This window comes from Ochotona curzoniae, unplaced genomic scaffold (genome assembly GCF_017591425.1).
Source record: "Ochotona curzoniae isolate NIBS_2020 unplaced genomic scaffold, NIBS_Ocur_1.0 scaffold_4937, whole genome shotgun sequence".
Lineage (NCBI taxonomy): Eukaryota > Metazoa > Chordata > Mammalia > Lagomorpha > Ochotonidae > Ochotona > Ochotona curzoniae.
The window spans coordinates 2,832,036-2,948,806 of NW_024467126.1; the positions used below are offsets into that span (position 1 = coordinate 2,832,036).

Consider the following 116,771-nt stretch of genomic DNA (forward strand, 5'->3'; position numbering starts at 1 on the left):
GCATTCAAGGTGAGGACTTTAGCCGCTAGGCTACCGCGCTGGACCCATAGCATATCTATCTTAATGCTATCAGAGGAGATGTTGTCCAATCAAGCAAACAGGTCCTTATAGACAACAAGACTTAGTGACAAACATGGCTGGAGTCCAAGTGGACACCCTGGAGGAGGTGCTGCAACAAGCTGAGTGAGAGTTGGTGGGAGATAAGGCACCCACAAGGGCAGGGGTGCAGAGGTGAGAACTGATGGTTGGATTTTGTGGGGCAACCTGGGACAGAGTGGCGGGGGCGGAGTGCAGGCAGCGACACCCACCTTGCAGGTTTAGGAGTCTGTCCACCTACAAGTCTGAGGCAGGAATGGGTGGGGCAGCGGCCTGCAGTGACCCCTATCAGAGCTGGCACCCCAAAAGGCACCCCAGGGCAACAGCCCAGGGAAGTGGGCAGGTTCCAGAAAATTCTCAGGAGGCCTGACAGGGGGGTGTAGTGAGGGAGGAATCCAGGAAAAGAAGGCTGGAGGTCCACTGTGGGGACCTGGGGGGCCACTTTGAATGGATGTGCTCTGGCTGCCGGCTGTCCCGAGGCTTCGCCAAGCCCAGAACTGGCCCCTGCCTTGCCACACAGGCCCTGGTCCTGCTGGGGACGGGGTGGCAGTCCCCCAGGCAGGGGCTCTAGAGAAGGGGCTTGTTCGAGCTGGAAGAGTGCCCTGACACCCCCCGTCAAGCCTTGAGGTTGAGACCCCTGTGTCCCCCGAGGAAGCCAAACTGAGCGGGCCAGCCAGCGCCTGATGCCCAGCAGGAATGGGGTCTGACTGTGGCAGGAGGGGCCCAGCACCTGAAGGAGCCCCCCAGGATGATGTCCGACTCACAAGCCCAAACTCCCAGGGAGAGGTGGGAGGCCGGCTGGAGACCCGGGGTCATGGCTGCCTGAACCCAAGGGTGTGGTTCCCCGGGGCCCAGTCTGGGGTCAGGATTGTCCTTGTCCCCCAGCCCGGGTCACGGCCAGGGTCTTAGATCCAGGCCCCAGAATCACTTAAGTCCACTTCCGGGGTCTTTGGCCAGCGACGACGGAGGGTGGGTCCGACTGTCAAGTGTGGGACCCGGAGAGGTGGGGACTCGGGCTGCGTTCCAGGGGCCGGGGTCCGCTCTGGCCCCTCGGTGTCGCGTCCAGGCCCGGAAGCGGCGTCCGGGATGGCCAGGAGTGCGGATCCGCGCGGGTCCGGGGCTGGGGCGGGCGCGGGGGGCGCGGGGGGCGGCCCGGCTCGGGTCCGGCGCGCGCGGCCTCCAGGGGGCGCCGCCGCCCGCCCGGCTCGGCCCCTCGCGGGCTCGCTGGCGCTTGTGCGCGGCAGGCGGGGCCGGAGGCGGCGGCGGCTCCGGGGCGCGGGCGGCGGCGGCGGCGCCCCGACTGCAGTCCCGGCGGCGGGAGCGGAGCGCGAGCCGGGGCAGGGCCCGAGCCGGCGCCATGGGGCGGCGGCGCCTGTGAGCGCGGCGAGCCGAGGCCGGGCGGCCGGGCCGAGCGCGGGGCCGGGCCGGGCGCGCCGAGCCGAGCGAGCGGGGAGCGCCAGCAGCGGCCGCGGCGGGAGCAGGCAGCGCCGCCGCCGCCAAGATGGCGGACCTGGAGGCGGTGCTGGCCGACGTGAGCTACCTGATGGCCATGGAGAAGAGCAAGGCCACGCCGGCGGCGCGCGCCAGCAAGAAGATCCTGCTGCCCGAGCCCAGGTGAGGGGGGCCGCGCTCGCGCCCCGAGCCCGGCGGCGCGTCCTGACCCACCTCCCCCCGCCGCCACACACACCACACACACACACCACCCCGGGGGCGCCTCGCGCTCCCGCTGCCCGAGACCTTGGCGCCCCCCACGCCCGACCCCTCCGCCCGCCTCGCCCTCCTCGGCCCCAGCTGTCCTGACCGCCGCTCCAGCGCCGGGCGCCCCACTCCGGCAGCCCGGGACTCGCGCGTCCTCCCCCACCCGCGCGCCCTCCGCCCTCTCCCATGGCACACTCCGCGGGGCCCCTCGGTCGCTGTCAGCACCCCGTCCCTCCCGGCCCCGCGCACCCCGGCTCCTGCCTCCTCTCCCGGGCTCGGTGCTGCCGTCTGCGCGCAGCCCCGGATCCCCGTGGGGGTCCCTTGCGCTCCGCCTGCCCGGCCGGATCACCCATCCTGCTGCCGCCTCTGCTCCCAGCTCTCTCTTGGGGTTTGGGTCACACTTGGATGAGGTTTGGGGGGTGTTGTGGAGCCCTGGAACTGTCCCTCTCGCCGCCGGTGGGCTTCCTGTCTTGGGAGCCGGGTGTGGGAGTGCGTTTGGCTGGTGTGGCGATGGGGGCCCCCCCGTGTGGGGGTGCAGCGCCCCCCAAGGCTGAGCTCTGGTGGGGGGAAATGCTTGTGCCTGACCCCTCTCCCATCGGCCTTCCTCCTCTGGTGGGTCCTACCCGTGGGGCCTGCTTCTGGGGGGTACTGGTGACACGGGGACAGTCCAGTACACCTGAGGCAGCTGGGTCAGGACTGCCACGTCCCTTAGGCAGCTGGACACAGAGTTCAGGGGTCCAGGACGACTCGGGCTGTGGATGGTGGCCCTGGCTTATCTGCTCTTGAGTATTTTTTTCCCATCCTGTGAGCTTCCTGGGTCCCAGGGAACAGGTGAGGATAGCTGACACCCGAGCTCTCATCCAGGTAACCCACAGGACACCTGGCCACCCGCCCAGGGCTTCTAGCTCTTGGCTTCCCTTTGGGACCTGAGCCGGTGGGTGGGGGCCTCGGTGCCCTGCGTGGACCAGATGTGGCCGCCTACGGGGCTCCCGTTTGTGATACGTGGCCAGGCAACTCCTGTGTGCCCCAGCGCCTGGGGACAAGGCGGCCTTATCATGTGACGTTGGGCAAGTCCCTTCCCCAGCCCCAGCTTGCCAGTGTGTGTGAGAGAGAGCTGGGTGCCCTGCTGGCTCTCCCAGCCCCCCTCCTGCTCCTGGCCCTGCTCTCACACGGGGTGTCAGGTTAACTGAACAGCAGGTTCAGGAGTTCCGTGCGCGCAGGCAGCGTTAGGTGTTGAGTGGCCGTTAGGGTCCCCCACCCTACCCCCAAGACGTTTGCAATCGGATCTGTCAAAACAGGAACCAGAATGACTGTCAGCCAGGGCTGGCTGACCAGAGAGCAGCGACAGAGCACAAGTGAGTTCAGAAATGACAAACCGCGCAGGAGGAAATGGGGGTGCCGACCTCTAGGGCCCCGCTGAGCAAAGCGGTCCTTGGTGGCCACAGCTTCCAGAACCCTGGGCAGCGTGTGCCCCGGGCTGTTTCCGGAACTCTGTGTTGGGGTGCTCTCTCCCCCAGAGTGCACCTCGCTCCGCCTCAGGCTGGCTCTGCAGGTGTTGGAGCCCTCCCTCCCCCCAGGAGCCAGACGCGTTCCTCCTCCTTGTGGCCCGCCTGCCCGTGGTGGCAGTGACCTGTGTGGTGACAGGGTTGTGGCCCGTTCCTGTCGATCCTGCCGTTGTCATCTCTGTTGATCCCGGAGCCCCAGGCCTGCCTCCCGCTTAGTAGTTGCTCAGGAAATACAAGGCCTGTGACGTGCATCGCCTCCGGTTGGTCTTCAGTGGACACGAGGCGGCCGAGAGCCCGAGGGACACAGTCTGACAGGGAGCCGGGCTGCACGGCTCCGGGTCAGGTGGCGCTGGGCGCTCGGCCCACCCCAACCCCATACCCCTAGGCTAGGATGTGCTGAGCACCCACTGTGGGCACAGCTGGTCTGGGGTCCAGGCTGCTGCCCTGGGTGGTAAGACGGCGTGCCATGTGTGTCCAATGCCTCTCCGCCTGGGCCGCTGGTCCCACTGGACATGTTACTCCACTGTGGCCAGCAGGCCTGGCAGGTGGTGGTCACCCTCATTTAACAGCTGAGGCCCAGAGAGCAGAGGAGACCTGCTTGGGTCACAGAGGGGACAGCTGGAACCAGACCTGGGTCTCTGCCACCCATCCGGTGCACCTGCACTGTCCATGGCACAGCTATTAGTTGCACGAGGCCCAGGCCTCTGCCTGGCTGGGCTGGCTGGGGCAGGGACTGCATGGGGACCAGCAGCTTCCCACCAGGGGCTCCGTCATGCCCACAAGCCTGGGCTGTGGCTTGGGACCACCCTGGGGTGGTCCATCTTGGCTGACACCCCAAGGCGGGTGTCAGGGGTTATAGCTTGGCCAGGAACTGATGCTGGCATCACAGGCTTGGCAGGGGGAGCACCTGGGCACTGTACCACTTGGATTTGGCATGGGGTCTCCCATTCTGTCCCCTTCTAGCAGGAGGCAGGAGAGCTGGCATCCCACCAGTGCACCCGGAACCCAGCCCGCTCACCACAGCTGTCTCAGTTTCCACCTCAGTCAGTGCTGGGGGTGGGGGATGGTCCTGACTGGGGACTGCTGTGGACAGGGGCACGGGGTCCTGGCCTCGCCCCTCAGAGGCACTTGCTTCCGCAGCATCAGGCAGCAGCCTCTAATTACTGTAGTCTTTGGCATAATGTGACCGCGGAGGCCCCTGGGCAATTACCCTGGGTGCTCTGGGTCCATCGTGCTGCCTGGGCGATCCCAGGAGGCACTCGCAGCCCTCCCCTGCGACACTGGGTCCCAGCTGCGGAGTCTGGGGGGCCTCTTGCAGCCTCCCATTTTCTCCTGCTGTTTCCTGGTCCCTCCCCCCACCGCAAGTTGCCTCCTTCCTGCCCCTTGCCCGGCTCCCTTCCTCTGCTGGGCCTGGGTTCCTGTTAACCCTTCCTAGCCAGGACTTCCTGGCTCTGTTTCCCTCCCCCCACCCCCACTCCACTTTTGCCATGCCTGTGGGATCCCTGCCGTCTGCAGCCTCTGTCCGCCAGCCAGAGCTTGCCTCCTGCCCCTGAGCTGCCTTCCCTCTGCTAGGCCTCCATTCGGCTTTCCTGTCTGGTCTCTGGCCACCAAGTTGCACAGCTCAGCCCACCCCACTGACTTGCCACCTGCAGGCAGGCGCCAAGAGCCAGTGTTGCTTTTTGGAATCCAAGCAGGGGAATGTGGGCCCTGTCATTGGCAATGATGCGTCCTATGACTGCACATTGGATTCCTGGTAGTAAACCAGTGACCTCAGGTGCAGGCACGCGCCCCAGCGTGCGTCTCCTGCACCCGCCGGGTCTGCTGTGTGCAAGGGCTGAGCCACGCTCCCTGGAGTAACAGCAAGAGCCCGGAGCACGTGCCACCTGCCCTTCCTCGCCAGGCCCCTTCTCTCCAGCTCCTCCTCCCCTCCGTTCTTTCCAGTCCTGTTTGAACACCAAGATGTTCGCCTCCAGCTTGCCTACAGGAGGGGCCATTGCATGTCAGCAAGCCCCTTGGACCGCTGACTGGAGTAGGGGAGGGGAGATGGAGGGGCAGGTCAGGGAGGGAGTGATGACCACGTGGAGCTGTCAGCTGCAGGGGCTGGGTGCTTGCAGCACCTCTGTGAAAAACCTGTGACAGTCAACAAAGCCACACTGTGCCCATGGCCGCCATGCCTGGCTCAGCACACACAGGGGAGCTGTGCTGCTCTTACCCTGGCCACAGCCATTGGGGTGGTCTTCCTCCCTAACTGCTCCACAGGCCCCTCCGGCTCCGCGGACACGGGTGGCCCTAGGGAAGGTCGTTGATAAAAATTAATCAGAAGCCCCAGGGGACTTCCTCCTCTGGCTGCCACCTCGGTGCCAGGTTTCCTGGAAATGACCCAGGGGAGCTTGGTCACGACCAGGGCCCGGAGCCTGCCTCAGCTTTCACACCTGCGTGAGCAGGGCCACCCGTGAGATCCGGGCTCAGACCATTGAGCCTCAGGGACTGAGCCCAGGGCACGTCTTCCCCCATCACCTCACACCTTGCCCCTGTGTGTGGGGGGGGAGGCACAGCTGGGCACAGAGTGTACCTGTGCCAAGGCACCCACCGGGCCCTGGGGAGGGGTGACACCAACACATTAGCTCTTGCCCCTGGCTGCAGGCCCCGTGCCCCAAGGACATGGTGTCAGCACATAATCAGGCTCCATGAGAGGCTGTGGGGTGCCGGGGAGCAGGGCGCCTGGCCAGGCGTGTCCCGTCCGTCATCACGGAAGTGGGCGACCAGCCGATGGCTGTGCTGTTCCCAGGGCTCCTGCGGCCGGCGGCACGGTGGCAGCCGCTCAGCACCGTGCGGGCGTCCTCACTTACGAGTGGGGAAACCGGATATTTAAAGTCTGAGACTTGGCCTCCCAGGAGGGCACCGGGGACTCAGGCCTGGGCACCCATCCAACCGCCAGAAGGCGGGGCCTCCTGGGACCCACCCCTGGGCGTGGGGACCTCAGGGCTTTGTCGTCACCTGAGGACACCCACCTCCTCCCGCCCCCTTCTGGGGCTGAATGACCTGTGTGGGGCAGGGCGTGATCTGGGCACTTTGCCATCCCGGACTCTGGCAGTATCGGGGAGTGGGTGCAGCAGAGGGAGGTGGCCCTGCCCAGGAGGTGACTCGGCGGGAACAGTCCCAGCTCCCCTCGCTCACTGGGCCCTTCCATTCAGGCCCTGTCTCATGCTTGGTGTGGGTATTTGCGGGGGTAGCAGTTCTTTTTGCTGTGGCCTGGGGGGCCTGGGTCACTGCGGAGCCCTGGCAGGTGTCCCTGTGGCTGCAGGCACACTGCCCTGCGGCGGGTCGGGGACACACCTGTGCGTGTCTGGCTTCCGGCTCGCCCGGATCACGTGGTAGGAAGTGATCCCTGGCTCCCACCTGGGCAGTTTCTGCCGAGCTACCCCAGCTTTACCTCAGGAGGGCTTCCCTGTGAAGCCGGGGGACTGTGCCCCCCTCATTCCCCGCGGGGTTCCCCAAGAGCCAACATGGCTTTGCCCCTACCTGCCACACCTTCCACCTCACGTACCCGCGTGGGAGTGGATACTTGGTGATAGATCGCACGTCAGTCCTGCGTCCCCAGATGTCACGGCCCAAGGATCAGCAGCAAGAGCGGAGCCCAGGGCTGGTGAGGGTGCTGGTTCCCTGCAGGTGCCTGAGTTCCCCCCAAACCCGGCTCTGTCGTGGACATGAGCCAGTGTGGCCCCCCAGTCTAACCCTCTCGGGAGCGCCCTCCCCCGCCCCACACCCTACCGTCTCAGTACTGCTGCTGTTCTTGCAGACCCAGTGGCATTGCCAGCCTGGGCTTCCTCCCGTGGTGCCCTGGACCAAGCGTTCGAGCCCCTCTGAACACTGACTGGGGACCCCCAGACTCAGAACATTCTATGTGCTGTCAGACCTGCGTGTGGGCTGGGTGGACTGTGGGAGCCGTACCCCAGCAACTGTAGCTGGGCTGACCCGGCCAGCTGGTCAGCCTATGTGGGGCTGCCAGACACAGTCTCCATGTGGGTGCCTGCTGAAGGGGTGATGTGGCAGCCGCCGCAAGCCCCAGGGCTGCGTGAGCGGAGCGGTGCTCGGCGTGGTGGCCCAGCAGCTCCCCAACCACGCACATGCCCTGGGCACGGCCTGCATGGAGTGACCCCAGAAGCCACAGCTGGCCAGTGCAGACACAGTGGGCGGCATCTGTCTGAGGTGTGGACAGGAGCCCCGTGCAGCTCCGCCAAGGCGCCTGCTCAGGGCTGAGGGGAGATGGACTGGGCAGTGAGTCTTGGCTGGTTCACCACAGCCAGCCCCTCTCTTCTGGGGCTGTGGTAACTTGTTTTGTTACTATTATTATTTTATTTGAAACTCAGAGTTACCAGGGAAAGTTTTCCATCCACCTATTCACTTCCCAAAAAGCCTAGGCCAGAGCCAGGAGCCAGGAGCTTCTTCCAGGACCCTGGCATGGGTGGCAGGAGTTCAGGCGTCTAGGCCAGCTTCTGCTGCTTTCCCAGGCGCATGAGCGGGGAGCTGGATCAGAAGGAGAGTAGCCGAGACATGAACTGGTGCCCAGATAGGACGTCGACGTTGCCACAGGTGGTGGCTCAACCTGTTATGCCACAGCGCCAGCCCTGGGGTAACATTCTTTTTTGAAAAGTCTCAAACAGACTTGGCCTCACCTTGCATGTACCAGGATCCCATATTGGCGCTGGTTCATGTCCTGGCTGCTCCTCTTCCCATCCAGCTCCCTGCTTGTGGCCTGGGAAAGCAGTCCAGGGCAGCCCAAAGCCTTGCGACCCTGCACCTGCACAGGAGACCCACAAGAAGCTCCTGGCTCCTGGCTTCAGATTAGCTCAGCTCTGGCCATTGTGGCCATTTGGGGAGTGAACCAGAAGATAGATGTTTATATCTCTTTCTCTCTGGAACTCTGCCTTTCCAATAAAAATAAACAAAATCTAAAAGAAAATAAAAGATCTATTTACTTTTTTTGGGTAAAGATTTATTTATTTTTATTGCAAAGGCAGATACACAGAGATGAGGAGAGACAGAGAAGATCTTCCGTCCAATGATTCACTCCCCAAGTGACCCCAATGGGCGGTGCTGTGCTGGTCCAAAGCCAGGAGCCTAGAACTTCTTCCAGATCTCCCAGGCAGGTGCAGGGTCCCAAGGCTTTGGGCCGTCCTCAACTGCTTTCCCAGGCCACAAGCAGGGAGCTGGATGGGAAGTGGAGCTGCTGGGATTAGAACTAACACCCATATGTGATCCCGGTGCATTCAAGGCAAGGACTTTAGCCACTAAGCCACCACGCTTGGGCCCGAGACTTTTTAAAATTTTGATTTTGCTTAAGTTGAAAGATAATTCAGAAAACAGGAGACTCCTAACCATGTACAGTTGGGCACAGTCCTGATCCCTGTCTGGCCACAGCCCAGATAGGACTCCATCTCCGGGGCAGCCACTCCTCTCTCCGTCACAGCCCCAGCCTTGGCTAAGCTGCTTCCTGTGGTTCCCCCCCGGGGTGGCCGGTTCCGGCTGGCACACAGATGTCCCCAGGGTGGCCAGCTCCAGCTGTGCCAGGAACCAAGGATTCCATCCGAGGCCTTCTGTGCCAGGCACCCTGGCTCAGCGTCATGCCTCCGTACCGTGCTTCCATGTCGCGGCGTGTGCCACTGGAGGGGCAGCCAGGGAGTGTGTCCGTTCCTCCACTGGTGCGGGAGGCCTGGCTTTTGCAACTTGGCCAGTTTCCCGAAGCCAGCACTTGGCAGCACTGGGAAACCAAACTTCAGGGAGCGGAGCTTCTAAACAGGAGGCCACTTGCTGGCCACCTTGCCTTGGGGGTGTGTGGGTGCGTGGAGCCCTGGTGGGTGGGCCTGGGCTTCCTGCCAACCACTGCCCCCAGTGTGACGTGCATACCCCTTGTCCCCAGCATCCGGAGTGTCATGCAGAAGTACCTGGAGGATCGGGGAGAAGTGACGTTTGAGAAGATCTTCTCCCAGAAGCTGGGTGAGTACCACAGCCCTTGCCCAAGGACCACCCACCCCCAGCTGGGTTGCGCTTTCCCAGGAAGGTTTGGCCCCAGCAGCCTGGAGCTGCTCTGGGTCCGGCCCGCCCCTTAGTGCCTCCCAGCCCCTGGCCATCAGCCCAGGGAGCCCTGGTCCTCCGGGGTCGCCAGGGAAGTTCCTCCTTGGGGTTTTTGTTTTTGAGAGCTGCAGCTTCCCCCTGACACAGCCACAGCTGCTTCAGGACCGTTGGCAGAGCAGGCAGGAAGAGGCGGGGCCCTTCCTGTGGCTAGCCTGCCCCGCCCCCAGGGCCTCTTGCAACCTGCCTTTACTGCTGCCCAGCAGGCCTGGCCCAGCTGTCCCGTGAGGCCTACCTCCCCAGGCCTGGCCCTGGGGGCAGACACGTGTCTGTGCTGGAGCACCGTGAGGCATACCTCCCCAGTTCTGGCCCTGGGGGCAGACACGTCTAAGGGCAGCAGGCTCCTTCTGGTACAGCTCCATCCTGGCCCTAAGCAGAATAAGACTCCCAGTTCTGAAATGGGGTTGGAGGGTGGGGGTCTGCAGGCCAGCCCTCTAGAGACAGGTGGAGTATCAGGGGACACGTCCTAGGGCTCCCCATCGCTTGCTGTGTGGCCTGGGCATGGTGCCTCACCTCTCTGAGCCTGGTGATGACCCCACCCCCTTCCAGGAACGGGGACTCTGGAAGCCCCAGAGTTGGGTCAGGTAGTGTCAATGAGAACATTGGGGAGCTACCCACGACTTCCCCCCCCAAAACTACTAGGGCTTGATTGCAAGGCTAGAGAGAGTGGCCAGACTGTCGGTAGGGGTGCCAGGCAGGGGACGACTTGGGTGCTTTGGGGACGAGTCGGCTCTGTCCTGCTACAGGTGCTTGGGGGTCAGCCTCAGCCCCGCTGCCTCGGGGTGGGATGCCCTGCCCTCTGGCCTGGACTTCCCAGGGACCTGCCACCTGGACCTCTAGCTCACACCCACTTGTGAAGAGCAGGTCTCCCTGAGCCTCAGTTTACCTGACTGCTTCCCCTACCCATGTTCTGGGACTACCCTGCAGGATGGAGTAGGGTTGGAGAGAAGGGGGTGTGGGCCCCGTTCAGAGCCTGCCCGCCTGGCACAGGCGCTCAGAGCATCACAAGGCCCCAGGGGGTGCCAGCCTCTCCCGCCGCCCTCTGTTGCCACTCTGGTCAGCTGTGCTCTGGGTGGCCCAGACCCACTCTGTGCCCTGTGGCAGGGGGCAGTGTGGCTCACTAGCACCTGTCCCGGCTGGCCTGCAGGATACCTGCTCTTCCGAGACTTCTGCCTAAACCACCTGGAGGAAGCGAGGCCCTTGGTGGAGTTCTATGAGGAGGTGAGGAGGGGGCAGTTGGGCGGAGCTGGCACAGGTGCCCGCAGGGCCTGCTGGGGGCCTGAGGTCACCTGGGAACACTGCCCCCAGATCAGGAAGTATGAGAAGCTGGAGACGGAGGAGGAGCGCGTGGCCCGCAGCCGGGAAATCTTCGACTCGTACATCATGAAGGAGCTGCTGGCCTGTTCACACGTGAGTGCCCCCACTGACAGGGCCGGGCAGGGGCGACAGCTCACCCCACTGAGAGTTCACCTGCCCCTCCCCTCCGCCAGCCCTTCTCGAAGAGTGCCACTGAGCATGTGCAGGGCCACCTGGTGAAGAAGCTGGTGCCCCCGGATCTCTTCCAGGTGTGTGCCAGGCAGCCGGGGCGGGGCCTGGGCATCCCTCACCCCGGGGGTCTCGGTCATTCACCTCGCCTCCCTCCTGTAGCCCTACACCGAGGAGATCTGTCAGAACCTCCGAGGGGATGTGTTCCAGAAGTTTATCGAGAGGTGAGGAAGGGAGGGGCCGGAGGTGGCCTGCTTGGGCCTGCCCAGTGGTTGACCCTCCTGAGAGACCTGGCAGCTGCTGGCTCGCCTGTGCCAGGCAGCTTGGTGGGGAGGGGGCAGGGGCAGATCTCAGTGGACACGAGGTGCGGTGTTTCTGGGGTCGCGTGTGAAGTCTGCAGGCAGGACGCGTGCACCCCACCCCCAAGCCATGATGGCAGGAAGTCTGGGTTAGGACGGGAGGTGTCCTCCCCCAAGCTTATCTGCTCCCAGCAGGAACCCACAGCTCAGCTGCCTCCCTTGGAGGGCAGAGAGGGGGCAGGTGAAGCTGGCAGTCCATTTCTCTGGGTAGTCCCAGAAGAGGATGACAGGCTTGGGGCCATTGTCACAACCACCCTCTGATGGGACCCGCAGGCCGGCGCAGTGGCTGGGGGTGGGGGGCAGGCCTGTGCCAGCCCTGCCGTGCCCTGCCCAAGCCTGCCTGAGCCCGGTTCTCATCTCCCAGTGAGAAGTTCACCCGGTTCTGCCAGTGGAAGAACGTGGAACTCAATATCCATGTGAGTGGGCAAGGCGGGTCTGGCCAGGGAGTGGGGGTCAGGCCCCAGGTGTGGCCCTGAGGGTCAGGCGCCCGTGGGCACCGAGGACAGCCTGCAGTGACGCGGCTGTCGCTGCTCTGCCCCGCAGCTGACCATGAACGACTTCAGCGTGCATCGCATCATTGGGCGCGGCGGCTTCGGCGAGGTCTACGGCTGCCGGAAGGCTGACACGGGCAAGATGTGAGCGCGCCCGCCGCTGCTGCTGGCGGCCAGGCACCTGCGGTGGGGGGCCTCGGCATCCCGGGGAAGTGGGGGACTGTATGCTGGCCGTCTCCACAAGCTTTCTCCCACCCTCTGTGAGGCCCCACTTGGTGTCTAGTCTTACCCGCAGGACCCCCACCACGCCGAGGCAGCCCTAAGGCTCTGCCCCGGCAGTCAGCACTGACCCCGCACCCTGTCTCCCACCTAGGTACGCCATGAAGTGTCTGGACAAGAAACGCATCAAGATGAAGCAGGGCGAGACCCTGGCCCTGAATGAGCGCATTATGCTGTCCCTTGTCAGCACCGGGGTGAGCTGGGGCCGGGCAGGGGGAGCCCCCAGAGCCGCTGTGGGCGCCAAAGCCCCGGCACCCGCTGCTGACCGACCCCCGACCCCCGCTGCAGGACTGCCCGTTCATCGTGTGCATGTCCTATGCCTTCCACACGCCCGACAAGCTGAGCTTCATCCTGGACCTCATGAACGGTGAGAGCCGGTCCCACCCCTGGGTACCTGCAGACCGGGGGCCAGGGAGGGCACGGGAAGCTGAGTGCCCCACGGGGCTGCCTCCTTCAGGCGGGGACCTGCACTACCACCTGTCCCAGCACGGGGTCTTCTCCGAAGCTGACATGCGCTTCTACGCGGCCGAGATCATCCTGGGCTTGGAGCACATGCACAGCCGCTTCGTTGTCTACCGGGACCTGAAGGTGCCACGCCTCCCTGCCCCCTGCCGCTGCCACGCCTCCCTGCCCTCTGCCCCCTGCCGCTGCCATGCTCCCCCTGCCCTCTGCCCCCTGCCGCTGCCATGCTCCCCCTGCCCTCTGCCCCCTGCCGCTGCCACGCCTCTCCCCACCACCTGCCGGTGCCAGCCGTGTCCTGGCTTCAGCTTAGGCTTGGGGCGCCCTGCTCCCTAGGTGCCTGTGGTGGGCCTGCAATGCTCTGGGTGGAGGGGGTGGGGGCAGACAGGTCCCCAGCCAGCCCCGGCTGGTCCTGGGCTGGCAGCAGCTCACTGGGCCTCCCGCACAGCCCGCCAACATCCTGCTGGACGAGCACGGCCACGTGCGGATCTCAGACCTAGGCCTGGCCTGCGACTTCTCCAAGAAGAAGCCCCACGCCAGCGTGTGAGTGACCGCTCCCCTCACTGTCGCCCCACCCCATCCCACCTCACCCCTCAACAGGCCCATCTCGCACCTGCAGGGGAACCCATGGCTACATGGCCCCCGAGGTCCTGCAGAAGGGTGTGGCCTACGACAGCAGTGCCGACTGGTTCTCCCTGGGCTGCATGCTTTTCAAGTTGCTGCGGGGGTGAGTGGGGTCCTGGGTGAGCACGGGGGGGGGGGGGGGGGGGGGGGGAGGCGCGTGCATGCTGCCTGCCTCGGTTTCCTCACCACCACGTACCTGCGCCATCGGCCTCAGTTCCCCACCTCTCTCATGTTCAGGCACAGCCCCTTCCGGCAGCACAAGACCAAAGACAAGCACGAGATTGACCGCATGACCTTGACCATGGTGAGTGCCGGGCCACAGTGGAGACGGGGGAGGTGGGGGTCTCCCATGGAAGGCGCCAGGCACATGGCCTCTCCCCTACCCCAGCCCTGCCGGAACCCCAGCTTCACCCCTGTGGGGTCCCCGAAACCCACACCCAGGCCAGGGGAGCCAGGGTCCCACTCCTCCTCGGCTTTCCTGCAGGCCGTGGAACTGCCTGACTCGTTCTCGCCGGAGCTGCGCTCCTTGCTAGAGGGCCTGCTGCAGCGGGATGTCAACCGGAGGCTGGGCTGCCTGGGCCGCGGGTGAGTGTCCCCACTCCTGGGTGCGACGCACTAGCCTGGCAGAGCACGGGGGCAGGCATCCCGGGGACCGGCAGGAAGGGTCTGGGCTGGCGGGGGGAGCTTGTCAGAGCCGGGGAGTGACAGGTGTTTCCCCACAGTGCTCAGGAGGTGAAGGAGAGTGCCTTCTTCCGCTCCCTGGACTGGCAGATGGTCTTCCTGCAGAAGGTGCTGGAGAGCCGGGGGTGGGGCAGGGCCCCGGCGCCCCCAGCTCACATCCCATGCTGACATGCCATGCCCCCCCCCCGTTCTGCTGCAGTACCCTCCCCCACTGATCCCCCCACGAGGGGAGGTGAATGCAGCTGATGCCTTCGACATCGGCTCCTTTGATGAGGAAGACACCAAAGGAATCAAGGTACTGCCCTTCCCCCACGGCCTCTGGCTCTCAGCCCCTCCCCCTAGACTTCCCAGGGGTCACAGGTGTGTCAGAGCTGGGCCTAGGCAAGCCTGTGGCTGATGGCTGGCCTGTCCCCACCCTTGTCCACCCTGGTGAAGTTACTGGACAGCGACCAGGAGCTCTACCGGAACTTCCCGCTCACCATCTCGGAGAGGTGGCAGCAGGAGGTGGCCGAGACGGTGTTCGACACCATCAACGCCGAGACGGACCGGCTGGAGGCTCGGAAGAAAGCCAAGAACAAGCAGCTGGGCCACGAGGAAGGTGTGAGGGCTGGCGTCTGCCGGAGGGGCAGGGGACGTGGTCTGGGGGCGAGGCCCAGCCGGGTCCCAGCCCTCTGTCTCTCTGTCCGCTCAGACTACGCCCTGGGCAAGGACTGCATCATGCACGGGTACATGTCCAAGATGGGCAATCCCTTCCTGACCCAGTGGCAGCGGCGGTATTTCTACCTGTTCCCCAACCGGCTCGAGTGGCGGGGCGAGGGCGAGGCCCCGGTAAGCAGCAGGTGCCGCTGGGGGCGGCCAGGGGCGGGAGCTGGGCCTGGGGGCGTGGCCGGCTCACCCGGCCGGCCTCACCTGCCGTGCCGCCCCCGCAGCAGAGCCTGCTGACCATGGAGGAGATCCAGTCGGTGGAGGAGACGCAGATCAAGGAGCGCAAATGCCTGTTGCTCAAGATCCGCGGCGGGAAGCAGTTCATCCTACAGTGCGACGTGAGTGGGGCTCGCGGGGCGACTGGGGGTGCAGGGCGGGTGTGGGTGGCCCGGGTTGACTGGCACACGTCCCGCCCGGCACAGAGCGACCCCGAGCTGGTGCAGTGGAAGAAGGAGCTGCGGGACGCCTACCGGGAGGCGCAGCAGCTGGTACAGCGGGTGCCCAAGATGAAGAACAAGCCACGCTCGCCGGTGGTGGAGCTGAGCAAGGTGCCGCTGGTGCAGCGTGGCAGTGCCAACGGGCTCTGAGCCGCCGCCGCCCGCCCGCCCGCCTTTTATAAACCTCTAATTTATTTTGTCGAATTTTTATTATTTGTTTTCCCGCAAAGCGGAAAAGGTTTTATTTTGTAATTATTGTGGTCTCCTGTGGCCCCAGCCTGGCCCAGCCCCTCCCCCAACCCCACCAGCACCACCTCTGCCCTTCCCTGCCAACCCCTGCCTCCTGGCAGCTTTGCCTTGGCTCCCACTGCCACTGGCCCAGCCACTGTCCATGTGCCACCCTTCCCCTCCTCCCAACCTCCAGGGATCCCCTCTGCTCCTGGGGGACGGACAGTGGGCCTCTGGCTCGCCGCCTGGCTGTGCCCACGGGCATGGCTGGGGGGCTGGCCCAGTGGAGGCCCAGTGCAGGGATTTTACTTGAATTTGCCCACGGCAACCCTTCCTGTGACAGGGACAGGCCCCTTTGCTGTCCTGCTCACTGGCCACGGGAGAGGACCCGCCAGTGCTGGTGGTGACTTGGGCACTGGCGCCCTATTCAGGAGAAGCCCCATGTCCCTGGCTCCCTCCAGTTGCCACCTTGCCCTGGACATCGTGTGGCTCGGGCCAGGAGGAAGGTGTGGACAGCAGGTGCTGCTGCCCCCTCCCCCAACACATATTCGGTCCCTCCCCCACTCCCACTTGAGCACTTGGGCTCAGGGACCACAGCAAGGTGACCGCAGATTGGGCCACACTGGCCCAGCTTGGCCTCACGGTCTCTCCTTACCCCCCGCCGCCTGGCTGGGCAGGCAGCGGGGGGAGGGGACAGCCAGTACCCCTCTGCTCCTGCTGCCCAGCGCTGCAGCCCGTGTCCTGTCAGTGCCACCGCCCGAGGGCACCGCCTCGCCCGCCGCATGCCCCCTTGTGCCAGTCGCGCAGCTGTGTGTGGTGTCGCGCCCCTCTCCCCGGGCTGGAGCTGGGCCGGCGTGCCCCCCACCCCATCTGCTCACTCCCTGGGGTGTCTCTGCCGATTTTTGAATGTGATTTTAAAGAGTGGAAAATGAGACTATGCGTTTTTATAAAAAATGGTGCCTGACTGCTTGCCTTGGACTCTTCTTGCGCCTGGGGACTGACGCCGGGCTGGGGCCGAGGCAGAGGGCTCTGGCCTCGGCTGTGGCCTTGCTGTACGGCTTCCACAGTCTCGGAGGGGCCGGTCCCCCTGTACCAGGCACCTCACCTTCACACTGAGTTGCCTCTTGCCCACCCCCCTCCCTGTCCTGCAGGCCCTGGGCAGGTACCTGCCAGCTCTGATGGGCTGATGTGCCAGGCACATGAGAGTGGGGACATTTCAGGTTGCAGGGGGACCACAGTGGGGGCCCTGAACACCACCAGTCTCGGCTGAGCACAGAACTGGGATTCAGGGGCTGGGGCAGTGTCCTGGGGACGGGCCTCCTGCACCTCACTGGGCTGTGGTGGAGTCGCGCAAGCCCAGTGTGCCAGAGGTCCACAATAGGGCACCAGGGATGGCACAGGTGTCCAGGAAGAGAGGTTAAGAGTCCACACAGGCCAGGGTGAAGCAGAGGGTATGGAACAGGGGAAGGCCAGTGGGCCTGAGGGAACCGGTGCTCAGCCAGGCAGAACCCCAGCAGGGACAGGGGCCCGTGGGAAAGGACTGAGAAGATGCCATGGGGTCATGGTCTGTGGGTTTGGGAGTGGCTGGGCGTGGGTCCCGTCCTGAGGGTGGGGGCAGGGAGCCTGGCTGAGGCAGGCGGAGGCCAGCTGAGCCTGTTGGATGCTCGGTCCCCAGGGTGGGAGTGCAAAGGGGTCCCACCAGGCAGAGGAGCCACCTGGCCCAAGGACTCCGATCCAAAGCCCCCTTCAAAGCTGCAACCAAGGGGTCGAGGGTCCAATGGTCAGCCCGCGCAGGGCCGCGGCAGCCACACACGCAGACTGGGGCCCCTGGGGATCGGAGCTAGCCTGCCTGCACCCTAGTTCCGGCGGCGTGGGCGGGGGCGGAGGTCCGATTTCGAAACTCTCCTTCCCCCTCCAGCGCTGGCCGCAAAGTGCAGCCTCTACAAGCAGCACAGCGGGCTCCAAGCCCCTGACCCAACGCCCCCATCACGGAACCCCGGGGAACTCTCCCCTCACTGCCAGCCCCTGCTCGCACGGGGGTCCTGGGAGCAGGTGCCGCACGCACCACCAGCCCGGAGGCCTCTGCGCCGGTTCATCGCAGCCCTCGGGCGGGGATGATGAGGCTGTCGGGGTACCAGCCGCCCCCAGACCCTCACAGGAAGGCACGGTCGGTGTTTGCGTAGGTCCAACTCAACCGCGGCAGCACCACCACCACAGTGCGCGCACGCGCACTCGTGCGCCCCGCCCCGTCCCCGAGCCCCCTCCTTCCCCTTCCGGACCCACAGGGAAAGCGGGGTGTCGGAGCCGGCCTGGGGCGCCCCCTGCAGGCCGCCCCCCGTGCAGACTCCGCTCGCCCGTGGCCCCCGGGCCCAGCATGGCCCAGCAGCGCCGCCTGGCCACGCCGGGCGCTCGCAGACCTGGGGACCGTTGCCAGGGCTGCAGGAGGCGAGGGGGCGCATGGCCCGGGCCCGGCGCAGCCGCTGCTGCTGCAGCCACCTCGGGAGGCACCGTGGCAGCCACCTCGGGGGGCACCGTGGGCATTGTTGGGGCACCGCCGCCAGGGGAGCTCCAGCATGGCCGGCCCGGGCAGCACCTTCCCACTGCACCGGCTCATCTGGGCGAATCGGCACCACGAACTGGAGGTGGCGCTGCACAGCTGCCAGGTGAGGTCCGCTGAGCACTGGGTCCCCACCCCCAAGGCTGTGGTCCTCCGTGCCCTCCCCTGCTCAGTTTGGGCACGTGCTTCTGGCACTCCAGCGCCGTCCCTGTCCCAACACAGTGCATTAAGTCCCCCACCGCGTGTCCGCCGCCAGCTGACAGCAAGTGCGCGAGTCCAAACCCTGTATATCCAGCACTCCTGTGCCCCCTACGCCCGTGCCACCTGTCTGGCCTGTCTGCCCTCCTCTTCCTCCTCGCCCACAGTGAGCTGTGGCCCGCCAGCCCTTGCTCTGACGTGCTTGCTGTCTGCCCCCAGCACAAGGCTGAGCAGAAAGACCCCCTGGGGTGCACACGCCTGGAGCTGGCCGTGTCCCTGGGGAACCTGGAACCCATCAGGATCCTGCTTTGGCACAATGCCAACATGGGCAAGGAGAGCTGGCAGGGCTGGGCAGGTGTGCCGGTGACATGTTTCCCCTTGGGGCTGGCTGGCTGGCAAGGTCCCCTTGGGCTAGCCTGGTGCCCCCCAGTCCTGCAGGAGGCCTTCAGCACAGGGGACCCAGAGATGGTGCAGCTGGAGCGGGACTTTCAGAGAGCCACGCGGAGGTTTGGGAGGTTAGCTGGCATTCTTGAATGCCTCAATAAACTCCACCAGGTATGGGGGAGGTGCAGGGGGGACCTGGTTCCCTCCCCCCAACACAGGTGCACCCTGTAGCACCTGCTCACCTGGCTTCCTTGCCTCTGCCAGCCTGCAGTGGGGCACACACACACACACGCAGCCGGGCTTGTGCGCTCACGTTTCCCTCGCACCGGCAGGTCTGCAGGGGGTCCTTGTGTGTCCCTCCCATACCAGGTTATAGCCAGGTCATGCCATACACCAGCCGTTTTAGGGTTCCGCCCAGCCCCACCCTCCTGGACTGGGTCTGGCTGGGGTGAGGACACAGCTGGGCAGACAACCACATTCCCTCTCTCCCTCTCAGGATCCTGATTTCTGTGTGGAGATGAAGTGGGAATTCACCAGCTGGGGTGAGACCAGTGTGCTCCCAGGGCCACAGGGGGTGGGGGCACTTGGAGGAGGACACCCTGATGACCCCCAGCACACACGCCCCCCACGCAGTGCTTCCGGTGCCCAGGATTTGCCCGAGTGCCGTGTGCCGTGTGTGGAAGCAGGGCAGGGCCTGTGAGTGGACACCGCTCTGCATCTCATGGCTGAGGTTTACCCGACTATTTATCTGTTGGAAAGGCAGATTTACAGAGAGGAGAGACAGAGAAGAAGATCTTCCGTCTGTTGTTTCACTCCCCAAGTGGCCGCAGCTGAGCTGATCAGGAGCTAGGCGCTCCATCCGGGTCTGCCATGTGGGTGCAGGGGCCCAGGGACTTGTACATCTGCTGCTTTCCCAGGCCCATTAGCAGGGAGCTGCACTGGAACAGCTGGGACAGGAATCAGCCCCGCAGGTGGAGGCTTAGCCCACAGCACCATGGTGCTGCCCCCCCCCAATCCATTTAAGTGAGTTTCAGTAGTTTTGATCTTGGTAGGAATTGATCCAGGTCATGTCAATGACCAGGTTTATGTGAAGTTCCTGGATCCTGGCTTCGGATCGGCATAGCATCGGCCGTTGCGGACACTTGGGGAGTGAATCATCGGACGGAAGGTCTTCCTCTCTGTCTCTCTTCCTCTCTGTGTATCTTGACTTTCCAATAAATAAATAAATCCTTAAAAAAAAAAAAAGCTTTCTTTGTTGGAAGAGCAGAATTCTATATATATTATGGAGAGATGATCTGCTTGTTAGCTAACTCCCCCAACAGCCAGCGCAGAGCCGATCCAAAGCCAGGAGCTTCTTTCGAGGCTCCGTGTGGGCGCCAGGGATCTAGGCCCTGGGGCCGACCTCTACTGCTTTCTCAGGCCGTAGGCAGGGAGCTGGATCAGAAGTGGAGCTGGCTGGAATTGAGCCATGCCCATATGGGAGACCGGCACTGCAGGTGGCAGTTGAAGTGGCCACACCGCAGCACCAGCCCTGAGATCTTCCTTCTCAGTATAAATGTCCCCTGGAACTCAGCCTTCGCCGTGTCCTGTAAATCCCGGCGTGCTGTGTCTTCAGGTGCAGGCTCCTGCTGGCTTCTGCTCTGATGGGCTTTCTAGAGTCTCTGGCTAGTATCTGGGTGTCCATGGATCCCTTTCACAGAGTTGTGAATTTTCATTTTGTTTCTCTTGCTCCTCGTGGTTGGAGAGCACTGCATGCCAGGCACCTGTGCCTTTCTCATGGAGGAGGTTCCTTTGGCGTCCCGCACAGGCAGTGGAGGGGAGTGTGTCCCCTTGTTGGGTGGAGTGTTCGAGGCCTGGGTGTGGACTGCAGTCAGCTGCTGGCCATGCTGGTGGCCCACCTCTCTGTCGGGCCACTGTCACCTCTTGCTCTGTGTGTGGTCCTGCAGCTGTTTAGGAAGCCAGCAGATTTGCATACCTGCATTCATGATTTTTTACTGTGGGAAATTTCAAGTATTTATGAAAGAACACATACTGACATATCATCAACGTCAACATTTATGGATGTCTCAGCTGGGACCCCAGGGACCGCTGTCCTTCCCTTCCCCCACCCCCTGATGTTGCATCTCCACGGGGAAGCCTTCTACAGGTGCCTCCGGCAGAGACACGCTTCCTTTTCTTAATTTGGAAACTTTTTTCCAAGCCAGATTTGTAAGAGAGAAAGGAGGACATGCTGTTTGCTGGTCACCCTCCAAGGGCTGCAACGCCCAGAGCTGGGCTAGGTGTGACTCCCCTGGGGTCATTTCATTGATTTTCATGTGGGCAGGGACCCAGGGACTTGAGCCACTGTCTGTGGCCTTCCCCAGTGCATTAGCGGGGAGCTGCACCCTAGCAACGGCTCCCAGATAGACCCTGCCTTTGAATTTTTTTTTTTTTTTTGAGTGGCCCCAATAGCTGGAGCTGAGCCAATCTGAAGCCAGGAGTCAGGAGCTGCTTCCAGCTTGTCCAGGTGTCCAGGTACCATTTTAGCCCAGAGAGTCCTGGAGTTGGGCAGCAAGGACAGGCGGGAGGGACGGGGTGGGGCCGGGCTATGGAAAACAGGTGTTCACGCCATGCCCCCCACCTTGTCCTGGTCTGTTTCAAAAACAAGTGCTGTATCTGGGGGTGACGGTCAAAGATGGAGAGTGTCAGCGGCTATGAGACTAAGACAGGCAGGAGAGGGGGCGGGGAGAGGGTGGAGGTACATGAGGGTTGGCAAGGTGCAGGTGCTTGGCTCCGTCCCTCCGCATCATGCCGGAATGGAGAGGGGGAGCCGGGGCAGCCCTTGGCCTCTGTCACCCTGGGAAGGCCTAGGACTCAACTTTTGGCCCCACCCTGAGCTGCTGCTTGCCCAGGGTCAGCCCTTCATGACCCCCTTCCCTGGGGGGCAAATCTTGTCTGTCCCTGGGGATGAGAAGGTCCTGCTGCAGAGCTCATGTGTGGGGAGCACGCTGTGGCTGCCAGCTCCCCGTGTTGCCCCCGCTCCCAGGTCTACAGTGCTACCAACGTGAAGCTGGTGACACGCACGTGCACAGAGCACCTGTCGGATCAGGACAAGTTGAGAAGCAAAGGTAAGCGCAAGTACACTGCCTGCCGCCTGGTCGGCCCCTGCCCCGGCTGGGGTGTTGGATTCCGCTGTTCTCATCTGCCCCCCAGGGCCAGGGCTGCCTGGGGACAGCGACCTCTGTCATGGGCTCCACTTCAGCCCTTCCTGCAGATGGCTCAGCAACACTCCTCACGCCCTGGGGTGAGCCAGGCGGCGCCAGGGCTGGCAGGGTGCCGGATGTACGTCGTGGGTGCTGCGTGCCACCCTGGGACCCCCCAGGTGTCCCTCCAGTAGGGCCGCCAGCCCAACCAAGCCCACAGGCATTTCCCCCAAGGACTACTTGGACCCCAGCTTCAGCCCGCAGTCCCAGAACATTGGCTACCCCACTGAGATGTCCAGCAGAGGGCAGAGGTGAGGCCTGACAACTGCCTCCACTACTACCAGTCCAGTTGGGCCTGCACCCAGGTAGCAAGGGCCCTTTTCATGCACCCCACTTCTCCCTGGACTGGTTGGTCCACAGCCTAGCCTGGCCGGTAAACCAGTGTCACTTTGATGAGCGGGTGTCTGGCTGGCTGCAGGGCGGCACTGCCCATGTGGGGTTGTAATTCTGACTGCTGAGCACCTGGGGTGGGGGCATGCAACGCCCTCCCCACCACAAGGCAAAGCTCATTTCCCTCTCTGTGGAACAAGAAGTCACACACTTGCCCGCCACCCCCACAAGTTCCTAGTGCGTGGGTGTCAGCGTCTACAGTGGACAGGCGCTCTCCTGGCCAGCTCACGTGGCTACCCCGTGCTGCGGCCAGGATTCTGGCCCCGGCAGTGCCCGTGACAGTGAACATGGGGCAGAGCATGAGGCGCCAGGCCAAGGAGGGAGCTGGAGAGGGGGTCTGGGAAGGGGCCCAGTGAGAAACCTCAGCTTGGGTCCCGACTTCCTCTTCCAGACCAAATGAACGCCCCAGACCCCCCCCCAAGCAGTCAGGGCCGGGGGTGTGGGGCAAGTGAGTGGAGAACGGGGAGGAAGGTACAAATGTGGGCAGGTGAGCCTAGGTGGCTACAGCGACCCCTCATGGAGGCGGGCAGCCAGCAGCCCCTGACCCCGTGCTGTGGTTGCGGGGCAGGTTCTGGGCGATGCTATGGCTGAGCGAGGAGCACTCACTATCCCTGGGTGGCCAGGTCACACCCCTCGTTGACCTCATGCCGGGCTTTCACGTCAAGATTGGTGAGTAGGCAGGGCAGGGTGGGGGCCCCTGAGGTCCACCCGGCTGCAAGCGGTCAGCCCTGGCCATTTTCTGTTGCATGTGCTCAATGCCCACGTCACCTTCTGTAACTCCATGTGGACGCCGGCCTCCAGCCCACCCACAGCAGGTGCAGGTACTGCAGGGAGGCCAAGCGGGGCCGTGCAGCTGTGGCCCCCTCCTGTGCGCCCTGAAGCGGAGTGGGAGTGTCCCCACTTCCCATGCTGTCCACGCAGGGAGTCCTTTCCCGTGTGAGGTGGACCCCGCCGTGCCTGAGGTACCTGTGGGGTACAGCGTGCTGGGCACGGATCGGAGTGAGCCCCTGTGTGACGAGGACAGCGAGCTGCTGCACAGAGGCCGAGCAGCTGGGCTGTGGCAGGGGCAGGGGAGGGCAGGTGGCAGGGTGACGGGTGACTGCTGCAGCCGTGCCTGCCTGGCAGGACCCAGGGGACCATCTGGGCTCTGCTGCCACTCCAGGTGACTGTCTGGGAAGCGCTGAGCAACACAGGGCAGGACGCCCAGCCCCTGCTCCAGGCTGAGGCTACGAGGAACAGCTGGAGCAGTGAGGCCTTCTCAGGACCCACGGGACCTCTGCAGTCACCTACTGTTCCATGACCCATGGGGACCCTGCCTTAAGCCAACACATGGCCCTGTGTGACACAGTAGGTCGCTGGGAGGTGCCAGCTCCAGGAGCAGGTCAACTCTCTCCCAAGGCCACTACCAAGGCTGGCCTGAGGGCCAGACCCTCCTGTCTCTTCTGGCCCTCCATCCTCCACCAACACGTGCCCATCACCCCTCGGCTTCCTTTGCCCACCCACCCAGCCACCACCTTATCCTTGTGCCCTACCTGTCACCTCGGCTTGATAGGACACTCCAGGAAAGCCTGCAGCTGTCCACCGGGCCCAGGGAACCTGCATTCCCCCCAGAAGACACCCCGACCCTGGCCCTGGCCCCTCCGACCTTTGAGGAGCAGCTTTGCCTGGCCCTGGAGCTGTCCGTTCAGGAGCAGGAGGACCTGCCCGTTCAGGAGCAGGAGGACCTGCTGGGGGGCAGCAGCTGTGGCTCACCAAGCACTGAGCTCAGGCCCGGATCCCTAGAGATGCGTTGGGGCGCCTGTTCCTGCCTGATATTTCAGACTGTTTATTTGTAAACTGCTGTTGCAATGGCAGCAGCGTTGGGAGACTGGAGCCCTGTGGGCGGGCAGCGAGCAGAGACAGAAAGACTGCTGGCGGTGGGCTGCAGCAGGGGCGGGAATGGGCAGACCTGCCGGGCCTTGAGCTCCCACACACCCGCTTCCGAGAGCTGACCTAGGGAGCCGCTGTTCCCCCGACCGCGTCGCACCCCGCTGCAGACACAGCTTTTCTCCCCAGGCACCCAGCAAGGGGAGAGGCTGGGCCTCGGGACTCAACTCCATCCAGCAGCCCTCCCTCCCCTGTCTCCCACTGTGTAGGGCGGAGCGGGCGGGGGAGGAGGCGGTCAGCCGTGCCCCGCTCACCTCCAAGGTGGGCCTGAGATTCCCTTGGGAATTTTGGGAATTTCAAGGGTCGTTTCCGCGTCTTGGGAGATTTCCTCTAAAGCTTCCTGATTGATCGGTGCAGGCTGGAAAATCCACAGCCCGCAGCAAGGAGGCGTCGGTTTGGGGACCCCCTACCGATTGCGGGGCGCACCTCTGCCGAGTGTTAGCTGGGCAGGGGCTAGGAACAGCTCGGCGATCCGGGCGGCGCGGGGAGGCGAGGACACCTCCTGGCTCCTGGGTGCGAGGTCCGGCTCCACACCTGCGCCCCGCCTCCGTGACGCCCCGCCCCCCGGCGGGGAGGGGCCGCGGCCCAACTGGCCGCTCGGCAGGCCGGGCTGGGCGCGAGTCTGGCCCTTTAAGGGCCGCCCTCGAGGAGGTGCCAGGTCCTGTGGCTCCGGTCTGGGCTTCCTGGTCCTGCGGGCTAGGAACTGTGCGTGGGACCGTGGGGAGAGGCCGTGTCCGGTGGCCGCCCCGGGCTGGCCCCATGGCCCTGGTCACTGTGAGCCGCTCGCCTCCGGCCAGCGGCCACTCCACACCCGTAGGGCCCACGGTGAGTCTGCTCCGCTGTGAACCTGCCCACGCAGTTGGCTGCCAGCTGGGCCTGGGCGTGGGGAAACTCATGCTGCCCACGGACGGCCTCCCCAGGAGCCTGGGGTGTGCAGAGTCGGGGGGCTTCAAAGCTCAAGCCGGAGGGGAGTGGGGGGATTGTAGAGGCAGAAGGAGCTCCACCCCGTGGCGGGCAGCCAGCCTGGGCAGGGAGGCCCGGAGCTGGGCTCACCCGACCCGCACTGGCCAGGCGCTGGCGCTCACAGGGCCTGGAGGGGAGAGAGCAGGGGTGGCAGGGAGGGAGCTGGGGTCTGACGCCCTGCTTGGAAGAGCAGGACCATCCCACCCAGCAGTCCTGGCAGGAGAGAGGAGGGCCCCTGCCCACTCCTTGCCCCCATGGGGTTACTTTCTTCACAGGACCAGCCCATCAAGCAGAGGAGCCGGCTCCAGCGCAGGTGAGCCAGCACCTTGTGCCCACACAGAAACCTCCACTCGCGTCCAGCCCTGGGCCTGGCACTGCCCTCCTGGACTCCCAGGGCCCCGGACGGAAGCCTCTGCCGGAGGAGTGTCAGCTGGGCTGGTGGGCCTGGCGGGCTTGCGGTGGAACCGGCCCGGCCACCTCCCTGAGCTCACACCTGTCTCCTTCCTTACGTGTGCTCTTTGACCCACTGGGCCTGGACCAGGAAGGCAGGCAGGGCAGGCAGGGCCAGTGGACTCCTGCCCCCAGCCCAATGTGTGGCTCGTCCCAAGGGGGCAAGTGTTGGGGGGGGGTGTGGCCGCCCCTCCTCCCTCCCTCAGCTTGAGCTTGAGCCCAGGTGTTCCTACCCACCCCCTTTCTAACGACCCCTCCCCCACCATGGACCACCCCCTCTGCCAGGCAGAGCTTCGCTGTACTGCGTGGGGCCGTCCTGGGACTGCAAGACGACGATGACGGAGACCATGACAAGGATGCCACCGAGGAGGCCAGCATGGAGCTGGAGCCGGGCGAGGAGCAGCCCGTTGCAGACCAGACGGACGGGCAGGGGTCCCAGAAGCAGGGGCCGAGCCAGCACCTGCACCACATGGTGGAGCTGCTGAGGCCTCAGGATGACATCCGCCTGGTGAGGGGCCCCTTCCCACCGCGCAGCCTGTTCTCTGCCCACCGGGACTCTGGAGGCCCCAGTGATGCTGTATGCTGGGGCCAGTGGGGCCAGGCTAGGGCCAGGAGCTGGGCACGGCAGCTGGGGGCAGGGGCTCAGAGTTGACTCTGTACCCCTGTGGACAGGAACAGGGACTCGCATTCCCAGAGGGGTGGGTTCTGAGTGGGGAGCTGCTGCCCTGTGGCAACGTGTGCATGGGGGGACTACCCAGCAAGTGTACCTGGGATACATGCCCCCACCTCTGGGCCCTCCACCTCCCCACCCCTGCTTCTCACAGGCTCTCCTCAGGGCCTCAGAAGCATTTTTGCAGGACCATTCAGTCCTAGAGTTGAGAACCACTGGATTGTTGTCGCTGATCTGGGAGGTGGGAGACTGGGGAGAAACAGGGAGCAGGGATGCCCACCAGCCATGCCCGGTCTTTCCCAGGCGGCACAGCTGGAGGCAGCCCGGCCCCCGCGGCTGCGCTACCTGCTGGTGGTTTCCACGCGGGAACCTTCGAGCCAGGATGAGACGGTCCTCCTGGGGGTGGATTTCCCAGACAACAGGTGGGAGCAGAGGAGGAGGGGGGCGGGGGGCAGGCACGTGAGGGGCCTAGGGGCCACAGCTCTCCCTCTGTCCCCGCCAGCTCCTCCAGCTGTACCCTCGGCCTGGTCTTGCCCCTCTGGAGTGACACCCAGGTGTACCTAGATGGAGATGGGTAAGATGTGGCACCTGGAGAGAGGGCACCTGGGAAGAGGCCAGGTGCCTGGGGCCTCCTCTTGCTTCTCCCTGCCTCCGTCTGCTGGCCCAGCCACCTGGTCTGGCCCTGGGTAGACTCTGGGTGACGCATGTAGAGCTTGTCCCACCCCCCACCTGGTCTCCTGCAGGGGCTTCAGCGTGACGTCCAGGGGGAAGAGCCACATCTTCAAGCCCATTTCCGTCCAGACCATGTGGTGAGGGCTGGGTGTCGCCTTGGGAGAAGCCTGCAGGCTTCCCAGTGAGGACAGCAATGACCATGCTGTCCCTCTCCTGCCAGGGCCACATTGCAGGTGTTGCACCAAGCCTGTGAGGCAGCACTGGGTGGCGGCCTGGTACCTGGGGGCAGCGCCCTTGCCTGGGCCACTCACTATCAAGAGAGACTCAACTCTGACCAGAACAGCATCAATGAGTGGATGACCATGGCCGACCTGGAGTCTCTACGGCCTGCCAGCGCCGAGCCCGGCCGGTCAGTGGGCAAGGCCTTGGCGGGGGGTGCAGTGAGGAGGGGGAGGGCAGTCCTTGACTGGGGGCTGTGCTCCCAGACCCTCTGAACAGGAGCAGATGGAGCAGGCCATCCGGGCAGAGCTGCGGGAGGTGCTAGCCACCTGTGACCTGGAGAGCATCACTTCCAAGGAGGTGAGCAGGAGGCCAGGGTATACGGACTTGGCGCTGGGAGCTGAGCGCTGGCCTCTCCTGGGAAACCCTGCCACCTTGCTTTCCCATTCCCAGATGCCCTGGTGGGGACTGTGCTCCTTGGGAGGCCCCAGAGGGACAGGGCGGGGCAGAAGCGGGGGAGTGTCAGGAGACCCACCAAGCCTGCGCTCCCCGCTGGCTCCCCACTGCAGATCCGCCAGGCCCTGGAGCTACGCCTGGGCCGGCCTCTGGAGCAGTACCGAGACTTCATCGACAACCAGACGCTGCTGCTCATGGCCCAGCAGGACAAGGCCTCTCGCATCTTCCCCCACCTCTACCTGGTGAGCTGCCCACTGCGGGCCGGGGCAGGGTGGGGAAGCAGGCAGCTGGCCCTGGGCTGCAGGGCGTGGACACGCATCCCTGGCTCCCACAGGGCTCCGAGTGGAATGCCGCGAACCTGGAGGAGCTGCAGAGGAACAGGTAGCACTACTGTGGTGAGCCCTCTCACACGCGCCCACCCCCACCCCACCTGCCCCATCACAGGCAGCCCGGGGAGCACCAGAAGCCTCCAGATCTTCCCTCAGTAGCTGCTGGCCCCTGTGCAAGCTGTCCTGCCAGGTCACGCTGGCAACCTGCTGCCTGGCAGGCCAGCCCTGGCCCGGCCTCTGCGCCCATAATGGACAGCAGGTGCAGAAATGAGGGTTGGTGAGGGGAGCAGCGTCTGTCACTGGGGCGGCCTTTGCCTCCATGGCTGACCCTGTCCCCATAGGGAGAGTTAGTTACGCTTCTCCTAGTGGGTGCCCGGCCCCGTAACCCCACCGTAACCCCACTGCGGAGCTGCCATTCTCAGCTGAGCCAGAGTGCAGCTCTCTCGCTCACTTCCGGGAAAACGGAAGGGGACCTTTGCTGTCCATACGAGGTTGGCGTCAAGCCCAGCAAATCATGGTCCCCTCCCCCCGGCCCATCCCACCTCTCCCCCTGGCTGGCTCAGCTATCCCATCTGACTCTCACGGAACCCGGGCCATGCCCGCTGCCATGGCCTCGGGCCCTCTGGTTTAGGGTCAGCCACATCTTGAACATGGCCCGGGAGATTGACAACTTCTACCCCGATCGCTTCACCTACCACAACGTGCGCCTGTGGGACGAGGAGACGGCCGAGCTGCTCCCGCACTGGAAGGAGACACACCGCTTCATCGAAGCGGCGAGGTCAGGCCCCTGCTGGCCCCCGGCTGCCCCTCAGCCCACCTGCGTGGCACCCGGCTGTCCGTCCTCCCTTTCTTCCACTCCATCTGGCCCTGCCAGTTCGGGACGAGGGGGGACGCTGCTGCTATTTCCTGCTCCCATAGGGCCCAAGGCACATGTGTCCTTGTCCACTGTAAGATGGGTGTCAGCCGCTCGGGTGCCACTGTGGTGGCCTACGCCATGAAGCAGTATGGCTGGAGTTTGGAGCAGGCCCTGCGACACGTGCAGGAGCTGCGTCCCGTCGTGCGCCCCAACCCCGGCTTCCTGCGCCAGCTGCATACCTACCAGGGCATCCTGACAGCCAGGTGGGAGAGGAGGCCGTGGGGTGTGGGGACGCATGGGCGGGGTACGGACCTTAGTGGTGGCTACTAGGTCACACAGGCCTGACTCAGCTGTTGCCTCGCAGCCGGCAGAGCCACCTCTGGGAGCAGAAGGCGGGGGGCACCTCCCCAGAGGAGCCCCTGGCCCCTGAAGTGTCCACGCCATCACCACCTCTCCCGCCAGAGCCAGGAGGTGGTGGGGAGGTGCCAGATTCGGAATCGGATGAGAAGCAGACAGCACCCAAGTGCGAGCCTGGACCACGGCCCCGGATCAACCTCCGCGGGGTCATGCGCTCCATCAGCCTGCTGGAGCCAGAGGGCGTGTCCGGGAATAGCGACCTGCCGGAGGTGAGTCCGCGGCTGTGTGGTCATGGGCACCAGGAAGAGGGGAGATGAGGAAAGACAACCTGGAGCAGCAAGCAGCCCCCCAGATGCGTCCTGTGCCCGTTTCACTGTCCCCCTTTTTGAGCCTCCCTGGAGACAGGGACCTCATCGTGGGCATCGCCCCATTACCCTGCAGAGCAGCAAGGGCAGGTGAGGGCACTGGAGCATGGGGCAAGCAGCAGCCACACCCCTCCACTCCGGCCAATAACCTGCTCTCCTAGGAGTGGGGCGGCCACCTCTGCAGGGACCCTGCCAAGCCAGCGAGGGTATGTGGTAGCCATGGGCGCACACAGACAGCCAAGCCCCCATGTGCCACCCAGCACCGCACTGTACTGGCTGGCACCTGTGGCTCGCTGAGCTGACCAGGCAGAGCAGGGGACAGGGAGGAGCAGAGGCTGGGAACGGCAGGTGAGGGGCGTTCGGAGCACCCCAGGCTGGGGGTTGTCCTCCCTTTGCGTATTCACTCTGCAAACACTCCTCTCTCCTTCCCTTGTCCTGGCCGCATGCCGACCGCCCCTGCCTGGAGAACTCTTCTCCCTCACCTTTTCATGTGCCTAGGTTTTTTCCACCCACGAGTCTTCAGACGAAGAGCCCCCGCAGCCCTCGAGGGCCAAAGGAGTCAGACGGACCCCCCAGAGGCCGTGGCCTGCCCTCAAGTCCCGCCAGTCAGTGGTCGCCCTGCAGAGTGCTGCCCTGGTGGCTGCCCGGACCCAGGCCTTCAAGGAGCAGGGCCAGGGCGAGGCCAGCCCATCTCTTGCACCCAGACCGCGGAAGGTGGTAAGGCAGGCCAGCGTGGATGACAGCAGAGGGGAGAGCGAGAGCTAAGCCACGGCTCGGGCGCCCTTGGCCCTGGCAGCCACTTCCTCCAGCGGGTCCTCGACCTGGCACTGTAGCCTCGCCTCCTGCAGCCATAAGGGACTACGTGGTCATGCCCTCAGCCCCAGCCCTCACTCACCAACAGCCGCCAATCAAAGGGCTCGCAGGTGCTCAGCTTGCCGCGTTCACCAGCCGCAGAACCGGCCCCCTCACGCCCCGGCCCCAGGTGGCTCCGCAGGGACTGGCCAGCGCCCACCTCTCCTAGCAGCAGCCAAGCTCTGGGTCACAGGGCACCCGCAAAGGGTCTGCTTGGCCTCCTTGGTCACTGGACAGTCTTTTTGTCTTCATGGCTTTGTACTGGGAAATACACATTTTTACACTAAGCGACTCCCAGTCTGACTCCCTGGATGGAGACCCTCCCATACCTGTGTCAGGCGTCTCTGATGGAACCTTTTGCGGAGCGCCATGGGCGGGAGAAGCGGGAAGGGCAGAGGGCCAGCCCGGTGCTATCCTCGTGGCCAGGCCCCCTGCCTGCTGGCCCCCACCTCTCCCAGGCTGGCAGGGAGCCAGCATGCCGGGCAGCAGGCCCTGGCAGGGCTGCGGTGGCCGAAGGGAATGGAAGCCGCTGCCGCCTATCTGGGCAAGACCGAACCTGCCCCCACGTTGGGAGTGTGTGGTGGCTGGTGGCACTGGTGCCCCTGCCAGTTTAGGGGCCTTGGAAGCACCTCCTCTGGGCTCAATGCAGAGAGCCTGGCTTTGTGAGGTGCCCATCTGCCCAACACAGCATCCATCAACTCGAGTCAGTGGTCCCAACATAGACATGTATATAAAACTGCCTCTGGAAGGAAAAAAAAATCATATATATATTTTTTATTTGAAAGGCAGATGTATAGAGAGGAGAGACAACAATCTTTCTTCTGCTGGTTCACTCCCCAGACAGCCACGACAGCTGGAGCTGAGCCAGTCCGAAGCCAGGAGCTTCTGGGTCTCCCACAGGGGTGCAGGTCCCAAGGCTCTGGGCGTCCTCGACTGCTTTCCCAGGCCACAGGCAGGGAGCTGGATGGGAAGTGGAGCAGCTGGGACACGAACCAGCACCTATATGGGATGCTGACTCAAGGAGGTGGGGGATTAGTCACTTAAGCTATCATGTCGGCTCTTGTGTGCATTTTAAATTCTGTTTAATTCCCTTCCGATACTTTGCACGGTTTTTATAACTTGAAGCAGGGCAGCTCCGGGAAGTCACGGTTGAACCACACCCACCCCAGGCTTCCCGGTGCAGAGTCCTGGAGTGGGGACGGACTGGTTCCCGGTCAGTTAGCTCCTGAGCTGAGCCCCCGGAGAGGGTCGGAAGCCCCCCAAGCTTCCCGGGTCCCTCTTGGCAGAGGAGCCGGTAGCCGAACCTGACACCTGCGGCAGCTGCTCCACCCTCCGCCTCATGCCATCTCCGGACCGTCCTCCGTCCTCCTTCAGGGCAGCCTCGCTGAGTTCGCGCTGGGCCGCCACCTCCTACCTGGCCGCCCCAGCTACCTTGAGCCAGGACAACCCCTACTTAGGCCCAACAGGGCCCGGGTGGTGGCAGCGGCGCCAACGGCGAGGCTCGGGCGCCATCTTGCGTCCGTCCGCTCCTTCGGAATGCGGGCGACGACGCGGAAACTACACTTCCCAGGGTGCCTCGCGCTTCCGAGCCTGCGCAGCAGCCTTGCCTGGTTTCCATGGGACCCTGGTTCTGAGAGGCTGCTGAGGTGCGCGCAGTGGGACTGGGGTCGCAGGCGGCTGAGGGGGACAGGGCGGCCGGAGGGCTTGCTGCGGCGACGGGGAGGCCGGCAGGAGCTCCGGGAGCGAGTGGACGCGGGTGAGGGGGCGTCGCAGGGGATGGATTCGGGGCTCCCGCGGCAGGACACCCCCAGCCCCTGGCCGCAGGGACCCCTGACCATTGAGTCGCTTCAGGCCGAGGTCAGTGTCCCTCGCTGCAGCCGCGGGCAAAGGGGAGAGGGTGAATTGGGTGGCTGGGATCCAGGGCGGAGAAACTTGGATTTGTGACTTTCAAAAGCAATTGTTTCTGTGTGTGTGTGTGTGTATCTCTGTGTGTATGTTTGTATATATATGTAAGATTCATTTGTTTTTATTGTAACGTCAAATATACAGATATATACCTGAAGCCAGGAGCTCTTCCGGGTCTCCCACGCAGGTGCAGGGTCCCAAGGCTTTGGGCCGTCCTCGACTGCTTTCCCTGGCCACAGGCAGGGAGCTGCCGGGGCTGCCAGGATTAGAACCGGTGCCCTTTAGCCTCTCTGGGATCTTTCTCTATATTTTTAATATGAAAGGAAATTTACAGAAAAAAGTTTCTTTCTTCTTTTCTTTCTCCTTCTTTCTTTTCCTTCCTTTTTCCCTCCCTCCCTCCCTCCCTCCCTCGTTCCTTATTTGAAGGGCAGACTTACAGAGAGACAAGGAGAGATGCATGTGTCCACTGGTTCGCTCTCTAAATGGTCACCGTGGACTGGACCAGGCTGCAAGCAGGCGCCCGGAGCTCCGTGTGGGTCCCCCAGGTGGTGCAGGGGCCCAGCACTGGGGCTGTCTGCTGCTTTCCCCGGCTGCACACGCGGGGAGCCAGATGGGAGGCAGGATGGCTGGGACTGGACCTGCCGCTGTTACACTGGAAGCTGTTATCCCAACAGCCCACCACAAGACCCACCCTAATGTAAATTTTTAGTCCAGCGTGTGCTTGTTATATTGTACATGTTTCCTAATCCCAGCTATCGTTTCTGATCATTTAAAAAAATTCCTTAGCCCTGTTCCTAATTTTTAGATCACTTCCTTTATTTTTGGTCAAATGCGGCTTCTTAGGCAGCCTTGTGTTACACGCCCAATCTGACGAGGAAACCTGTGGCTTCTCTGCAAGGGTGGGTCGTCGGGGGAGGACCACCCTCCCCAGGAACAGGATACCCTGGACTGGGGCTTCTCCCCTAGGGTGGGCCGTCTGGGACCTTCCAGGGGAGTGTTGGGGACCCTCTCCAAGGTAGGGCTGTCTGGGGGTGGGTGGAGGACCCTCCCTTAGGGCAGTAAACCCTGAACTGGGAGTGGCACATTGTGTCCTCCATGCTGGCCACCTTCTTGAAGGCCACCTTCCGGCCGACCCCTGGAGCCCTGCCCCGCTCGGGTCCTGCTTCGAGAGGCCCATCGGCACCTGGGCCGCAGCTGTCTGATAGAGGCAGGGGCTGGGGACGGGACGGCTCCTGGTCAGTCAGTCCCATGGAGCTTGTCAGAGGCCTGGCCACCTGCCAGAGCGTCCTGCACCTGCCTGCTGGCTGGGGAGGGGAGCCGGGGCAACTGACCGCCTGCCTTCTCTGCCCCTGGGTTTCTCCTGAGGGCCGTGAGTGCTCCGCTGCCCAGAGAGGGCTGGGAGCTTGAGCTGCTCTGTCCTCGCCCTCACCATCGGTCCCACGCAGAGCCCTGTAAGTCTCCAGTCTGTGTCCGCAGCCGCCTTCTGCGTCTGTGCCTTTGCCTCCTCAGGTGCCTCACAGAAGTGGGGGCGTCACTGTCCTGTGCGTGTCTTAGCTCACTCAGCGCAGGTGGCATTTTCATCCATGTTTCGTCATTTCACTCCTTGTCCGGGCTGAGTAGTACCCCCTCAGGTGCCATCCATGTGGGCGTGCGTCTGGCGTCTCCCACTGCTGGGAACATTGGTGGACAGCTTTGAGTCCCTGCTTTCCGTCTTTTCTTTTTTTAAAAAATATACCTTTTAAAATTTTAACTTTTTTTTTTAACATATTCAATATAGTTTGTAAGTACTTTTTAAAATTTTTTTTTTCAGATTTATTTATTTTCATTGCAAAGTCAGATATACAGAGAGGAGGAGAGACAGAGAGGAAAATCCGTCTGATGATTCACTCCCCAAGTGACCACAACGGCTGGTGCTGCGTCAGTCCGAAGCCAGGAGCCAGGAATTTCTTCCAGGTCTCCCACGCAGGTGCAGGGTCCCAAGGCTTTGAGCCATCCTTGACTGCTTTCCCAGGCCACAAGCAGGGAGCTGGATTGGAAGTGGGGCTGCTGGGATTAGAACCGGCGCGCATATGGGATCCCGGCACATTTAAAGATGAGGACCTCAGCGGCTAGGCCACCACACCGGGCACTTAATTTTATTTTTGATGGTGTTTACATTGTTGGTTAGGGTGGGAAGGGTCAAGGATTAGGGAAAGTGGATGAGACCATTGTTTCCACACCTTCTTTTTCCTTTTCTTTTGTCTGGGAGAAGAGGGGAGGTGAGGGGAGAAGCCACACCCAGCCTCTCAGGCGCCCCAGTACCCAGGGATGGGAACGGCCACCCAGTGTCATCCCAGGTCCCCGATGCTGAGCACGCTCTGAGGATTCTGCTCAGGTGGATTTGATAGTTCTGACATGCTGTCAGTCTTGCAGATCTGAGGTCCGTTGACTGGCATAGTCCACCCTCGAGGCTCCATTCATCCAGAAATCCCTGTCAGACCTCGCGGGGGTAGTTGACCAGCTCGTTCTGCCCTCCTTTGTCTGCTGTGGTACCAGCTGTCCTCCTCCAGTGGACTGCCGACTCCTCCATGTGCACCTGGCCATGCCGTCCACTGCTCCGTCTAAGCCACTGAGGAGGCCCGGTCCTGACACGTGCTCTCCGCTGTCGGGACTTAGTCCTGCCGCTCTCCCCATGGTTGGAGTTCTGAGTCCAGTGGTTTAGTTGGGGGGACCCTCAAGGATCCCAGACCTGATTATTGTGTGTGCCTTCCACCACGGGGTCCGGCTCGTTCTGTCACCCACATCAGCCCACCCACTCACTGACAATAGCAGTTGCTAGGTTGAATCTCTCCAGCCCCGTCTCCTGCGGAGCCCAGTGGGTGCCTCGGCCCAGCGCAGCCCAGTCCACCACACACTCGGCTCTCATGTGTACCGGCAGGAGCTGCAGCTCAGAGTGAACCCCAACAGCCTCCACTGGGCCGGTCAGGGAACCCCAGCAACCTCCAGCGCCGCCCCACAGCCCTGCTCCCCGTGCCTGCCAGCACTGCGGTGCTGCGGCTACGGTTCCAGACAATTCTCTCCCTCCCTCCCCTCCTTCCTTTTTGTTTTAGTTTTTAGATAACACCTTTTACATTAACAATACAGTAAAAAGGCTTAGTGCTTTACCAAAAAAGAAGTTTAAGGAGTAAAAAAGCAAGACAAAAAAAGATACTAGTTTAGTGGGAGTATAGCTAATGGCTACAAACTATAATTGAATGAAAAAATGACCACCTCACCCATATAGCAGGTACATTGGTATCTACCTTCTGTACCTAGAGTGGAATTGCTATATCATATAATATTGTTAAATTATGATTTTAAGGATTTGTTTGAACGGCAGAGTGACAGAGATCATGCCTGTTCAGTCTGCTGATGCTGCGACAGCCAGGGCAGGGCCAAGCCGGGAGCTGGGAGCGCCAGCCGGGTCGCGCCTGTGCCGTGAGGATCCGCGGCCTTGGACGTCAGCCGCTGCCTGCCAGGTACGTTAGCAGGGAGCAGCTGAGGCTCGAGCCCGCAGTCTCCTGCGAGATGGGGGTCTCTGTGCCGCAGAGCCTGTCCCAATATGGCAATTGTGTGTTTGATGTTCCAGGGAACTGCTAAACTGTTCTCCATGGTGACCAGGAAATAATGATGCAACATTGCTATCTAGACGACAGACCATAATTGCAATTCTCTAAATATCCCTACATTTTCCATTACAGCTTTTCAAAAAAATGTGGTGCGGGGTCCAATCAGGGATAACAGATTGCACTTGGTTGTCACGTCTCTTGATTCTTCCTTATCCTCGAGTTGTCTTGCTGCCTCTCTGCGTGACGCCGACCTTTCTGCAGAGTCTGAATTCGCTGTCGTGCAGAACGGCCCTCACTTGGGGTTTGTTGGCATGTTTCCTTGTAATTAGAGTCGGGTTAGGCCTTCCTGCAGGGATACTAGCTGACACCAGAGTCACCGGACCGTGTCTTCCTGGGTGGCATCTGTAGCGTGTGCTGGTACTTCTCTCTACTGCTACTGTATTAGTTACAGCTGGCTCACGTGCCAGCTGTCCCTTGTCCCTTGGGAGTCTCAGGACGTCAGGGCTGACGCGGACTCCTCACGCTCTCTCCCCAGGCCTGCGAGCCCCTGGCATCATAGAAGGCATCCCCCAGATGAGTGTGTGACCCTCCTCCTGTGTCATTCATTGAATCCTTCCCTCAAGTTCCTCTTCACTGAAGAGAAAGTTTTCTGGTCTTCTTTTGTGAGTCACACTTTGTGTTTCATCTATTTTTTATTCAGCGTGTTATAAATCATTGAAATGATGATTCTCTGCTGTGAAGTTGATTCATTTTTACTTGAACTTGCAATGGAGGATGGGGAGTGGGGAAGACAGATGGAGGGAAGGAGCGAGCCAGATCTCCCCTCTGCTGGTTCCCTGCCGAGTACCCACCGGGTGCCCACCGCAGCCAGGGCGGGTTCAAGCTGAAGCCAGGGCCGGGAGCTCCACCCGCATCTCACAGGTGGACGGTGGGGCCCATGCCCTGACAGCGCTCCTGTGATGGGGCACAGCCGTGGATGTTCACCTGCTTTGTGGGCTAAGTGACAGCGGACAGCACGGAGCCCTGCACACTGCCCTTGCTGGCTCCTCCGGCAGGTGCGGCTGCAAACGCCCCTCCTGCCTTCTGCGCCAGTCGGGTCAGCTGACAGCACAGACGCCCCGGGCCCTCCTGCCTCCTGTTGTACTGGGTCAGGTTAGCAACTACAGGAAGGCTCTGGGCTCTGGTAGCTCCCTTCCTGCACGTGCTGACTGCGTGGCGAGAGCGTGATTGAGAATGTGGTCGGAGACGTCCCGCTGTGTGACGCAGGGGCTCCTGGGACGCAGCGGGAGCTGCTGTCAGCAAGCCTGGGCAATAGACACCTAACATGCTACACGTGGGTCCAGTGTGGTCTCTCTCACACCCCGGGACACCCCGGCACTGACCGAGGCTAGGGCAGCAGAGGCACTCGCACGTCGGCTGCCCCAGGCGCAGCTCGCCGCTGCACCGCGTCACGGCCCCGCCGCTTCCACTGGCGCTCCTGCAAGGGCTCCCGCATGCGGGCCCAGCTGCTTTGCTCCGCCTGCCGAGAATCTGCCACTTTCCATCGCCGCATGTTTCCTATATTTCTTTCTTTTCTTTCAAGATTTATTTGTTTTTATTGGAAAGGCAGATTTACAGAGAAAAGGAAATATAGAAGGTCTTCCATCCACTGGTTCAGTCCCGAAGTGACCGCTGATGTTGAGCCAATCCAGAGCGAGGAACTAGGAGCTTCTTCCGGGTCTCCCACATGTGTGCAGGCACCAAAGCTTTGGGCCATCCTCAACTGCTTTCCCAGGCCACAGCAGGGAGCTGGATGGGAAGCAGGGCAGCGGACACCCATGTGGGATCCTGGCAGGTGTAAGGCAAGGACTTTAGCTGCTAGGCTACTGTGCTGGGCCCCATATTGCTGATTTTTTGAAATTCATTTTTAATATTGTTTACGTACGTATTTGAGAGGGCTGCATGTCTCTGTAGGCCTCTGAGGAGGGTGGAGTGGGTCAGGAATGGAGCAAGATGAGTAGGGGACATGTTTAACAGCAAAATGGGGCCTGGTGCAATAGCCTAGCAGCTAAAGTCCTCACCTTGTATGCATCAGGATCCCATATGGGTGCCGGTTCTTGTCCTGGCTGTTCTACTTCTCTCCCAGCTCCCTGCCTGTGGCCTGGGAAAGCAGTCGAGGACGGCCCAAAGCCTTGGGACCCTGCACCCACATGGGAGGCATGGAAGAAGCTCCTGGCTTTGGATGGACTCAGCTCAGCTCGGGCCATTGAGATTGCTTGGGGAGTGAATTGTCAGATGGAAGATGTTCCTCTCTGTTTCGCCTCCTCTCTGTATATCCGACTTTGTAATAAAAAAAAGTAAATAAATCTTAAAAAAATTCTCCTATTAATTCTTTTATTTGTAGGTAATCCATGGACTGTGTTCAAAATTTACTTGAATTCTTCTATGCTTTTTCCCCTGTGGTTATATTATCAACCTTTCTGAAAAGACTTATTTATTTGTTTGAAAGTCAGCATGATAGGGCATCGGTCTTCTGCTCACTGGCTCACGCCTCACCTGGCTGTGACGGCTGGGGCTGGTGCAGGCCAAAGCCGGGGCCTGGCACTCCATCGCGGTCTGCCCCATGGGACCCGAGCACTTGGGCCAACGCCCGCCCCTCCCAGGGTGCACATCTAGCAGCCAGACAGCTGGGGGAGGGGCTGGGCCTCAAAAACACAAGAGGCGCCTTGACGCGCTGTGCCCAGCATGCTGGATGATGCTTTATGTTTGCCCAAGTACATCTTCAGGCAGATTACTGGAAGGGAGCCTGTGGGTCAGAGTCAGTGCTGTGTCTTGGTGAGGACCAGGCCAGGCTCTCTGCAGAGGCCGTGCTGTGCCGCGCCTCGCCTGTTCGCCCCAAGCCCTGGCAGCGCCGTCTCAGTCTCCTGGCTTTTACCAGTTTTGATTAGAGTGAAGTGGAGCGTCTTTTCCTGTGTGGAGGTGTAGGCTGAAGCTGCTTAAGATTGAAACGCAAGCCAAACATTGCCACACACTCCTTCCATTAGCAGGTCCCGGTGGCATGACGCGGGCTCGCACTCCTGCGAAGCTTTTTGTTACCCGGCAGGTGCCTGACAGCCTGTGCCAGGAGAGGCGGCTTCCAGGGGACTGGAGCCTGGATGGCGGAGCACAGCCTGCAAGGACCAAGTGTCCCTCACTAGCTGGCATAGTGGCCCTCGCCCGAGTAGAACTGTCTCCATTTAAAAAAAAAAGGTTTCTCAATTTATTTATTTATCTGAAAGGCAGAATACAGAGGGAGCCAGACGCGGCCCATCTGCTGGCTCACTCCCCAGATGCCGGCAGCAGCTGCAGCTGGGCCAGTGTGAGTCCGCGAGCCCAGCACTCCATCCAGCTCCCTCCTGTGGGTGGCAGGGCCCAAGTGCTTGGGTCATCGTGCCATACCTGCTTGTCTCTCTGCTGCCACAGGAAGCTCTGCTGGCCATTGTGTTGACCATGGCTGGCACACAGCAGCTGTGCCCTGTTCAGGGTCAACCCGCAGGGATGGCTTAGAATCCTTGTGATGCCCCCGCCCAGGGCATAATGCCAAGCACCTGTCCTGTGAGCTGGCTCTGTTGTACCTTTCCTTCGGAAGCACCCTCTTTCCCTTCGTGTCTTCCTGATCGGTTAGCACATGGAGCTTCAGGCCACTGGGGAGGGTGTCTAAGAGTGGGGATACAGCTATCAGGAACAGTGGGGCCAGCAGCGCCTGACAGCTGGAGTGCCCAGAGCAGCCGACGGGGCAGAGGGGACGGCAGGCCTGGCACTGGGGCAGAGGCTGAGACAGGCAGGACTGGGACAGAGGTGGGATGGGCAGGCCTGGCACCAGGACAGAAATGGGATGGACCGACCTGGGACGGGGCAGAGGTGAGACAGGCAGGCCTTTGACCGGGGCTAGCCCCCTCAACAGACCTTCTTTCTGGAGCACCTCCTACCCCTGTTTGCCCGGGTGCGAGGGCAGCTGTGTGAGGCACCCCCTCCGCTGACCCTCTGCTGGACTTGCACTATAAGCTAATCCTCTGTCTGAAAACTCCACCATCTCATATGGGCCCTGGTTCATGTCCTGGCAGTCCCACTTCCCACCCAGCTCCCTGCTTGCGGCCTGGGAAAGCAGTCGAGGATAGCCCAAGGCCTTGGGACCCTGCACCCGTGTGGGAGACCTGGAAGAAGCTCCTGGCTTCGGATTGGCTCAACTCCAGCCGTTGCGGCCACTTGGGGAGTGAGGCAGCTGACAGGGGTGACAGACATCTGCTTCTCAAATACCCCTGTCCCTGGCACATCCCCTCCCACACGCTCTGTCCCAAGGGAGGCTCCTGCCTCCGTTCACTTGCTCAGGACCCCCACCCATGACTCCCATGGCATCGCGGCCCCTCCGGAAGGCTGCATCTGCCCTAGGACCCCTCCTCTGCTGCCTTGGCACAAGCTCCCCACAACCCTGGGGCACCATGCATGCGGTTCTGTGGCCCGACCCCAGCTGCCCTGCCCGTGTCAAGGTGTAGCGGGAGCCCTGAGCATGGCCGACCCCACAGGCTGCCCTGCCCTTCCCTGTCCTCCTCCTGCCCACCTTCCCCTCTCCTGCTTTCCATGCATCCTTCCTGTCACTCCTTCGTCCCCTTTGCTCCAGGCCCCCCTCTCCTGACCCCCAAGTACGGAGGCCATGGGGCCGGCGTGTGCACTCGTGGCTTGCTGTGCCACTTCCTCTCAAATGTAGATCTTATAGTCTCCGAGATGTTCATACTCTCCACTGGTCAGACACCTCCAGCCCACCCTGCCCACAGCTGCCCCCTCCACTCCCGCCCCACGCCATGTGCCCACCATCCTGCGCTCTCTGCCAGGGCAGCTCTGCCCCATCACATTTGCTGGGACTCTGCGGCCCTCCATGCTCCCACAGCCAGCTGCTAAGACAGTCCCGTCAGCTGGCCACTTTGTACCAGCTGTGCCCCCTGCCTGGGTCCACGTCACCATTGGTGCTCATGAGGGAGACCCCGGCAGCCCCCATCACTCTGCCTGTGTTCTCCCAGCTCCGCACCTGCTCTCTGCCAGCAGCCGAAATTTCACATCACTTACTGGCTTGAAACCCTCCAGTTCCTTCTCCTCAGAATAAGATCCAAACTCTATCCTATTCCTTGGACCCCTGCATGGGGCTTTTTCTTTCCTAAGATGGATTTTATTGATTTGCAATATAGAGCTAGAGAGATAAAAGGCTCCTCCAATCGCTGATTCACTCCTCAAATGGGCACAACAGCTGGGGCTGACCCAGGCCAAAACCAGGGCCCAGCAGCTTCTTCTGGGTCTCTTACATGGGTGCAGGGGCCCAGGGACCTGTGCCATGTTCACTGCTTTCCCAGGTTAGCAGGACAGTGGGTGGGAACTGGTGCCCATAGGGGATCACCAGTGCTGAGAGGCAGCTTAGCATGCTCTGCCACGTGCTGGCTCATGGAGCTTTGGTGTGCCTTCCGTCTAGAACACTCCTGTATATGCCACCCTTGTGCCCTGACTGCCTTACGGTTCCTGTGTGGCACTGCCATGGGGCTCTCTAGGAAGGTACGCCTGGCATTCTCTGACCCCCGTGGGCCTCACTTAGTCTTCCTCTTGCTATCTGCTAACCAGCACCTGCAGTGACTGGTTCATAAACATCCAAGGGGACCTTGGGCGCCAGGCATAGGGCTGGCTTGGGGCCCGCTCAGCCGTGTTCCTGCTGGGAGCCTTCGGAGGCAGGGCCAGTGCTCAGGAAGACGGGAGCTACAGAGCCCGTCTAGGGACGGGGCACTGCAGCCCTGGGGTGGGGCTGTCAGAGGAGTGACTCCCTGCATTCTCCAAGTCCCACTGGGACCCAGCGTGGCATACACGGACCCAGTGTTTCACACCAGGCCCAGTGTGTCACTCCCGGAATCAGCATATCCACACAAACCCAGTGTGTCACCACACCCAGACCTAGGTCGCAGCCTGACTCAGTGTTGCACTCCCTGACCCCGTGTGTTGTATCCTGTCACAGTGTGCCACACACTGACCCAGGGTCTCCCGTGCCTTCTCCCTCATCCCCAGCCAGTTCCCCCTAACCCCTAACCTCCCTCATCCCGTGCCAGTTCCTCCTCATCCCCAGCCCCACGTGGCCATGTCCGAGCAGATCCTGCAGGTTGAGACCTTCCAGCCTTGCCCTGGCTCCGGGTCGCTGCCGGTGTGGGAAGTACAGGTGCTTGGTGGGAACATGTACGTCTGTCTGGACTGGATGGGCCTATGGCAACGTGGAGCCAGCCCACAGCAGATGAGCTGAGGCAAGCTTTGGGGGCTGGGCCCAGAGAACCACTAGAGTGGTTCTTGTGCGCCCCCAGCTCGGGGAGGACCCTCAGCCCCGGGAGGACCACAGCTTGGGCTCCAGGTTCCTTCCCAGTCTAAGGCCGAGGCCTCCTTGCAGGAAAGGCAGAGCCTGGTGCTGGTGGTTTCCTCACGCGCTGGGGCTGCCTGCCACAGCAGGGCCACGTTCAAGGAGTGCAGTTGTTTTTTTATTGGTCAGCAGGAGTGCAGCCCCTCGCCCCAAGACCTCAGCCAGTCCTGCCCCTGGGTCCCCTGCTCAGCCTCAGGCCATCTGCCTGTGTCTCACCCGGCCTGAATGACCACTGCACCAGTCAGGAAGGGACAGCCAGAGCCCTGGCCAGGTCCTTGGCCCCACAAATCACACTTTGTGCAGAAGGAGTTCAGCTTGCACTGTGCGGGCCTGAGGGGCCAGTCAGAGTGGGTGGAGGCTGAGGCACTGAGCCAGACAGCCCCGGGCCGGCTGCAGAGTCCCCCTCTGCAGTGGAGCTCAACAGGGGCCCTGGCTCCTGGTGCCAGGCTCTCAGCTGGCTGGCGGCAGGACTCGGTGATGCCTCAGAGCGGGTACAGATGCCAGAGGCTGTGGAAAATGGGGACACGCCAGAGTTGCCGAAGGCCCTCAATGGGCCCTTGCCAACCCTACTGCTGCCCACACCCTGCTCTGGGCCCTGGGTCCTCCTGCCCCCACCCCCATCTCGGTTAGCCCTCCCCGCTGGGCCCAGAACCCTGCGGTCCGTCTCTGACCTGTACTGGAAGCGGGGATCTCCGGGGTGAGCCTTCAGCAGCCGGCGCACCTCGGGCGGGGGCTGCAAGCCCATCTGCTCAGCTCGGTGCCAACGCTGCAGGCGGGTGATCCCTGCGGGGCAGGCGGAGGAGTCCCCCAACCCTGAGACTGTGCGTGGAGCCTCGCGGTCCTCCCGCCAGCGGGAGGTAGGGTGGCGCTCACCTGTGCAGGGCCCGTACTGCCAGGCCAGGTCAAACTGCCGCAGCAGCTCCAGCGCGGCGTCCTCCTCCCCGGCCGGCTGCGGCTCCTCCCCTGCAACGAGCGACACTGCTCCTCAGGCGGCAGCCAGCCTGCGGCGGCCGGAAGGACAGGGCCTGCCACCCTTCCCCTGCCATCTGCCCCCGCCCCACGTCCAGTCCTGCGAGTCCGTCCTCCGGCCTCCCCCGCGCCTCAGAGACCTAGCTCGTGTGCCAGCTCCCCCTTGCCATGCCCGGCAGGCCCCTCCCTCCGTTTCACAGCAGGGTAGGAGTCGGTGATGCGCCCCTTCCGGCTCATGGCGGCCACCCAGGCGGGTGGAGAAGGTGACAGCAGGGAAGGAGAGCCGGGCCAGCGGGCGCGCGGGACAGCTGCTAGGAGAGAGACGGGCCAGCGGCGGGCAGACGGGCGACCCAGACGAGCGGAGAGGAAGTCGCCCGGTTCCAGATGACGCCTGCCCCCTCCCCCACAAACACGACAGGGCCCGGACGGCGGCCAATGGCCGGCCACCGCGGCGGGGCGGGCCCGGGCCGGGCCAATGGGGGGCGGCTGGCGCAGCTGCGCCGGGAAGGGGGTGTCGGGGCGCCCCGGCTTCACCACCTCCCCCTGCCCCCCACCGGTCTGCCCGACTCCCCGGGGACCCGCCGAACGTTATCCTGGGCCTCTCACTTCCCGTTTTCCCTTCCTAGGCAAATGTTCTTTTCTGCCTCATTAATCCCCGTGTCGGGTTTGTAACTCCCCAGAGCCCAACTGGAACCGGCCTCTGTGGGCCCTGGGCCCCCCGGCGTCGAGGGGGCAGGTCTGGACAGGGCCGAGGGGAGCTGGGGCTAAGCCGGCCCCAGGAGACCCTGCGGGGGACTTGCGCTCCGCAGGTTCTTTTCTCACAGTCTGTGCCCAGCCGCTGCCCACACTGTCCACAGAGGCAGGCCTTGGCCTGTGCGCTCTCCAGGGCACCGGAAGCCTGGCCCTGCTCGCCCTGCCGATAGGGGCGCACACGGCCCGGGCACCCCATCTCTGTCCTCTGGCTTGCAGCAGCGTGCTGTAAACGGTGCACCCTCACACTGGGGCCGGTGCGGGGTGGGGCCAGTACTGCCCTAGGCCTTTTCCCACGTCCTAAAGCAATGAAAGCACATTTGGGGGCCTTCAAGCAGGACGTCTAGGAAATACCCACTGGCCGCCGATGGGGGCATGGAGGAGATGCCCTCGTGCGGTGGAGACTGACCCCTTGGCAGCAGCAGGCGGGTGGTGGGGGTGGTCAGACTGCACCCAGAGGCCTCCTGCGGGAGGTGTCTCCCCGTTCTCCACCCGTGTGTGACCTTTGTCCCCTGGGCTCCTGTCACGGCTGACTCACCCTAGCCTGCCTCCCCCTCACCAATTTCCTGGCAGCAGGCGCGAGTGCTGGCCAGTGGGAGGCTGGGAACCGGCACAGGCCCGGCCCGGCCCTAATCACCCTCAGAGCGCCCATCCGGTCCTCGCTTCCAGGCCCACAAGGGGGACGCTGCCAGCGGCCTCTGCAGGCCTCGCTGCCCTGGGCCCCGGGCCCCGGCTCTGCATGGGAACTCCAAAGGAGGCCGCATGGCAGGCTAGGGTGCACCTCGTGGGAGGAGGGGGAGCAGGCCACATCTCCTGGGGCCTCCTCCCTGCGTCCTCACCATCACCTCCCTTTGAGGCTGAGCAGGGAGGTGCTGGGGCAAGCCAGAGGGCTGGAGGGCCAGCCCTGCCTTTCTGCTGGCACTGGGCTTGGCTCAAGTGTCTCAGGCTGAGAGTAGGGCCCTGCTGAGCGGAGGAGCGGGTGGTGGAATCAGGGACCCTTCCGGTGCAGGGGAGGCCTCAGGTGTGGGACTGTGGGGCCTAGAGCACCCCTGTGGGGAAGTGGCGCCTGGGGCCCTGTGGAGGAACCTTAGCAAGGGGCTCTGGGCTGTTGTGAGAGGCTGGCATGTGTCATCCACCTCCACACGCCCTGAGGGATCGGGAAGTCCTGGGTGGGGCAGACCCCTCCTCATTCCTGGGCCCTCCCACCCCTGAAAGATGATAGCCGTGGGCTCGCCGCCGCCCAGGGAGCGTGAAATGGGGTGTGCCGCTGGGAGGCCACAGCAGCTTCTCCTGTGCCCAAGCCCTGTCCTTCCTTCCCTGCTCTGTGGACTCCGTGTGAGCGGCTCCTGCTGGCTGCCCCCAGCCCTGCCTGGCTCAGGCCCTGCCAGCCTCATCCACCTGGGCAAGAAGGGAAGGGGTCGCCCTTGGGCTCTGGCACCTCTCAGCTGCAGGAGCAAGATCAGAGCGGTCAAGCTAAGGTCAAGCACGGCCCAGGGCTGAACCACAAGGGAAGCAATGCCCTGGCATTTTGGACCAAACTTGTCCCACTGGCATCCTTCTCTCGTCCCACGTCTGACTCCTTAAAGGGCTCTGGCAGGTGGACTGGGCCTTGGCCTGCCCTCCTTAGCCCAGTCTGCCTCCTGTGACCGTCGGGCCTCAAACTCCTGGACTATGTAGATGGCCTCATGTCCTCTGCCCTCCACTGCTCTTACGGAGCCTTCTGAGCTCAGGTTCCAGGGCAGTCTAGAGGGCTGTAATGGGGGCTGAACTCTCTGAGGTTGCCCGAGACCCAGGCATGTTCCTTGCGCTGGCCCTGATGCCAAGGTGCTGAGTTTGTGTTTTGGGGGAGTGGACATGGGCGCTTGCAGGGTGGCCTGTAAACCTGGGAGCATTCAAGGCCCTTGCTTCCAGGCTGGGAGCTAAGTTCCTGAAGCCCCATAGGCAAATTGGACTGGGAAGCTAGCTCTTTGCTGAGAGCCGAGGCCCAAGGCTGCCTGTTGTAGGGTGGAAGGGGCTTAGGCCCATCCTCGCTCACATGGGGCTCAGCACTATGCTGGGGTCCCAAGAACCCCTCCCATTATCACCGCCCCCCCAGCTCACAGTGGGGCTTGGGGTCAGACAGTGGGAGGGCTGCTGCTGCCCCGGGCTTGCTTGTGGTTCATGTCCAGCCCGCCTCCCCGCTCCAGGCCCTGGGCCTGGCTACTCATTCTGAACCAGGATGGGGTCAGTTCAGGACCCCACTCCCAATCCTCTCCCTCCTCTTGGGCCAGGTTCTTGGCTTAACTGGCTAAGGCTTAACTGGGGGGAGGAAGAGGCTCCCCTAATCCTGTTTCTCTCCTGCCAGGCATCCCCCCCATCACCCCTCTTTCACCTTGGTCATTGGAGCCCTTGCAGAAGTTTCAGGGAGATTTGAAAGGGCACCCTATAGCCATTGCTCACCTTGGCCACCAGGTGTCAGACTTTGTCCAGCTGGGAAGAAGGCCCTGATTAACCCTCCCCCACCAACCTGGCCCAGGAGATGGGGCAAGTTGGCGAGTGCCCTAGAGGTGACCTTGGACCAAGAGCCTGGGGGACCCCAAAGGGTGACACTGGGGCAAGGACTATAAGTTGGGCTCAAAGCTTTCTCAGTTACTTCTTCAGACCCCCACTCCACCCTCCACCAAGAGCTTTGTCCCCTGCTGGGAAATGTGGGTACCCAGCTGAGTCAGGGGATTCAAGAATTGAAGGGACAAAGGCAGGGACAGTTGTGGCTCTGGAGGAGAAGGGGGATTCTCTTTTGGGAGCTGCCCTTCAGGGCCCCAGCCGGGCCTGAGTCACTAGCCCTTGCATGCTTGGCTGGGGAAGAGGCCCCCCAACCCGCCCACACTTACACATGAGGCGGCCAGGGGAGAGGGTGGGCACAGGGGCCATGGCCAAGGGCAGCCATGGGTGGGCGCAGGGCGGCTGGGATGAGTGCCCACCCCACCCCGGGGTGACTTGGCCAGTGTCAAGCTGACAAGGCCTCCTCAAGGCCGTCTCTGTGCCCACATGGGCCTTCTCGAAAGCGGCCCCTCCTCTCTGGCTGTTCTCCGTCTTGGGCCCCAAGGTAACAGGATCTGTGTCCTACACGTGCTGACCGGACGTGATGGGGAACAAGCCCTTCTCTCTGTCTCTATCCGTCCTGTACTCCTTGGTTCCCGGGGACACGAGAACTGGGAGACATGATGTCCCTCATGTCACGGTCTTCTGGCTGCCCGGGCCCTGGACTCCAAGGCCAGGCCACCCCGAAGTGGACTCACAGCAGCAACAAACACCCTACAGGCCGCCTGGAGGAGTTGCCCTTTAGGGTAAGGCCCCAACCACACCCTCTGCCTGTCCTCCCCTCCCGCCCCTGCTCCCCCACACTCCCCAGCAGTAGGGATTCTAGTACCCTAAAACCCCTAACCTCCTGTGATAGTCTGCGATCTCTGCCTGGCCAGCCCGCACCCTGGGAAATGCCCTCTCCTCACCCCATGCTGCCCCTGGCCCACGTGTGTCCGCTGACGTCATCTGCCTTCAGGGTCTGTGCTGGTCTCCCGTGGCCATGCGGCTGGTGGTGGCCACCTCTGGGCGGTAGCAGCCCCCACCCCACCTCTGCTCCGCCTCTGCCCCAGCAGACCCAGGAGAAGGAGCAATCGCCCCCTTTCTCCTCTTCTCTCCCCACTTGGCATCTGTCCCCGACTCTCGGGGTCCCCATGGCTCCCCAAGGGCTTCTTTCCCGCTGTCAGCTCCGCTTCTCCAGGCCGTCTGAACTAGCTGGTCAGATTCCTCTTCAAGCTCTGCTCTCTACTTCCAGAATAAAAAACATGGCCCTGAGAGTTTGAAATGCTTGTGGCAAGGCACCCGGTGCTTTGCTGTGTGGTCCTCCACCCTCTGTCCTTGACAATCTCTAGCACCGCACCCAACCGGCCACTACTCAGGCCTGGGGTGGCCCAGGTGCCCTCTGACGTGGCCTCTTGGAGGGGCTCATGTCCCCCAGTCGGGGCTGGTCACACCTGCACACTTCCTGCCTGTGTCCCCGCACTGGCTGCCCCTCCCGGTCGGCTCCTCCCTGGGGGTGCAGGAGAGAGGGCTGCCTCCTCCTCGGGAAGGTTGGACGCTGAGTTGGGTCTTAGACTTCTCCCCCCGAGCCCTGGGACGGGCCGCCGTCAGTCACTCTGTGCCACTGTTGTGTTACCTCCTGGATGAGGCACACCTCCGGGAGCGCTCAGAAACAGCCCTGGTGCAGCAATGCCACCGTCCCATATCAGAACACAGCTCTGCTCCTGATTCAGCTCCCTACTAGTACACCTGGCATGGCAGTGGAGGAGAGCCCAGGGATTCAGACTGTGCCAGCCTGTGAGAGACCAGGATGGAGCTCCCGGCCCAGAGGAGTGACCCAGTGGGTGGGAGATTTTGCTGTTTCTGTAACTCTTTTTCAAATAAATGTACAAGTTTTTAAAAATGCATGTTAGCTTAGAGCAGTTGCCCCATCTACTTCCCACGTGCCCCACATTTAAAAGGCCTCAACCTCCAATTTTCCAGCCAGAGTCAGCTGCACACCCTGCCACTGCGACCAGGTCCTGGACTTTTGCCACTTCCGTCTTTCTTTCCCAGAAGCTCCAAAGAGACACGCACCTGCACCGCTCAGGATGGGGGACGGAAGGCGACAAGGCACTTGGTCGCCCTGAATTATACCCAGTCTGTCCCCCAGCAGTCCAGCACGGTCCTCCCTGCCCGGTCTGCGTGTGTGTTGGTGGGGAAGGAACAGGAAGCAAAGAAGATTGAGATGAAGTGCAGGTTTTTAAGCCCCCCAGGAAGGAGAGGCCAGCTGGGGAGAGCCTCCCACCCCCATCCCGAGGGGGCTGATGGGCAGGCTACCGGGCAGACAGTCGAGGCAGGAGCCAGACCTGAGCTCAGCAGAGCAGTCCTGAGGTGCGGTGCCCTGAGCAGAGGCATGGGTGGGAGCGGGCCGACCTGCTGCAGGTGCATGTGGAGCGCACACCGTGCATACCCCACCCTGACCCAGGGCAGAGGAGGGCTGGGCCAACAAGGACCCTGGACATTGCTGGACACTGACTGGGTTGGGAGGGAGGGCTAAGGGGAAAGCCAGGCACGGACGCCACGTTCTGGGGCAAGCATTTTATTTGTTAATACAAGAATAGAAATTCTGCAATAAATATAATCTAATAAATAACATCTCCAAATAAATAAATATTAATACAACAAACTTAAAAGAGTCATGAGTGGGTGGGCTAGGGGGTAGGCCTCAGGGAGCCGCCACCCCAAGCCCCAAAATGCTACTGCAATGTAAACTTTCAGGAAATCGGTGGCCGTGGCCCTCGTTGCCCTCCCCAGCCTGGGCAGCCCACAGACACCCTGGACGAGGGTGGGGAAGGCACCATGAAACTGGCAAGAGAACCAGAGGCAGGGTCTGGGTATCCCCTTGTGCCCCCGACCCTCAGCCCACCTCCAGGGCGGCCTTTCCTCTCCCCCAGGAATCCCGTCTCTTGTTAGATGCACAGCCATGTATGTCTCCTAATGTGAAGTATCGCCATTGGGAGCAACCCAAGGAAGTGAGGCAGCCAAAGGGCTTCACCCCAAGAAGGCACATGCTAGGGTATCCCCCACCCTGCCGTCCATATGTGCTTCTGGAAGACCTGCGGGAGGAGCCAGGTTGGCATGGGCCAGTGGTAGGCTGGAGATAAGAGGCCATGAGAGCTGGGGCACCAACTTGAACCCCTCTGGAATCCCTTGAGCCTGACCTCCTGTGGGAACAGGCCTATTGCACCTCTTCCCCAGCCCCAAAGGACTCTGGGCAGTGGGGAGGGGATGGGGCCCAGGGCATCCCAGCTTCCCCCAGACCAGGGCAAGGCCAGAGGCTCGTGGGTCTGTCCACGGACTCAGGAGCATGGGCACACAGGGCTCCCCCTACTCTGGAGGGGATGGAGAGGAGGTGGTTAAAGTCAGGGGTCAGAAGCCACGGGCCTCCAGGTGCAGCGTGACTGCAGCCGCCACAGGCTGCACCTTCTTCTTGAGCCGGTTGAAGTCCTTGGCCGAGCGCCACAGCCAGGTCTGCAGCTCCTTCAGCAGCCAGAAGTCGTCCATCTTCTGGAGGAAGTCACTGTGGGCAGGGCCAGGGGCCCAGGTGGGCTCGGTCCCAGGCAGGGGCTGGGGCAGAGGGTAGCCCAAGGCTGCCATGACACCTGCAATGCTGCCCAGCAGGCCCTGGAGGCTGGTGCAGAAGTGGGCGAGGCTGCGCCGCAGCTCAGCCGTGGTGGCCTGGCGGTTGAGGCCCCGCAGGTAACACAGGAGGTGGCTGTAGGCCTCGTAGTTCTGGGTCAGCCGCAGTTTGTCATTGAGGCTTCGCCACACTTCCAGGTTGACGGTGGCCCTGGGCAGCGTCTCTGCCCCCAGCCGAGGGGGGTTGAAGTCAGGCTCGTTGAAAGGGGGCCCCAGGTAGTTCAGCTGTGAAAAGGAGAGGGCGATGGGGAAGGAGGGGGCAGGCCAGCCAGCCCCCAAGCAGTCCCAGTCTCCCCGAACCTGGGCTCCCCAGGCTTCTCCACCAGGGCTGCGGTTTGCACAGAGGTGACAGCTGAAGCAGTGGCAATGCTGAGCTCCCCTCCTGAGACACAGAGAAGTGTAGAGAGACCGCAGAGAGCACTGGCCTGCTCATGCATGCCCGTTGGCCAGTGGGCAGCAGGCAGAGCAGAGAGGAAGAGGAGCCCAAAGAGCCAGGAGGTGACCCAGGAGAGCGCAGCGGCCAGGGGGCAGATGCAGAAGCCTGGTCAGCAGCATGGCTGCAAAACAACATGGAGACCGAGCTTAGGAGTGCCATGGGCCTGGGCCTGCAGGACAGAGATGCCTGCCAGCCGACTAGCCAGCTGACCAGCTGGGGAGGGAACACAACAGGCCCGCCTAGGAGCCAGCTCGCAGGGGGTTAAGCAGTGAGTGGGTGGAGAGGAAGCAGAGGGTGTAGACCACTCCTTCAGGAAATTTGGCAGGGAAAGCCAGGCAAGAAGGGTCGGGAACTCCAGGAGGTAGCAAGTGAGTGAAGCAAAGGTTTTCTGCATAGAGGAGCTAGGGCAGAAAAGCAGGCAGAGTGGGCCACGGGTGGCAGAGTGGGGCACAACTGGCAGAGGGGGGCCACAAGTGGCTGAGTGGGCCATGGGTGGCAGAGGGGGAGGGGAGGAGGGTCCTGCTCACAGCCCTAGAGAAGGATCTGGCTATAGAGGGAAGAAACTGAGGCAGTCTTGGAAGGCCAGCAGCAAGGGGTCAAGGGCTGTGGGACAGGGAAGAAGTCCAGGCTCTTGGCAGCCCTCCGGGGAGCCCCGGGGCCCAGGGAGAGGGCTGGGAGCAATGCGATGGGAGAGCAAGTGGAGAGGCGAGGCCTGGGAGAGGCAAGGGCCCAGGGGGAGGTTCACACGCTGACAAGCACAGAGACAAACTAATTTCCTCGGTGTATCCCGGGGCTGGAGCCAGCTCCCCCGCCACCTCCTCCCTCTTCCTTCCCTGGCTCCAGAGTAGGGTCTGGGATGTGGGAGAGGAACACGGGAAGAAGGGCCTGTTCCCCATGGTCCTCAGCTCCTCCGACCCTCCCTCCTTCCCTCCTGGGCTCCCTGAACACCTCTGGACTGCCCCCAAATCCTTACGGCACAACCGCCCCGCACCCTGCAGCCCCTTCCCCCGACCCCTCTAGGAGGCCCAGTTAGGATGGGAGAGGCAGGGGGAGGCCCATGGGACCACGCAGCAGGGCCCCAGGTCTGGGGGCAGAGGCGAGCTGGAACACAGGCATGGGAGGTGGGGCCCCTCCATCCCCACCCAGCCCCACCCGGGCAAGAGACACCACAACACCATGTAAACAGAAGAGACTTCCCCAGCCCCCAGGGGGAGGCGGGTGCCCGGGCTGGCAGCCAGTGGGGCAGTGGGCCAAGGCGGGTGCAAGTCCTGCCCACATGCCTAGTCCTGAGGCCAGAGATGGGGAGGGGGCACCTCCTAGGGGAGGGCAGGAGACACGCCAGCAGGAAGGCTGCTTGGAGCTCAAGCACCAGCCCCCACCAAGCCCACTATACCCTCCACATCTCTGTCCTCCCCCCAACCCCTCTGCTCACTGCCCGGCACCCTGACTTCCAAGCAGGGTACTCACGTAGGTCCCAGCCAAGCTGCGGAGTTGGTGCTCCAGGTAGCGGGTGAGGTCGTAGGTCTTCTGGATGGAGGGCCCAGGCCCTGGGTCCCCTGTGCGATTGAGAGCTGGCACCGCAGGAAGGTGCCAGAGCACAGTACACAGGCAAGCCAGCATCCCCCACGAGTCCCCTGTGGACAGACAGGCAAAGCACATGAGGCGGGCTCAGGCCGGAGTGGGGAAGCAGCTGGCAGGCCCTCAGGTGTCTGTCCCCACCTTGGGCTGGGAAGGGGGGGGGTGAGGGTGGGACACCAGATGGGAGGAAGAGGGTGTGGAGGAGGGGAAACGCTCCTGGCCAGAGAGCGGGAGGACGTGAGCGTGTGTGTGTAGGCATGTCTGTCTGAGGACAGGATCTGGCACCGGTGCGTGTCTGTCAGTAGATAATGGCACGTGTATCGGTGTCCACTGAGCGTCTGGCACGTTTGTCACTCTATGTGTGCCAACATGAATGTGTGTGTACACAGAGCAGCGGGCCAGGCCCAGGGCCGTCAGTGAGCTGGGCTTCCAGCTGGACACCAGCCGTCCCTCGGCCCTCCCTCCGCCCCCATGGGTGAGAGTCAGCCTGCAGCGGAGCTGGCATGCTGCCAGTAGCAGCCCGGAGCTAGGGGTGCTAGGGAGAGGCTGCAGGGGGGTGACAAGGATGCAGGCTGGCGGCTGGAGCCAGCAGTGGGTTGTCCTGGTGGGCGTGGGCCCCGTGGGGTGTGTTGGATGAAGGCGGGTCGGCATTGGCTCTGTCTGGCTCGGTGGGCAGCGCCGGGGTCCTGGCCGAGTGTTAGCGGCTTCATCTCTGTGAGGCCTTCCGGTCAGTGTGCCACTGGGGGCGTGACGTGGACGCAGGAAGGAGAGAATGGCCCCACCCGCCCAGTCTGAGCAGGTGGCCGTTTCTGACACTGATGGTTGGGAAACACCGTCTTCCAGGTTTTCAGTGCAATTCCAAGTCAGGATTCCCTGCCTCACGGGTCAGGGTGGGGAAGGACATGATTGGCGTTTGGCTAAGCTGGGCTTAAGGACTGGGTTACTTTTAAAGTTTGGGATTAGTTTAGACTTGGGATCTGGTCGATTAAGTGTGGTTGAGGTTTGAGTCCAGCCGAGGGATGTGGTTAGGTGTGGGCTGGCAGGGGGTGTGCTGGGGCTACGGTCTGTGAGTTTGTGGGTGTCGCTGTGGGGGGGGGGGGCGCAGGGTTGGTTGGTTCGGGAGTTCAGCTTGGAGAGGTGTGGAGTCAGGAGTGGCCCTATTCCTCTGGGTTATCCTGTAGGTTTCGATGGAAAGAAACGGGTTATGGAGGGGCAGCCGGCTGATGTCAGAGCGAAGCACAAGCTAACAGTGAGGCAGGGCTGGGCACGGGCCTTGCTCTGCACCAGGGGCCCCGAGGGCTCAGTGGGCAGCAGACATCTCACGGCCAGTCTTAGCCCTCAAGTGCTGCTTGTTCAGCATGTACCCAGCGGTCACAGGTCTCCTGTTTATGGGAAGAAGGTATTGGCCTCGAGGCTGGGGGACAGGGCAGAGCAGGGACTCTGCTGTCCCAGCAATGGGCTGCGCTCAGTTCCCTGCTGCAGCTCCTTACCCCTGTCCCCCACCTCTCTCCCCTCCCCCCTGTCGCCAGCTCTTGAGGGGCTGTCCCAGGCCCTGCACCCCTCAGCTGGGGTTCTGACCCATCACCCCTAGGCTCCTCAAGCCCCTGGGACCCTGGGAGCTTTGAACACTGGCAATCGGTTTAGGAGGGGCAACAGCAGCCAGTGTGGCCCTGCTGGTTCAGGGGCCTGGTGGGGCATCCTAGCTAACACCGGAGCTGGTAAGTGGGGCCAGGACCCCAGCTTGGCCGAGCTGTGCTCCCCGCTGCCCCTCCTGGGCGCTGCAGGACACCCTTGGGGAGACCAGCTCCCCGCACCGGGACAGCAGAGGGAGAAGCCTTTGGATAAACACGAGCTAAGTCATCTGGGCAGAAAAAACGGCTCATGAAATTAACCAGACGAGAGAGAGGCCGGTGTTTCCAGGAATATTTCAGTTCTGAGGTAACTGTGTCACTGCAGGCCGCGTAGTGGGGTGGCGGGGGAGGGGGCAGGCCCTGGAGAACCCCAAAGGAGGAAGGAAGCTGTGGAATCCCCAGGGAGAGGAGAAAGTGACACCCCAGGATAGGGCTGTGGTAGCTGCCACTCTGGGCAAAGCATGCCCATGTCTTAGGGCACCACAGGCAAAGCTGCCCCCACAGGGAACACCTGTGATTGGGGGTGAGCGTCCAGGGAGTGCACTGTGGGCTCCGTGGGGCCTGGTCCAGCCTCCTGCCCAGGCTCGGGCGTGCAGGTGGACCCACGTGGGCCCCTCCCCCAGCCCTGGCCCAGGCCCAGCCCCCCGCCCGGCTCCATTGACTGTTTACATCCATGGTCTCCTTGTGTTTATAAATCCGGCAGAGCACGTGAGGAGCTAATGAGCGCAGCTCACGTTTCCTGCTGCAGCCCCCCACCCCCCATCCTGGCCCCCACCCGGGCCAGGCTCTAATTCCATCCAGATCCCTGGGCCCTGGGAACCGAGGCCCCCCTCGTGAACACACACACACACACACACAGTCTCGGCCTATGCGGGCGCAGGGCCACCCTGACACGGCTGCACGGGCAGGCACCCCCTTGACATGTCCTAAGTTAGCTGGCTGCCCTTTGTCCAGGCCTCTTTAACACCAAGCTGACCTCACGTGGGCACAGGGCAGGGGTGTCCAAGGTGCTGGGCTTGGGTGGAACAAGGTGGTCACTGACTACACTGGGCCTGGGGGCTCTGGAGGTGGGGCACAGGGACCGCGGGCTGGGCCCATATGGGAGCCTCAGCAAAGGCCGTGCGTCCTCAAGCTATACTGGCACCAGCATCTGAGGGTGGGGATCATGGGGGGTGGTCTCTGCTGTGGGAACTGGGAGGACTGGAGAGGCTTGGGGGAGGTGGGATCCCAGCCCTGGGTGTACAGGAAACGCCAGGGGTACCTCCTGCCCTGCCTCCTCAGCGCTCCCCCTGCCCTGCCTCGTGGTCAGCCCCCACCCCTCCCTCCTCTCCTTTCCCTAGGCCGCAGAGAAGTGAGGACACACGGTCTGGAAGGCAGCAGACCCAGCTTCCCTGTCAACCCATCTGGTGACAGGGCTTGCCTGAGGAGGCTGCAGGCTAAAGTCCCTCCCCAGCAGAGATGCCTAAGGCCCCGGCTCAGCTGGGCTGTCGGCTGCAGCATCTCCTCCGACAGCCAAGCCCAAGTGAGAGAACGAGGGCCAGGGCAGGTCGCGGAGGGCGGGCCAGCCCTACCCTGGGAAGCTGTGACCGGCTTTCCAACCGAGGGAGCAGAGTGGGTTCTCGATTGTGCCGCAAGAGGGCCCTGGGTGTGCTGTGGGGGGGCAGCCAGCTGAAAGCCGGAGGCAGGGGCAGAGGAGCGGGGAACTGCCCAGGCCAGTGTGTGGGTGAGTGCTGGTGTCTGAGTGTGTGACACAGGGCGGGAGGGGCGGAGCGGCCGGCAGGTGGGAGAGCCACCTGCGCCCAAGGAATGTGAAGTGGCTGCGCGCGGGGACCGAGTGTGGGGAGGGCAGGCTGACCAAGCTGCTGCCTCTTCTGCCTGCCTGTTCCCCAGCTGCAGCAGCGCGCGGCACGGGACGAGTTTATCGAGCCCGGAGGGGCGGGAGGTGGGGGCAGCCCCTCTGATCTCCGAGCGCAAGGCTTGTTTAAGTCCCTGTGTCCGGGGGGGCACCAGCGTGTGCTGGGGCCAGCGAACCCCGTGATGTCCCTGGGCTGTGTGCCCACCCCATCCGGAGAGGTGTGTCCCGCAACCCCCAGCCGCAGCCCAGACCGGAGCTCCGCCTGGGCCAGCACCGGCCAGGCTTCCCTCCTCCTCTGCTGGCAGCCCCTTCCCACCCGAAGGCCGAGGGCCAGGCCGGCCCGGGAGGAAGCAGGGGTCGCCCTCGGGGAAGGCTCCCGGGGCGGGTGGAGCAGCTAAGGAAAGTGGGGAGAGCAGAGGCGAGGCGACTCGGGCGCAGCCAGGGGGGACTCGGGTTTGTTTCGCCGGACTGGGCGGCGGCAGTGGCCGCCCGCCCGCCCTCCTCGCCGGTGACCTCCCGCCGCCGGCGCCTTCCCCCTGTGTGGCCCCGGCGCCCCCGGCCCCGCCCCCCGCCCGCTCCCTCCCGGTCGCTCCCTTCCCGGCGGCGGAGGCGGGGGCGGGTCCGGGGCGCGGGGCTCCGGGGCTCGGCCCGGCGCTGCCCTTTCCCGCGCAACGACTCCCTGCCCTGCCCGCCTCCCTGCCGCGGAGCGCGGGGCCGAGCGGCTCTCCTGCCGCCGCCGCCGCTCCGCCGGCCGGTGACGGACTTTTTTCCTGCCGGGTCCGGCCGGGCTGCGCCCGCCCCCACCCCACTCCCCGCGGTAATCACTCCCAGGCCCCCGCGGGCCGGGGGCTCACGGCCGCCGCCCGGCCCCTACCTGCCGCCGGCGCCCCGGCCCCGGACAGCACGCGGGGCTCCGGCCGCGCAACGTGCAGCCCAGTGTCCCGCGGCCCGGCCCGGCCCGGCGCGGCCAGGCTCGGCGCTGCCCTCCGCCCTCCTCGCGCCTCTCGCCCGCCCTCCTCCCCGCCCGCCCGCCCGCCTTCGCCTCTGCCTCTCGGCGGGCCGGGGAGGGAGCGCTGCGCGGCCCGAGGTGTCGGCCTCCCCTCGCCGCCCGCCGGCCCGGCCTCGGCCCCCTTCCCCGCCCAGCCCCCTCCTCGCCGCGCGCCGCGTCCCCGCGACCGGCGCGCCCCGCTCGCCCCGCTCGCCCCGCGGGGTCCCCTCCAGGTGGCCGCCTCCCCAGGTCTGCAGGCCGTCCGGGCTGCCCGCCGCACTCGCCGCCGCCTCCTGCGCTGCCGAGCGGAGCCCAGGAATGCCGCGTCCCCGCCCGGCCCCTCTCGAGGGCGCCCGGCAGTGCCTCCCCCGGCCCGAGCCCTGCTCCCCGGCCCGGCCCCGGCGCGGGGCTCCCCGGGGGCGGGCGGGAGGACGGGAACCGGATCTCGCGGCTGCTCGGCGGGGGCGGGGGCCGGGGCCTCGGACGCCTGGTTTCCTACCTGCTCGGAGGTCCATGGGGCTGGGGGCCGGGCCGGCGGGCGCGGCTGCTCTCCCGGAGGCTGGCGGAGCGGGAGGGCGAGCCGCGGCTCCGGCGAGGCTGGAATAATCCCATCCGCCAGGCCCACTCGCAGGTTTTTTTCACTCGGTTTCGGATTTTTTTTTTCGGTGTGGGACATTCTGCAAACTTTTTTTTTTTTTCTGACGTGTAAAGCTGTAACCACAAATTGTAGCGGCCCTCCCCGGGGTGGGGGAGGCGGGGGGGGAGGAGGGAAGGGAGGGCTTCTGGGGCTCGCCTCCCTCCCACAGCACCGAGGGGGGGGTGAGGTGATGCGAGGCTGCCGGGGTACCACCCGGGCCTCCCGGGGGCGGGGCGGGCGCCGGTCCCTGCACGGCCCCCCCTCCCCGCGGCCCGGGGCCGTGCGTGGCCTGGGGTGGGCTTCCTGCTGCCCCGGCCGGCTGCGGGGGTCCCTGCCGCCAGACTACCTCTGCTCCTCATCCCTGACCTTCCCCCTCCCCCTTGAGTAAATGCAGTGACACATTCTCCCAAATGCCAGCGAACTGGCCTCGGAGCAAGTGATGGCTTTTTTCCTGCTGCCCTTTGTCTGCGCTGACCGCCCCCTTTGCCTATTGTCCCGCCGCTGCCTGTCCCATTTCCAACGGGCTGCGAGCCCCAGGAGGCGCGGCGCCCCGACAGGTGACTGACCGGCAGACAGTGCCCCCCTCCCCCGGGTGGGGCAGGAGCCAAGGCAGGGCCCACTGCCCAGCGCCCCCTCAAGTTCACAAGGTCCTCCATTCCTCCCAGTGACCAGGCCGAGTGCGAGGGGTGGGGGACTTGTAATTCATTAATCAGCAGGCGGCACCGGACCAGTTTCAACACCAGAGGCTGTGGGTGACTCAGCCGGGGAACGCTCCGACTCCGGGCTCCGGACAGACCGAGGGCCCTACTTGGGCAGCGCGTGCTCGTCCCCCGAGGACATTTGGCACCCTCTGTCTTTTGGGGCTTGGGGCTGTTGGTATGGCCGTGGAGCACTCGCGCTCTGTCGTTCCTGCCCTTAGGCCTGGGCTGGGGCTGCTGGGATGGGCGGGTTGCCCAGGGGGACTAAACAGCTCTCCTCACCTTCTGCCAGGGAGATGCGCACGGAGGCAGCTGTCCTGTGGGGCTCCTGGGGGCGCAGCCCCTCGCTTCCCGAAGCGTGGGAGCTGGGCCGCCTGGGGGCTCCGTGGCAGTCAGCGGCTTTGTGTTGTGTGTGCAGCCCTCCAGAGCAGGAGGGGCGGGTGGTGGGCCCAACCTGGAAGGTGATGGCCTCCCTGCACCCCAGGACCAGGGCACCCTGCCAGCAGCGCCCCAGCTCCCGCCGCCCGAGGGTCGGTCAGTCATGGCCGGGGCTCGGCTCCCTGGGCAGCTTTTCCCTTTTCTGCACCGCGAGAGCTGAGGTGGGGGGGTGGGGGGGTGGGGAAGAAGTTTGTTTTCAATTACCTCACTGGAGTGGGACAGACTTTGTTGTTGGGTTGGGTTTTTTTTTTCTCTCTCTCTCCTTTCTTCCTTCCTTTCTCTTCCGCCCCCCCCCCCAAACTAGGAGGAAAAGAGCTGGGGGATGGAGAACCCGGCAGGAGTGGGGGTCGCGGGGCTTACTGAGGCATCGGTAGCAAGTTGGAGGGGCCTCCCAACCCCCACCTCCTCCCCACCCCCCACCAGCCAAGACTCTGGAGTTCCAATGACATTCTTGGCTGGGGAGCCCAACCGCCTTTTCTGCCCATGCCAGGGTCACGGCGGCAGATGCCCCTGGGTGCCTGGCACAGAGGCCGGAATGGAGCAAGGAGGCGCCCCGGCAGAGGGGAGCAGCCCCAGGTCGGCTCCTCGCCGAGAGCCCGTGCCTGCGCAGACAATGTGGTTTGGATTTGGCTGAGCCCCTCAGCACCTTATAAAGCACCTTGCTGAGTCAGGGAGAAAGCAGCCCCAAAGCTGAGCGGAGGAAGGGCCGCCGGGGAGGAGGGAGGGGGAGTCCGGGAAGGCTGGGGGTGGTGGGAAGAGGGACCAGAGGAAAGGAGACACAAAGAGTTAGGAGCCTGGGAGCGAGCAAGGGGGGGCGAGAGGCTGGGCAAGGGAGGAGGGGGCCTCAACACTGCCTCCCCAGGCCAGGAAGTGTGACTCTGGGGGAACCGAGGGCCCCGTGGATGCAGGGACACTTGTCTTGGACACAGCAGCTCTGGCCCCCCTGCTCTGCCTCGGATGCTGAGGGAGGGACCCCACCAGCCAGGGAGGGCTTGTTCACCCTGCGCTCTTGTCTGGACCTGTTTCCCTCACCCCCCCTCCCCAGGTAGGGGCCAGCTTTTCCCTTCCCCCTTTTCACACTGCCAAAGGGAGAGTCCACGCCTTCCCCAAGCCGCCCATGCCCTCTGCCATGTCTGGGCAAAGACGGCAGCAGGCCAGGAGCTGCCAGCTGGGGTGGGGTGGGGGCTGCAGTCCAGACTGCCAGGGCTCTGCCAAGGCTCCATGGGAGGGGGCTGCTGGAACTGTGGGAGAAGGGCGGGGCAGAGCAGGGGTGGCCAAATAGGGCTTCCGTGCCATGGGGTAGGACAGGTGCCGTCTTCCGATTCCCAGCTCAGGAACCCAGCACTCCGGGGGAAGGGCAGAGGCCAGGGGCTGTGTGGGTCCCAGGCCCAGGTGCATAGCCCGGGGAAGGGGAGAGAGTGCCCTGTTGGCACCTGTGCACTGTGCTGGTACGCTCAGCAGCCCACACTGCAGGGAACAGGAAGGACAAGAACACCCTGACTTCAAGAAGGCTTCCACAGTCTTGGGGTTCAGTCACCATCCATGACGCTAGCATCCGGTGTGGATGCCTGTGGGTGTCCCAGCAGCTCCACTTCCCATAGAGCTCCCTGCTAATGTGCCTGGGAAAAGCAGTGGAGGATGGCCCAAGTGGGAACCCCCGAGTCTCCTGGTTTCAGCCTGGCCCAGCCCTGGGCACTGTGGCCTTTGGGGAGTGAATCAGTGGATGGAAGACTGGAAGATTTCTCTTTCTCCTCTCTGCAAGTCTGGCTTTCAAGTAAACATATATTTTTTAAGTTAAAAAAAAAAAAAAAAACTTGGCAGTCTTGGCCACTCACTCTGACCAAGCCCAGCTGTAGGTGGTAGCAAGTGTGTCCAGAGTTAGGAATAGGACAACAGCCCTGAAGGGGTGCGCCGTTAGGGCAGACCACAAGAACAGCACCGGCTTGGCCCACAGGGCCGCCAGGAGCTGGCTGAGGCCACATAGGAGCCTGCTGCCCAGTTCCAGGTGACCAGCGTGGCCCGGGACCAGCCTGTCCCCTCTCTGCCTGCTTCCTCCTGCGCTGTGGGCACTGAGGGGAAGGCTGGTTTGCCAGCTGGCTGGCTCTCTGACCTTCCAGGCTCTCAAGGCCCCAAGAGCCATGGCTGGGGCAGACAGTGTTGGCTCCAGGGCTGGTAAATGCCCCACACTGTGCTTGCCACCTATCCACAGTTTGCTGCCTGACCCAGGAAAGACAGCCATGGGGTCCCAAGGATACCATGTCCCCATAACTGCAGGATAGTGGTCTCCTCCCGGCAGAGGGCTCAGAGAGGTGAACAGGGACCTTTCCCAGTCGGTCCCTCTGGCATGCCTGACGTCAGGGACAGGGACACTGCAGAGAGGAGCCATGAGGGGCCACGGCACCGGGCGTGGCCAGACCTAATGTGAGCTGTGAACACTGCTCCAGTGCATTGCAGGCTGACAACGGGCCTTCCTGTAACTTCCCGAGGCTCTGGGTGGCAGGAGCCAGCTCGGCCTTGTTTGTACAGGAGCACACCGAACCCCTTGAGACAGATTCCTGCGTCCTGGGAGTGGGAGAGCCAGGATGGGAAGCCAGTGGCCAGCTTCAGCCAGATTCCCTTGGAACCATCCAGGGGCACGGGCCCTGGAGGAGAGGGGCTGGGTGCCTTTCCCTTGCCTGGCACGGTTGGTCTCTTCAGGTCACCCAGGTAGATGTTCCCTGAGACTTACACAGTGTTCTTGTGTGCCTGCAAGATCCTGCCCAGTACCCACCATGGACACCAGCTGACAGGGCCAGGGTGCTGGTGCTGTAGGCTCAGGAGCCCCAGATCTCTAGGACCGTCCCCCCCCCATCCTGCCTGTGTGCACACGCTGGAGCCAGCAGGCAGGAGAGGTGGCAGCCGAGCACTTCCTCTGCTCCAGGGCCGGGCCTCACCCGGAGCTGGCCCTGATGCCAGCGGAAACCCCGGAGCACAGGCCTCTCTTACCTCTGCCCAGCCCATACCTGGCCTCGCTCTGGCCTCCCTGAGGACACCCCACCCCAGCCTACGAGCCAGAGCAGGGGAGGCAGGAGGAGCCAGGCCCTTGCACCTGCCCCACCCCACCACCCCCATGCCCGGGGCGCCGTCTCCCCACCTGCCAGGGCGTCTGGGTGCCTGGTGTGTAAAGAAGGCAAGAACAGCCCCCTCCCCTGCGCCCCAGGGCTCCCCTCCTCCCAGGCTGTTCCGCTGCCCCGACCCACCCGTGCCGCGGGCCTGTGACTCCGTCTCCCCTGGCACAGGCTTGGGGTTACCTCTCCCTGGACTGGGAGATCCTTATCCTGCTCTGCTGACTCATGGCCGCACCCCTCCCTCAGGCACCTCGGGGGGCTGGAGGGCAGACACCCAGCTCCACTGAGGTCAGTGCTGCTGCCCTCCTGCTGTGGGACCAGCCATGTGACCCCGGGCCCCTCACTTCCCTGCTTGGCTCCATGGCTGCATTCCCTCCAGAGTGGAGCCAGGGACAGCAGACCTCCCCTCGGGATCTGTACAGATACTCTGTCCACGGTGCGGCTTCAGTGTTGACCACCAGACCGAAGTCACTGGAGTGGGGACCTGAGATGGTGCAAAAAGGAGGAGGTCACAGCAGGACGGGCAGGGACCGACCAGGAGAGAAGGGAGAAGCTGAAAGATGACATAGCCACATGGGTGCAAAGCTGAGGGGCTGACACTCGGACTTGTGGGGTCCAACACTGTGGACCCAGGCAGGCACCTGGCACCCTGCTTCCTGCCAGGGCCTCAGGGCTGGGAGTAAGGGAGTTCAGGGCAAAGTGACTTCAAAAGAGCCAGCAACCTGCTGCACTAGCCCAGCAGGGGACTCCGAGGGACCCGAAAGGCCAGAGCCTTGGCACCCTAGGGGATGTGTCAACCTCTGGTGCTCCTATGGAGGATCTAGCCACAGTATGCTAGGTACCCCAACGCCTGGCACCATGGGCAAGTATTGCCAACTCCATATGGACCACCCTTCACTGCAGAGAAATTGAGACATGGAGTCACGCCAGGTCTCCTAGGAGCGGGCAGCCAGGCTCTGGTTACCCTGTTCTTGGTCAGTAGCCCCTTCCCAGTTCTCCTCCTGCCCCTCCTCCAGCAGGGAGCCCAGATCAGCCTAGCCCAGGTACTATGCGGCCCCCTCGGGGCTCCCTGAATCTATTTGAGGCGTACCAGCCCGCCCGCTGGCCTGGGAGCTGCGGCTGGATGTGGTGTCTGTCTCCCTCTGCCGGTCCCTCAGGGGACAGCCCGCCAGGATGCGCTGACCCCGCTGAGCGGGCTGAGCGGACGGAGCGGCTCCCGTGGCGCCCCCTGGGCAGGTGGTGGGAAAGGGCCAGGGGCTCCCTGCCACCAGAAACTGCCTCCCACCCGGGCCCTGAGGGGTGGTCTCTCAGAGCCCGGTCGCCTCCCAATGGCTCCCCAGGAGACGGCAGGCCCGAGTAGCCCCCTCCTCCTAACCCATGAATGGAGCTGTCATCCATGGATTTATCTAAACCTTTTGTGAAGCTATTTATATTTCCAGCCAAGACCACATCTTGGGGTAATGAGTTCCATCGGGCCCCCCGCTGGGTACGGCACACTGCCTTTGATTCGCCCTGAACTTACCTCGTGCGCGCTCCAAGGGGCCTGTAACACCCGTGGGCCAGGTTGTGGCGAACAAGCCTCAGCATCCCCCCTTCCCCACCCCGCCAGCTGTAACAGACTCCAGCCCAGCTCTCCACGCAGCCAATCCCGGAGCCCGGGACACCCTGGGCCCTCAGCGGTGCCCAGCAGCCCATGCCAGCCTCGTGAGCGGGTGCCCTACAAGCTGCCTCGTCTGTCTGCTCCCTCCAGGGCTGGCTGTTCTGGGCCTGTGCAGCTGGGGAGGGGCAGGGACAAGGCGCCACTGTGCCCGTGGGCTCTATACCTGACCCCAGCTCACAGCCTGTCCACTTTCCCACGAGCCCTTGGCGATGGAGCCCGGTTTCAGAAAGCAGCTGGCACCCAGGAACCTGGTCCTGGTCGTGACAAACAATCCTGGGTTCAGGTCTTGTGTCACTGACACAGACTTCCCCAGCCCGTGCCATGTGCTGGTGAGGGCAGAGGGGCTAGGGTGCTCACCTGGCATGGCGCGCACCTGGCATGGCACACACCTTCACAGGCTCAGCCCCCTGGCCTGCTGAGTGCCCCCTCCCCACGCACCAAGTCAGCCTAGGGTACCATTTCCTCTGTGTGTGCACAGACTAGGGCAGGACAAACCAGAATAAATTCCCAAGCCGTACTCCTATGTCCCCACACCTGGCATAGCTCAGAGGACATGAGGCCGCCTGGGAACCCGCCTGAGAGGGCCACATGGCCACACTGGGGAGACAAAACGGTGCCTGGCACATTCTCACCCACAGCTCCTTAACAAGTGTCCATTCAGTCCCCCTGCCTCACTCCACCTGTTCCCAATCCCAGGAAACCCACCCCGACGCCCTGTCCAGGTGTGCCCAGTGGCGTGGTCTCCATAACCCAGCCCTTCTCAAAGGTGTGCTCAGGAGCCGGGCCTGCAGCTGCCTCCAATGGCCAGCTGAGCTTCTGCTCTTGGCCTTGGAGTTGGCCGTGTCCTGCCACCCGGCGCTGCCCCAGCCGGTTGCACAGCACACCCACTTCCTTTGGCACTGGCTTCCATGCCCACGTCCCAGTGCAGCCTACCTGCTGCGCTGTTCTGAGCAGCAACACTTCTCCCTCAACACTGTCTCCCTCTCTGGGCTGGCCTCTAGCCATTGCCCCTGCCAAGGAGACTTCCCTGCCATGGCACCATACCAGGCACCAACCACCATCCACACTTTGGGCACCTTGCCACCTGACTAGTCATCGGGAAGACCTCTCCTGTGCCTTGCATCCCCACCAGGCACACACACACCCACCTCTTTTGCTCTAGTCACCTTCAGGCCTCTCTTGGGGACCCCTGGACCCACGCCTGGCCCAATGCCAAGGGATCGTCCTCCCCTGCAGCCAAGCACCTCTCCCCAGGACTGGAGCAGTCCCAGCCAGAGGAGCAGACCAGGGTCCCTGGCACAGCAGGGAGGGACTCCGAAGCAGTAGCTCCAACACCCCCATTCCTTGTGTGACACAGAGCACACAGCCAGGGCCGGGGGATGGATGTGAAGCTGCACCGCCTGGGCACCAGGCCAGGAGGAAGGAGAGGGCTGCCCTGTGTGTGCCGGGAGCAGGGGCCACCTGCAGGCCACCTGTTCCTCTCCCGACAGTCCTCAACACGTTCATGAACTTCATTCCTGCTGACTTACTGGTCACCCACGGAGGGTCAGGCCTTGTGCGAACCACAAGGCTATAACCACCAGCACGGTCCCCAGCCACGCGAGGCTGGTGAATTGTGAGCCTCGTTAGGGCCCAGCCAGGGCGAGGGCTTGGCCAGACAGACCTGGGCGACATGGGAGGGACGCCCCCCATCAGAGGCAGAGGGTGGCGGGAGGGCACGGCGCCCAGGGCCGGCCTGCTGCACCTAGGGAACCAGGCGCCAGCAACTCCCTCCAGAGGAGGCCCCCAGCCTTATAGAATCGGGGGTCCTCTGCCAGCTAGCGCCCCTCCTCGTCTGCCCCCGTCCCATCTGCCCGCCCGGGGTGCCTTCGGGTCACGTGGCGGAGCCGGCCCCCAGCCACGGCCGCGTCACGTGACGGCGGCGCCGACGAGCGTTTTCTCACGTGACGGAGGCGCCCCGCGTTGGCCAATGAGGAGGCGGGGGCAGTGCTGGCGGGGGGCGGGCGCGGGAAGCGCGGGGCGACGGCTGTTCGGGGACGCGCGGCGGGCCGGCCAGGCCTGGGGTCCCGGGCTGCGGGCAGCATGCGGTGCCTGATCACGGGCGGCAACGTCAAGGGTGAGTCGGGGCCGAGCTGGCGGCGGGGCAGGCGAGCCCGCCGGAGGCGCGCGGCTGATCCTCCTTGCTCTCCTCTCCGCAGTGCTGGGCAAGGCCGTCCACTCCCTGTCCCGCATCGGGGACGAGCTCTACCTGGAGCCCCTGGAGGACGGGGTGAGGGGTGCGGGCGTGAGGGGGGTGGCTTGGGCTCCTCGCACAGGCGGGATGGCGGTGGGCAGGTCCCGGGAGTAGTGCCCAGGGTCAGGGGTGGGAGGCCTGAGTTAGAGCCAGGCGGAGGGGCAGGGGCTGTGCCTCTCAGCTGTAAGGGCGGGTAAGCTGGGGTGGGGGCCTCGTGGGTCACAGGTGCCGGTCGCCGGCAGGGTCCCAGGTGGGGGAGTGGGCAGCAGTGCGGACTGATGGCGCCGCGCCTCGCTGTCCTGCCTCCCGCAGCTCTCCCTGCGCACGGTGAACTCCTCGCGCTCGGCCTATGCCTGCTTTCTGTTCGCCCCGCTCTTCTTCCAGCAGTACCAGGCGGCCGCCCCGGGCCAGGGCCTGCTGCGCTGTAAGATCCTGATGAAGGTGCATCTGGACACTCCCTGCCCAGAAGGGCTCGGCGGTGGGTGCTGAGGGGGCAAGCTGGGCTTCCTGCGTGCCGGGTGGCTGGCTGATGCGTCCCCCTCACCCCCTGCAGTCCTTCCTGTCAGTCTTCCGCTCGCTGGCGGCGCTGGAGAAGACGGTGGAGAGGTGCTGCATCACCCTCAATGGCCTGAGCAGCCGCCTGGTGGTCCAGCTGCACTGCCGGTTTGGTGCGAGGGCGGCAGGCTGGCGGAGGGCGCCCTGTGGGAGGCAGTGGGACTGGGGGACGGCTGCTGAGACCCTTTCTGCCCCTGCAGGGGTGCGGAAAACCCACAACCTGTCCTTCCAGGACTGTGAGTCCCTGCAGGCCGTCTTCGACCCAGCCTCATGCCCCTACAAGCTCTGCGCTCCCGCTCGGTGAGCTCGGGACTGACCAGCTTCCGCTTGGGCCTCCTTTTCTTACCAAAAAAAAAAAAAAAAAAGATTTATTGGAAAAGCAGAATTGGGGCTGGGGGTGCTCTCATCGGCTGGTTCACCGAAATGGTTGCAACGATGGGGACTGAGCCAAACCCAGGAGCTTCTGGGTCTCCCACAGGGCACAGGGGCCAGAGCTTCTAGACCGACCCTGCTGCTTTCCCAGGCACCTTGGCGGGGAGTGGGATCAGAAGTGGAGCAGCCAGGCCCTGAAGCCCTGGATCTGATGGTGGTTTAAGTTTACTGTACCGCCTCCATCTGGGCTGCAGGCTTTCTGTGGACCTTCAGGATGCCCCCAGCCCCAGGTACTTGACTGTGTCTCTAGGGGGTCGGCCCCTGCCCCCTCCGCAGGTCTGGCCCTCCCACCCCCCAGCACTGCTGTCCAGATTCCTGCTGGCTCAAGCGACTGTGAAGGTCCCACCCCTCTCTGGTTTGCTCGAACTGCAGGCACGTTGCGCCTGAGGGAGGCCCAGGCTCTGCCAAAGGGCCCAAAGGTCGTGCCCAGAAAGATGGCCCGTGAGGGTGGCACTCCACAGGGCATGTAAGGCAGGAAAGTGGGCTCTGCTGGAGGTAGCAGGTCTGAGACGAGGAGCAGCCTGGGTGGTTCCCCACCCCTGCCCTGGCATGGGCTGGTGTCCTGGCAGCACCGCCCCCTCCATGTCCTGGGCCTGATGGGCCCTTCAGGTGTCGGCAGCGCTTTCCTGGGCTCTGTAGGGCTGGCGCGATGGAGAGGGCAGGCTATCCCCTCAGTCTCCATTCCAGCACTGTTTCTTCTTCTTTTTTTTTAAAGATTAACTTGTCTTTTATTGTCAAGATTTACAGAGAAAAGGAGAGCAACAGAGAAAAGATCTTCCATCTGCTGGTTCACTCCCCAGATGGCCACAACAGCCCAGAGCTGAGCAGATCCGAAGCCAGGAGCTTCTTCTGGATCTGCCATGCAGCTGCAGGGGCCCAAGGCTCTGGGTCGTCCTCTGCTGCTTTCCCAGGCCACAGGCAGGGAGCTGGAGGGAAGTGGGGCAGCCGGGACACGAACCTCTGCTCACAAGGGATGCCGCTGTCACGGTAGGCAGTCTGACTTCTGTGCCACAGTGCCTGATCCCACTAGCTATTTAGCATGGGCAGCTAATTTCAAATCCATAGAGAAGCAGAGTCCAGCTCGTGCTCCCTATTGTCTAGTAAATAAGTAATGGAGGTGGGCTGGGAGAGAGAGCTCTTCCATCCACTGGCTCACTCCCCAGATGGCTGCAACGGCCGAGGCTGAGACAGACCCAGCCCAGAAGCTTCCTTGGCGTCTCCCACGTGGGTGCAGGGACCTAGGGAGCTGCACTGGAGTGGGACGGCTGGACTGCTCGCGTGGGATGCTGGTGCTGCAGATTGCATCTTAACTGCCGCAGTATCAGCTCCGCACAGCTGTCTCAGAGCCTGATCCCAACACAACGGTGGGATGGCTAAATCCTTATCTTGCATGCCTGGGATCCCATATGGGCACTGGTTCGTGTCCTGGCTGCTCCACTTTCCATCCAGCTCCTTGTTTGTGGCCTGGGAAAGCAGAAGAAGGCCCAAGGCCTTGGGACCCTGCACCCATGTGGGCTTCAGATGGGCTCAGCTCTGGTTCAGCCGCTGTAGCTGAGGTGTCCTTAGAAGTTTTAGGCTTAGCCTCCTTCTGTGGTGCTGGCATTCTGTGTGCCAGGACTCCTAGCTGCTCCCCTTCCCATCCAGCTCCCTGCTAATGCACCTGTGATGGCAGGGGAGCATGGCCCGAGTCCTTGTACTGCTGCACCCACATGGGAGACCTGGAAGAGGCTGTTGGCCCCTGGCTTCAGGACCGTCCTCCTCTGGCTGGTGTGGCCATTTGGGGAGTGAACCAGCAGATGGAAGATCTGTTTTTCTCCTCTCTGTAACTGATTTTCAAGTAAATAAGCTTTAAAAAGAAGGAATGAATCGCGGCTTCTAAGGGCGGGTAAGTTGCCCTCCTGTAGTGTCTGGCTCGTTCTCATGCTGGCCCCCAGACGTTGCCCTCTGCTGCCCAGGCCATACCAGGCCTGCCTTCCCCAGGCTCAGGCAGCACGCCGTGTGGGAGTGACACACCGCCTTCCTTGCAGGGTCCTGGGGGAGGCCGTGCTGCCCTTTCCCCAGGCACTGTCTGAGGTAACGCTGGGCATTGCTCAGGGGCGCAGGGTCGTGCTGCGCAGCTACCAGGAGGAAGATGAGGCAGGTGAGGTCAGGCCCCAGGGCTGCCTGGTTGCGATGGGGGGGCTGGGCCAGGGTCCCAGGATCCTGGAGTCCTCTGCTCCCCACAGACAGCAACACCAAAACCATGGTGACCGAGATGAGTCTGGGGGAGGCTGACTTCCAGGAGCTACAGGCCCAAGAAGGGGTGGCTGTCACCTTCTGCCTCAAGGAATTCCGGGTGAGCCCCTATCCCCCTATCCCTCCCTCAAGAGCCCGCTGCGTGTTACCGGCTTGCAGCCAGGGAGACCTCACTGCCCGCCTCTTCCTGCCAGGGGCTCCTGAGCTTTGCTGAGTCAGCGAACCTGCCCCTGAGTGTGCACTTTGATGCTCCCGGCAGGTAATGCCCAGCACCGACCTGGGGGGTTTGCCGGGGGTTTGCACAGGAGACTGACTGGAGCCCCCCAGAGTGACTGATGGGCTCCATCCTGTACCCAGACCGGCCATCTTCACTGTTGAGGATTCCACACTAGATGGCCACTTTGTCCTGGCCACTCTGTCGGAGGCGGAGGCAGAGCTGGAGCCCCACAGACCCCCGCTCCAGGCTCACAGGTGAGGGTATCCCCCCCAGCCGGCTGCTTGCAGCTTCCGCACCTCCCCCCAGCACACTTCCTGTTGGGCTCCCAGGCCCCCACAGGCTCAGCCTTCCTGCTCAGCTGTATTGGTGACCCCTCCCAGCCAGGGAAGCCTCCCCCAGGCCCTGTGGGCTGCCTTCAAAGCTGGCTGGGACCTCCCCTCAGAGCCTCCTCCCAAGCCGGCCAGGAAGGGCTGTGGGGAGGCAGCAGGTGGCTTTGGGAGGAGGGACCCAGCAGAGCTGAAGCAGAGGAAGTTGGGGCTGGCCCCCCGCCCAGCAAGTCCCTGGGCACCCCTACTTTCCAGTTCCTGTCCCACAGGGAGGAGGTGGGGGAGTGGCCCCTGGTGACCAGCTTGCTGCTCCCCTCCTCCTGCAGGGCTAAGCTAGCACCTGGAATGCCTCCCACGCACCTCCCCAACACCCACCCTCCAGACAGATGCCCGACCCACCTCCTCAGGAAGTGGCCACTTAGCCCTGGCTGCATCTCCCACCTTAGCAGCCCTGGCTGCATCTCCCACCTTAGCAACCGTGAGGTCCCCAAAGTGCTCTGGGTGGGAAGCCCCCAGGGGAGGACTGTGCCCACATCTGCCCTCCCCTCCATCACTTGTGGATGCCACCTCTGCCCACAGCACTCCCCACCAGGAGGACTTCACCAGCGATGACATGGACGCCTACATGATCGCCATGGAAACCACCGTAGGCAGTGAGGGCTCACGGGTGCTGCCCTCCATCTCCGTTTCCCCTGGTCCTCAGCGTCCCGACAGCCCTGTGTGGTCCTCTGAGGAGGACGGTGATGAAGCTGAGCCTAGTACTGTACCTGGGACCCCCCCACCCAAGAAGGTAGGGGCAGGGGCATGGGCATGGGCAGGGGCAGGGAGGGGAGCAGCTTCCAGGGCTCACACAGCTTCCTGTTCTTCCAGTTCCGCTCCCTGTTCTTCGGCTCCATCCTGACCCCTGCACACTCGCCCCAGGGCCCCAGCCCTGTGCTGGCAGAAGACAGCGATGGGGAGGGCTGACCAGGGCAGTGAGGGGCTGTGCCAGAGCCGGGCTGGACACCAAGCTGCTGCCTGCCTGTCTTGAGCTGGAACCCCTTAGACAAGAGCCCAGTGGGTGCCACTGCATCCCAGCCACACCTTGGGGGGTGTCCAGGGCTTTCCCTAATGCTCCCACTCTGGGTTGGAATTCTAAGAACCTCTGAACCCAAGTGTGTGGCAGAGGCTGTCATGGTTGGACCTGCATCTGGTGAAGCTGGGTTTCCTGGCAGCAGGCCAGGCTTAGTTTGGAACAAGGGAGACAGAGGCCGTGGCGAGAATCCAGCTTCGACCTTTATTTAAGAGACCAGACAGGTTGCCCCAGGATGTGACCACCAGCCTTGCAGCCCAGCAAAACTGGAACCCTGTGACCTGGCCTACTGTTGCCCTGAGCTGCAGCCTTAGCCCCAGGACCCTGCTTGCAGCCACTGCAGGTGCAGGCAAAGGAACCCTGGGGATCGGATGCTGCTATTGATTCATTAAAAAAAAAAAAAAAAATACACCAGGGTTCCGGGCTCCCCGTGGTGGGCAGCCCTGGGCTGCCTACTTCCTGTACAATCCATCCATCGTCGGGGGCGGGGCCGTGCTTGGAGGCCATTGGGGGCGGGGGCCGCACGCAGAGGCTACTTCTTGGCTTTGGCAGAGTTGCGTGGTGGGGTGATGGGCCGGCCTCCGGGGTTCAGGCCGCTGAACTGCCCATACTTGCCCTTGTTCTTGTCTGCGGGCTTCAGGATCTGCAAGACACAAGAGGTCAGGCTTGTGGGCCGCTCCCAGCCTGCCCGGGGCCCCCCCCCCAGCCTGCCCGGGGCCCCCTCCTTCCTCATTCACACCTGGAAGGAGCACATGAGGGTCTCGTCCACACTCATCATGGCGCCTGCGTTGTCAAACTCGCCGCAGTAGTTGGGAGCTGAGAACAGGGTCACCAGCTGCCGCTTGGCAAAGAACTCGTAGCCGTCCTCTACCACCTGTGGATGAGGGCGGTCAGTCCCATGGCTGTGATGCTTGCTGCCCTGCTCAGGCCCACCCAGAACCCCATCCATTCCCGCCCACCTGGTGCGCGCGGCAGATGAGGTCGAGGTCATGCTTGTGCAGGAACTTGGCCACCACCTCGGCCCCGAAGGTAAAGGAGACCCCGCGGTCATTCTCGCCCCAGCCCTGCACGTCCTTGTCCGGGTCGGACCACAGCAGGTCGCAGAGCAGGCCCTGGTCGGGCACGTCTGTGGGCCGCATGATGCGCCGGATCTGCTCCATGGACTGCAGGTCGGGGGACAAGCCTAGGGGGTGGACAGAGTCAGGGCCTCAGGCCCCTGCCTTCCCGGGGCTGGGGTCCCCACTGCTGCTCCACCCAACTCCTGCTGATGTGCCTGGGAAAGCAGCAGAAGGAGGCCCAAGTATGAGACCTGAAGAGGTTCCTGGCTCCCACCTTTGGCCAGGCCTGGCCGGCCCAGCCATCGTGGCTGTGTTGGAAGTAAACCAGCAGATGGAGGATTTCTTTGTAACTCAGCCTTCGCAAGAAATACATCTTTTACAAGTAAGCAAACAAGGCCTGCTCCTCTTGGAAGGCCGTGTCAGCCTCGCCCTTCCTGGGGCCACACAGCATGTCCTGGCCCCAATGGCCACCCTCACAGGGCTAGTGTGCTCCACACAGGATGCCAAAGGCAGGCCCTGGCAGGGACAGGAGGACACATCCCACAGCTGGCAGCCTTGGCCCCTCTGGCCTCACCTCCATGGCAGCAGAAGATCTTCTCGTCCACGATGGCTGCGATGGGCAGGCAGTTGAAGCAGTCGGTGAAGGTCTTCCACAGCTTGATGTTGTAGCGCCGCTTGCCTGTTAGAGGGACGTGGTCACAGCCCTGTCCTCAGCACGGCAGTCCACCTGCTAAACAACCTAACCCCGGGCACCCACACCCTGGGATCGGAGCCCCCAAGGCCAGGCCTGGCTTATCCCTGCTTCCAAAACACCCAAGCTATGCACGCCCAGAAGCCTTGCAGGAGGCATCTGCCCATCTCCCTATACCAGGGGGTAGGCTGCACAGACAGGCATTGCCTGGGGAGAAGGGCAGCACGGCAGCAAGGCCATGGTGGCTCGGCAAGGTGGGTTCCCCAGGGCTACTCACACTCATCGTAGAAGCCGTAGATGCGGTTGATGCTGGCGCACTCGTGGTTGCCCCTCAGAAGGAAGAAGTTCTCGGGGTACTTGATCTTGTAGGCCAGCAGCAGGCAGATGGTCTCCAGTGACTGTTTGCCCCGGTCCACGTAGTCGCCCAGGAACAGGTAGTTGCTCTCAGGGGGAAAGCCTCCGTACTCGAAGAGCCGCAGCAGGTCGTAGTACTGCCCGTGGATGTCCCCTGCGGGCGGGAGAGCCCAGTGAGCGGCAGTGCGGGGCTGGGCGCGGTGCAGGAGCGCGGGGACCGGCAAGGAGCTCACCGCAGATCTTGAGGGGCGCCTCCAGCTCCAGCAGAATGGGCTGGCTCAGGAAGATCTCCCGGGATTTGAGGCACAGACCCCGGATCTCGTTCTCCGTCAGCTGCACATTCTTTCCAGGCCGTGAGCCCTGCACTGGGGGTGGGGGGCAGCATAGGGTTGAGCACCCCAACCCCAGGACAGGAGATGAGGAGGGGATGACCGTGATAGGGTTGAGCACCCCAACCCCAGGAAGGAGGTGAGGAGGGGGTGACCGTGAGCCCTGCACTGGGGGGACCCCAGGATAGGGTTGAGCACCCCAACCCCAGGTCAGGTGAGGAGGGGGTGACTGTGAGCCCTGCACTGGGGGCAGGGGGGAGCGGCAAAGGGTTGAGCACCCCAACCCCAGGACAGGTGAGGAGGGGGTGACTGTGGGCCCTGCACTGGGGAGGGGGCTGGCAAAGGGTTGAGCACCCCAACCCCAGGACAGGAGGTGAGGAGGGGGTGACCGTGAGCCCTGCACTGGGGGGACCCCAGCATGGGGTTAAGCACCCCAACCCCAGGACAGGTGAGGTGGGGGGTGACTGTGGGCCCTGCACTGGGGGGGGGGAGGTGGCATAGGGTTGAGCACCCCAACCCCAGGACAGGTGAGGAGGGGGTGACCGTGAGCCCTGCACTGGGGGTGGGGGGCAGCATAGGGTTGAGCACCCCAACCCCAGGACAGGTGAGGAGGGGGTGACCGTGAGCCCTGCACTGGGGGGACCCCAGCATGGGGTTAAGCACCCCAACCCCAGAACAGGAGGCAGGTGACTCGGGCAACCTTCGCCCCTGCTCACACACAGGCACCTGCGGGGGCGCCCGGGCCTCCTGGGATTGGGGGCTGGGGGTAGGCAGCCGGCACGGCGCCTTCCTTGGGCGCCGCCTCGGGTCTCCCCAAGTGGGACCCCAGCCCCTCACGGGGGAACAGCGGTGCGCGTGGGAGCGGGGGCCGTAACCCAACCCCACGAGGGCGCGCCCCAAAGCCCGGAGCGGACCCCCCACCTCCCGGGGGCGTCTGTGGCCACGGGACCTCGCGGCGCCCCGTCCCCGCCCAGTGCAAACTGGCCCGGGAGGGGCAGGCTCGCCCGCGCGCCACTTCCGGGCCGGGGGCCCCTCGGGACCCTGCGAATTGGAAGGTCCCCGGGACGCGGCAGGCGCGGCCCTCCCTCCGCCCCCGCCTACCTTCCAGCAGGCGCCCGATGATCGAGTCCAGGTTGAGCCTCTCGCTGTCGGACATGGCGGCGCCGCCGCTCCGGCCCAGCAGCTCCGGGCCCGCTCCGGCCTCCCGCCCTCCCGCAGCCGCCTCCTTCCGGCCAGGCTCTGCTTCCGCCCGCCCCGGGCCGCCCCCGGCCGGCCGAGCGCCCCGCCTTCCCGCCGCACCCCGCGCTCGGGCGCCTCCTCCGGACGAGCGACGCAGCGGCGCGGGAGGCGGAGCCTCGGTCGGCGGGGCGGGGCCGGGCCTGATCCCGCCTCTCCAGAGGCCGCGCCCCTCAGCCAGACCCCGGCCGTCCCACCCGGCGCTCGGGCGCCCCCTCCGGACGAGCGGCGCTGCGGCGCGGGAGGCGGAGCTTCGGCTGACGGGGCGGAGCTGCAGGGGCGGGGCAGATTCTGGTCCCGCCTCTCTCTGAGGTCCCGCCCACTTCGTTTAGGTTCACAGGGACCGGAAGCAGAGTGGAAGTTGTTTTTCTCCGCAAGGCGGTTTCTGCCTTGCTCACCCCTGCCCTAGGTGGGAGGGTGCTGCAGAAAACACGGTCACAACCATCTCCTCGGACGCTGGGGACTCAGTCCTCCAAGGAAACAGGCTCAGAGCTAGCAAGGGACTGCCACCCCCTCATGCTCGGGCAGCTCAGAGGACCCAGGGTGCATGCCAAGTCCCATCAGGACTGCGCCTGGCTCCATGTTGTAAAGAGCAAATGTTGAATCCTTAAGAATTGTTAGGCTGGTACCCTGGGTTGAGGCAGCTTGGAACTGTCAACACATCCATCACAGCATCTCCATGGCAACCACTGGCCTGGGAGAGGACAGGAGGAGCTGGTGGTTCTGGGGCACCAGGGCGGGCAGGAAGAAACGCTGAGAGGAAGGGGTGACACTCCCCCCAACACACACGCACGCTTGGGAGGGGCCCCCAGCCTGTCGCTGTGAGGAGGAAGTGGGAGGAGGAGGTGAGGTGCCGTTTGAGGTGAGCTGGGTCGCAGTGGGGACGGGGCCGGGCCTGGGGCTGGATGCCCAGGCCTGGCCTGTTGTGGCTTTAGGGCTCCTCTCTGCCCCCCACCATCTCCCATCTACCAGTGGGAGGCTTGGTGACAGACCCTGAAACTTTCCCTTCCCCCACCCCAACAGCCTGGCCCCAGCACTGGGGACCTGGGGAGTGGCCCCTCCCGGTGTCTGTCCTCGCGTCTCTGCAGCCTGTGGCCTTGGCGGTGCTGGGCGCCATGGCCCACGCCCTTGGAGAGGAGCTGGGGCAGCCTTCTGAGGTGCAAGACGACTCGAGCTCCTTGGGGTCTGACTCGGAGCTGAGCGGACCCGGCCCATACCGCCAGGCTGACCGCTATGGCTTCATCGGGGGCAGCTCAGCAGAGGCAGGGTAAGTGAGGCTCGGGGCAGTCAGGGTGGAAGGCTGGGCTCTGGAGCAGACGCTGTCCAGCCAGCTGCCGGGCATTCACGTTCCCTGTCCCCAGAGGTGACCGCCCCCAGCATCTCCCCCAACCACACCCACTCAGCCCTCAGCCTCTGCCCTCCATACAGGCCATGGCTCTCCTTGCCTCTGGGAAGGGGCTTGCCAGAGATTCCCCGAGAACCGCGAGCCCTGGGCGGGGCTCACCTGGGTGGCCAGGAGGAGGCGCAGGTGTGGCTGCCTGGAGCCTGGACACCTGTGCCCTGTGCCCCCAGGACAGACCACCCCCCAGCAGAGCTGATCCGGCAGCGGGAGATGCAGTGGGTGGAGATGACCTCGCACTGGGAGAAAACCATGTCCCGGCGCTACAAGAAGGTAAGGGGAGAGGCCTTCCCCTCTGCCTGCCCCTCCACGCCGGGCACCTGCTGGCCTTGTTGCTGGCCCCCTGCACCCACAGTGCCCCACCCCCGGCTGCTGAGAAGCCACACCCAGGGACCGGGTTCTCCTCTAGGTGAAGCTGCAGTGTCGTAAGGGCATCCCGTCGGCCCTACGGGCCCGCTGCTGGCCCCTGCTGTGCGGAGCCCACGTGTGTCAGAGGGAGCAACCCGGTACCTACCAGGTGAGGGGCGGGCAGGTCTCCCACCACCACCTGCCCCTCCTGGAGACCCTGGCCACACCGAGCCCTCACACCCACCTTCCTGCCGGCCTGCAGAAGCTGGTGGAGGCCCCCGGCGACCCGCAGTGGATGGAGACCATCGGCAGGGACCTGCACCGCCAGTTCCCCTTGCACGAGATGTTTGTGTCACCCCAGGGGCATGGGTACGAGGCCGGCAATGCCCAGGGATGCTCGTTCTGCCCCTTCTCTGAGGGTCACTGAGGGCGGGGTGGGGCGTGCCAGTGTGGGGGAGCTGGCCCTGATGGGGTCTCCTGGCACAGGCAGCAGGGGCTCCTGCAGGTGCTCAAAGCCTACACCCTGTACCGGCCCGACCTGGGCTACTGCCAGGCCCAGGGCCCCGTGGCCGCTGTGCTGCTCATGCATTTACCCCCGGAGGTGAGTAGACTGGTGACCCAGGAAGCCCTGGCATGACCATGACCCCTGACCCTAGTGACCCCAGAAACCCTCAAGCCCACCTCCCCCACCCCACCCTGCAGACCCTTTTTCCCTCAGGCAGGCGGTGTGCAGTGTCCCCTCCCTGTCACCCCCTGCCTGGCTCCTGGGTCGGGGGTGGGAGGACCCTCAGGCCTGTGCCCTGCCCCACCCCCCAGGAGGCCTTCTGGTGCCTGGTACAGATCTGTGAGGTCTACCTCCCTGGCTACTACGGGCCCCAAATGGTAAGGGGCTGGGGCTGGTGGGGCGGGGCAGTGAGGGGGCGTGGAGGCAGAGGTGTGGGAGCAGAGCTCCTGGGGCACCTGCCAACCATGCTGACGGCCCTGGCCGCAGGAGGCCGTGCACCTGGATGCCGAGGTGTTCACAGCCCTGCTGCGCCGGCTGCTCCCACGCGTGTACAAGCACCTGCAGCAGGTGGGCGTCGGACCCCTGCTCTACCTGCCCGAGTGGTTCCTGTGTGTCTTCGCTCGCTCCCTGCCTTTCCCCACGGTGCTGCGCGTCTGGGATGCGTTTCTCAGCGAGGGTGAGTGGTGTGTGTGTTGGGGGGGGGTGGATGCCAGCTTACTCTGCCGGGTCACCGTCCCCTGCGGCTCTCCTGTGGCCCTTGGGTGTGCTGCAGGCATGTGTGGCCTGGCTCAGGAGAGGCAGCCCAGCCCCGGCCCTGGCTCGTCTCCAGGGGAAGGACTCCCCTTAGGAGGGCTGCAGTCAGGCAGGCTTTGGGCTGAAAGTGGACATGTGGGACACATGGAGGCCCATGTGGTGGGGAGACTGGGTGAGGCTGTGGCTGGCCGGCCAGGAGGGGCACGACTCTGTTTTCCCAGGAAAACCTGGGTGACTGATGTCTCTGCTCTGATGGAATGTGGGGGGCTGGATCCAAATCCGTGGGGTCTGTGTGTTGCATCCAGCCTGAGCCTCCCCTCGAGAAGTGCAGCCCAGACAGCTCTACTAAGCAGCAAAGTTCATTGAGGAGGCAAGCAAACCAACCAGCTGGGGTCAACTCTCCTTTCCTTCAGAGTGACCCCAAGCTGAGGGTTGGGTGGGTTTTTATAAAGAGTGAGTTGGGCAGCCACAGGAGGCTGCCCTGAGAACAGTGGGTGGGCTCGGGCAGGCACAGGAGGTAATCATAGGAAGAACGGGTGAATGCATCATACAGCGTTGATTCCTGGAGCTGTGGGCTGCTGGCAGGGCATGTTAGCCCAGTGATCTGGCCCACAAAGCAGGAAACTGGCAAAGCGTTTTGTACAGCAGCATAAAGAGCAGGTTAGCAAACTTATGCAGGCCTGAACCAAAGTGACTCCATTTTGTGACTGGAGTTTTACATGTGCCATGGAGACGGTAAAGCAAATGCCATGACAGGGTCTGGTGCAGTGTGTGTGTGTGTGTGTGTGTGTGTGTGTGTGAGTGTGTGTTTGTGAGTGTGTGTGTGTATGTGTGTGTGCGCGCGTGGTGTGTGTATGTGTGTGTGTGTGAGTGTGTGAGTGTGTGTGTGAGTGTGTGTGAGTGTGTGTGTGAGTGTGTGTGAGTGTGTGTGTGAGTGTGTGTGTGAGTGTGTGTGAGTGTGTGAGTGTGTGTGTGAGTGTGTGTGAGTGTGTGTGTGTGTGTGTGTGTGTGAGTGTGTGTGTGAGTGTGTGTGAGTGTGTGTGAGTGTGTGAGTGTGTGTGTGAGTGTGTGTGAGTGTGTGTGTGAGTGTGTGTGAGTGTGTGTGTGAGTGTGTGGTGTGTGTGGTGTGTGTGTGTGTGTGTGTGTGCGCGTGGTGTGTGTGTGTGTGCGCGTGGTGTGTGTGTGTGTGGGTGTGTGAGTGTGTGTGAGAGTGTGTGTGTGCGTGTGGTGTGTGTGTGCGCGTGGTGTGTGTGGGTGTGAGTGTGTGTGTGTGTGTGAGTGTGTGTGTGTGAGTGTGTGGTGTGAGTGTGTGTGTGTGTGAGTGTGTGTGTGTGTGAGTGTGTGGTGTGTGTGTGAGTGGTGTGTGTGTGTGTGAGTGTGGTGTGTGTGTGTGTGGGTGTGTAGTGTGTGTGTGGTGTGTGGTGTGTGTGTGTGAGTGTGTGTGTGTGTGAGTGTGTGTGTGTGTGAGTGTGTGTGTGTGTGTGTATGTCAGTGTGTGTGTGTGTGTGTGTGTGTGTGTGTGAGTGAATGTGTGTGTGTGTGCGCGTGGTGTGTGTGTGTGTGGTGGGGGGGGGAGGCATGGTGGGAAACAGAGCCAAGCTTTAGACTCTAGGATTTATACTGGAGCTTATTATTATTATTTATTAGAATGATTTTATTATAATGATGATTTGAAAGTCAGAGTTGCAAAGAGATACATAGAAATCTTTTTTTTTTTGAAGATTTATTTTAAAATTTTTATTGGAAAGTCAGTGAGGAGGAGAGACAGGAAAATCCTCCATCCATTGATTTACTCCCCAAGTGGCCACAATGGCTGGAGCTGAGCCGATCTGAATCCAGGGCTCAGAGCCTCGTCCAGGTCTCCCATGCGGGTGCAGGACCCCAAGGCTTTTGGGCCTCTTTCCCAGGACACAAGCAGGGAGCTAGATGGGAAGCGGGGCCGCCAAGATCAGAACTGGCACCCATATGGGATCCCAATGCATGCAAGGTGAGGACTTTAGCCGTTAGGCTACTGTGCTGGGCTCCAGAAAAATCTTTTATCTGATATTTCACCCCTACCCCCACCCCCAATGGCGACAGCCAGGAGCCAGGAACTCCATCTGAGTCTCCCACATGAATGCTGGCGCCCAAGCACTTGGGCTGTCCTCCACTGCATACCCAGGCTATCAGCAGGGAGCTGGATGGGGAGTGGTGCAGTTAGGACTTGTAGCGATGCTTGTATGGGAAGCTGGTGTCATAGGCAGTGGCCTAACCCACTTTGCCACAACGCCAGCCCTTGGTTTTCTAAAATTTGCTTCTTTCCAACCGTTCGAGCCAGGGCCACGGGCCAGGTCACCAGCCCTATGTCACCTGCCTTGCAGTTTCAGACTCAGGGAAGGGCCTGAGCACGTGGCTGAGGGAGTTGCTCCTCACACAGATCACACACGCCCCAGGCCTTGGCGATCCCCTGGCCGCCCTTCAGCAGGCCAGAGGTCACCAGGAAGGGGTCTTGAGAGTGTGGGATAGGTCCACGGTCACACACACAAACGTTATGCTGTTGGGGTAGGGCAGAGAAGGTGGCTGACCTTAGCGGACACCCACCCACCTGCTCCAGTAGGACTGGGTATAGGTGTAGACCTGAGGAGGGGCTGGGCTGGCCCTGTGAGTGAATGATGCCCCTCCCCTGCCCCTCTTGGCTGACAGGTGTCAAGGTCCTGTTCCGAGTGGGGCTAACACTGGTGCGCCTAGCGCTGGGCACGGCAGAGCAGCGCACCGCCTGCCCTGGGCTCCTGGAGACACTTGGTGCCCTCAGATCCATTCCGCCTTCGCAGCTGCAGGAGGAGGGCTTCATGGCACAGGTGGGCAACATGCCTTCCCCTCTCATTGGCCTGCAGAGAGACTCTGTGTGTGTGTGTGTGTGTGTGTGTGTGTGTGTGTGTGTGTGTGCACCCCTGTGCCCTCAGCCACTTCCTGGGGCTGTGTGTGTGGCCCCCCCACTCTGACGTCACCACTTCCTGCCTCCTTCAAGCTCATCTGCGGTCGCTCCCTCCCAGGTGCATGGTGTGGCCCTGTCTGAGCGGGACCTGCAGCGGGAGACGCGGGTCCAGCTGGCCCAACTGGCCGAGGCAACACCGGGACTGTCCCCCAGGCCACGTCTCCCTGGGGCCCGCGCCATCTTCGAGGCCCAGCAGCTGGCTGGTGCACAAGGAAGCTCCCGGCCTGAGGTGCCCCGCATTGTGGTACAGCCCCCAGAGGAGCCTACGCCCAACCCCAACCGGCGCAAACCCCAGACGCGGGGTAAGACTTTCCACGGGCTCCTGATGCGTGCCCGGGGCCCTCCCATCGAGGGCCCGCCTAGGGCCCACCGTGGCTCCACCTCCTTCCTGGACACCCGCTTCTGAGGATGCCACGGACCCATCCTCCCCACCCACCCAGGGCCAAGCTGATGCCAACCGCAGCAAACGAGGACCCCAGTCAAGGTGTTTTTCTCGGGTGTGGACGCACACACACACACATACACTTCTGGGAACCCAGACTGGCTCCTCTCTCTCCCTCCTGGGGGCTTGTCCAGGGTCAAAGCCAACACCAAGGAAGGGGCAGCGAGGCGTCCCCAAAGCGCTGCTAGGGCACCTGGAATAAAGTTGGGCTGAGCAGATACCTGGATGGATGTGAATTCAATGCCCTTCACTCAACCTCCCCCTCCCAGCACCCCCTGCGCCCTCAGGACTGCTCCCTGGTCTCCCATCCTCCACACCCCCCCAGTCCCGCTCCTGCCCGGGGAGATTTCGCCAAGTCCGCCCATTGGCTGCCGGGGGCGTTGTTTACTGGTAACAGCCTCTGGGGGCAGGTGAGGATTCCGTACTTGGACCTGTCACAGCTGGGCTCCCTGAAGGCAGCTGGGCCCGCCTCTTTCCCTGCCCCCTTCCCCAGCCCCTCCTCTCCCTCTTCCCAGGCTGTTTCAGGAGAGCCTGTGTGGGGGCTCCCTGCCTTTGCACCCCGCACCCCTGGTTTTGGTCCCGTCTGCAAAAGGGAGCCCAGCAAGAACAAAAGCCCACTGTGCCCAGAACAAAGGAGAAAGGTCCCGCCGGCCCTCGGCCCCCTGAGCCCCTGTGTGCCCCCTCGGGGCAGCCACCATGGAAACCCCTTCCCACACTCACTAATTGCCCCCTGTGGGTGCCCGGGCCACAAGCCATTGTCACAACAGGGCTGGCTCCTATGCCCCTGCCGCTCCCGCCTCTGCGTCCTGCCTGCCAGCCACTGCCCAGCACATGGGAGCCCGGAGCTGGCATGCAGGAGGGCACCAGGACAGTGGACCCACATGATGGGGTGCTCCATTCACACATCCCAAGGGTGGTGGTGGAACGTTGGTATGGCCACTGTCAGAGCCCAGACTCGGAATGTTCTGGTGATGGAGCTGTGAGCAGTAAACATGCTGGCCCTAAACCTGCTCAGTGACCCCAACTCCGTGCCTGGCCAGGCATGGGATGGGGGGAGGGGGTTCAGGAGTAGTGGGAACTTGGCCAAAGAGTTGACCCCGGCCCAAGCTGGGGTGGCACCAGCAACTCCCCCGTTAGCCTCCATCAACCAAGAGGGTCCAAGTGGGTGGCCCACAAAGGGCAAAGAGAACTCTCCCTTGGAGTGGGATGGAGGTGTACATTTCCCCCTTGCACTGTCACCTACCCCAAAGTGTGCCCACCAAGAGCCAGCACAGGGGTGTAGCGTGCTAATCCTTGGCCTGCCATGCTGGCATCCCTACATGGGCACCAGTTCAAGTCCTGGCTGCCCCACTTCCGATCTAGCTCCCTACTTCTGACCTGGCAAAGCAGGGAAAGTTGGCTCAAGTCCTTGGAACCCTGCATCTAAGTGGGAGACCTGGAGAAGTTCCTGGCTCCTGGCTTTGAATTGGTTCAGTTCTGGCTGTCATGGCCATTTGGGAAGTGAATCAGTGGATGAAAGATGTCTCTGTCCTCTCTAACCCTGCCTTTCAAGGAAAAATAAAGTGACTCTTTAGGGGGAAAAAAAAAAAAGAGGGAGAGAGAAAGAGACCTATGCTAGCAATGAATGCCCAGCAGACAGTCCAGGGAGCTGAGGAACTCAGGAACTCATGAAGTAGGTGAGCCCACACACTCTGGGTGGTGTCCATGCTCGGCCACCCCCAGGCAGAGTCATGCAGCAGCTGAGGCCACTGTGCCGGAGGAGGTGGTCGTCCCGGGCACTGCACCCTATTTCAAGGAGTTGGGGCCAACAGCAGGGAGTCCAGGAGAGCTGGCTGTGGCGAGCGGGCCAGGTTGGGGGACCCTGGACCATTTTGAACTTGTGCCCTCTGACCAGTTGCTGCCACCTAACAGGGCTGCTAGCTGAGCCGGGCGTGAGGAAGGGCAAAGTAAGGCTGGGAGGTGTGGGAACTCCAAGACTTGGGGCACAGCCAGGAACGGTGTGCAGGTGTGGGCAGGGACCCACTTGTACACGCTGATGCACAGGGTACCCCCTCTCTCGGTGAAGAGCATGGGGATCCCCTCCTTGCTCCCAGGAACGCCGCACCCGCTCCTGGAGCAGTTGCACTCTGGTGCGGGTCAGCGGGGGAGTGATGAGGTGGGGCTGGGCATATAGAGGCACAGAGACCCTGACCCAGGCTGGCCTTTCGGGCGCTACAGGGCAAAGGGCTGCAGACGGGTCGACAGCTGCAGGGCCCCGCTCCAGGCCTGTGGTTACCCCACCCCCAGGGCGCCCGCAGTACCAGGCGCTCCGTGCCAGTTCCACTGCATCTCTCGAGTTCTCCGGGCGCGGCGCGGTGCAGGAGCCAGGCGGACAGCTCCTAGCTGTGGGTACCTGGCCCCTGGCAGGTCGGCGGCTCCGCAGCTTTCTGCCGTACCCGGGACTGTCCGTATCCCCAACTCCGGCGGGTCCGACCGTCCCATAAGTCGTGTCCCCAGGTCAGGGACAGTTTTGGGGGGAGGGACGGGGCGGGCCGCTAGCGACGGGTCCCTGGTGGTGGCTACGGGTCCGCCCCGCACCGCCCCAGGCCAGCACTGGGCATGCCCCGGGCGCTTCTATATAAAGCAGCGCCGCCGGGCGGGAGCCCCCACCGCAGCCACCGCGCTTCGACCGCTGCTCGTCCACCCGCGGAGCCCGGCAGAGCCGCTGCCCCCTCCAGGTACCCCGACTCCATTCACGCGGACCCGGGGCACCCTCCACTTACAGATGCTAATCTGGGATGTTCCTCTTCCTCGCGTCCCGGTGTAGCTGTGGCCAGCGGGGCGCGAGCCTGGGGTGTGTGTGCACAGGGCTGCAGCAGGTCCCCACGGGATCAGGTCCCCTGCGGCTGCAAACCCTTCTCCAGCTCCTGGGGTGCTGGTGGGGGGTGAGGAGCCTTGGCCTGATGCTAGCTGGAGGGGTACAGAGGTGGTGGCACTGAGAGGGAGGTGCTCTGGGTCTCCAAGTCTCTGGGGGCTTCCTAACTTTTCTCTCTTGGTCCTTGCCTCTGCCATCAGTCTTGCAGCCTCTCCATCTGCCTCATGGTGAGTCCCCTGTGGCCTCTGTCCCCCCAAAAGCCCAAGTTCTTGAATGTATGACTGGTGTGCCCCATGCCCCACCTCCACCTTTGTCAGGCACTTGTGTATGCCCCATCGGGGAAGGCTGCATTGCCAGTCCCTCGTCACTCACTCAGCCATTGCCCCTCTTTAGTCCCTGAACTCGGGGGCTCACAGTCTCCCGGCCCGACAGCAGTTCCCTCCGAGAGGGATCATGATGGGGATCGGAGTTTGCCCCTGCAGCTGGTTTCAAAGTCCTGAGGTGGTGTCACCCACAGGGCACAGGGGGACTTTGCAGGGTGCCCAAGATGGCCTAGGCTGTCCCCTGGAGGGCAGGCCTTGTCCAGGTCAGGAGCCAGCCAGCCACAGAGGGGGTGGGGGTGTTGGGTTTCATATGGAGAAAGCCAGCCACACCAACTTTCCCCTGCCCGCCCCCCATGCATGGTGGGTCTTCAGGGTGACGGTGAAACAGCCACCTCCACGGCAGGAGCGAGGAGGCCCAGGGAGGCAGAACCAGGCAGACAGCGATGGCTGGGGCTGCCTGCGGGTCCACCAGCAGTCACATGGGCGACGTCCCGATGAACAGAACAGCCAAAGAAAAAACACCGCCCTTGTGAACCCAGCCCGGCTAGACCTCGTGAGATGGGGAGCTGACTGTGGGAGGGCCAGGAGGACAGTGGCTGCGGTTGGACGACACACCCAACAGCTCACAAAGCCCTCTCTCCCACATGCCCTCACTCCCCTACTCCCCAGGATGCAAGGGGTGGGGTCTAGGGCTTAGGCCCCTTCTTTGACTTAATGCACCCCCTCCTCCACGATGCCCCAAGACCCACTGCTTCTGTTCCCCCTCAGCTCTCCCTGGATTCGCTGGGTCCCGAGTGGGACCGCCCACTGGGTTCCAAAGACTTGGAGGAAGACGAGGGTCCGTGGGGAGGGAGCTGCAGCCTGCCGCCCACCAGCTGCCTGGCAGGCTCCTGGCGACGGGACGTGGGCCTGGAGTGCAAGGGCTCGCCGGAGGGGGCTGAGGCCCGGGCCTGGACCGCCTACCACTACAGCCTCCTGCAGAGCTGTCTGCAGCAGGCCGGCTTGCCAGAGACCCAGGACCGCAGCCAGGTGCCGCGCACAGGTGCCCAAGGACTCCGCGGAGGGCAGGCAGGGGAGGTGGGCACCTTGCAGCCAGGTCAGCTGTGCGTCCCCACCTTGCCCAGGTGGTCCTCCTCCCACATGCTGGCTGGCTGGGAGGTGAAACCAGGTCAGCCCAGGGTACACTGGCAGGCAGCTTTCCAAAGATAACTAGCAGCAGAGAGGTCAGAGGACAGGGCTATATGCCCCTCCCGCCACCCAGTGCACACATACACCACCCAGCCCCAGGACCTGCAGGAGTGCAAGCTGTTAAGAAAATACCTCAGGGGCTGCCAGGGAGGCAGCTGAGCTTTGGGTCACAGGGTTGGCCTCCAGGGGTCAACTGCAGGAAACAGGGGGCCTACCCAGTGAGGCAAGGTGGGCAACATCTCCCTAGGTCATTCGGCTTCCCTTACGTCCCTTTATGTCTTGGGGCCCCATAGGACAAGGATGTCCGGGCAGGGAGGTGGGCAGGCAAATGCAAGAGGAACCCCCAGTGAACTGGGCCATATTTTTCTTTCCCCGAGGCTGCCCGGGGGCAGAAGTTACCCTGTGCGTCCTGGGATCCCCCAGCACCTTTCTCTCGGTGCTGCTAGAGGGCGGGATGCAGAGTCCCGGTAAGTGTGGCCCCGAATGCTCCCCACCCCCACCTCCTAGGAAAGGGCAGCCCCGCCCTGGCCCAGCCACGTCCCAAAATACCCACCAACCCTGGCAACTGCCGGCATTCCAGGGGACCAGCTGCCACCCTCCTCGGAGGGTAGGTTCCGGGAGCAGCTACCCCCACCCTACAGGGGCCCCCGGGGCTGGTGCCAGGGTTTGGGGCACGAAGTCCTCCTTGGCAAGTCACCCCCTCCTCCTTCCGCCCACAGGAAACATGCTCCTTTGCCTGTCCCCGGCTTGGCTGACGAAGGTGCCTGCCCCTGGGTCCCCGGGGGAGGCAGCCCTGCTGGTGTCCAAGGCCGTGAGCTTCCATCCGGGGGGTCTGACGTTTCTAGAGGACTTTGTCCCCCCTCGGCGGGCCACCTACTTCCTGGCGGGCCTGGGGCTGGGGCCAGGCCTGGGCCGGGAAGCAGCTGAGCTTGCCCGCAACCTGGCATGCCCCACAGGCGCTTCGGCGGAGCTGGCCCAACTGCTGGAGGACCGGCTGCTCATGAGGTGCCTGTTGGCCCAGCAGGGTGACGTGGCTGTGCCTGCCACCCTGGCTTTCACCTACAAGCCGCCAGCTCTGCTGAGGGGAGGGGATGCCAGTCCGGGCCTGAGGCTGGTGGAGCTGAGTGGCAAAGAGGGCCAGGGTGCCTTGGTGAATGAAGAAGTAGGGGCTTTTCTCCGTTCCGAGGCCCTGGGCGATACCCAGCAGGTAACAAGTTCGAGGAGCCCCTATGGTTGCCCTGCTGTGCCGCCGTCCCCGACCTTGGTTTACTCGGGCTGGTGTTGAGGAGTGCCCCCCCCCACACACACACCTGTCCTCTCCCTGCTGCAGGTGGCCGTGAGGCTCAGCGGCTGGCGCTGGGGCGGGCAGCAGGCCTCGTGTGTGCACCCGCGGGCAGAGCACGGCGCTGTGGTGGGCACGGTGCTGGGGCTGCTGGAGAAACTCGAGGAAGAGGAGAGCGTGCTGGTGGAGGCCATGTGCCCGCCCGCCCGGCTGCCCTGCCCAGGTGAGAGTCATCTGGGCGGTGGCCCCGGGAGTGGGCGCTGGGCGTGACCGCCCTGCTCTGGGCTGGGCTGCGCTTAGGTCTCCAGCCCCTGGTCTTCCCCCAGGCGGCCCCTTGCCGGGTCCCGCGATGACCCCGCGCATCTGCACCGTGGTGTGTCGGACCCAGGGGGACAGGCCCCTCCTGAGCAAAGTGAGTTTGGCCCGGGAGGGGTCCGGGGAGCGACCCTGCCTGTCACACCCCAGCCCCACCCTGCCCCCATTCGACGGGGGCGGGTGCCCTGGGTTGTCTCTGGGTGAAAGACACAAGTTTGCGTGTGGCTGTTGAATCCCGGGTCGGGGTGGTCCTGGGAGCGCCCCGCCCCGGCCAGCCCCTTGAGCAGCTCCCTGCCCAGGTGGTGTGCGGTGTGGGCCGCGGGGACAGGCCCCCGCGGCACCAGAGCTCCCTGCCCAGGAAGCTGGAGGTGGCCCTGGCCCAGTGCGGCCTGGGCGAGGCGGCGCAGGTGGAAGCCGTGCGGCAGCGCGTCAAGGCGGCGGCCGAGGCCGCCATGGCCGCCGTGCTGGCTCTGGAGGCCGGCCTGAGCGCCGAGCAGCGCGGCGGGCGCCGGGCCCGCACGGACGTCCTGGGTGAGTGCGCGGAGGGAGGGCGCGAGCGCTGCGGGCCGGCCGCCCCGCGCTGAGCCCCTGTCTGTGCCAGGCGTGGACTTCGCCCTGACGGTGGCCGGCGGCGCGTTGACCCCCGTGCTCCTGAAGCTGAACGGGGGCCGCTGTCTGGAGGCGTGCGGAGCGCTCGAGGGGCTGTGGGCAGCGCCGCGCCTGGGCCCGGCGGCGGAGGAGCCGGCGGCCGCGCCGCTCGTGGAGACCATGCTGCGCCGCTCGGCGCGCTGCCTCATGGAGGGCAAGCAGCTGCTGCTGGTGGGCGCGGGCGGCGTCAGCAAGAAGTTCGTGTGGGAGGCGGCGCGCGACTACGGGCTCAAGGTGGGCGGGCCCGAGCGCCGGGGCGGGGCCAGCAGTCCTGGGGGCGGAGCCTTGCCAGGCTCCTTCACCAGTCCTGGCGGGCTCTAGGGGCGGGGTTGGCGCTGGGGGCGGGGATAGCAGTCCTCGGGGTGGAGCCTGTGCGGGCGCCTCCATCAGTCCTGGCGGGCTCTAGGGGCGGAGCCATCGCCGGGGGCGGGGCCCGCAGTCCTGGGGGCGGAGCCTGTGCGGGATCTAGGGGCGGGGTTGTCGCTGGGGGTGGGGCCAGCAGCACTGGGGGCGGGATCTTGTGGGCGTGGTCAGCAGCCCCTGGGGCGGGGCCTGGCTTCCTCTGGCTTCTCACGCTCACACTTGAGCTTCCAGCTTAAGCACCACCGACTCCGCTAGGACTCCATCCTTCCCCTGCCAACTCCCCGCTTCCCAACTATTGCGTGCGCCATCAGCAGTTACTTGCTGGGCACCGGGGGGAGTCTCTCCCTGAGGCCCCGCCCTGTGCTTCCAGCTGACCCGGGCATGCTCCCCTCCTGTGATTCTGCAGCTGCACCTGGTGGAGTCGGACCCCAACCATTTTGCGTCCCAGCTGGTGCACACCTTCATCCACTTCGATGTGACCGAGCACCGCAGGGATGAGGAGAACGCCCGGCTGCTGGCTGAGCTGGTGCGGGCGCGTGGCCTGCAGCTGGACGGCTGCTTCTCCTACTGGGACGACTGCCTGGTGCTCACAGCCCTGCTCTGCCAGGAGCTGGGCCTGCCTGGCAGCCCCCCGGCCGCCATGCGCCTGGCCAAACAGAAGAGCCAGACCCAGCTGCACCTGCTGCGCTGCCGCGGCCCGCCCTGGCCTGCGCCCGCCCTCCACGCTGTGCCCTGTTGCCCGCTGGAGAGCGAGGCTGACGTGGAGAGAGCCGTCCACCAGGTGCCCCTGCCTGGCGTCATGAAGCTGGAGTTCGGGGCAGGCGCGGTGGGCGTGCGGCTGGTGGAGGATGCCCCCCAGTGCCACGAGCACTTTTCTCGCATCGCCCGCGACCTGCAGGGCGAGGCTGACCACCCAGGCATCGGGCTGGGCTGGGGCAACGCCATGTTGCTGATGGAGTTCGTCGAGGGCACGGAGCATGATGTGGACCTCGTGCTGTTCGGCGGTCGCCTTCTGGCCGCCTTCGTCTCCGACAACGGCCCCACCCGGCTGCCTGGCTTCACAGAGACAGCGGCCTGCATGCCCACGGGGCTGGCGCCAGAGCAGGAGGCCCAGCTGGTGCAGGCCGCTTTCCGTTGCTGCCTGGGCTGCGGGCTGCTGGATGGCGTCTTCAACGTGGAGCTGAAGCTGACCAGGGCTGGGCCTCGACTCATCGAGATCAACCCTCGCATGGGGGGCTTCTACCTGCGCGACTGGATCCTGGAGCTCTACGGGGTGGATCTGCTGCTGGCTGCTGCCATGGTGGCCTGCGGCCTGCGGCCGGCGCTGCCCACCCACCCCCGTGCCCGGGGCCACCTCGTGGGGGTCATGTGCCTGGTGTCCCAGCACCTGAAGACGCTGAGTTCCACGGCCAGCCGTGAGACCCTGCAGGCACTGCACGACCAGGGCCTGCTGCGCCTCAACCTGCTGGAGGAGGCCCTGGTGCCCGGTGAATACGAGGAGCCCTATTGCAGTGTGGCCTGTGCTGGGCCCAGCCCCGCCGAAGCCCGCCTCCGCCTACTGGGCCTCTGCCAGGGCCTGGGCATCCACAAGCCCAGTTACCCTGTGGACCACTTCCTGTCTCACTTCAAATAGCGCTGGGGCCAGGGGGCAGGGACCAAGTGCTGGGGGAGGGGCGCTAGGACTGCCGTCTCTGCGTCTCTCCCTCCGGCCCCACGCCTGCCCCTGCCCCCGCCCCAGGCCAGCCTGCTACTCTGACCTGGGCCCTGCAGCTGGAGGGCTAGCCAAAGCCAGAGGCCCCACCTGGCCCACAGCTGCCCCAGAATCCTAGTCTTGGAAATACCACAGCTATTTGCGCACATACTGCTACTGTCCCCTGCCCTAGGAGCCCACAGACCCACCCCCTGCCTCTCCTCCTCACCCCTCCAGGGCCATCTCTCCCTGCAACCTGCGGGAAGACAGAACCTGCCTGGGTTGTTGGCTTTGCACAAGTCCCAGGAGAATCTGCGGCTAAAAGTCCCTCTTTCATCCAAAGTCTAGGATGGTTCTAGAATACACTGGAGACTTCTGGTAGGGCCCTCCAAGGGCACCCGGCAGTGCGCATGTATGTCCCCTCATGTGGCCAGGTGGCCGCGGCTGCCCCCATCCTGATAGGGAATACACTGCCCTCAGATGACGCCATGGTGGACAGGGGTCATAGGTCACGATGCCAAGTCCAGGTTTAACTAGAGGAGGCCATGCTACCCTCCCCCCGCTTTGGGTTCAGAAATACTGCGGGACACAGGGATTGTGCGCAGTGTCCCAAGCCCCCCTCCCCCAATAAATGCTGACATAGTGAAGTCTCCAGAAGGTTCTGTCACCCGGACCACTCCCAGGCTCTGCTAAGGAGAAGGGGAACGACCCCACGGATCAGCCTGCCCTGCGCCTGCACCTGGGGACTGTGTCCAGCCGGATGGCCGCCTGCCCGCTTGGAGGCCCTGCAGTCTGTCCAAACCAGCTCATCCCCAGCTGCCCCTCAGCAACGGGGTGGGGTGGGGGCAGTTGCTGGCAGACTCACACCAAGGTCTGGCCCCAGTTCACCCCAGCACAGCTCCATCCAGCGACAGTGTCCTTCCAGTTTAAACTCACTGCCTGGCTTTGGGGTGAGCCAGAAACACCTGCAGGCAGGAGTCTGGCCTCAAAGCCCAGCCAGGGCCTATGGTGGGCCCAAGAGAGAGGCGCATCACCTGTGTCCATCTCTGCCCCATCAGGGCCAAAATGGGCACCTTTCAGGTCCCCCCTGTCCAGTGCCAACCCTGGGGCAGCAGCGGGTTCCACGGGCTTTAAAAAGAAGAGCGCCCGGGCACTCTGGGACTACAACTCCCGAGAGGCTTTGCGGCTTGCCCGACAGAGGGCAAAGCTTCTGAACGTCACTCGCGCGCGCCCGGCGGCGGTCGCGAAGTAAGAAAGTACAGAGCCGGCCCGGCAGCTGTCAGTCAAAGCACTGCAGGTACGCGGCCCGAGGGGCCCGCGGGGCCGGCGCGGCCATGGCGGCCGTTTTCGACCTGGACTTGGAGACGGAGGAAGGCAGCGAAGGCGAGGGCGAGCCAGACTTGAGTCCCGCGGTGAGTGCTGCTCCCGGGCGCGTCAGGATCCCGGAGCTGATGCCGACTCCCCAGCCGCCGCCGGAGCCCCGCGCGCGGTTCCCGATCCTTGTCAGCTCCCCGCGCCCATCAAGCTCACCCCATTCCTCCGCCTGCCCTGGGCATCGCGGTCTTCCGTCCCGGCCGGTTCCACCGCCAAAGGCCTCAGCCGGGAGCCCCTCTTGGGCCGAACAGACCCAGCTGGTGGGGCCAAGGGGGCGTGGGGGTGGGGAGGCACCTGAACCTCCTAGGGCTCTGACCGCCTCGGTTTCCCACAGGACGTGTGTCCCCTTGCCGAGTTGAAGGCTGCTGGCCTGGAGTGAGTGAGGGTCGTGCTGAGGCTGGGAGTGAGGATGGGGCGCCGTCAGGGAGGAGCTCCCCGACTGGTCAACTCTGGCGTTCCTAGGTCCGTGGGACACTACGAGGAGGTGGAGCTGAGCGAGAGGAGCGTCAACCCGGGCCCCGAGCGCATTGGGCCGCACTGCTTTGAGCTGCTCCGAGTGCTGGGCAAGGGGGGCTATGGCAAGGTAGTGGCCCTCCCCTAGGGTGGGAGTGGGGGACACGGAGGCAGCAACCCTCAAAACAGATGAGATTTGTCGGCCGGGGCCCCTGGGATAGGCTTTGGAGCTGGGAGATAGGAAAGGAGGGCCCTGGTCTTGCCCTGAATCAAACAGCCGCCCCTCCCTGGGGCGGGCCGGGCCTCAGGAGGGAGGTTGAGCCTGTCGTCCCTGCCCTACAGGTGTTCCAGGTGCGAAAGGTGCAAGGCAGCAACTCCGGTAAAATATACGCCATGAAGGTGTTGAGGAAGGTGAGGCGCGGGCTGGGCCGGCTGGGGTTGCACTCCGAGTGGCCGCCCTGCCCTGGCCGGGAGCTATGGAGCCCTAACCGTAACTGCTTCCTCCCACCACCCCCACGTGAATCTCCAGGCCAAAATTGTGCGCAACGCCAAGGACACGGCCCACACGCGTGCCGAGAGGAACATTCTGGAATCAGTGAAGCACCCCTTCATCGTGGAACTGGCCTACGCCTTCCAGACGGGGGGCAAACTCTATCTTATTCTTGAGTGCCTCAGTGGTATGGGTGTGGGGGTGCTGGGCAGGAATGGGGCCGGGGCACCAGCACAGGGAGCCCAGACCCACCCCACCGCTCCATCCCCCTGCCGCTCCATTCACTCAGCAGCCGTCTGTCCAGTACCTACATGTCGCTCCCCTGTCGGGGTGGCTGGCCGTGGGGTCGGGGCGGGGCCTGTGTGGGAGCCCACATGCACTCACCCACCCACCCACCACTCCATCCCCCTGCCCCTCCATTCACTCAGCAGCCGTCTGTCCAGTACCTACATGTCCCTCCCCTGTGTCGGGGTGGCTGGCTGTGGGGTGGGGGTGGGGCCCGTGTGGGGTCCCCCCAGGGTGGCTTAGTCGGTTTCTCTGCTCCTTCTTTCCCATGCTGTCCTGGTCCCCGGAGGACCCACATCCAGCGGCTGTGTCTGTCCTCTGGCGGGGGGTGGTGGCACAGCTGTCTCCCCACCGGGCTCCAGGCCTCTGGCTCACCTTTCTGGCATCTCTCCAGTGGCCGCTGGGTCATCTTTCTAGAAGGCATCTGTGCCCAGCTTTGCGCTCAGAGCCACCGGTTTCCTGGCCCACTGGGCTTCGTCTGGGCCGCTTCTCCCACCGGCACCTCGTCCTCTGTACCCACGGGGCCCTGCCAGCGCCGTGCTCTGCCTCCTCGCCTGTACCCACTGGGCCCTGCCAGCAACCCGCTCTGCCTCCTCCCTGCTGGGCCCTGCCAGGCCCTGCTCTGCCTCCTTCTCCATGCCCCCCATCTCTGTTGCTGCTGGGTAGCACTTACCATGTCTCCCCGCCTCCTCCTCTGTGAATCTCCAGGGGGTGGGGGTCAGCCCTCACAGCGTGTCTCCCTGAGGGCAGTGGCTGGTCTGCCGCCCTGCCCTGCGTCCGCTGGCTGTGCCCTGCACAGGCATCAGCAGATGTTTGCCAAATAGAATCCTCACGGCAGCTCTGAGGCAGGTGGTGTGGGAATGAGCAGCCCTACGTCCCCCATTCCCTGAACCCCGAGAGGAAACAGAAATGCAGAGAGCCGAGGGGCCGGGTCTGGGCGCCAGGGCCGCTGACCGGCTTGTGTCACAGGTGGCGAGCTCTTCATGCAGCTGGAGCGAGAGGGTATCTTCCTGGAAGACACGGCCTGGTGGGTGTTACCCTTGTCCTCCCTGGCATCCTCCCGGCCCCATGGGGGCAGTCCCGGCTGTGGCGTCACCCTGTCCTATCTCCGCAGCTTCTACTTGGCTGAGATCACGCTGGCCCTGGGCCACCTGCATGCCCAGGGCATCATCTACCGGGACCTGAAACCAGAGAACATTATGCTCAGCAGCCAGGGTGCGCAGGCGCCATGGCGTGGACGGGGTGGGCTTGAGGGGAGGATGGTGCCGAGGCCAGCCCTGAAGCCACCCCGTCCCCGCTCCCGCATGGTTCCCCCCAGGCCACATCAAGCTCACAGACTTTGGTCTCTGCAAGGAGTCCATCCATGAGGATGCTGTGACGCACACCTTCTGCGGCACCATTGAGTACATGTGAGTGGCCCCTGAGGGCGCAGGTCAGCCAGGGAGGGCCGTGTCGGGACTGACCGTGCGCCCTGCCCCGCCTCCCACCTCCCAGGGCCCCCGAGATCCTGGTGCGCAGCGGCCACAACCGGGCGGTGGACTGGTGGAGTCTGGGGGCGCTGATGTATGACATGCTCACTGGATCGGCAAGTCCCGCCTCCCGGGGAGGAGGGGGCAGTGTGGGGGAGAGGGACCCCACGGGGCAGGCCAGGGCTTGGGGGCGGCCCACCAGGCTTCTCTCACCCTCTTCCTCCTCCAGCCGCCCTTCACCGCAGAGAACCGCAAGAAGACCATGGATAAGATCATCCGGGGGAAGCTGGGGCTGCCCCCCTACCTCACCCCCGACGCCCGGGACCTTGTCAAGAAGGTAGGGGCTGGAGGGGCGCTTTGGGGTTCAGGGCCCTGAGCTCTGACACCCTGGACACGCCCCATGCCGCAGTCCCAGAGTGCAGCAGCTCCCCAGAGCTGGGGCAGGGGCGAGGGAGGGCGGAGCATGTGTTTCCCCGGGCAGTGGCAGCCTCTTCCAAGGGCTTCCTGCAGGGGGCGCCCTCGGCCCCATCAGCACGTGGAGGTCACACTCGCCCCAGCCCTCACCTCCACCCTGGTCCCACAGTTTCTGAAGCGGAATCCCAGCCAACGGCTTGGGGGTGGCCCCGGAGACGCTGCTGATGTGCAGGTGGGTCTGGGACCCCCCCAGAGGGCTGGGAGCCCCGGGGGCAGCTGTGGAAGATGGCTGTGGGCATGTCTGGGGTGCTCTGTTCCCCACACAGAGGCACCCCTTCTTCCGGCACATCAACTGGGACGACCTCCTGGCCTGCCGCGTGGACCCCCCTTTCAGGCCTTGTCTGGTGAGCTGAGGCCCCCCCAGGGCCCAGCAGTGGGGGAGGTGGGAGACCCCATCTCGGGTGGTGCCACCTGACCCTGTTGCACCTGGGTGCCCGCAGCAGTCTGAGGAAGATGTAAGTCACTTTGACACCCGTTTCACGCGCCAGACGCCAGTGGACAGCCCAGATGACACGGCCCTCAGCGAGAGCGCCAACCAGGCCTTCCTGGTAAGGCCTGGAGGCTTGGGGGCCCCAGGGCAGGCTGGCAGGCGAGCTGGTGGTGGAGGTGGATGGGCAGTGATGGACACTGAGCCAGCTGTCCCTGCTGTCCCCAGGGCTTCACCTACGTGGCACCTTCTGTCCTGGACAGCATCAAGGAAGGCTTCTCCTTCCAGCCCAAGCTGCGTTCACCCCGGCGCCTACACAGCAGTCCACGAACCCCCGTCAGGTAACCCAGAGGAGCGCCCCCTCTCCCTGCACGATGGGAGGGTGTGGACCCCACAACTGTGCCCCCCTTGGTTGAGGGGCGTGCTAAGGATACTGACTCTGCCCTGGTTTCCCCCACAGTCCTCTCAAGTTCTCCCCCTTTGAGGGCTTTCGGCCCAGCCCTGGCCCCCCAGAACCCGCGGAGCCGCCTCTGCCCCCGCTCCTGCCGCCACCTCCACCCTCCTCCAGCACTGCCCCCCTCCCCATCCGCCCCCCCTCAGGGACCAAGAAGTCTAAGAGGGGCCGGGGAAGGCCTGGGCGCTAGGAGGGGAGGAGGCAGGCTGTCGAGGCCCTTCCAGATCCTGGGCCAGCTTCCAGGATGTCACTATTGGGGGTGAGTGTGGCTGTCCCCCGGACTCAAATCATGAGCACAAAGTGCCTGCGGGCCGTGACTGGGCTCTGGGCCTGTGCCCTGAATTAAAGCACTTCATCATGTCCTCCGCTGGCTCTTCTGCTGGATCTGGGGCCGGGGGTGGGACCACAGCACTGTGAGGATGTGTTGGCATTTATTTCCAGTGCAGGGGATACCCGGAGCTTTGGAAAGTGGGGGTGGTGACGGTCGCAGGGGCTCCACAGTGGGGGCGTGGGTGATAACCAGTCCAGGACAGGCGGTGTCCAGCTTGGAAAGCAGAGACCCAGTGAGGGGGGCTATGATGGGTGGGACACTACAGCGCAGTCACGTGCAGGCCTTGGCCCCCCACCGCCCCGGTGCTGTCATCCCAGGCTGCACTGCCCGAGAAGGCGTGCAGGTCACTCAGCAGGGCCTCGGCACTGCCCCCTGCGCCCGCCGGCCCCTGGGAGCCGAGGACCAGGCTGCCTTCAGTGTCGCTGTCCTGGGCTTCCTCGGCCTGCTCTGGGGCCTGCTCAGGGCAGGGCCCTGCTCCTGGCTGCTGCCCGCCCTCCCAGGGGCCGGCACTGTCTGGGCCACCGTCAATGGCATCTTCAGCATCTTCAGGATCAGCGTCTTGTTCATCCTCCTCTGGTCGCTGTTCAGGGTCGGCGTCTTGCGAGCCTGGCTCGGCCCAAGCCTGCAGCCAGCGGCCTGGGGGGCTGGCCCAGAGCAGGCGGCGGGTGCGGCCCCAGAGCGCAGCGCCCAGGCGGGCTGGGTGGTAATAGCCCCCTGAGTCACGGCTGAGGCGGCGCCAGGCCAGGGCCAGGCTGGTGGCCAGCAGCAACAGCAGCAGCAGCAGCAGGACCACGGTGATGGAGCTGGAACCCATGCTGTCCTCCTTCCCACTGCCCATGGCTCCCGGCAGCAACAACAGCGACCCGAGCCCCAGGGCGCAGGGCAGAGCCTGCAGGAGACAGGCAGGTGGAGGACTTGCCAGCCAGACACCCTGACTTGTCCCCTCTCCAGGGGGCTCTCGACAGCCTCCGTGCAAGATGAGGACGGCCAAGCAGGGGCCATGGGGTCCTGGCCCTCCGACTGATCCCTTCTGAGGGCAGGCAGCCTGTCGGCATGGCTGCTCCCTCCGGCGGGAATCCCAGATGCTGCTAGGAACTGTACGGCAGTCCAGGCTCAGCCCTAACACCCAACACTAGACTAATTTTGCCACCAGGAGAAGGCTGTGGGGAGGCAGGGATGAGGGGTGCCTAGCAAGTGCCCTGAGCCACCAGGCGAGAGGAGGAGCCAGACAGAGCAGGGTCCTTGCAGGAGGGTCCCTAGGTCCCCCTTCCTCCCAGCCCCGGGGCTGCCCCAGTTGTAAGTTTTCCGTCCCACTCTCCGGTCTCTGGCGGGCTTCAGGCGCACAGGCAGCGCTGTCAGAGGAAGCCTGCGGTCGGGCAGGTGGGGAGGGGGAGGGGAACTGGGGGTGCAGGCCTCCACCCCAGCTGTGGGGCTGCCGACAGAAGCTGTGCCCAGGGCAGCCCCCGGGGCGGGGGGAGGAATAGCAGAGGGGTCCCCTCTGAGGGTCCCAAGGGGGCCCGGCCTGGAGCTTGGGCTGCTGGAAAGGAGGCTGGCTCAGTGGCCGGCACCTCCCTGCCTGCCCCCGCCAGCCCTGCCCTCATGCAGGGTCTCTGGTCTCTCCAGGTTTATTAGGGAGAGGGATGGTTCAGAGCCCAGAAAATGCCATCCCCGACTTCCTAGGGCCCCCACCCCAGTACCCCGGCTTCTGAGGCTCACCATCGGTGTGCTGGCTGCTGCGCAGGGCGCCCACCTCCAGCTCGGGCCGTGTCAAGCGAGAAGTGAGCTTAGCTGCAGTGGGGCACTTCCGCTTCCTGCCACAGACCCCTCCCTCTGCTCCCTGGCCCCAGAGCCCTGCCTGGGGCCCTTGGTCTCTCAGGACCACCCTACCCCCAGCACACACACATCCTCTGGGGATGGAGCTGGGCTGGGGACTTGTAGCCCGGAGTTCAGCAAAGGATGCAGCGCTGCAGGCCCCTGCCTTGGTTTCCCCGTCTGGCAGGATTCAGCGGAGGGCGACCCGGGCTGCTCGCTGCTCAGGACCTTGCCCGCCTGCAATGCTGTGGCCTCCCTTGTCTGCCCCCAGCTCTCTCGACTTCCTCTCCCAGCCCCACACTCAGACACAGCTTCTAGAAAGAAAAGTTTTATTTGGAATGAAAATAGAGAGGCCAGCCAGCTCCCACCCCACCCCCACCCCCTGAGGGAGGGCGCTCAGGGCTGGGTGGGCAGGGGAAGGGGATCCTTGGGGTGCAGTGAACTGGCTCCTTGGTCACAAAACCCTCTGGCCCTGCCCAGGCCCCTGGCAGGGGTGGGTAAGGGGGTGGGTGGGTACAGAGCAGTCCCTGCCCTGCTCCAGGCACCCCCTCCACGCCCCGCGTGGCCAGCAGCCTGGTGTGACCTGCCAGCAGAAGCTGAGTGACGGGTGAGGGGGCTGCGGCAGCGTGGGGCAGTAGGCGTGGGCCACGCTCACTAGGCCTCCCCGTTCTCCATGCGGCCCAGCTGCTCCTCCAGGCGGCTGATGCGCTCACCCTGCTCCCGCACCAGCGCCCGAAGAGCCCGCAGCTCCTGCATCACCTCCTCCAGCTTCCCAGCCTCCTGCTGGGACACGGCGACAGGTAAGAAGGGCCATCGGGGAGAGGCCTGGGGTCCAGCAAGGTTCGCGAGTGGGCAGGAACTTACCCCGGCTCCCGTGAGCATGCTGCTGGGCGTGGCCTCGGCCGCGGGGGCAGGGGCGGCCGCGGAGGCGCCCGGGCGGCCGGTGCTGGTGGGCCGGCTGTCCGACAGCACGTTGCGCCGGCTGACCTTCAGGTCCCGCTGTTTGCTGGGCACGTAGGCTTCCCGTAGAGAGATGAGGACAGGACCAGCGTCCCGCCCGCTCACCCACTCCTCGGCCTCCAGGGCTGCCTCGGGCCCAGCTGTGTCTGGGTAGAGATCGTCCTGGAAGAGGTCCGACTGCACAGATTGGAGGTCAAGATGAGCTTGCGAGAGTGCGAGGAGGGCCCCTCCTGGCCTCCAGGTGTGGGGTCTGCCAGCACCTCCCCTAGCAGCCCCCAGCCCATGCCTGCCCTTTCTCTCGCCCCCTTTCTGGACCCCACGGCCAGCATCTTCTGAAGCTGGCCCAGCCACACTGTGTGAGCCCCTGGCACCACCTTCCCTGCCTGTGTCCAGGAGCCACGTGTATGAGCTCCAGGGGCAGCCCCTACCAACCAGGCTCCCGGCTCTACTCTGAGAAGTGCCTGGCATGCTGACCAGAGTGCTGGGCCAGCGCTGGCTGGAGAATAATAGAAATGTGTCCAGGCCACACGTGGCCTGGTCCCCTCCAGATGAGACTTCCCTGGCTGTCTCTCCACTTCCCACTGCCACGCCCTCCCCATTGGGCTTGCACCACCATCCCAGCTGTGCTGTGGGTCCCACCTCCTATGGGAAACCCTCCAGAGTGGGCTGGTCTCTCCCTCTCAGGCTTGCCCAGAGCACAGCTGCCCCCGCCCAGCAGGGCACCACACTTGGCTGTGTCTGGGGACACGCTGGCCTGTGTCCAGCCCATTGGCCACACCCCACTCTGGATCTTGTGCCAGCAGTGGACGGCAACACGAGGCGTCCTCACCTTTCTTGGCACGGTCATGACAATGGGCTCACACTTGCGCTCATGGAGTTTGTAGAACCTGGGGTGGGACAGGGTAGAGCCACAGCTTGAACTCCGGTTGGGCTCTCAGCACACCCCCCCTCCCGGCCAATCCTTGACTTGGATCCTTTTCCAGGCTGCCCTGCTGCAGCAGCCCACTCCCCGACCATCCTGAGCCACCTTCTGCCATCTGACTTCTCCCCTCGCATGCCCTCGCCCACACACTGTCCCAAGGTGGGTGGGGCTCCCTTACCGGGCAATCTCGCACTTGCTGACCTCCAGGCCCCTCTTGGGCATGCTGCCCATGCCTCTCTGGGGTTCCTTGCTGGTGAAGGTGTTCAGGAAGTGGATGTAGGGGGGCTCATCCGTGATCTCAAAGTACCGGATGCTGGAGTCGCCCTGTTGGTAGGCGGGGCAGGGCCATCAGCACCAGCCATCCCCTACCCCTCCGCCCTCCACCTCACCCTTCCGGCCAGCCCACCTTGCCGCACACGTAGACCACACCAGTGTCGGGGTCATAGAAAGGCAGCAGGGCCCCGTTGCTTGAGTCCAGCTCCTGCAGGGCCATAGGCTCCTCAAGGTTGCCCTAGTGCCAGGCAGAGGAGAGGGGACAGATCAGGCCACATGTGCCAAGGCCTCCTGCTTCTGGCCAGCTACCACGGGGCACACTTCTCACCAGCCCAGCTGCTCACTGGACCTGCCTGTGCCCCCTGCCTTGTGGGACAGCCCAGCGCCACAGACTAGGTAAGGCCCGGTCACAGAGGGAGCGGAGAGGAGGCTACCGCAGCGTGCAGGGGAGGGCCAGTGGGCCGCCAAGGACAGCATCTGAGAACCCGGGAGCCACCGGCCACTCCTGCTCCTGCCCCCGGCCCCCACTCCGGCCACTCACCGGGTCCCAGAGCGCCAGCTGCCGCTCACTCATGCGGCTGAAGCCCGTGGTAAACACCTTGCCATCAGCCAGGAAGATGGCCCGCATGGGCCGCGCGCCCTCATGGGCCTTCTCCCGCTCCTGCGGGCAACAGAGCGGTCAGTGCGTGGCCACCTGTGCCCTCTCGGTGGGGTGGAGGGACCGAGCGGGAGGGACACATACTGCCACGAGGGTGCCGCGGCGAGGGTCGATGATGCGCACACTCTTGTCTTTGCAGGCAGAGCAGAAGAGGCTGCCGTCGCGGTTCCAGCTGACGTTGTAGATGAGGTCGGGGTGCAGGCTGTCCAGGCGGTACAGCTCCTCGGCTGTGCCCACGTTCCAGATGAGCACCACGTTGTCACAGCCTGTGGGGGGGGGGGCTAGCTGCTCAGGCCCCTTGGCTCCTGGACGGGGGAGGGGGTGGGGCGGGGTGGGTGGTGGGCAGCACAGACCTGCGCTGAGTAGCACGTTCCGGGCAGTAGGGTGCCAGGTGACGATGCCCACTCGCTTGGTGTGACCCTCAAGCACCACCACGGGCTCGGTGAGCGGGGAGACCAGCCCGTTCTCGGGGATCTGCCACACCTACAATGTGGGGTGGGGGGCAACATGCTGAGGCCTGGAGCTGGCCCCTGCTGCCACCCACCCCCGACCACCGCCTTGCCCGTGCCTCACCATGACCGTGCAGTCCTCGGAGCCGCTGGCAATGACCTCATCATTGTGGGGACACCAGTCAATGTCCAGGACGGGTCCCGTGTGCCCACACACTGTCGGGTAGGCCTTGTCGATGCGGCCTGTCTGCAGGTGGGAGGGGTGGGCAGGGGGCACTCAGGTCCACGGCAGGCCAGGGGCCACCCTTTGTCCTGGGATTGGCACCTGTGGGACCCACCCACTCTTTGGCTCTGACTCTAGGGGCAATAAAACAATTTTCCACCTGTGCTGACACCTCGGGGCAGTAAAGCTGGCTTCAGACACCTGTCCTGTAGGCAGGAGGCAGGTAGAAGGGCTGGGCAAGCAGGTGTGGCCCAGGAGCCCTGGCCTTCCTTTCCCGACCTCCTCCCTCACGCCCAAGGGGCCCACCTTGTGTAGGGGGAGCACCAGGAAGGCACCCCCGCCGCTGGCCTCTACAATCACTGCCAGGAACTTGGGGTTGACAGCGCAGAAAGTGCTGTCCCAGGTGACGCGGGACACTCGGATGTCCTCGTAGCACTGGTCATTCTTGACCGGCTGCCCGAACACGTGCCGGAATTTGCTCTGCCGGACCACCTTGCGGAATGACATGTCTGCAGGCCAGAGACTAGGGGTCAGCCACGGAACCCGCTGGGCTAGGAGAGGAAATGGGAGACTAGACACTGGACATTCTAACCCGCCAGGTACACAGCGGGGGGTCACAGGGGCACCCCCATCACCCTCCCCCCCAGCCCCGTGCACTTCCCCCAGGCCCCTGCCCAGCTCTGGGCAGGTGGGCGTGTGTGCGTTGGGGAGAGGGACTAGTGGGAAGTGCCCTGGCTGGAGAAAGCTTAGCAAGCTCTTTGCTGGATCACTGGGGGATGGGGGCCAGCCACTCAAAGGAAAGAAAAGGCAGAGCAGGTCACCCGCGCGGTTCCGGCTGCGCCCCAGTTCTGAGTGGCCGGCACTGTGCAGCCTCCAGCGCGGCCCAGGGGCGCTTGGCCGCTCAGCAGGACAGGGTGGGGGCCAGGAGGACGCCGCTGCGTCCCAGGAGAACCGCGGCCCAACTTCCAGGGACCCCGGGCCGGGAGGGGACGAGGCTAGGGCCAGGGAAGGCGGGGGTCCGCAGGAGGGGCGCAGCGAGGGGAGGGCTCCCGAAGGCCTCCCGGCGCCCCCAGCTCCCTCCCTGCGCGCTCACCGCTCACCGGGGGCGCCGGGGGCTGCGGCACCGGCCTGGGGCGGCTCCGATCCCGGCCTCCTCGGGGAAGCAGGAAGCGGGAATCAGGAAGTGACAGAGGAGCCGGGGCGGGGGCGGGGCGGGGGCCGCGGTCACGCGCGAAGGGGCGGAGCGGGGCGGGGCCCGGGGAGCCGGCACCCCCGGGACGCCCACTGCAACGCCCTCACTCTGGCTCCAGAATGTGACAGGGGCTTCAAAAGGGGCGCGGGAAGCGGCTGGGAAAATCAGACTGTTGCGGGTGCTCAAAGGCCGTTTCAAAGTCATGCATAGCTTTTCACGATCTGATCTACTTCTGCGGCGCAATCCTTGGTGTGTCTCTGGCTGGCGTGAGCTTTCAGTTATTGGGGTGCTACAAGAAGGGTCACTTAGAGTTCCGCTTTCCCGTGCTCTTTCCATATAGGATAAAAAGCTTCTGTCCGAGGCTAAATGGGAAAGAATGAGAAAGCCCGGGAGTAGGTTGTACAGCAGGGACTGTCCACTCCCCCCTCAGGCCCGTGTCCCTTCTCCCCGGCATCGGGTGACCAAGGGGTGACAGCAGAGTCCCTTTCTCAAAGAGGGGAGGACATGATGGGGAGTGGGAGAGAAGTCTAAAGGGACCCCGTCCAGGCCTGCAAGCAGCCTGGCTGTGCCCAGGGCTGGGCTAGACTGAGCAGGTGTCTGGCTCCACTTGCCCAAAGGCACCCAGCCAGAATTCCCTCCTGTGCCACTGCAGCACCTGGGGCTGGTGGACCCCACCTGTCTAAAGTGCCTCCCATCCCCTGGCTCTTCACAGTCTCCCCTGCCCTCTCCCTGCATGTGTTCTGGGGACACTGGCCCTCAGGGCCCAGAAACAAGCCATCTTCATGCCCACCAGTGTGTGGGCACAATCCTGTGTCCTGTCTCTGGACATTCTTCTCCAAGTTCTCCCAAAGAATCCATCCTCACTTCCTCCAAGGTCACCTCCTCCTCCACGGATGCCCCCACCCCGCCCTGGCCCCTGGTCACCTCCTCCTCAGATGCCCCCACCCCGTCCTGACCCCGGTCACCTCCTCCTCAGATGCCCCCACCCCGCCCTGACCCCTGGTCACCTCCTCCTCAGATGCCCCCACCTCACCCTGGCCCCTGGTCACCTCCTCGGATGCCCCCACCTCACCCTGGCCCCTGGTCACCTCCTCCTCCTCGGATGCCCCCACCCCGCCCTGGCCCCTGGTCACCTCCTCGGATGCCCCCACCCCGCCCTGGCCCCTGGTCACCTCCTTGGGTGCCCCCACCCCGCCGCCCTGCTTGCTTCCATTGCTTTGTCAAGTGCCGGTCACCTCCTGATGCCCCTCTGTCCCTCTCTGTGCCTGTGCCCTCTGCTGGGACTGCCCAGTGTGTGGTGTGCCCACATGAATGAATGGACGGCAGGTAGTTCTGAAGGGTTTTTTTTTTAAGCAGAGAGGAAGATCTGTTCGATGATTCACTCCCTAAGTGGCCACAACAACCAAATCTGAGCCGATTGGAAGCCAGGAGCCAGGAGCTTCTTCTGGGTCTCCCACGTGGGTACAGGGTCCCAAAGCCCTGGGCCATCCTCTACTGCTTTCCAAGGCCACAAGCAGGGAGCTGGATGGGAGGTGGGGCTGTTGGGATTAGAACTGGTGTCCTTATGGGATCCTGGTGCGTGCCAAGGCGAGGACTTTTAGCTGCTAACCTCCAGCGCCGGGCCCAGGACTTTTTAAAAAATAATGTTCATTTTCACTATGCTTGGAGTCAAGGTTGGGACCAGGATGGGGTTGCTGTCTGCAGAAGGGGTGAGGTTCCCTGAGGGTGGCAGGGGTCAGACAGCTGGGGGCAAGCACCTGCTGTGTGGAGCACAGCTTGAGGCAGGTGGCTGAGGCCTCCTTCCCTGCCGCCTTCTAGGGCGCTGGGCCACTGCCTCCGAGAGGAGAGCGGTAAAGGGATGAGACGCCTGATTGAGAAGGATTCCTGTGCCCCGTGTAACTTGGACTCTACCCTGGGGCTCCCACAGTCCGGCTCAGGATAGCTGGCCCCACGCTGTCAACTGCTAGTACGGATAAACGTCTGTCAGGCCCGCCTGGAGGCTGTGTGTGTATGGGGGGGTTGTCAGTATCCATGATGCTTTTCCAGGCCACGTGTGTAAGAGAACACACTCCCATCATCCCCGGCGGGTTCTGGGTTTCCTGTGCCCCTGCGTGCCATCTGCTGTCCGGGCCCATATCTTACCCTCCCTGCCCCTTTCTTTGGGATACTATTTTCAACAAAACTCTCCCAGCTTGCCCAGTGGCCTTTTTTGGCCTTGTTGGGACCTAAAGTCCTGAGAATCCAACAGGGACAATGCCAGATGGCTGGGCTGCCCGTCATGTGGTCTGGTCCTTACCTCCAGGTATGATCTGGTGAATGGGCAGATAGGACTTCCTCTGTGCCCGACAAGGATTCAACCATGGCATGGAGAGCAAGTGTGTTTATGACGCTCGTTTTACAGACAGGCATACCGAGTCCGCAGAGCCTGACTGAGGGTCTCACACCTGGTGAGTGGTGGGTCACGTCAGGGGATCTCTGAAGCCCACCCATGGGTCCCTGCAAGAAGGCTGGCCAGAAAGGCGCCAGGCGACTGTGTTCCACAAGCCCATACCTGCCCAGAAACCTCTCTGCCACCTGCTCGGTGCCCACTATCCCATCCCTGATAAATGCTACGGTCACGATTCTGGGGTCCCCAGTGCTATCCCCAACCTTGGGGTCAGTTAAGGATCACAGCTGGCAGCCCTGAGCAAGTTAGAGTGAGAGGGGCAAACTCCAGGACTGGCTGACTATCTCTGCCACCTGGGAAAATGCAAGCTTGCCCGGGGAGGGGCAGCCCATGTGGCAAGGTCAGTCACAGCTGCTGGGCTTGTCAGGAGTCAGTGAGAAAGGCCGGGGGCGGAGGGAAGAGAGGAGCAAGGTGTCTGGGACATGGTTATTGGGAGCTGGTGGGAGAGGGTGGGAAGGGCCGTGGGTGAGGGCAGGCAGCCTGGGTGGCTGTGTGGCCCCAACTGCCCTTCCTGGCACCTCCAGTGCCCGGAGCGCTCTGTGCCTGCCCAGCTCCCACTGCTGGCCTTCGGTTGGGTCTGGGAGGTTGGGCCCAGGACACTCTGTTCCTGCAGCCCCCGCGTGGCATTTTGGCTGCCCTCTGTGTTGAGGGGTACGGCTGAGGGGCTGGGGTGTCACACGCAGGCAGGCACATGGAGCCTCTGCATAAACTGCACAGGCCACGTGGCTTTACTAGGTCCCAGGGCTGCCAGGTGGCACGCCTGCCTGCCTCTCCTCTCCCCTCTCTTCTGCTCCTGCCTGCCAGAGAAGGAAGCAGATGCCTACTACTGCCAGGCCCTTACGGGTGCCTCACACCTGCACCCCACCCCATGACATCACCCTTGACGTCCGTGGTCAGGAGCTCAGGAGCCCAGAGCTTGTCTGACGCACCCAGCCAGGGTGCAGCTGAGCCGGGCTGGCGGCAGCCTTGTGCCTAGCTCTTACCTCCCCTACCACCCTGCTGGGGAAAGTCCTGCCGAACCCCCATTGCCCAGGGGGCCTGGCGAACAGGGCTGGGCCATGCCGAGGCCAGCTGGCGTGTCACTAGGGCCTTGGAATCGAGCTGGGGTGGCCAGCTCCTGGAAGACCCCTCTTTCTGCGGGGACATTTGATTTGGTGTCCAGCTGTCCGGACTGGAGGACGGGGCAGGGAGGAAGGGAGGGAGAGAGAGGTAGAGAGAGGGGATGCAGCCCTGCAGTCTTCCTACACATCGTCCTCCATGCTCCTGGCCCTCCGGCTCTTCCACTGCCCCGTGGGCCTGGGGCTGGCTGGGCCTCACGTGGCGCCTGCACTGGGAGCTTCGTCCAGTGGGACACTACTGAGGCTGTGTCCCTCAGGGGCTGCTGGTTCAGCGGGGGCCTCGGGGGTCCCCGGGATAGGATCTGAGGAAGGGATAGGGGAGGCTGGGGCATCGGGGCCAGGGGCTGAGCCCACCATGGGTTCAGATGTCTGAGCCTGGGTGTTGGGCTGAGGCTGGACCACAGAGTCTGATGGTGCCTGGGCTGAGGGGTCCATGTGTGGCTGGGCTGAGGGGTCCACGTGTGGCTGGGCCGGGGGGTCCACGTGTGGCTGGGCCAGGGGGTCCACGTGTGGCTGGGCCATGGCATTCACGTGTAATTGAGCTGTGGTGTTCACAGAAGGCGGATCCATGGGGTTTATCTGGGTCTGGACCACGGAGTCTGTTGGTGTCTGGGCGGTTGAATCCATGTACGCCTGGGCAGTGGTGTTTGCAGGAGGCTGGTCCGTGGGGTTCACTGGAGGTTGGGCCACGGAGTCTGATGATAGCTGGGGGCCAGCCTCTGGCCCTGGCGGTGTCACAGCCCCCGCGGCCTCCTGGGTGTGCGGGTCCTGCAGCGGCATGAAGCTGTCTGGCCGCTCCTCGCAGAGTGCTGCTGCGAAGGAGGAGAGCAGTGCACGCAACAGGGCCCGCAGGTCGGCGCTGGCCACGACGCAGAGAAACGGACTCAGGCAGCTGTCCAGCAGGATCAGGTAGTCGGAGTAGACCAGGGCCTCCCAGAGCAGGTAGCCGGGGTACAGGTCCCACAGGAAGGCCAGGTAGAACAGCTGCGCCAGCTGGTAGGGCAAACGGAGGACGACATAGGCCGACAAGATGGTCTCGGCCACGCGGGCGAAGCCGTGGCCCCCGGGGGGCTGGGGTTGGCGGCGGCAGCAGCAGCAGCGGCAGCGGCAGCATGGGCGGCAGGCCTTGGCCTTGGCCTGCGTGAGTACATGGCAGACCAGCAGCAGCAGGAAGGGCAGGAAGCCGCCCAAGATCTCGAGCATGCGCAGCGGCAGCTCCTCGCTGTCCCAGAAGTCCAGGCAGATGACCAGGTCGTACCACCACACGGTGGCCTCGGGGAAGACCAGCCAGGGCACGCTGAAGAGCGTGGCCAGCACCCAGACTCCAGCGCTCACCCACAGGGGCAGGCGGGCTGGCCGGCGCCCCAGGTACCAGCGCGGACACAAGGCCAGCAGGCAGCGGTCTAGACTGAGGGCCGCCAGCAGGAAGAGGCCCGATGAGTAGGACACGCCCCACAGGAAGTAGTAGAACCGGCAGGCGGCTGTCCCCAGCGGCCAGTGGCCTCCATGCTGGAGCTCCAGGATCTGGAAGGCGGCTGCCGCCAGGAACAGGAAGTCAGAGAGGGCCAGGCTGAGCAGGAGCAATGCCAGCCGCGTGCCTGCCCCGTGCCGGGCCTGCGAGCCTGCCAGCCATGCCATCAACCCGTTGGCGGGCAGCCCCAGCAGCAGCAGGGCCACCAGGAAGACCGTGTCCCAGCCACCCTGGGGGGAGCTGTCCTCATCGTCGTCCAGCTGTGTATGAGGGTCATAGTCAGCGGCCCCCAAGTAGGCCTCCATAGCAGTGTCCAGTTAGCGTCTCCAGTGGACGGCTGGATGTGGCGTGGGCACCTGGTAAACCAAGGGATGCATGAGTGGCGTGGTGTGAGGGAGGGGGCTGTGCCTCTGCCAGCAACTCACCGTCCTCTCTAAGCTGTCGTCATCGGCTTTGGCGTCCTCCGCGTGTGCCTAAGTATGAACCCTCCCCCATGCCTTCGATGGGGGAGGAGAGGAAGGTTCTGGGGGTGTCTCAGTCAAGACACGGCTAGAGCCCTGGAGCTCACACCCAAGTGACCAGTCCTGCCTCGGGAATGCCCAGGCATCAGGTATGCCCAGCCAGGAGGCTCCCACTGGTAGAAAAAGCTGTGCACTTGCACTTTTAAACTGCATATTAAGATGGGGACCCCTGCTCCCTCTTAGGGCTGTTGCCCACAGCGCCAGCAATCCACAAGGTGCCCGTTCGAGTCCCAGTCCATGCGCCTGTTAGGTGCCTGGCAAAGCAGCAGAGGGTGGCTCAGATATTTATCCTCTGCACCCACAAAGAAGCTCCTGGCTCCCCACTTGGGACTGGCCCAGCTCTGGCTGTTGTGGCCACGCGGGGAGTGAACCAGCAGATGGAAGACTTCTCTCTCTGTAACTCTGCCTTTTGAATAAAAATCCATATTTTTTTAAAAAAATAAACAAATAAATAAAGAGTGGGTCTCTCCTATACCTAAGAGGGGAGGCTCCAATGGAAAAAGGGGGAAGAGGGAGGAGGGAGGGACCCCAGGGCTCTCAAGAACAAGGTGAAACCTGGGGTTCATGTGAAGGGCCCAAAAGTGGCAGGCTCCAGGCCCATGGGCCTGCGGGAGGCCAAGGGTCCCCCCAAGCCAGTGCCTCTCCTGGACTTGGGGACAGGGAGGCCTGAGCGCCGGTCCTGGCAGCCTGGGACAGCGCAGGCCTCTTCAACGTCCTTCCCCTCCCTGTGCAAGCTCCAGCTGCTGTGGGGCCAGAGCCTGGGGGATGTCCCTCCCTCTCCTCCAAGGACTCTACCCAGGAGACCCGGCTTACCTGTGAGGCACACAGCCAAAGCTGGAAGGAGTGGAGTGCACCTGCGTGCCTGGGGGTCCGGCGGCCGTCCACGGCCCCAGCCTGAGGCCTGCTGCCGCATGGCGCCCGGCGACGCTGTGGCGGACAGGCAGGAAACCCAAGCTGTGGGCACATCAATCATTCATGGGGCTGCTGTCCAGGAAACTCTAACCCCTGCCCGCTGAGGCCGAGTGACCGGCACACTGCACTCTAGCCGCCAGGGCCAGGCCACGCAGCCCTCCTCTGCCTGGGGTGCCCCTCAGCTCCTGCGGGACAGCGGCATCCTCGCACATCACTCCTGGCCTTCACTTGGGCACTCAAGGCCCCAGCCTCATTAGCATGGCACCTGTCGCATCTGTTCCTGTGTTTCAGCCTTTGCCCACACTCCTCCCTGGTTCCTTTCCGCCTGGCTCTGCACCCCTGGCCCACAGCTGCGTCTGCTCTGCTTCACAAGGAAGGGCCTTGAAGGATGTGCGGATTCTGCTACTAAGGACATTTCTGTTGATCTGCTGGGGGCCCTTCCCTGGCTTCCCTAGGATTAGGGCTTGGGCTGCCACCCTCACTTACCCTAATCCCACTCAGGGCCCAGGCCCAGGTGCTAAGGGGGCAGGTGTCTAAAGCAGCTTTAGGGTCCTGGGAGAGCTGAGCGGCTCAGGGTGCTTGCCGGCCCTCCCCACATGGCTGCAGAGCAGGGGAGTGGGCAGCCAGGCCCCCAGCAGCCCCCCGTGGAGGCTGAGAGCCCCAGGAGCCAGGCTGAGGGCCCCCTGGCCACCAGCAGGAGCAGCAAGAAGAAGAAAGGACTCAGCGGGTCCCGCCAAGGCGTCAGCAGCTCCAAGGAGCCGCCCTCTGCCCAGGGCCCCAAGCCTACTGGGAGTGGCAAGCCAGGAGAGGGCCACCCGGGATCTGCGGGATCTGCGGGAGCAGTCCCCGGGCCGGCCTTGCGGCGCCGCTCCAGACACCGACTGGACCACTGTGACATTGCTGCTCAGAGGACATATGGGCCACTGCTCAACCGAATCTTCGGAAAGGTCAGAGGGACCAGGGACCAGGGTGAGGTGCAGGTTCCCGGGCTCAGGGGCAGCCCACCCTAGCGCTATAGCACCCTGGTGATCTGGGCGGTCAGTCTGGGGGCCCTGCCCAGTGCCCAACATAGGCAGGGCTTGGAGGAGGCAGGATGGACTGGTGGAGCCCCAGTGAGGTCCTGGGCACAGGCTGGCCTCACCCCTCCCTCTCCACCTGTAGGACCGGGAGCTGGGAGCAGAGGAGCTGGAAGGTGAGTGTGGGGCGGGGGAGGGTGGGGCCCCTGAGCCTCCCCTCCCCGCCCCCACCCTGCTGACTGCCCTTCCCTACAGAGCTGCAGGCTGCCTTCGAGGAGTTTGACACTGACCGTGACGGCTACCTGGGCCACCGCGAGCTGGGTGAATGCCTGCGGACGTTGGGCTACATGCCCACGGAGATGGAGCTTCTAGAACTCTCGCAACATGTCAAGATGCGCAGTCAGTGATGCTCAGTGGGGGCAGGGAGGGTCTACGGGGAGTGGGGGAGGGGGCCCGTCAATCTGGTTCTGGAGATGCCACAGGACGCCGGCTCTCTGCACCCTGCCTGCCCCCCAGCCCTTCCTGCCCTCCTGGCCTGACCTTTGGAGACCCAGTGGCCTGTGCAGCCCTGTGCAGGCTTCCTGGCTCCCTTACTCTCCCCTTCTCTGTGGCTTGGCCCCCACCCTGAGCCCCTAGCCCTCTGGCGTGCTCTGGGCTGCTTCCTGTGACCAAGGATGGGCGATCACGTGCGGTGCTGCCCGTTTGTGGTCGCCTCTCCTCTGTCCTGGGACCCCTGCCCCACGCCCTACTGGGAGGGGATGTGGCTGGGGCTTCCTGCCTGCTGCCTGTGTCTTGTGCTGGACCCGTGTGGGGCCCAGAGTCCAGAAGTGGTTTTGTAGTCCAGACTTAACCCTGGGAGCACCCCGTGGTAGGCCAGTCACCCAGGGCCCTGTGTGGACACACACCTGTGGCAAACCTGGTCTCCTCCTCCCACCCGTGGAGGCCCTGGCTGAGCCCAGAACAGCCCAGACCCCAACATTGTGGGATGGGGTTCCACCTGCTGGCACCTGCGGGTGTGCACCGGAAACGTGTTGTGTGGCCCTCCCCACTGTGCCTCTCTGGCCCTGGTCTGCAGTGGGCGGCTGCGTGGACTTCGAGGAGTTTGTGGAGCTGATAGGTCCAAAGCTGCGGGAGGAGACGGCGCACATGCTAGGGGTGCGGGAGCTGCGAGTGGCCTTCCAAGAGGTGTGAGGTGTGGGCTGGGGGAGGCGGGGTCAGGGGTGCAGGGGGCGGGGCCAGAAATGCATGGGCGGGGCCAGAGGCGCAGGGAGCAGGGACAGATCCTAGAAGGTTGGGCTTATCCCAGCAAGGGAATCCATTGCGGAGCCTGCGCAGAGCAGGCGGCTCGGGAAGGGTAAGGACGGCAGCCGAGGCAGCAGGTTTGCTGGGTCTCAGTTTGACAGGGACAGGGATGGACGAATCACAGTGGCGGAGCTTCGGCAGGCGGCCCCGGCCCTGCTCGGGGAGCCATTGGAGGGCTCGGAGCTGGACGAGATACTGCGAGAAGTGGACCTCAATGGTGACGGCACAGTGGACTTTGATGGTGAGTCGCCCCTGCCCTGGCTGTTCCCTGAGTGCCCAGCACCTGCTGGGAGCCGGCCCTGGGCTGAGCCTGTCCTCTGCTTGCCCGCAGAGTTTGTCATGATGCTCTTCAGCCCATGAGGCATCAGCAGGGCCATCTGCCACCTGCTGTGGGATCCCGGACCCAGGCTACACCTCCTTGCCCCTCTCCGGGCCCCTGGATGGAGCCAAGGCTCAGACTTCTTTCCTGAGAACATCGTCTGGCAGAGTGAGCCTGTGAGGACACCCACCATTCTCATCCTCACTTCCAGCGTCCTGGAGGAACCCCGGGCCCTGCTGCCTGACGGCCCATGAGGGCGAGATCCAGGTCTCTCGAGGCCCTTGCAACTCCCCAACACCGACAGCAATAACAGCTGAGACCGGGGCTGTGCTGGGCATCCTGGGGACACAGTGTGTTGGTAGGGTGGCCAGCCCCCAGCACTTCTGAGGCTTCATAAAACCGCTACCTGAAAAAATGAACTCAGGAGAAGAGGTTGACCCAGCATTAAACCGGGCTATGACACCAACCACCATGCAAAATAACCAGGTCCAGGGTGGATTCTGTGGGGGATATGTGGGTCCATCTCTATGGAACTACAAGTCCCGCTGGTTAGCTTGAGAGTTGGGATGGTGATGGGCTGAGCTAGGTGTGACCATGGAACTCACAGATGCTCACTGGTACTGGGGCTGGGAACAAGAAGGGCAGGTCCAGGCTGCAGCACCCGCATGAACACTCTAAAACAGGGTATAGGGTAGGCCAGGCTGCACCAGCTTGTACAAAGGCCGGAACAGATGGGGCAGGCCATATTGGGTAAAGCCAGGGACTAGCTGGCATATGTAAGATCTGGGCCAGGGAGCGGCCTGAGTGGGGGAACCTGGAAAACTTCCCTAGTGGGTCATAGCTCCTGCTGATGAGCATGTGGTCCAGGCCTGGGTGTTGAGCAGGCTGGGCTGGGTAGCTCCATCCGTCAGCAAGTGTGTGAGTTGGTTTTGAAAGGGGGCAGACTGGGCAGGGCTGAGCAAACCATAGTCCACTGACAAGTGCAGAAACCAGGATGGAGTGCAGGTCATGCCAGGATAGGCTGCTACACCTACTGGTTTGCATGAACCAGGGATGAGAGTAGACTGAGTAGGGCCAGGTTGCAGCACCTGCCAGTGAGAGTTAGGACTGGGGGCTGGCTGGGCCAGGCCAGGCTGCAGTATCTGAAAGCAAAGGCCAGGACAGGGGAGGGGCTATGCCAAGCTGGGTCAGAGCAATCACTGGCATATGTGAGATCTGTGGCTGGGATCAGGCCTGGATGGGGAGATAAGGGGAGGCCCTGGGTGGGTTGTGGGTCGTACTGGTGAGTGCGGGGGCTGGAATAGGGGTTGTGGTCTGATCTGGACATGGCTACTCTCCCTTTGCATGGGTGTGGACTGGGTCTGAGGTGTGCCATTTTGGGCTAGACTTCAGCACCCATTGGTGATCATGAGAACCAGGATGGGTGTAAGATGGGCCAGGCTAGGTCTCTGCCCTTGCTGCGTCACGTGTGAGCTGTGTCTGGGTGTGGACTAGGCTTGGCTGGGCTATAGCAAGCAACCAACAGTAAGAACCAGGATGGATGAGGGCCAGTCAAGAAAGGCTACTGCTCCTACTAGGACAGGAAGCGGACTAAGTAGGGCTGGCCCATGGACCCACCAGTGGGTGCGAGATCTGGCATTGGAAGAGGTTCTGATGGGGGAGCTTGGGGAACCCCTCTGTTGGGACACAGTCCCTGCAGGTGAGCAAAAGAATTAAGAAAAGGAGCAGCCCAGATCAGGCCAGGTTACAGTACCCACAGGCTTACCTTTGGCTCAGGTCTGGGGAGAGCCAGGCTGGGTCAGTTCATATCACTAAATCCAAGAGCCAGAATGGTGTGTGGGTCAGGCAGGTTGGGCCGCAATACCAGCCAGTTCAATTAGGGCTGGGACTGGAGGCTGGCTGGGTTGGTTAGGCTGTAGTCCCCACCAGCCTACAGCACCCATTGGCAAATGCCGAGGTGAGGCAGGCCATTCCAGATTGGGCCACGGTGCCCAACCAGCACACGTGAGACCTTGGGGAGAGTGAGTGAACCGGGTAGAGGGGCTGCAGGGAGCTCCCCTGCTGGGCCACTACTCCCACTTGTGAGCCTGAGAGCTGTAACTGGGGGCAGATCAGGCTGGGCGGAGCTATAACACCTGTTGACCCATATGCAAGCTGGATTAGGGAAATGCCAGGCTGGGCAGACTGTACTGCTGGTACATGTATAAGCCAAAGTGGGTGAGAGTTAGTTGAGCTTTGTCACAGCATCAGCTGGCAGATGCTGGCACGGGGGAAAACTGTCAAGCTAAACTGTGGTACCACCTGGAGAGTGCAAGATCCAGAAGTGGGATGGGCCCAGGAGGGAAACAGTGGGCACCTCCCTCTTGGGTTGCCACTTCCTCTGGTGAGCATGAGAACCAGGACTGGGACAGGCATGACTAGACAGAGGGTGGCACCAGCCAGCACCAGTATGGACTGGATAGTGGGGCTGGTTGGGATGAACTAGGCTTTTTCAATGCTCATTGACATATATGAGAGCTGAATGGGATGTGGGATCTGCTGTACATACTGGCAAGCACAGGAACCAGGGCAGGGGATGGGCCTTGTGGGGGTTATTGCTGGTCACTCCCACTGATTTGCATGGGAGCTGAGTGTGCAGTGGGCAGGATTAGTCTGGACTGAAACACCTATTGATTTGCGTAGAAGACAGGGCTGGAGACAGAACTGACCCAGCAACTACAAGTGTGTGCATAGGCCAATTTGGACAATGGACTGTACTGGACCCTTTACTGGCATGCACACACAAGAATCAGGTCTGGGATCACCTCAGAAGAAGTTTCGTTGGGAAATCCCCTCAGCTGAACTGCTGGACCCAGAATTCCAACCATGGAGAGAATTGCAGGTTCCATGGTCTGACCGTGGAATGCATGTGTCAGAGCTGGGCCTCCTCTGGCTCAGACGGAGCAGTGGACGGCGTATCCACATGCACATGGAGGATGTGGCAGTACACTGGAGCCTGCAGAGGACACCTGGTACTGTAACAGAGGATGCAGGCCAGAACAAATTGATCTACTACCCCAGCCCAGTGCTGACAGTGAATGACTGGACAAACGGAAGCTCTAAGGTAGACTATGTCAGCCAGTGGAGTCTGGAGAGATTTCATCGTGATTGGAATGGAGAGATTGGCAGCAATCTAGAACTGTTGAACTATCAAAATCACTTGGGGGCCTGGGATGGTTGGGAGTCTGGGTGTGGCTTCTCCCCTTACCTCCCCACTTCTCCTCCCACCAGATACAGGAAGGAAAAAAGAGAATATGAAAACAATGGCCTCATCCACTTTCCTCTAGCCCTTGATCTGTGTACCCTAATCGAATATGTAAAAATGATCAAAAATAAAATTTATACAATTAAAAAGACCATAACAATGAACAAACAATAACAACAACAAAAAGGAAGAGGCTGAGAAGCTGACCCAGGCTCCAAGAACAAAGAGACAAAAGTTGGGGTTGCCAGAGGGAGCTGATGGCGAGGATGGGCTGGGAGGCTGGGTCCTGACACCTGTGTGACAGCGGACACATTAATGACAGCTCTGACACCTGTGTTTGATGTCTGATACCCTTGAATGTTGTAGGTCTGTGTGTCTGGGATGCCAGAGATGCACCCTGGAGCACCACAGGGTCCCCCAGAGCTGCCTGGCCCGTGGGCGAGGAGGACTAAGCCACACCTCCAGCCAGCAGCCGGAGCGAGCGGCAAGTGTGTGCGGCCCTGGTGCTGGGCCCAGACAGATGATGGCAGGGGTCCTGCCAAGCCAGGGCCAGCATGTCTAGCCCACCCCCGGCCCTGAAGTGCTGGGAACAAATGGAAAAAAGAAACAGAAGGTGGTGCAGCGTGCCAGTGTGGCAAGCTAATGATTCTCCACTGGTGGTGCCAACATCCCAGCCGCTCCACTTCCCATCCAGCTCCCTTCCTGTGGCCGGGGAAAGCAGTAGAGGATGACCCAAAGGCTTGGGACCCTGCACCTGAAGAACCTAGGCGTTTTCTGCCTTTTGTGATTCTGCCTTAATGGCTTGGCTGGGGGCTGTGTGAACCTCAGGCCTGATAGTCTACGTGACACTCTGGCAGGTCACTCCTCAGGAAGGAGGTACCTGGTGTTTGATAAGATTCACAGCCCAATAGCTCATTGATTTGTACTTTTTGAAAATTGCTTGTTTCAAACCCACCAATAGAAGCCTGCTAAGTCATGACTGTATAATTAATAGCCTGAAATGTATAAGAACTGGGGGGCTTGGGCTCAGGCCCTTCCCTTGGCTCTTGTGGCTGGCGCTTCTTTGGTCCTCCTTGTGGATCCTTGCAGCCTCAGCTGCGGCTGCCCCTCCCCCGCCCAGCCATGCTGGGCTGGGGGAGGTCGCTGGGTTACCTAGGCTAACCTGAATAAACCACCTTTTTGCCTCAGCACCGACTTCAGACTTGATGATTATCTGGGGGTTTCAAAAAACCGGCACAACACACCCACGAGGCAGACCAGGAGAAGGCTCCTGGCTCCTGACTTCAGATCTGCTCAGCTCTGGTCTTTGTGGCCCTTTGGGGAGTAAACCAGTGAATGTAAAAATCTCTTTATGTAAAATCTGCCTTTCCAATAAAAATAAATATTTAAAAAGGAAGCAACAGTTACTTGGGTGAGGGCACCGTGGTTCAAGTTCAGCTACCCCCCGCAGTGCCCACAGGCCACATGGAGCACCCATACCCCATGCAGCTGCCTGCCGACACTTGTCCCCGCGGACCACAGCGGTGGGTCCCTGCCACCCGCGTGGGAGACTTGGATTGAATTCCTTTGTTGTTACAAGCACCTGGGGAGTGAACCAGCGCATGAAGAGTTCTCTCTCTGGCTTTCAGATAAATAAAGTAAAACAATTCAGGAAAAGGGAACTTTGAAAAAAAACACTGAGTTGCTTAAAAAAAAAAAAAGGAAAAGAAAAAAAAGGCTTATGGAACTTCTATAAAGAGAAACCTCGGTTATACCCCAAGATGAACCCAGGAGAAAATGAGAAAATGACAGAAACTACAGCAGGGACTGTCCGCCGCGAGGGGGACAGGGCACATGCAAATCGGAACATTACAAAGCAGCCCAAAATGGAGCGGGGTGGGGGTGGGGTGGAGAGCGTGAGAGCGAGAAAGTGAGAAGGAAGGGAGATGCGTCCCCAGGGGCCGCGGTGAAAAATGGAACGGAAGACTTAAAATAGCCGTGGGTCAGATGGGTCCGTTCAGCCGCAGATGAGCTGGGGCTTTTAAAAACCATTAGGGGAGGATGGGTGTCCGAAAGACTGAAAGCCTCAGCTAAGGGTCGTGAGCAACCTTGAGGGGAACAGTTGTAGGGCTGGCGTGAGGTTCAGACAAGAAGGGGAAGAGAAGGGCATCCATAAAGCCCCGCCCATGCTTACCTGCACCCCGCGAGGGAGGGCGCAGCAGGAGAAGGGCCTCAGTGCTGAGGAGAGCCTTCTTTTTAGAGGTTTATTTACTTGGAAGGATGAGTTTACAGAGAGTGTGAGAGAGATATCTTCCATCTGTTGTTTACTCCGCAACGGCCTCGAATGGGCCTACTCAAAGCCAGGAGCTGGGTTCACTCCATCTGCGTCTCCCACGTGGGTGCAGCGGGCTCAGGGACTTGGACCATCCTCTCTGCTGCTTCCCCAGGCACATTAGCAGGGAGCTGGATGGGAAGTGGAGCAGTCAGGACTCGAACTGAGACCTATATGGAATGCTGGTGCTGCAGGGGGCAGTGGCCCAACCTGTCACGTCACAGCATTGGCCCTGAGAATTTTGATCAGCTGCAGCAAATGCCAGGAAATGACTCAGCTCATTGCTGGGGAGCGAAGAGAGAGACCGTTGTTTTTCAAAAGAAGGGGGGTGGGTGCCCTGCACACACCCTTGTTGAAGGGGTGCATGGCTTCTGTGCAAAGACCAGATGGAAGTCTGAGTGTGCACTAACTCATGACCTTGGGTGAAGGCACTGTGGCTCAAGTTAAGCCACCACTCGTAATGCCCACAGTCCACGTGGAGCACCCATACCCCCACGCAGCTGCCTGATGACACTTGCCGATCAGCAAGCGTAGCAATCGACAGGGTTAGACGTATTACTGGGGCCCGTGCTGGTGCCGCGGGCTAAGACTCCCCGTGTAACACTGAGTGCCGGTTCTAGTCCAGGGTGCTTCACTTCCTGTCCGGTTTCCTGCCAAAGCTTCCTGGGAGGCAGCAGGCGTCGGCCAGAGCCCCCAGGTCCCCTACCACCCACGGGGAAACCAGGATTGGAGCTCCTGGCTCCGGCCTGACCCCGCTTCAGCCGATGCGGCCATTGGTGGCGTGAAGATCTTGTCCATTCTGCCTTTCAAATAAGTAAATAAATCCAAGGAGTAAGAGAAGGAGAATCACTATCAGGGTGCTTGAACTTCGAGACCAGAGTGGGGGTACAAAAGGGGAGGGCTGGGCATCTCTCACAGCTGAGTGAAGGCTGCAGAAGACATGGACAAGACGTGGCGGGCCCCCAGTGGCAGGCTGCAGGCGAGGGCTTGAGAACAAGGCCTTCTGGGAAAGTCTTAGGCCAGAAGGTGGCTAGTGTAACCACAAGAATGGACAGGTAGGGCCTGGTGGTGTGGCCTAGGGGTTAAAGTCCTCGCCTTGAAC

At 63.2% G+C, this 116,771-nt stretch overlaps 14 protein-coding genes across 27 annotated transcripts; 8 read left to right on the forward strand and 6 right to left on the reverse strand.

Annotated features, from left to right (window-relative positions):
- The first annotated feature begins 1,400 nt into the window (after window positions 1–1,400).
- On the forward strand, window positions 1,401–16,143 carry GRK2 (G protein-coupled receptor kinase 2). Of its 3 annotated transcripts, none has more exons than XM_040970668.1 (21): window positions 1,401–1,710; window positions 9,220–9,296; window positions 10,579–10,652; window positions 10,740–10,841; window positions 10,922–10,996; window positions 11,079–11,140; window positions 11,640–11,691; window positions 11,819–11,910; window positions 12,140–12,239; window positions 12,334–12,412; window positions 12,503–12,633; window positions 12,953–13,047; window positions 13,124–13,231; window positions 13,366–13,432; window positions 13,613–13,713; window positions 13,851–13,917; window positions 14,009–14,104; window positions 14,245–14,407; window positions 14,501–14,637; window positions 14,739–14,852; window positions 14,937–16,143. In XM_040970668.1, the coding sequence occupies exons 1-21, from the start codon at window positions 1,598–1,600 to the stop codon at window positions 15,099–15,101; spliced, it is 2,070 nt and encodes a 689-aa protein (XP_040826602.1). In that variant the 5' UTR covers window positions 1,401–1,597; the 3' UTR covers window positions 15,102–16,143. The 3 variants fall into 3 exon arrangements, with proteins under 3 accessions (XP_040826602.1, XP_040826603.1, XP_040826604.1); XM_040970669.1 differs by having other exon boundaries at window positions 1,522–1,710; window positions 14,742–14,852; window positions 14,937–15,155; XM_040970670.1 differs by having other exon boundaries at window positions 1,522–1,710; window positions 14,299–14,407; window positions 14,937–15,155.
- A 1,603-nt stretch (window positions 16,144–17,746) lies between these two features.
- On the forward strand, window positions 17,747–23,785 carry ANKRD13D (ankyrin repeat domain 13D). Its single transcript, XM_040970807.1, is given in 12 exon segments — window positions 17,747–17,842; window positions 18,154–18,289; window positions 18,365–18,489; window positions 18,815–18,860; window positions 18,952–19,048; window positions 20,917–21,148; window positions 21,344–21,434; window positions 21,549–21,639; window positions 21,695–21,811; window positions 22,519–22,619; window positions 22,752–22,991; window positions 23,349–23,785. Coding segments are annotated over 12 exon segments (1,803 nt in total). The 5' UTR covers window positions 17,747–17,752.
- A 770-nt stretch (window positions 23,786–24,555) lies between these two features.
- Window positions 24,556–30,352, forward strand: SSH3 (slingshot protein phosphatase 3). Of its 2 annotated transcripts, none has more exons than XM_040971047.1 (14): window positions 24,556–24,701; window positions 25,115–25,152; window positions 25,575–25,797; window positions 26,263–26,381; window positions 26,462–26,533; window positions 26,703–26,768; window positions 26,852–27,040; window positions 27,117–27,210; window positions 27,420–27,548; window positions 27,641–27,687; window positions 28,267–28,413; window positions 28,554–28,754; window positions 28,856–29,117; window positions 29,712–30,352. In XM_040971047.1, exons 1-14 carry the CDS (start codon window positions 24,636–24,638, stop codon window positions 29,976–29,978), a joined length of 1,920 nt encoding a protein of 639 aa, XP_040826981.1. In that variant the 5' UTR covers window positions 24,556–24,635; the 3' UTR covers window positions 29,979–30,352. The 2 variants fall into 2 exon arrangements, with proteins under 2 accessions (XP_040826981.1, XP_040826979.1); XM_040971045.1 differs by having other exon boundaries at window positions 26,852–27,036; window positions 27,086–27,210.
- An 11,906-nt stretch (window positions 30,353–42,258) lies between these two features.
- On the reverse strand, window positions 42,259–43,308 carry POLD4 (DNA polymerase delta 4, accessory subunit). The gene is made up of 4 exons (XM_040970674.1): window positions 43,064–43,308; window positions 42,828–42,917; window positions 42,626–42,737; window positions 42,259–42,461 (listed from the first exon to the last, which is right to left on the reverse strand). Exons 1-4 carry the CDS (start codon window positions 43,158–43,160, stop codon window positions 42,437–42,439), a joined length of 324 nt encoding a protein of 107 aa, XP_040826608.1. The 5' UTR covers window positions 43,161–43,308; the 3' UTR covers window positions 42,259–42,436.
- A 5,560-nt stretch (window positions 43,309–48,868) lies between these two features.
- On the reverse strand, window positions 48,869–57,018 carry CLCF1 (cardiotrophin like cytokine factor 1). Of its 2 annotated transcripts, XM_040971053.1 has the most exons (3): window positions 56,901–57,018; window positions 51,817–51,983; window positions 48,869–50,138 (listed from the first exon to the last, which is right to left on the reverse strand). In XM_040971053.1, exons 1-3 carry the CDS (start codon window positions 56,914–56,916, stop codon window positions 49,644–49,646), a joined length of 678 nt encoding a protein of 225 aa, XP_040826987.1. In that variant the 5' UTR covers window positions 56,917–57,018; the 3' UTR covers window positions 48,869–49,643. The 2 variants fall into 2 exon arrangements, with proteins under 2 accessions (XP_040826987.1, XP_040826986.1); XM_040971052.1 differs by lacking the exon at window positions 56,901–57,018 and having other exon boundaries at window positions 51,817–52,174.
- A 7,960-nt stretch (window positions 57,019–64,978) lies between these two features.
- Window positions 64,979–70,102, forward strand: RAD9A (RAD9 checkpoint clamp component A). 2 transcript variants are annotated; one of them, XM_040970762.1, is made up of 11 exons: window positions 64,979–65,057; window positions 65,140–65,210; window positions 65,487–65,615; window positions 65,728–65,842; window positions 65,930–66,029; window positions 68,189–68,301; window positions 68,387–68,496; window positions 68,591–68,655; window positions 68,754–68,867; window positions 69,519–69,729; window positions 69,810–70,102. In XM_040970762.1, the coding sequence occupies exons 1-11, from the start codon at window positions 65,024–65,026 to the stop codon at window positions 69,903–69,905; spliced, it is 1,158 nt and encodes a 385-aa protein (XP_040826696.1). In that variant the 5' UTR covers window positions 64,979–65,023; the 3' UTR covers window positions 69,906–70,102. The 2 variants fall into 2 exon arrangements, with proteins under 2 accessions (XP_040826696.1, XP_040826697.1); XM_040970763.1 differs by lacking the exon at window positions 65,140–65,210 and having other exon boundaries at window positions 64,983–65,057.
- Window positions 70,103–70,196: 94 nt separating this feature from the next.
- PPP1CA (protein phosphatase 1 catalytic subunit alpha) lies at window positions 70,197–73,677 on the reverse strand. 2 transcript variants are annotated; one of them, XM_040970764.1, is made up of 7 exons: window positions 73,545–73,677; window positions 72,348–72,479; window positions 72,038–72,268; window positions 71,644–71,748; window positions 70,971–71,194; window positions 70,751–70,885; window positions 70,197–70,654 (listed from the first exon to the last, which is right to left on the reverse strand). In XM_040970764.1, exons 1-7 carry the CDS (start codon window positions 73,597–73,599, stop codon window positions 70,544–70,546), a joined length of 993 nt encoding a protein of 330 aa, XP_040826698.1. In that variant the 5' UTR covers window positions 73,600–73,677; the 3' UTR covers window positions 70,197–70,543. The 2 variants fall into 2 exon arrangements, with proteins under 2 accessions (XP_040826698.1, XP_040826699.1); XM_040970765.1 differs by lacking the exon at window positions 72,348–72,479 and having other exon boundaries at window positions 73,545–73,669.
- An 874-nt stretch (window positions 73,678–74,551) lies between these two features.
- TBC1D10C (TBC1 domain family member 10C) lies at window positions 74,552–80,318 on the forward strand. Of its 3 annotated transcripts, XM_040970929.1 has the most exons (9): window positions 74,552–74,946; window positions 75,252–75,351; window positions 75,488–75,595; window positions 75,689–75,795; window positions 75,913–76,027; window positions 76,243–76,308; window positions 76,418–76,607; window positions 79,367–79,521; window positions 79,717–80,318. In XM_040970929.1, exons 1-9 carry the CDS (start codon window positions 74,795–74,797, stop codon window positions 80,062–80,064), a joined length of 1,341 nt encoding a protein of 446 aa, XP_040826863.1. In that variant the 5' UTR covers window positions 74,552–74,794; the 3' UTR covers window positions 80,065–80,318. The 3 variants fall into 3 exon arrangements, with proteins under 3 accessions (XP_040826863.1, XP_040826864.1, XP_040826866.1); XM_040970930.1 differs by lacking the exon at window positions 76,418–76,607 and having other exon boundaries at window positions 75,917–76,027; window positions 79,717–79,835; XM_040970932.1 differs by lacking the exons at window positions 75,913–76,027; window positions 76,418–76,607 and having other exon boundaries at window positions 79,717–79,835.
- Window positions 80,319–83,792: 3,474 nt separating this feature from the next.
- CARNS1 (carnosine synthase 1) lies at window positions 83,793–89,252 on the forward strand. The gene is made up of 8 exons (XM_040971060.1): window positions 83,793–84,319; window positions 84,843–84,932; window positions 85,185–85,672; window positions 85,796–85,970; window positions 86,074–86,159; window positions 86,362–86,593; window positions 86,664–86,944; window positions 87,480–89,252. The coding sequence occupies exons 1-8, from the start codon at window positions 83,992–83,994 to the stop codon at window positions 88,704–88,706; spliced, it is 2,907 nt and encodes a 968-aa protein (XP_040826994.1). The 5' UTR covers window positions 83,793–83,991; the 3' UTR covers window positions 88,707–89,252.
- A 743-nt stretch (window positions 89,253–89,995) lies between these two features.
- Window positions 89,996–94,551, forward strand: RPS6KB2 (ribosomal protein S6 kinase B2). The gene is made up of 15 exons (XM_040970851.1): window positions 89,996–90,175; window positions 90,472–90,512; window positions 90,600–90,720; window positions 90,933–91,001; window positions 91,120–91,267; window positions 92,335–92,392; window positions 92,480–92,580; window positions 92,684–92,774; window positions 92,860–92,950; window positions 93,064–93,171; window positions 93,418–93,480; window positions 93,575–93,652; window positions 93,749–93,856; window positions 93,964–94,076; window positions 94,196–94,551. Exons 1-15 carry the CDS (start codon window positions 90,098–90,100, stop codon window positions 94,377–94,379), a joined length of 1,452 nt encoding a protein of 483 aa, XP_040826785.1. The 5' UTR covers window positions 89,996–90,097; the 3' UTR covers window positions 94,380–94,551.
- Window positions 94,552–94,604: 53 nt separating this feature from the next.
- Window positions 94,605–96,313, reverse strand: LOC121150173 (protein tyrosine phosphatase receptor type C associated protein). Its single transcript, XM_040970852.1, has 2 exons — window positions 96,237–96,313; window positions 94,605–95,409 (listed from the first exon to the last, which is right to left on the reverse strand). The coding sequence occupies exons 1-2, from the start codon at window positions 96,237–96,239 to the stop codon at window positions 94,780–94,782; spliced, it is 633 nt and encodes a 210-aa protein (XP_040826786.1). The 5' UTR covers window positions 96,240–96,313; the 3' UTR covers window positions 94,605–94,779.
- A 560-nt stretch (window positions 96,314–96,873) lies between these two features.
- Window positions 96,874–101,001, reverse strand: CORO1B (coronin 1B). 6 transcript variants are annotated; one of them, XM_040970927.1, is made up of 11 exons: window positions 100,911–101,001; window positions 100,124–100,326; window positions 99,719–99,841; window positions 99,499–99,628; window positions 99,230–99,411; window positions 99,029–99,148; window positions 98,621–98,725; window positions 98,393–98,538; window positions 98,122–98,179; window positions 97,197–97,469; window positions 96,874–97,112 (listed from the first exon to the last, which is right to left on the reverse strand). In XM_040970927.1, exons 2-11 carry the CDS (start codon window positions 100,322–100,324, stop codon window positions 96,987–96,989), a joined length of 1,464 nt encoding a protein of 487 aa, XP_040826861.1. In that variant the 5' UTR covers window positions 100,325–100,326; window positions 100,911–101,001; the 3' UTR covers window positions 96,874–96,986. The 6 variants fall into 6 exon arrangements, with proteins under 6 accessions (XP_040826861.1, XP_040826857.1, XP_040826858.1 ...); XM_040970923.1 differs by having other exon boundaries at window positions 96,874–97,115; XM_040970924.1 differs by having other exon boundaries at window positions 96,874–97,115; window positions 100,124–100,368; window positions 100,911–100,995.
- Window positions 101,002–103,146: 2,145 nt separating this feature from the next.
- GPR152 (G protein-coupled receptor 152) lies at window positions 103,147–106,361 on the reverse strand (the record flags this gene model as incomplete). Its single annotated transcript, XM_040970808.1, has 1 exon — window positions 103,147–106,361. A coding segment is annotated over one exon (1,593 nt), but the record flags the coding sequence as incomplete, so codon positions are not given.
- A 1,712-nt stretch (window positions 106,362–108,073) lies between these two features.
- On the forward strand, window positions 108,074–110,616 carry CABP4 (calcium binding protein 4). Its single transcript, XM_040970809.1, has 6 exons — window positions 108,074–108,424; window positions 108,639–108,669; window positions 108,749–108,892; window positions 109,569–109,678; window positions 109,889–110,036; window positions 110,127–110,616. The coding sequence occupies exons 1-6, from the start codon at window positions 108,074–108,076 to the stop codon at window positions 110,153–110,155; spliced, it is 813 nt and encodes a 270-aa protein (XP_040826743.1). The 3' UTR covers window positions 110,156–110,616.
- Window positions 110,617–116,771: the final 6,155 nt, after the last annotated feature.

Coding starts and splice junctions, on each gene's coding strand:
- GRK2 (XM_040970668.1), top strand. CDS start 1,598: ATGGCGGACCTGGAGGCGGTGCTGGCCGACGTGAGCTACCTGATGGCC. Junction 13,232..13,365: donor CTTTTCAAGTTGCTGCGGGG/GTGAGTGGGGTC, acceptor TCTCATGTTCAG/GCACAGCCCCTTCCGGCAGC. Junction 13,433..13,612: donor ACCGCATGACCTTGACCATG/GTGAGTGCCGGG, acceptor GCTTTCCTGCAG/GCCGTGGAACTGCCTGACTC.
- SSH3 (XM_040971045.1), top strand. CDS start 24,636: ATGGCCCTGGTCACTGTGAGCCGCTCGCCTCCGGCCAGCGGCCACTCC. Junction 26,382..26,461: donor GTGGATTTCCCAGACAACAG/GTGGGAGCAGAG, acceptor TGTCCCCGCCAG/CTCCTCCAGCTGTACCCTCG. Junction 28,414..28,553: donor CGCTTCATCGAAGCGGCGAG/GTCAGGCCCCTG, acceptor CTGCTCCCATAG/GGCCCAAGGCACATGTGTCC.
- POLD4 (XM_040970674.1), bottom strand. CDS start 43,160: ATGAGCCGGAAGGGGCGCATCACCGACTCCTACCCTGCTGTGAAACGG. Junction 42,918..43,063: donor GGAGCTGGCACACGAGCTAG/GTCTCTGAGGCG, acceptor CGCTCGTTGCAG/GGGAGGAGCCGCAGCCGGCC. Junction 42,738..42,827: donor GCAGTACGGGCCCTGCACAG/GTGAGCGCCACC, acceptor CCTGCCCCGCAG/GGATCACCCGCCTGCAGCGT.
- CLCF1 (XM_040971052.1), bottom strand. CDS start 52,008: ATGTGCTTTGCCTGTCTGTCCACAGGGGACTCGTGGGGGATGCTGGCT. Junction 50,139..51,816: donor GCAGCTTGGCTGGGACCTAC/GTGAGTACCCTG, acceptor TCCTTTTCACAG/CTGAACTACCTGGGGCCCCC.
- RAD9A (XM_040970762.1), top strand. CDS start 65,024: ATGCGGTGCCTGATCACGGGCGGCAACGTCAAGG. Junction 65,058..65,139: donor CACGGGCGGCAACGTCAAGG/GTGAGTCGGGGC, acceptor TCCTCTCCGCAG/TGCTGGGCAAGGCCGTCCAC. Junction 69,730..69,809: donor GGACCCCCCCACCCAAGAAG/GTAGGGGCAGGG, acceptor CTGTTCTTCCAG/TTCCGCTCCCTGTTCTTCGG.
- PPP1CA (XM_040970764.1), bottom strand. CDS start 73,599: ATGTCCGACAGCGAGAGGCTCAACCTGGACTCGATCATCGGGCGCCTG. Junction 72,480..73,544: donor CATCGGGCGCCTGCTGGAAG/GTAGGCGGGGGC, acceptor CCCCACCCCCAG/TGCAGGGCTCACGGCCTGGA. Junction 71,195..71,643: donor GATCTTCTGCTGCCATGGAG/GTGAGGCCAGAG, acceptor TCCACCCCCTAG/GCTTGTCCCCCGACCTGCAG.
- TBC1D10C (XM_040970929.1), top strand. CDS start 74,795: ATGGCCCACGCCCTTGGAGAGGAGCTGGGGCAGCCTTCTGAGGTGCAA. Junction 75,796..75,912: donor GTGTCACCCCAGGGGCATGG/GTACGAGGCCGG, acceptor CTCCTGGCACAG/GCAGCAGGGGCTCCTGCAGG. Junction 76,309..76,417: donor GCTACTACGGGCCCCAAATG/GTAAGGGGCTGG, acceptor CCCTGGCCGCAG/GAGGCCGTGCACCTGGATGC.
- CARNS1 (XM_040971060.1), top strand. CDS start 83,992: ATGCACCCCCTCCTCCACGATGCCCCAAGACCCACTGCTTCTGTTCCC. Junction 84,933..85,184: donor GGGCGGGATGCAGAGTCCCG/GTAAGTGTGGCC, acceptor TTCCGCCCACAG/GAAACATGCTCCTTTGCCTG. Junction 86,945..87,479: donor CGCGCGACTACGGGCTCAAG/GTGGGCGGGCCC, acceptor GTGATTCTGCAG/CTGCACCTGGTGGAGTCGGA.
- RPS6KB2 (XM_040970851.1), top strand. CDS start 90,098: ATGGCGGCCGTTTTCGACCTGGACTTGGAGACGGAGGAAGGCAGCGAA. Junction 91,002..91,119: donor CCATGAAGGTGTTGAGGAAG/GTGAGGCGCGGG, acceptor GTGAATCTCCAG/GCCAAAATTGTGCGCAACGC. Junction 92,951..93,063: donor ATGACATGCTCACTGGATCG/GCAAGTCCCGCC, acceptor TTCCTCCTCCAG/CCGCCCTTCACCGCAGAGAA.
- CORO1B (XM_040970923.1), bottom strand. CDS start 100,324: ATGTCATTCCGCAAGGTGGTCCGGCAGAGCAAATTCCGGCACGTGTTC. Junction 99,149..99,229: donor GCCGCGGCACCCTCGTGGCA/GTATGTGTCCCT, acceptor TGTTGCCCGCAG/GAGCGGGAGAAGGCCCATGA. Junction 97,116..97,196: donor GCATGCTCACGGGAGCCGGG/GTAAGTTCCTGC, acceptor GCCGTGTCCCAG/CAGGAGGCTGGGAAGCTGGA.
- CABP4 (XM_040970809.1), top strand. CDS start 108,074: ATGGCTGCAGAGCAGGGGAGTGGGCAGCCAGGCCCCCAGCAGCCCCCC. Junction 108,670..108,748: donor GGGAGCAGAGGAGCTGGAAG/GTGAGTGTGGGG, acceptor CCTTCCCTACAG/AGCTGCAGGCTGCCTTCGAG. Junction 108,893..109,568: donor GCAACATGTCAAGATGCGCA/GTCAGTGATGCT, acceptor CCTGGTCTGCAG/TGGGCGGCTGCGTGGACTTC.